At 38.6% G+C, this 144,179-nt stretch overlaps 1 long non-coding RNA gene across 1 annotated transcript; it reads left to right on the top strand.

The window, feature by feature from the left end:
• Positions 1 to 32,115: 32,115 nt before the first annotated feature.
• LOC129034050 (uncharacterized) lies at positions 32,116 to 126,930 on the top strand. The gene is made up of 5 exons (XR_008501742.1): positions 32,116 to 32,228; positions 32,934 to 32,982; positions 93,708 to 93,893; positions 102,737 to 102,927; positions 126,879 to 126,930. It is a non-coding gene; the product is annotated as an uncharacterized LOC129034050 (long non-coding RNA).
• The last annotated feature ends 17,249 nt before the right edge of the window (positions 126,931 to 144,179 follow it).

The following is a 144,179-nucleotide window of genomic DNA, read 5'->3' as shown; positions in this document are numbered from 1 at the left end:
AAAAGTAAAATCCCCAGATTACCTATATAGACTTTTTCAAGGAAAAGAAATATATTTCTTCATTTTTCATCTCCTGTTATTTTGCTTTTGGGTAAACTGCTGAAATCCTAGAGCCTTCCAGGTCCAGGGGACAAAATTTTATAGGGTAGTGACTCTCAAAGGTTAGCACTCAAAAAAAAAAAATCACCAGGTGAGCTGGTTAAAACACAGACTTCTGGATCCCACCCCAAAAATTCTGATGTTGTAGGTTAGGATAGAACCTCAGAATCTGCATTTGCTATCACCGTTCAGATTATGCAGAAGGTGGTTGGATCACATTTTGAGAAGCACTGGTTTAGGGGTTTGAGGAAGAAGAGTTGGGCACATTTGAAGAATGGAACGAAGGCTAGTTTTAAAGAACAGTGAATAGCATGGGATAAGAATGGCAAGGTGGTTGGGGGCCAGATTGTGAAGGGCCCTGTAGGCCCGATAAAGGAATAGTTTTCTTCTCTAAGTGTGGTGGGAAACCATTGAGTAGGGAAGTGACAAGATCTGATTACATTTTAAAGGATCACCCTCTACTACATGGAAAATGGACTGCAAAGGACTAGGATGCTCTATCAGTAGTCACGGCCAGAAACACTGGTAACTTGGTCCAGTGTAGTAGCAGTAGAAATGGATTCAAGATTAATTTTGAAAGTAAGAAAATCAAGTACTTTGCTGGTGGTTTCAGAATGTGGAATAAAGAATGAGGAGGAACCAGGGTTGATTTCCAGGTTTTTGTCTTAAGCAAATGGGCGGAACCTTCCCAAGATATGCTGAGCAGATTCCTGTGTGACAGACCGCAAACCAGAATTAGGGATGGTAGTCCACCACTCCCATTTGTGGCAAGTGGCACTTTCTGAAGATGCCAATGGTTCAGATTATCCCTCCACCCCAAGCAATTTATTGCGATTTCCCAACAGGCCTCTGGGGTGGGTCAACTCCACCCACTTCACATCTCTTCATAAGTACTTGTACTTCAGATGTGGTTCAGAATTATTTTGTCTGTTTTCCAGTGATGACCTCCAGGGTGTGTGTGTGTGTGTGTGTGTGTGTGTGTGTGTGTGGTTATCTTCCTTTTGGCAGGGTGCATTATGATTCTTCAGTTGCAGGACACAATGAGCTCTCAGAATCCTATAGTTCTGGAGGTGTCTGGGTGTCTTGGCCAATGTGTACAAATGACCTGTCTTCCAGCACTTTTCAATGATAATTTACCTCACTATGGAATGACTTTAACAAGAAGAATCATTATGCTTCCTTTGACCTTAACTCCTATAATTTCTTGTTGCACCTAAAATAATGTCCTAAATCCTTAACAAGGCCCTACAGTTTCTAGCCCCTACCTTCTCCTCTGGTCTCATCTTGGCTACTTGTCCTGATTCCCTTTCCATGTTAGCTCTACTGAAGTTCTCTCAGTTTTACCCACTCAATTTGCTTTCTCCTGCCATGGGGCTTTCTTTTTTCTTAACAAGCTATTCAGTATTTGTAGAAAGCCTTTCCCCTTGATAACTAGTGGTTTATGACTAAGCTTGAATAAATGGTATTTCCTCAAGGATACTTTTCTTTGTCTCCCCCACCCAGTTTTGCATACACCTAAACTTGGATAGACCTCCTTATTACATGCTACTGAGGATTCTTGAATGGTTATTTTGCTAATTTTCCTTAATTTAATTATCTATAGTTATTTATTTGTCTTCTCTAGTTGACTATAAATGCTATGAAGGCAGGGATTATGTCTGCCCAATTCTTCTTTATATATCTCCAGTGCTTACCCTACTGCCTGGTATACAACAGCAAGTATTCAATAAATACTTGTTGCTTTCACAGATTGATTTCAACAGTTGGGATACATTGATTCTTTCACTCTAGGAAGAATCATCATAGGATTTTAACAGTTCAGATTATTTGCAATTGCAAAATCATGTACTGAGTTTATTTGTATTCCAGTGCATTTGGTGGCCAATGTAATACAGCTTCCCAAATTTCTACAATGCTGTTTTTGTCCCTTATCTCCAACAAATTGAAACGTAGATTTGCCTTTTAAGCAAATCTGTCTGCTGACAAATTATTCTCTCTTTTGTTCCTTAATCAATTTCAATACAGGATTCTGTTATGTTCAGAATTTCTTGACCTTTTACCTATTTCTCTTTCCCTTCACCTTGAGTATTCTTGGATCTTATTTTGAATTTTCCTCTACGGTCAAAACACCGTCCATTCCCAAATACTGTTCCCTACTTCAAAAGAACGAGTAGAGGCATTCTCTACAAGATACTCACCTATTCTGGTTAGTTTTTCAGCTTCCTAGATTAAAGCTAACTGCCTCTATCTTCAGATTGTAAAATTCCTCTAGCTGGGAGGTTTTCTGCTCTGTGTACTTTTATGACATTTTGTAAGCATTAATGATATGCTACAGCATTTTGTAGAGTACTATAACAGAGAATTATATATTAGAGAAAAATTAAGGCCATCAAGCCTGTAATAAGGCCTCAGGAGAACTGCTGAATATCTCAAGTGTGTTTTGGATTTCTATAAAATTTGGCTTGACATTTATATGGGGTTCCAAATAGTTTTTAGCTCTCTCATCTTAATAATCAACCCAGCTTGTGTACTCTGGTTTTCCATTTTGCAGGAGAAATCAGCAAAAACATTTACAGATCAAGTCAGAACTGGTAGAGCCAGGAACACACATTGCTGTCTAGGTCTATTTATAAAATAGAGAAATTTTTAATTACCAAATCTCCCCAAATTATGGACACAATTAAAGTGTAAATATTAACTAATTTCCCACACTCATAACAAAGAAAGAGCTTAAAGAAGTTAATTTGTTAAAAGACTAGTAAGTGACAAGTCCTCCAATTGGCCCTTTACATGAATAAATGTCTTTATTCATACTCTCAACATTCCTGAGCAACAGAAACCATCCCCATGTAGAAGGTAAGAAAATAGGCTCAGAAATTAGGCAACTTGCTCCAAGTCTTTATAAATAGAAAACGGTGAGACTGAGACTAAACCTAGGTCTGACTGTTTCATCATTTGTGCTCTTACTAAGACATGAATGATTCTGACCAGGTGTCTTCCGTCAAGGAGTTTAAATTATGGTGGGAGATGCAGCGGTAAACACCTTGACAAGATGATTCCATGGAGATAGGTACTGGGAGAAATATAAAATGGGACAAAGAGAAGAAGACTGTAGAGTGAAGGGGAAACATTGTATATTAAGTATAAACAGTATTCAAAATTTTCTTTGTTACAGGAAAATTCAAATATACAAAGTAGAGAGAACAGCAAAATGAACCCCCGTGTAACCATAGCCTCCTGCAACAATGTCATCTCATAGCCATTCTTATTCTATCTTCCCACCAACTCTGATGATTTCAATTGTAAATCTTTCATTACGTATTTGCAAAAGATAACTAACCATTTTTTTTCCTTGTATACAAAACCACACCACCATGATCACATCTAAAGACAAGTTAATAATTCGTGGTATTATTTTAGATTTGGGGTTTGAGGAAAGGCCTGTTGGAAGAGGTTATGTTTTGATGATAGCTAAGTTTAAAATACAGCCCCATGATAACACAAGTGGATAGCACCAAATTTTAATTTGGACACCACCAAAATTTCAAAGTTTTTTAGCTATAAGGAAAAACAGCTGGGTTTGTCAAAAACAATTCTGGTTGTTCCCTGTAAAATAGTAAGCTTACAGAAAATTTGTTTCTAAGGAATAGATAATCTATGCTTTTGGTCCAAGGTATGTTGAATCTTTTCCTTCTATTTCAGATGACAGATGGACGTAGCTGAATCTATGAAGATGTGTACTTGTCCCAAATGTGCAGGATAAATAAACACGGAAGTCACCAACAGAAGACTCAGTCAATGCTAGTGTCAGAGGCATGTGAACCAGAGCAACTCCATCTTAATTAGTAGCTGGGTAAAATGAGGCTGAGACCTACTGGGCTGCATTCCCAGACGGTTAAGGCATTCCAAGTCACAGGATAAGATAGGAGGTCGGCACAAGATACAGGTCATAAAGACCTTGCTGATAAAACAGGTTGCAGTAAAGAAGCTGGCTAAATCCCACCAACATCAAGATGGTAATAAGAGTGACTTCTGGTCGTCCTCACTGCTACACTCTCACCAGCACCATGAGAGTTTACAAATGCCATGGCAATGTCAGGAAGTTACCCTATATGGTCTAAAAAAGGGAGGCATGAATAATCCATCCCTTGTTTAGCATATCATCAAGAAATACCCATAAAAATGGGTAACCAGCAGCTCTCAGGGCTGCTCTGTCTATGGAGTAGCCATTCTTTTATTCCTCTACTTTCCTAATAAACTTGCTTTCACTTTACGGGCTCACCCTGAATTCTTTCTTTTGCCAGGCCCAAGAACCCCCTCTTAGGGTCTGGATCGGGACCCCTTTCCTGTAGCCTTAGGACAGGGCTAGCCTCAAGCCGCAGACTCTTCTCGGTAGAATCGCTACACCCCTAGTGCCTGTTGAGTGAGGTTCCATAGCTGGCTGGACTATAGATCCCGCTGCCTGGCTATTTCATTATTTGTTTTTTGAAAATCCACTTAACCAAACCGTTCTGGAACCAAGAGATGAAAATACTCCTAAAAACCGTTGGATTACCTCATCCCACTGTAAGAAGTATCTCTGTGCTTGCTTGTTCCTTTCCTGGATGAAGATCAGCTGAACACAGCGGCAGCATTAATGTTCCTTGCTGGCATTTCAGCCCAACGTCTCCAGGCAGGCATTTCGCCAAGCCCTCCTATGCCCATTTGAAATTCAAATCCCTTGAATAAGCCTCAGTGCCACCTTTGTCCAAAAACCTCAAAAGCCCCAGTCTATGTCGATCTGCCTTTAAATTATAAAGGGACATATGACTGCGTAGGAAGATAAACTGTGTTGAAATAACATCCAGGGTGGTTGTTAAATAAATTCAGGAAAACCAAGACATTCACTGTTAAGCTGAGACTCTGTCCTCAACTCACCTCCCAGACAAGAAGAGGGCAAAGAAGCCGCCACATGCTGGGAGCCCACACTCTTGAACTCTGGCTTAACTTTTAGGATATTCAACAGCTATCTGTACTTAAAAACAATCTAAGTTACCAACTTTTTGCAGCCTCTGAGCTCCTGTTCCAGGCATCTGGAGAGGTGTTCTTCAAATCTTAGCTTAAGAAACCTTTAGCTATGATGGAAGAATCTTGGGTCCATTTTCTTTTTAGGCAATTCATGCGCTGTATGACCTTGGAAAAAGCACTTGACAACCCTGCACTTTATTTTCCACATCTGCAAAATGGGGATATTCAGATTTGGATCATAGGGTTGTTGTGAGGGTCAAATAAGAGGCATAGGAAGATGCCTTGAGAACTAAAAGACCCAATGTAATACAAGCTTTTTTAAAAAAATGAAGACTCTAAGAGCGATGCAGCTGCACTTTGGGACTGATGAGGGATTTGTTTGAAGCCTGTGGCTCGGTTCGATTTAAAAGGAATTTACCAGACACCTCCTCTTCATTTAGCGTGCTTTCCCTGGTGCCAAAGAACTTGTAGGGGTGTGGTTGGGGTAGGGGTGGTAGGGAGATGAGAAACACAGAAATAAAAATGACTACACAGCAGTACACAAAACCAAATGTCCTCGAGCAAGGTTAACTTCTCTAAGCTGAGTTTCTTTAGTAATAAAATGGGTGACAATAACAAGGCCTACCTCATAGAATTCTTGTAGGCATTAGAAGAGATAGGAGGGGCAGAGCATTGAGCATAGTGTCTGGCACACAGGAAACTCCGTAAATTTATATCTGCTTTTAAAAAGGCAAATTAAATTTCTTTTCCTCAATAAAGGCAGTCAATTTCTGATGTTCTTTTCTATCAGCTTTAAGAAGAGGGATTTTTTTTAATGTCTGTAATAGAATCCAGGAAGGTTTCTGAACAGGAGTAACTGTGCAAAATTAACCTGGCAGCAGTTTTGGGAGGGAATGTAAGAAGGTCAGGCAGTAGTTAGGAGGCCTATTAAGATGATATTTTAATAATCTAGAGGCAGGTCTAGGAAGTATGATTGAGGAAGATGATAAATGAATGAGTAAAGGCTCAGAGGAGGCAAGAGGGACCAGGATTAAGAATGTGGGACTTGGTGGCATGTATCCATCGCTTATTGTGTCCATCTCATTTCTGTGGACTAGGGCCCGTGGCACCATTTGGTCATGGCAGTCTTTCCCCCTGAGCAAGCTCTGTAGGTTATTGCCATTGGCTTCAGCTTGGCACAACCCATGTGCTCTCTTTAGAGATGGAGGAGCTCATCTTCAAAGGGAGGAGCATGACTTTTCCAGCGGTAGGAGCTAAGGAAGAGAGGGAGGGTGAATCTAGCAGTGGAATCTCAAGATGGAAATTACCAGATAATTCAACTGCCTCTTCAGTATAGGAATCCGGTTTATGATTTTAGTGCACAAAATAGCAATGAGGCAGCAGGGGATGAGGAGCAGAGGTAAGATTTAGACTGCTCTCCATAAAATAATGACATATTTATTGTGCAATTATTATGTGCTAGGTCCTCTGTTAGAGGCTTTGCATGCTTTTCTTGTTTAATTCTTACTGTAATGTTATGAAGTTAGTCATATTATCTCCATTTTGTAGATGAGGAAACTGAGGGCAAGTGGCCCCAAATGACTTAGGAGTAGATTTAAAGGCAGGCAGTATGACTCTAGAGCCCAAGCCCTATGCTAAACTGAGCATTTTGAATATATTAAGGAAACAAGAAATGGAAAAGTCCTAATGAATGTCTTTTGGATTTTGCATTCATACCCACGGCTTACTTTAATTAATTTTTGAAAATATGTTCTAATGTAAATTAAAATTGAGGAAAACTGAAACCACTTCTTTGTCACAAATTAGGGGCAAAAAGCTGTAAAGATGCCTTTGTTTGATCAGAAAAAAGAATTCTGTTTAACAGAGAACTGATTGTGAATGTTACAATGAAGTCTTTTCAGTAATAATGTCCTCTTTAAATTACCTGCTGATTGTTGGCACATGGTAAGAATAATAGAGTCAATGTCTGTGTGTATGTGTGTGTGTGAACCTGTTTGTATTATGTTGTTATGCTAAACTCAGCTAAAAATTACACAAAGAATCATCTAACCAGAAAGCAGCTAAGCAATTGCTTACAATGGTTTGGTTGTCGTATTATACTCCTTTGATTCATTTTTATTTTTGCTTTCAAGTTTCATTCTGACAAACCATTTAGTGGAGCTGCAGAGTAGAGCTTATTTATTCCACATAAGATATGAGGACATTGTAATCACATAGGATTTTTAATATGTAAATGTGTCAGATGTCCAGAAGAAATACACTCCCAGGGTAAAATTGCTCTACACCCACTTCTCTGTTAAACAAGACTATTTACTGATAGATGGTGGGTTTCAAAAACATTCCCTTTCCCATTTAACAGTGCATAACATTCAGGAAGTCAAATATTTCTTTCTTATATAATAATAAATGCCTGTTAGGATTCATTTTTTTTGTTTCATGTTTCTTATCAATGTCAATTGTAATCAATTCCCTGTAGAAAAAGATGGAAGTTCTAATTTATTATATGATGACACACAGTAGATACAGCCTTTCTATTTAGAATTGAACAAAACCCCTGTATTAGTATTTTGTGAGTACCAAGGGAAGGCTCTGGAGATAGACCTTAAATGAATAAAGCATTTTTTTAGCCTCCTTTCTTAAATACTTTAACTTTTAGAAATAACACTGGATAGCCAATGAAAACACTTCTTTGATAAAAGCTAAGAATTTAAGATAAAAAACAGCTGGGCAGGTTTTTTCTATACAAAAGGAAACAACTTTGAACTACATAGACAATGTCATTTAAACCCAAACAGATGTGGTTTAATCTTGTTTTTGATCCTCTTGTAGATTTTTCTCAAAATGCCTGCATATGCATAGAAATGATGACTTTCAGATGTTCGAACATAATTTGTCTCTGTTAGAATATCACCTTGGTACATAGATCATGTACACCAAATACTCCAAGGCTTTGAACAGGGACAGCAGGGTACCAGAGAGAATTTATGCTGGTCTTTTGGTTTAGCCTAACAAGTCTGTAAGAAACTAAAGGGGAAGAAAAAAGCAATGGTGTCCACGTATGTCATTTTGAAAACAAGAAAGTCATATGTGTTCTCCACAACTTCAGTAAATCATGGTGATAGTTTCAGATCCTCTCATTTAGAAATGCTTTTAAGATGAATCATATCACATGAACGCTCTCAAAATAACACACATGCTGGATTTATGCACCCTTCTGTGTCTCCATTGATTATTATCCACTCATCCTACAATATGCTCATGCATTGGAGCTTTCCCATCCTAACACCAGGAGAAGAAACCACTGGAGCGAAACGATTTTAAAACAAGAAATGTCATCAGTCAGACTGTGAAGCCACCTACTAAAATATACTCAAATCCACTTTCAACTTCAAAGCCTATTAGAGTTGTTACCTCAGGCAGCAGCCAAAAGGTTGAAGGAAGAGTTGTGCAGATAGAAATTTTATACAGATTTTTCCTTTTCTTCTCTCTCCTCCCCCTACCTGAATTAATATTATGGTGAATGGCAGGGAAAGCATCTAATAGAACAACATGTGGAGAGGCTTATGATCACTAATAGCAATCAAAAGGAAAGAGAACTCTAGGACAGAGGACACTGGTAATTAAAGCTCAGACCATCAAATGACCATGGGGAAGTCCATGGACAGCATTGTTCCAATTTAGCTTTTCCTTCAAGGCACCCTGTCTTTAGTTTCTATAATTTTCTCCATGGTTGTAGCCCTTGAGAATATGTAAAAGGCCACATCTGGAGTGGGAGGAAATTAGATGCATATATTTGTTGGCAAAATTTTGAAAAAGAATTGTGTGTGTGCTGGGGATCTGTGTGGGGAATGAATAAGAGGAGAGATGGGGGTGAGGTAGACTGAGGGTGGTGGTGGTGGATTTGTGCTTGAATCATTGGGAAACCAGCCTAATGGCTCCAATCAAAACACTAAAGAAGGATCCAATTCATAAGTGGTCAAACATTTTCTAGAACTCTGTTGGCTCTCTAGCAACAAACTATTGTTCTGTGAAATGTCTCACCTCGTCAAAATCCCCCTCAGGCCATACATGTAATGTGAGTTCATCCATCGCCACAATCTAATCTACAACAATAATCTGGCATTATATGTAAATGCTTATTATTTCAGAAATGCAGATTTGTTTATACGGTTGGAGTCTCTAAGTCCTCTGCACTATCCATTTGCGCTGTCTGTCTGGATGTGTTTCCTGATCTTTGTGTGAGGAAGTTGCCCCTGCTCCACATGACTCAAAAAGAAAATAGTAGACTCATTGGAGTTTTGTCATGATGTGCCAGGGGCATCATGAATGATGTCTCCCACTAAGAATGACAGCAGCTGCCAAAGGATGCAGGAGGCAGGCACTGGCCCGATTACAGAGCAGTGAGTCAGTTTCAGGAGGCTGTGTAGAAATCCAACTGATTCCTGAGGCAGTGAGGAAGGGGGAAGAGCCTGAAGAAGTTACAGGGAGAAGCAGAGGATGCTGCCTTCATTGGAGGATGCTTGGGTCCTGAGCAAAGTAGGAGAGGAACTAAAGGCCATAGCACTCCTTTTGGTGAATGGTTTGGAAAGGGGAAAGAGTGAAAGGGGAATGACAGTGTTACATGGGACACACTAGAAGGCAGCTGAGAAAGATGGAGAAAATTCCTCAGATTAGGGAGCCACAGAGCTGACTTCTAGCACTGGAACTCTCGTTGTGTGACTTAGACAAACTATTTCTACTTTTCTTGTGGATCTTGTGTAAAATAAAATGATCTGATGTCTTCTAAAGGTCCTTCCAACTAGAAAATGATCTGAGCATAACAGTCTTATATGACACTGCTTCTGAGTCTATAAATGCACACATTTAACTCAGACTATTTCAACTGCATGCCTGGCAGAAAGAGAAGGAGTAGGTGGAGTGGAAAGGGGAAGAGAGAGAGCCCAAGACCAAGACAGAATAAACACATAAATGAAGCAGTGATGATAATTCTGGCCCCTCTTCACATCTATGAAGCGACTTAGCCAGAGTGACTTAGAAGACACATGATTCTTCACCCCTCACATTTGGTCTCGGCACCTACTGTATGAGTATCTCACCCCCTTGAAAAACACTCTGGTGTTTAAACATATTACTATTAACATTATAGTGCTTTAATTATTTATTACTCTTTTTGGTACAACATAGTCTCGAACACAAGTCAAATATTCCACTGAGTATTCAACAAAACAATCACTAATCTATTGTGATGCAAGAAGAAAACCTGTTTGGGTTGGGTTTAGAGAAAAATGGCGCATTGATCTTTGATGTAATGTCTTCCTAAATAATTTTCAATGACAATTCATAATACATGTGATTTTTTTCTTATCCCATGTGCTGACTCTGGAATTGTAGAATGCTACCCCTACTTCCTTTTGCTGTTGTGGGAATCTCTGTTGTGACTTAGGGAGTGTGTTAAAGAGATCCACTAAGCCAAGAAGAACTGGATGAGATCATAGTCATCATTCTTACAGTCTCTGTGGAAAAGTGATGACAATAACAAAAATAACTAATTTGTGTCAAGGGCCTTTGTGCCATGTACCATGTGGAACATTTTACACATATTCTCATCTTTTCCACAACAACCTCATGGTTCACTCAACAACTAACTTACTTTATTGCCCACCTACTACATGACAGAAACTCTCCTGGGCTCCAGGGAGATAGCAGCAAACACAACAAAATAAAGTTTCTGTACTATGATGTCAAATTCTGATGAGAGAGAGATGATAAACAAATAAATATATACAATGCAAGTGATGATAAGCCCTATGGAGAAAAAACGAAGCAGGATAAGGATAGAGAAGGCCAGAGGGAGGCTCACATCTATAATCCCATCTCTTTGGGAGGCTGAAGCAGGAGGATCACTCGAACCCAGGAGTTCGAAACCAGCCTGGGCAACATAGCGAGACCCCATCTCTACAAAAAATTAAAAAAAATTAGCTGGACATGATAGGATACACCTATAGTCCCTCCTACTTAGGAGGCTGCCTTGGGAAGATTGCTTGAGCCAGGGAGGTTGTGGCTGTAGTGAACTGTGATCACACCACTGGACTCCAGCCTGTGTGGCAGAGCAAGACCTGTCTCAAAAATGTTTATATATAAAAAACATTAAAAATATGATATATATAACTATATAAAAAAGAGAGAGAATGCCAGAAGGAAAGGTGGGTGCAATTTAAATAGGGTGGACAGGGAGGTCTCTCTGGTAAGGTCGTGGAAGCAAGGGAACGAGTCCTATGCCCAGGCCAAGAAAGCACTGGGATTGCCCTGTCTGCAGATGGGGAAACCAAGCTCCCAAAGGCTCTTATTTAATAAAAGATGACGATCTCACTACATCTCAACACAGCCTCTGCTTCACATATATCCAGATACAGGTCAGAAGAGGGCTGTAACTATATGAGATTAGCAAGTCTGGTTGAAACACGAAACTCCACAAGTCTCCTAACACCATTGCTTTGTCTGTGTAAAGCTCGATCTTGTTGATTTCTTCCTATTACATTGAATTAACAGAATGGCAAGTTGCATTGGTGTGACATAGAAAAGATATAAATTTTCCTGATTGTTTTCTCCCTTTTTCTTACTCAATCCAGAAACAAAGAATCAATGCAGCATGGTTTCAGACATGCTCACAGAGGGTTAGGAGACTCCTCAGAGAGGCTGCAGGGACCTCTTTGTCAGATGACAGTGATGTTCAGTGGTCAGAGCTCCAGGCTGACAACCCCTGCTTTAACCAGAGCATCAGTGACTCTGTATTATACACTATGGCTCTGAAAATGAGATTCCTGGGACCTGCACAAATGTTGAAAATAGTGTGCATGCTATGGCTCCTTGTGAAGAGTAAATAAAGATGTTCTTTGAGTCATCTTTAAAAAACTGGCTTTAAATGCAAAATTTCCTTAAAAGTTTCCAGTGGAATAAAAATCATAGATGGTAGCTTGTATGTTTTGAAAAATAAATGTGTGCGGGTATGGTATTGGGTGAGAAAGGATTTTAGGCAATTCTAATCAAAGATTTGAAGAAACAATGAAAGATCAATGCCTGACTATGCTTTTCTCTCTCATCTTTTCTGATGGATGTAATGGATATGACACACTCTGTTTAAACACACAAACACGGGTACTTATCTATAGCCTAGAGGTTTACGGTTTTTTTAAGCTCAGTTTTTTTTTTTTTTTAATATAAACATTGAATGAGGAGGGACTTCTTCCACTCCAAACATTTCAGGAAATGTCTAATTTTCATACTGATTAAATTAGAAGTCTTACCCATTGGTGAATAAATAAAAGGAAGAACTGTAAAGAGGCGTTGAAAGCCAGAGTTTGTTGTCCAATGAAGTTAATAAGAAAATCATTTCCTCATAATTTCACTGTTTGTTGCAGTTTGGTTTAAAAAAATGGTGAATATTCAGGGCATATAGATAGATGTTGTTGGCTGTGGTGGTTATGGGTGTGGGGGTGTGTGTGTGTGTTTGTGTTTGTGTGTGTGTATGTGTTCGGGGGGTTACTGAGAAAAAAGGACTTTCTGTCTCCTTTTTTTTTTTTTTCCCCTAAAGGACCATTAAAGCAGGGAACAGCAATTGTTCTCCAATTTGCATTTGCTCTTTTCTCCTTTGAGTGACAGCCTCTCACTGCTTTTTGGCAGGTCACATGGCCACCAATTAGAAATATTAGAAATGCTTCCCAGCAGCTAAGTGATGCTTTGTGACTAAGCTATTACCAATGGAGCAAGAGTGGAAGTGACAGGCAGACCTGCTGAGCCACTTCCTTAAATGCAATTTGTTTCCTCTCTACTTTCTCTCTTTCCCCCCTCCCCATGAATAGGAACTTGGATGTATAGTGTGAACCATTCTTACCCAGGTTGGTGAGAAACACACTAGAGGGTGACAGAGCACTATGGGAGAAGGAAGAAAAAAGAAGCATCCACCCATGGATGCTCGGATAATTTAGTGGAGGGGAGCTACCTACAGCCTGCATCACATGCCTACTTCTGAAATATTTCAGGAAAGAGAAATGAATCTCTGGTTTGTTTGGGCTACTGTATTTTTGTTGTTGCTATTGTGTTTTTTCTTTGTCTTAGCAGCTTATACTCAAATCAATAACTTATTGGATATGAGGAAAAATTAAAAGTTGACCTGGACCCAGAATACTGAATTTTTGAATCCCATTCTTTTTTTTTTTTTTTTTTTGAGACTGAGTCTCACTCTGTCGTCTGGGCTGGAGTGCAGTGGCGCTATCACGGCTCACTGCAACCTCTGCCTCCCGGATTCACGCCATTCTCCTGCCTCAGCCACGCGAGTAGCTGGGACTACAGGCGCCCGCCACCACGCCCGGCTAATTTTTTTGTATTTTTATTAGAGACGGGGTTTCACCATATTAGCCAGGATGGTCTCTTGACCTCGTGATCCGCCCGCCTCGGCCTCCCAAAGTGCTGGGATTACAGGTGTGAGCCACCGCGCCCGGCCGAATCCCGTTCTTAACTAGCCATCTACTATCCTTTTAGGTGCACAAGGAAATTGCATATGTAAACGAGGATTTAGTTTCAAACTCTAGTTCTCTGCTCCACTGGACCATGCAGAGCAAATGTTGCAAACTTGGTCACCAACAGGGGCTGGGCAGTTAAGTGCAAAGAAGCAAAACTTACTGAGTAGAGCTTGGCGTAGTGGAGAATGTGTGATCCACCTAAAGGACTGTTGTTCTGGGACATGGGCCTCAGTATTTCTTGATATTTTTACCTGTTTAAAAGAAAATGGAAATCCAGATTTTTAAAAAGTAAAATCCATAGATTTTTAATTAACAAGCTAATATTCACAACATTTTAAAGTAAAAATACTATCCGCACTGTGATACTTAATTTTATATGCCAACTTGTCTGGGCCTCAGGGGGCCAAATACCAGGTTAAAATATCTGGGTGTGTCTGTGATGGTGTTTCTAGAAGAGATAAGCATTTGAATTGATGGACTAATAAAGCAGATGGCCCTCTCCAATGTTGAGTGGGCATCATCTAACCCTTTGAAGGCCTGAATAGAGCAAGAAGGTGGAAGAAGTTTGAGTTAACTTTGCCTAACTTCTTGAGTTGCGACATTTATCTTCTCCTGCCTTTGATGCTCCTAGTTCTCAGCCCTTCAGCTCTAGACTGGAATTTGTATCAGTGGCTTGCCTTTGGATCATAATCTTGGAAGACACAATTCCAAATGCCATAATCCTGCATGTTGAAATTCCAAAAGTTTAAATCCTGAAAGATCAAAATTCCTAATGTCTAAAATTGTGAAATTCATAATCCCAAAAGATTAAAATCCCAAATGTTGAAATCCTGAAAGCCAAAGTCTGGGGAAGGGATTAGTGCATTTTCAGTTGTACGCAGGATAGTTACATCATGTTAGGCAAAACTATTATCTTGTTATTGTCTTTATTTGCATTTGGTGGAAAAGTCTAATGAGTAGATTAGCCACTGCATACAGCAACAAAGAAAACTTCAGTTTAAAAATGCATCATATACCTTCCTACTGATGACATTTCAGGAGGTTTTAATGAATTAAAGCTGAATTTGCCTGAAGAAGCCTGTAAAGCTTACTGACTGGTTCAAAAATTATTATGTGCACAGTAGGATAAGAAGACATAATGTTCATGTTGGCATTGCTGTTCGATCACCAGCATTGTTTCTGCCAAACTTGTGTTCTGTATATGAGGGCATGTGAAATGGATTTCTGTAAACCCTAAACAACACAGAAGCATGGCACAGAAGGTAGAAAGCTTTAATAGGAAATGCTCATATCAGTATACATAGAATCATAGAAGAATTTCGTAAAGAGCAGTGCCACGCTGGAAATGAATGTAAACATATTATCTGAAGAGAGCCATGCCCTAAAAGAAAAAAGCAACTATTCATTGTGATGAAAGACTTCAAAATATAGTTAATGACTGTGAAAGTCTGTCAGTTCTTAGGGATTATCTCTGTGCAATTGCCCACAATCTATCCTTGTAATAATATACATTTTCATATGTCAAATTTTATTTTTGGTTTTCTTTCTTAGTTTTTTTTTTTTTACTATTTTAAATTGTATCAGTTTTTACAACTTACTATGCATTTCATCTTTGTATCATTTTCAATACTGGAGGTGTAAATGGTGTACGAACTTCTGGAGAGTTCTAATATTTTTTATGCATTTTCAAATTTGATTCCATGAAGTACATTATCACAATGTGGACTGTGTTTAAACATGCATATACATAAAAATGCTGAAACTTCCTCAATAAATAAAGAGATATCCTTTCTGTATATCTACATTGTGAAAGATAGAATTTCTGAAGATCTTAGCTCTTTGGGGGATGGTGTAAATGGTGGTTTTGATTGGTCCCATCAAAAGACTTAGGTGGTTTGTCATGGTGTTTCGGATGACCTCAGTTATAAAGCTAGGTGCACATAATTACCAACCACAGTGATATGTGTTTATACATTTCTCTTTTTGACCTCTTTATGAATACAGTACATCTGCTCATAACTGTTATACCCATGTGACTGTTGTTAGAATATCTGAGTGTTTATACTCACAAACATATGTATATTATTGCTTATTTTATCGTATAAAGTGGCCTATGAAGTATTCATTCATGTTTTTATGTTTCTTAGATAAATCCTCCTTTAAAAATGTAAATAAATATTTTAGATAATTTTAAAATTATTTTTTCTAGAATTATATTTTGGGGATTTTGATCTCTCGGGATTTCAACATTCAGGATTCTAGTGATGGGGCTTGTGCCTTTCTGGATTATGATTGGCTCTCCATTGGCTCTCTTGCTCTCAGGCCTTGGAACTACATCAGCAGCTTGCTTGGGTCTCCAGGTTTCAGGTGGCAGAATGTGGGACTTCTCTGCCTCCATAATTGCATGAGCCAATAATTTATAATAATTTCTTTTATCTATCTTTCTATCAATCAATCAATCAATCACCTATCTATCTATCTATCTATCTCCTATTGATTCTGTTTCTCTGGACAATCCTGACTAACATATGCACCAACAAAAATATTTCTGCAGGGTAAGGCCCTAAGGCCTAAGAGAAATTTCCTGTTGCTTGGGCTAAAAATGAATCTGGGATCTATTACCAAAGCTATATAGTTGGTAGACTTTTTTGAATCACTCTGTGAAGTCCCACACCAAAATCCTGGACATCTAATTTGTTAGTAAGATAAATCTATTTTAGGCCAAATGTATATAGGCAGCAAAAAGATGCAAGTCCAAATGAGAGAGAGAAAATTAGTCTAATGTCTTTAGCAGACATATTATGGGCCATTTGATCAAACCTTTCTTGGCCAAGCCAGTAGTTCTGGAGCGTATTTTCCTTGCCATTGAAATCAGTTAGATTTTCCTGGTTCCAAGCAAAATAACTTGCTAACAAGCAAAATGAACAAAAAGAAGGGGAAATTATTCTTGGTTAGGCCAGAACAATAGATATTCATCATTATAACAGTTTCCATCTGGGGGTTCCCTTCTGGCATTTCTTGGGAAAATTATGTATTTTTTCTGAATCCCACATCCTGAGAAAAATGGGTTTTAGAAATCAGAAAAATGGGGAGGGGGAAGTATTGCAATTCTCCTGTGAGAATAAAAGATTAGCATTCAACTTAGAGACGTTACTTCTCAAAGGAATGCAGTAATGTCAAGAAGAAAGCAAGAGCAGGAAAAGCTGGCATGCAGAGTTGGAAGGTCAAAATCAACATTTCCAGTAACTGGGACAGGGGAAAGAAGGGGAGAAACAATCACTGTCTCACCACTTTTGCTTGTAGCTATGGCCATGTAATAAATACGAGTTCTGATGCTGTCTGTCACTAATGGTAAATTCTTACAATTGAAGTGAATGTTAAGGTTCTTCACATGTTATCCTCTCTACTAAACCTATGGGTGGTGTTCCAAGAAATAAAAAATTTTGAAAGCAAAATAAGTTATTCAATTGATCTCTATGCATGGTTCTGTGTAGAGCTGTTAATCTTAAAAGATTAGAATGTTACATCATTTAAAAGCCACCCAATAATGTTCACATTTTCTAGTTCTTATATATTCAATCTAGGCTACAGTTCTTTGTAAACAGTCTTACTAAGCCTGTGTATCTTACTTATTGAACAATTTTTTGATCTTCCAAATGAACTAGTACATGAGGAATATGGGAAGTATTTTAATCACAATTTATGATTTGGGGTATTCTGGAGAATTCTGATTTTATTTCCGAATCCCTAACATTAGTATCTGTTTGAAGTTTGGAAACTACACCAGCCACAGGGATGAGAGAGTGTTCAAAGAAAAAGCAAGGGAGGGAAACAAGGAGAAGGAGAGCTGGCTGAGTCTTCTTAAGAGGGACAGCTGAGGCAGGTCTTACACTGTCATCCCTGAGAAGCAGAGAGAGAGAGACCCTTATGAAGGAAAACCAAAGGACAGGCAAAGCAGGCCCCTCTTTTAGGGAGATGTGAGGGAGGAATAGGAACTGTGTGTGTGTGTGTGTGTGAGAGAGAGAGAGAGGAGACAGAGAGAGACAGAGAGAGGCAGGTGAGGGTAGGAGGAAAGGAAGAAAGCAGAAAGAAGTTCTTTCTAAGGGGCCAAGGAAACTCATGAGAAATTCAACTTTTTTTTGTATTTAAGATTAGATAATTATCTAAATGTGGCTGTGAGAGCTCAGTCTGGGCTGACCAGGCAAGGACCAGGTGGACCCGAGGAGGACTCCTCGACCCACATTGGGAGGGTATGCACCTGCACATGGTTTCTAATGGGGTTGGGGTATCCCTTCTGTCAAGGAGTAGCTGTAAGTCCTGTTTGGCCTCAAGGTCTCCAGAACCTTGAGGTGGACCAGCTGGTGTTCCCAGACAATTGCTACAAACAGTGGGAATATATTATAGAATTTGTCCTCCAAACTCCACAGGAGATCCAAAAGGACCCACCTACTAGGATAAGGACCAGCTGAAAGTGTTTTAGAAAGAGATGGGTTTTGTCAACGACTTGGATAACAATACAGAAGACATGCCTAACACTAACTGTACAAGTATAAGAAGTGAAGAGACTTCAAGGTTTAGACTGAGAGGAGACTCAGTGCGAATAAATAATAGACAGGGCTGCAAAAAATCTAATGTGACCTGTGATGAACAAACAATAGTATTTCTTGTGAGCATCAAATAAGATACTGCACGTGGTGTCAGGAGTGCACTAAGTGCTCAAAAAGTGTTAACTAGCATTAATGCTGTGGTTGCTGTTTGCTATTGTTAACATGAGGGTGAAAAGAAGGGAGAAGAATGGTCACTGCTCCAGGGCCTGTAGCCTTGCTCTGCCCTCCTGTTTCCTGTCTTTTCTTTTCTTCTACACTCTCCCTTAACTCTACTTCAGCATTGCTGGGGCTGGTCAAGATGGAGTTAGGAACTGAGGGGAGATGGGGACTAAGATCAGTAGTCAACCTCAAATTCCTCATACCTACTAGGCCCATTTCAGGAGCTTTCTGTGGGTCATGTGACTGAATCCTCACAACATCTCCAAAAGTTAGAAATTATGGCTTCCTCCTTTTCCAGACAACAAACTAAGGCTCAGAAAGTGACTCTTCCAATGTTATACAGCTAAGAGGAGGCAGAACTGGCATTTAAAGCTACACCCTTTCATTTTTCTTCATGACTTTCTCTATGTGACTAGAGACCCCATTGTAGCAGCTGCAATTTTCTGGGTCTGCAGCAGGGATGGTGGGGTTTGGGGGTGGAAATGAGGGGGTGTGTGGAGGGTTCTGGGGGATTCTGGATTGGGGGAGGAGAAGAAAGAGGATTCAACAGACATAAGTATATGTCTATGTTGTATTTCCAACCATTTCAAAATGTCTGTTCCCCTGAGATTGGCTCAACAATAGTATCTTTGCTTTTTGGTTCCAGAAAAATGGTTGGGTTTTAGACTTCTAAATTTGCCTGCAGCCCCTGATGGGTCAGATGAAACACTGCCAATTTGAAGTGGCTGTACAAGGAAAATTGAGATGTGAGAGTCATTGGTAAGCTTTTTTTTTTCCTTTCACCTTAAAGCTCTCATACTCAATTTAGGATAAAAAAAAAAAATTACGGGATGAAAAAAAGCTCTCCCTTTGGAGATAAAAATAGCACACGCTGCATCACTTCTAAGAGCAAGCCAGCAGCTGGAACGAATTATTTATATCTTATCTCTGGCCCTTTTCTATGTTTGTTGGTCACCTTTCTGTTTAATTACTTTTGCCATTATGATTTAAAGCTCTCACATTTATGGCATTCATTATTTCAGTAGCATCTGCTTGTATGGATTTTTTTTCTCAGCTTTAAAGTTTAGCCAAGTCATACCAAATAGGAGTTTTAGAAGCTCATCACCCGCTTCTGAACACAATTTTACCCTGAAAACAATAGCTATAATTTTAGAAGAAAAAGATCCTGAGTAGTCAATGACTTTAGTTGCAAAATTTTCACAAATTATATTGTTCTGTATTCAGCTACCCGTTCCCGAAACCATGTAGAAAAATAATCAAGTTTGGGGTGTCTATCTTTGTTTTCTCTTCTCTTCTCTCTTATTTGAAAGTAAATAATATTTTAGGGGGCATGGGGAAGAACATATATTTAACATGTGATTTTTTTTCACTTACAGAAAAATTTTCTGGTACCCAGTAGACTTGGGATAGGCAGAAACCTTACTATTAACTAAAATTTGAGAACTCTTTAGTTTGGTAACTTTGAAGTGGTTCTTTGTTGTGATTTGAATTCTAGGATGGGAACAAAAGCTGTCAACAACCTTAGAGAATTACTAATCTTTTCCTGCATTTGTTCTTCACCAATATAAGAAATTGTTCTCTTCAGCGTAGGGACTAGTGGAGCTTACTTAAAAAAATAAGGACAGGGTGATGTTTCTCTTCCTTTGAACTATCTTATCCTTGGGAAGAAGGAATAACTTCTAAACAGAACTTTGTCCCCCTATCCATGGTGATTGAAAATTAATGATGCTGAAGAGAAAACAGGCAAGGAGGGATGACAAAATATCGAAGGGGGATTTGGGAAAGGCCTGTTTCCCACCATCCACACATTCAGATTAGAAGGCTGACAATTATTTATGAGGTGGTCATGAATTATTAGCTATAGAGTGATGGCTTTGCTAGTGATAATATTTTCTTAGCGCTTTGTTTATTTTAGCAAACATTTGCTTCCCACACTACATTAAGAGTGAACATTTAAAAGAACTGTACCAAAATATTTTTGTCAGTGTGTTTGTCATTGAAAATTTGAGAGGAAACAGAAAGCTTTGTCTTCTTGCAGTGAAAGCTCTCACTTGTAGCCTAGACAAAGCCAGAGAGGTAGGGCCAGATTCGTATCTGCACTTGTGTGGGGCAGAATGGGGGGGGTCTGACTGGCAGGGGCCCTAGCCCTGTGAGAACCTGGTTGTTAGGAACAAATCAGGACAGAGAAGCTCCTCACTTTTCTGGGCTGTTCAAGTTCAAATTACCTTTGGGGAGCAGACAGCCAGTCTCACTGATGGGAGAGTGGAATCTTTCAGGCAGAGTGAGTCTCATGAGGTCAACCTGGCTAGCATCCTGCTTTTGGGCAGGATATACATAAAGGACACCAGAAAAGTGACCACCCTATGGCAGATATCCCTCAAAAAGGCATATTTAACTTTAATGAAGTAACAGTTCAGGGTTGAACTTACATTGAAATTGACAAATGTAACTTTGAATCTCTCATTAAGGCTGTCCAATTTTTGAGTTAGACATAAAAGAATGCTGCAATTGCAGACTTCCTGTTCATAATGTAAAAACTAAAAATTATACATTTCTGATTTATATTTTACCTTTTTGATACAAAATTCAATGACCTAGCTCCATAACACACATGTTGAAATTTTGTTCCTTTCCTTCTTAATTGACCACCTAAGAGTAAAATTAATCCTTCTGGGGTTAAAAGTAGTTCACATTTGGCATGCCTAATAACTTCTTTCAAACTTATGGTTTTAATTAATTTTCAACACACTCGATCATTAGAATCAGTACTCTTGCTTTCCAATTTGTACTCATTTAAAAATAAAAGCATAAAAGCTAAATTCAGTATGTTGGTTGTACAGTTTGAGGATCACCTGCAGACAATAACACCCTTTATTTACAGAGTAGTTTACTTTTTTCAGAGCATTTTAGATAGTCTTGCAAAAGCACTAGTTTCTCTGAGAATACACATTTGAAAGAACATCCATCTATCAAAGGACAAAATGAGGTTATTAAAATGGCTTTGTTAACTGCAATGATTGTGGCATGAGAAACCAGGGCTTGAATTTCCTTTTTGAAAGTGGAGAAAATTAATTTTCTTTGAATGCAGTGTTTGCTCGATTCAGGAACAGCTGCTTCATTTCTAACTTTCTAATCTTTTCTTTATAGAACTAAATAATCTGATGACAAGTTTTACACTTAAAAGTTCTTAGAAGATAATTCCTTGTCTTGTAAATTTTGATACAACAGCAAAATAGGCTAAACACAATAGAAAAGGCATGTGAAGAAATGTTCCATAATGGTCATGAATGTGGGCTCTGACATTGCGCAGGCCTGAATTGTGCCCTGGCACTGCCACTTACTAGCTATGAGACTTTGGGGCAAGCCACAACAACTTTGTACCTCAGTTTCTTTACTTGTAAAATGGGGGATAGCAGTACTTGTTCATAATTGCTGGGTGAATTAAATAATAGGACGCATGAAAATATTTTAGAGTAGGGCCTGGCTTAAAAATATATTAACATTTTGTTGTATTCACATATTAATAGTTACTATTATTTTCCTTATAGCAATCATTATTCTTTTACTCATCTACCACAAACCTTTATTTATTATTTTACAGGTACGCTGACTACTTTCCAAATAATTTTAGTCAGTTTAAAGGAAAACCAGAGGTATAGTAAGACCCAAACCAACTAATATAAAAGACAAAAATCTGAAAGAGAAATGGACCAATTCTGATGAGAATTCCTGGTTGAAGAAAGACACAGCAATGAACATACAACTTAGCTCTGAGATCTTTCCAACCAGGGCAAAGAGGGAAACACAAAGGATTCAACAATTGAATAGATTGTCATCTAGATGAAAATATTCCAGTTTGTTTTAATTATCAATAGCAGCATAACAAGCTACCCCAGAACCTGTGGTTCAAACTATAATGATTTATATTTTTTCAGGGTTCTGTGGGTTGGCTGAATGACTGTTCTGCTGATCTTGCTTGGGGTCACACATGTGACTTGGGATCATATATGTAGTTGATGGATCACTGGAGGCTGTGATCAGCTGGGGATGTTTATCACAATATTTTATTTCATCTCCATGTGGTGAACTTGAACTTCCTAACAGCATGGCAGTCTCAAGTTAGCCTTGCAAGAGGGAGAATTCCAACAGGACCATCCTTAATATACAAGTGTTATTGAGTTTCTGCTCATGTGATGTGTCTCATGATGAAATCAAATCATATGACCAATTTCAGAGTAACCCAAAGTTGGAACGCCAGAAGTCATGGTTTATGGGGTCCACAGTCTACCACAGTTTCTTAGGACAGGCCGAGTTAGAAATAATCTGGAACTCATTAGCCCCTATAACTATTTTTTTTTTTTTTGAGCTGGAGTCTCGCTCTGCTGCCCAGGCTGGAGTGCAGTGGTGCAATCTCGGCTTACTGCAACCTCTGCCTCCCAGGTGCAAGCAATTCTCCTGCCTCAGCCTCTTGAGTAGCTAGGATTACAGTCATGTGCCATCATGCCCAGTTACTTTTTGTATTTTTAGTAGAGACGGGGTTTTGTCATGTTTTCCAGGCTGGTCTCAAACTCCTGACCTCAGGTGATCCACCCGCCTCAGCCTCCCGAAGTGCTGAGATTACAGGCGTGAGCCACTGCACCCAGCCCCCTATAACCATTTTTTATATTTGCTTTGTATAAACATCTGTCTTCATGCTTTATATGCTTTTAATTATTAAATCTTGCTTCTCTGTGTTACATTCTTCTTCCCTTTACCCCCTCCATGGTGAGACCACCAGTCTATGGCTTATGAGCCCCTATCAGCCAGAAGCTACAAAGATTTTGTTAGCCTTCTGTCTCCAGCAGCCCTGGAACAATTTTCTCTACTTTTTTGCTGATGACCCTCCATACCTTCTTTACTAAAACCAAGGTCCAGCAGTAGTCCTGTACATGCTGTCGATGGATGCAAACACTTCAGCAAATCTTGAGCTGTGATGAATCACTGTTCTTGTAGTTGTAGGAGGTGTGAATTAGACCAACTGAAGAAACATTCAAAGTACAGATTCCTGGGCCTATTATAGCCTTACAGAGAGGTCATATGGGACATTCTATCAGCACAAATAAGGATTGCCCTCTGAATTATACTCTCTTGCCCTTCTTTTGCCTTCTAACACTCATTTTTCTTTTAGCAGTTTATGTGTCCTCGGCCTACTTTACCTCTGAGTACATAAGTATGGGCAAGAGAGTGGGAGCAACAACCAAACCGCCTTGGATACAATTCTTTCCATCTCTTTTGATCACGGTGTGACTTTGGATAAATCATGTTGCCTCTCTGAGCTTGCTTCATCATTGGTTAAATGGAAATAATACTTCCTACTGCATATTATCTTCATAAAAACTAAATGTGACAATACAGGTAAAGTGTGGTGCCTAAAACAGTACGAATTCTATTATTGTTATGATTGTACTTTCTGTGATGCATAAGAATAAAGCCAGTGCAGAAGAAGGCAGAGTTGACAGGGAAGCTACTCAATCTCTGATGTCATTGTTTCAGCCTTTGGATCCAGCTGTGCCTGAAGCCTGTTCTCCCCGCTGAACTTCTCGGTTACTAAGGTTGATGGATTCCTTTTTTGGTTTAAGCCAGCTGGGGTTAGATGTCTGTCACTTATAACGGAGAAGTTCTGGCATATGTAGGACCAAACCTACTCTGTGTCAGTTTCATCTGATGAATATGTTTTAAATGCAGATTCTTGATCCTACCATTAGAGATTCTGATTTTGTTGGCTTGGAATGGGGCCCAGGAATATGTATTTTTAGGGTACTCAAGATGCCTCAGATGTCACCAGCCTACACATCCACTTTAGGAAACTATTGCCTTAAATTAGGAGCCTTTTTATTTGGCAGTCCCTTCAGGACTTTGTAAGGTACCTTGCAAATAAAAGGACCATTAGCCTATTACACATCTGTTGAATTGAACACACATTTCAAGAATACGAGCAATGAGACAGCCCAAATTTCTTTTCCTTTCAAAGTTTATTTTTAATAGACAAATAACAGTTGTATACCTTTATGGGTTACAATGTGATGTTTCGATACATGTATACATTGTGGAATGATCAAAGTAGCCTAATTAGCATATTCGTCACCTCAAATATTTATTTTTTCTTTGTTGAGAACATTCAAAAGTCTTTTTTTTTTTTTTTTTTTTTTTTTTTTTTTTTAGCTATTTGGAACTATACAATAATTATTCTTGACAGGAGGATTACATGAAGTTGGCAGGACAGCCAAAAGAATCAGATTATCTCCAGAAATTTCTATGTACCTTTGGGTATGATTGCATCTTGCAGTAGCTACCTTGAATTAATGTAGTACAAGTTTTAAATGCCATTTAGTTTTCTCTTTCTAGCTTTAAAGTTTTGGTTGTGACTCATTCATCCTATGACCTTGGACCTGTTTCCTGACATAATTGAATTCTGCACTTTATTGTTTGTTTCAAATTAAGACCTCTTTGCTGCGTATAAAGATTTCATGTTAGGGTTGCCCTTTATGATAAATTTTATTCCCACTGAAAGATTGTTTAATAAAAATTTCAGTTTCATTCCAACCACATCAAGGGGTTCCCAGGGACCAGTTTCATATACTCAGGATCCTGATAAATGGAGTGGGAACCTCTTTATTAAAGACAGGCTGTAAAAGGTGCTATTGATGAAAGTATTAACAGCATATGCTATCAAAATGGGACAAAAATTAGAGTCCACTTGGAATAGAACTTTGCTTCATTTATTTGGTGCTCACTTGGGTGATTTCATGCTCTTGGCCGCACAATTATTACAATTGCTCCCTCTGAAGGCCTATCCGGATGTATTTTTAAGGGTTATAGACTGAAGCTGAGAACGTGACCACAGAATATTTATTCTAAAGACTTTCTGTGGAAACCACTCATCATTTGCACTGAGAGGGAGGCAGTTTGGATGTGAGTTTGGAAAGATTGTTTTTAAAAGCAGAGATACATTTGGTGGTTTGAATTACAAAGCTGAAGGAGGCCAAGGATAACTAAATTAGAACCACTGGAATTAAATTGGAACCTAGAAATTCACAAAGAGGAATATAACCAAACATATCTACTCACCTATTAGGTCTCCATCTGATTAGATGCACAATAGTGTACAAGGGTGAGAGGTGCCATCCCATTTTAAACATCATGATAAAACCTGTAGCCCCATCTTTTTATGTGGAACACAGCCAACTATAACATCAGAGCCATGGGTTCTTCTAGTAGAAGACATGCTAAGAATCTCCAGCAGGAAGAAAAATATCCCATTCCTCTTGATACACTGACATTGATAAAATGACATTTTCAGATGGATGAAAACTTTGGCATTATATAGACCAGATTTCTTAGCCTTGATTTCATGGATCTATTGTGGGGAGGGGTAGTCAGGGGTTGAGGTTTATAGCATCATTGGAAACCATGAAATATGTAAATAAGATTGCATGTTTGTGTGTACATGAAATTTTATTGTGCAGATGTACCCGAGAAAGACAAAGAACCATCCGTTTTCTCCCATGGACTCGTTTTACTGATGGAAGTACTAAGGACCAGTCTGACATCCCCAATGTCCCACAGCAAGTAACTGACAGGATGGGCTCTAAATCTTTCAATTATGGCTAATAAATGGGAGCCTGCTTGTGAACTTGAGGCAGAGGGTCAAATTGAAAACCCTGAAGTGAAATTAACCTGCAGTTCAGTTTTGTTTTATTTGTACAATTTTTTATCCATTGGGAAAAGTCACACAAATATCCAAATTCTTCTGAAAAATTGCGAGATTTAGCAACAGGGAGCCCACATTTCCTTGGCATGTGCTCACCAGTTTGCCCCAGTCCCTTCCCCTTTCTATTATCATGTGCTCAGCTGCTTTCCTTAGTTACCTGCCCTACCTGATCCCTGTAGCACTTGAGTTTATGATTCTGGGTGTAGAGAATTCTAATACCTGCTGGGTCTCTTGGGGAGTTTAAAACGCTCCTTTGGGTCTGGTTCTGTGTCAGTCAGGATAGACTAGTTTTGTTTGTAGTTTATATTAAAAATACCCTTGATATTGTCTGGCTTTGTGTCCCCACCCAAATCTCATCTTGAATTGTAATCCCCACGTGCCGAGGGAGGGAACTGTAATCTCCACGTCTTTGGAGGGAGGTGATTAGATCATGGGGGCAGTCTCCCCCATGCTGTTCTCGTGATAATGAGTTCTCATGAGATCTGATAATTTTATAAGGCAATTTTCCCTGCTCTTGCTGGCTCTTCTCTCTCCTGTCGCCATGTGAAGAAGGTCCTTGCTTCCCCTTCACTTTCTGCCATGACTGTTAGTTTCCTGAGGCCTCCCTAGCCATGTGGAACTCTGAGTCAATTAAACCTCTTTCCTTTATAAATTACCCAGTCTGAGGTGTTTCTTTATAGCAGTGTGAGAACAGACCGATACAACCCCCAAATCACAATGGCTTAAAATAACAGACGTTTAATTCTTGCTCATGAAACATGCCCATCAGGATTGCTGTGATAGTCATTTAGGGATCCAGACTGATGGACCAGCTGCCATCTCAAATGCTGCTGGCAAGAGCTCTGGATGGTGTCAAACTGACAATTAAATGCTTGAGCCCAAAAGTGACACACGTTGCATGTGCTCATAGCTCATTGGTCACTACCAGTCACATGGCCTCATCCAACCTTAAGGGCTTGGAGGTGTGATCCTATTGTGTGTGCAGAAGGCGGAGGCTGAGGAATACTTAGTGAGAACTACTGATTCCTTTTGCTAGCCTTGTGGAAACTGAGTGGTGGAATGTAATTCCTGCACGTGTGAGATTGCCTTGGGTCACCTGTGAACACCTTATCTACGATAATAAAGCACTCTGTGTGTGAGGAACATGGAGCAAAGTCCGTGTGAAATTCAAGATGTTCTGTGGAGATAGAAGCCTGCCATCTGGCCTGGATTCGAGTCCCAGATTTCTCACTGTGTGGTACTGGGAAAATGCTCTGTATATTTGAGTATCAGTTTTCTCATCTATAACTTAGAGTACTAATATCATCTGTCATTGTTAGCATAGCAGCCTAAACTGACTAAGTACTATAAGCTATAGATGACAGAAATTTCTCACAGCTGTGGAGGCTGGAAGCCTGTGATCAGGGTGCTAGCATGATTGAGCTCTAGTAAGTTCCCTCTTCCGGGTTACAGACTGTCAACTTCTCATTGTATTCCTCTATTTCAGAAAGAGGGTCAAAAACCTCCCTGGGGTCTCTCTTATAAGGGAACTAATCTCAGTCATGAAGTCCCCACCCTCGTGACCTCATTATCTCCCAAAGGCTCCATCTCCTAAATACCATCTCATGGAGACTAGAGTCTCAACATATGAATTTGGAGGAGACACAGACATTCAGTCAATTGCACCATCTTCTGAGTTTTTAGAGATAATTACATTAAATGAATTCAGAGAGTAGGTATAAAGCCCAATATTGTATCTCTATCAGTGGTAGTTGCTATTTTTGAGGGTGCTACATTGTAGTGGCTATAAAATGGGTTTACATGTAGCTATAAGACTTTGGGAAAGTCATCAAACTTCTCTATGCCTTAATTTACTGATCTTAAAAATGAACCGTCACTATGCCTGTGCCTTAAAATCATTATGATGATTCAATGAGGTTTTGTATGAAAAGCACCCCACAAAAATTAAGCACTTGATAAATATGGCATACTAGTATTTTAAAAATATGATGTGGATTAGTACGCAGATACACAAATTCTTTCATTTCTTTTAAAAATATTTAACAAATACCACTAACAATTCTAGCCCAAAGAGGTCTAAAAAGCTCTCTGGGGTCCCTTTTATAAAGATACTAATCCCATTGATCTCATTAGTCTCATCAACTCTGCTAACCAATATTATTATCGTTTTATTGGAGCCTGTTTCTGTCTTTAAATGTTTTTACTTTATAACCTTCTTAGGTATAAGACTGCCTCTTGTCGGGACTATAGGCCTTCCGGGTGTTTTCTGATGAGGATGAACTCTATTCGGAGAATTGGGCAACTCTGCTGGTCTTTGACCCACGTGGTACATTTGTGCAGCAGTCAGAAATTTATAACACAGTTCAGGGAGCTGCTGCCATTACTCATCAGTGCCAGGCTGCTTAGGCAAAAACATGGGGAACATTTTGTCTTACCTACTCAACTCCTTCCTTAAGAACCCAATGAACAAACTGACCCTAGGGAATTAAGAAATCAAGCAGATTACTATTGCCACAGATCCTCTTGTGAGTATCCCAGACAAGCACAAGAGAAATAGAAGATATTAGAGGCCAAAAGAAAAAAAAATCAAGAAATACAGAAAAGGGTGGTTGTCTGTACCTGAAACTTTAATCTCAGATCTCCAAATATCAAAGTCTTTAAGAAAGAAACCAAAGGGCAAGCAAGCACACTTTTTGGAAGACTACCAAGAGCTTTATTATTTTAATTCTCCTGACGCTACTCTGCGAGATAGTTTTATTTGTTCCCCCCACCCCCTTTTTCTTTTGTTTTTGAGATGGAGTCTCACTTGTTGCCTAGGCTGGAGTGCAGTGGTGCGATCTCGGCTCACTGCAACCTCCACCTCCCGGGTTCAAGCGATTCTCCTTCCTCAGCCTCCCAAGTAGCTGGGACTACAGGTGCGTGCCACCATGCCTGGCTAATTTTTTGTATTTTTAGGAGAGACAGGATTTCATCATGTTAGCCAGGCTGGTCTTGAACTCCTGACCTTAAGTGATCCACCCACCTCGGCCTCCCAAAGCGCTGGAATTACAGGCATGAGCCACCGCACCTGGCCACTTGTTCCCCTTTTATAGATGGGGAAAGTGAGGCCCAGAGAGGTTAAGCAATCGTCTAAGGTCACATGGGACACATGGTGAATCTTAAATTTAAACCAGAGCTAACTAGTCTTTCCATTATACCATGTTGACATGGTTTGGCTGTGTTCCCATTCAAATTTCAACTTGAAATGTATCTCCCAGAATTTTCATGTGTTGTGGCAGGGACCTAGGAGGAGGTAATTGAATCGTGGGGGCTGCCTTTCCTGTGCTATTCTTGTGATAGTGAATAAGTCTCATGAGATCCTATGGGTTTATCAGGAGTGTCTGCCTTTGCTTCTTCCTCATTCTCTCTTGCTGCCACCATATAAGAAGTGTCTTTCACCTCTTGCCATGATTCTGAGACCTCCCCAGCCATGCGGAACTGTAAATCCAATTAAACTTCTTTTTCTTCCCAGTCTTGGGTATGTTTTTATTAGCAGCGTGAAAATGAACTAGTACAGAAAATTGGTACCAGTAGAGTGGGGCATTGCTGAAAAGATACCCGAAAATGTGGAAGTGACTTTGGAACTGGGTAACAGGCAGAGGCTGGAACAGTTTGGAGGGCTCAGGAGAAGACAGGAAAATGTGGGAAAGTTTGGAGCTTCCTAGAGACTTGTTGAATGGCTTTGCCCAAAATGCTGATAGTGATATGGACAATAAGGTCCAGGCTGAGGTGACCTCAGATGGAGACGAGGAACTTGTTGGGAACTGGAGTAAAGGTGACTCTTCTTATGTTTCAGCAAAGAGACTGGAGACATTTTGCCCCTGTGCTAGGGATTTGTGGAACTTTGAACTTGAGAAAGATGATTTAGGGTATCTGGCAGAAGAAATTTCTAAACAGCAAAGCATTCAAGAGGTAACTTGGGTTCTTTCAAAGGCATTCAGTTTTATAAGGGAAGCAGAGCATAAAAGTTTGAAAAATTTGCAGCCTGACTATATGATAGAAAAGAAAAACCCATTTATTTCTGAGGAGAAATTCAAGCCAATTGCAGAAATGTGTATAAGTAGCATGGAGCCTAATGTTAATCCCCAAGACCATGGGGAAAATGTCTCCAGGCCACGTCAGAGACCTTCATGGCAGCAGCTCCCATCACAGGTCCAGAGGCCCGGGAGGAAAAACTGGCTTCGTGGGCTGGGCCCAGGGCCCAGTGCTGTGTGTAGCCTAGGGAGTTGGTGCCCTGTGTCTCAGTTCCTCCAGCCATGGCTGAAAGGGGCCAATGTACAGCTTGGGCTGTGGCTTCAGAGGGTGGAAACCCCAAGCCTTGGCAGCTTCCATATGGTGTTGAGCTTGTGGGTGCACAGAAGTCAAGAATTGAGGTTTAGGAACCTCCACCTAGATTTCAGAAGATGTATGGAAATGCCTGGATGCCCAGGCCAAAATTTTCGTAGGGGCAGGGCCCTCAAGGAGAACCTCTGCTAGGGCAGTGTGGAAGAGAAATGTGGGGTTGGAGTCCCCACACAGAGTCCCTACTGGGGCACTGCCTAGTGGAGCTGTGAGAAGATGGCCACCGTCCTCCAGACACCAGAATGGTAGATCCACTAATAGCTTGCAATGTGCACCTGGAAAAGCCTCAGATGCTCAAGGACAGACTGTGAAAGCAGCTGGTAGGGAGGCTGTATCCTGCAAAGCCACAGGGGCAGAGCTGCTCAAGAATATGGGAACCCACCTCTTGCATCAGCATGTCCTAGACATGAGACCTGGAGTCAAAGATCATTCTGGAGCTTTAAAATTTGACCACCTCACTGGATTTTGGACTTGCATGGGCCCTGTAACCCCTTTGTTTTGGCAATTTTCTCTCATTTGGGTTATATTTACCCAATACTTGTACCCCCATTATATCTAGGAGGTAACTAGCTTGCTTTTGATTTTACAGGCTCATAGACGGAAGAGACTTGCATTGTGTCAGATGAGACTTTGGACTGTGGACTTTTGGGTTAATGCTGAAATGAGTTAAGACTTTGGGGGACTGTTGGGAAGGCATGATTGGTTTTGAAATGTGAGGACATGAGATTTGGAGGGGCCGGGGCAGAGTGATATGGTTTGGCTGTGTCCCCATTCAAATCTCAACTTGAATTGTATCTCCCAGAATTCTCACATGTTATGGGAGGGACCCAGGGGGAGGTAATCAAATCATGAGGGCCAGTCTTTCCCATGCTGTTCTCATGATAGTGAATAAGTCTCACGAGATCTGATGGGTTTATCAGGAGTTTCCACTTTTGCTTCTTCCTCATTCTCTCTTGGTGCCACCATGTAAGAAGTGCCTTTCACTTCCTGCCATGAAGCCCCCCCAGCCATGTGGAACTGTAAGTCCAATTAAATCTCTTTTTCTTCCCAGTCTCAGGTATATCTTTATCAGCAACGTGAAAATGGACTAATACACGTGTAATTTCTCCTGGAAGGGGAAACGTTAGTTCCAAAAATGTCAGCTTTAGAGTCCCCTCAAAATGTGGCCTAGAGAGGTTAATATGTTTCTCAGAGAGGTAAAATAATCAGCTGAAGATTTTAGGGCTGGTAAGTTGGGGTACTAGCTCAAAAGCCCACATTCTCTTCCTGGTTCCTGGTTCCATACAGCTCTTCAAATCAGGTTGGGCTGGGTGTAAATAGTGGCTCCTTAGACTCCTTCAGGTTTCCCCAGTCACTGGGAATTTTAGGGACTCATTCAGGAATTTCCCCAACGTGCTTTAGGGCAAAAAGATAAATGCCAAGCCTAGCCAGTTTCTGCCGGCTTTGGAATAAAGAGCTGTGGTGAAAGGCTGCATTCTAATCTCCCACATGGGGGCTGTGCCATACTGTTCCTACGCTGCTGAGTGGATTTGCATTTTGAACGAATCTGCTGGCCAAAATCACTTTAATTTTTCATCTGCCTTTTGCGGGCAACTTTCCATTCTCCTGTGCTGACTGAAACGAAGTATGACACCAGTCTTGCCCAGGCAAGCTGCTTCTTGTGAATAGGAAGTGAACAACCCTGGATTCCAGGCCAGGGGGAGAGAGGTGAGAGGTGAGGTCAGCACATCTGGTTTCTGCCCTCAGACTTCTTTACAGATGAGGGAAAGGTGCGTGCTTTAAAAGGACAGTTAAGCAGGCCCCAACAGATCCCAAGAGATCTCGGCTGTCCCCTACCTGGGCGATGTCAGGCTTCTTTAGCATCAAGCTGGCAGAGGCTCCCAGGACTGGTGTAGAAGGACAGAGCAGTTTTCCCACGTGATGGGGAACTTGTTTCAGAGGTGTCAAGAGATCCACACTAAGCCTGGTGCTGTAAACTCCAGATGGTTCTCAACTGAAGTTTTTGGGGGATGGGGAAGGAGGGTGATTTCTAGGATAGAGGAAATATGCTGTTGGTTGAATATAGGATTGTACTTCTCTGGATATGTCTTGGAAAATTTCCTTAGGTTTTGGAAGCCTCAGAACCCTCCAGAGTTTCAATTTCAGAGGCTAAGTCTTTGAGGGTCCCAATAAGAAATATAAACAGTATAGTCTGCTGGTGATAAAAACAATCGTGGTAGTGAGGAGAGGAGGATATTGAGGGAAATGTTTCTTCTTGGCTCATGATAGTTCCTTTCTGTGAAAGGGTGCAATTGACAGAAACAGTGGGGGCTTCACCTGTGGCATCACTGTCTCTACCCTAGCAAGGAGGAGGGACTTATCTGGTTGGAAAATTTCAGAAGAAAACCTAGCTCTTCCTTTTTGTCCTCTCAGATATGAACTCATCAGCAGAAATGTGAGTCCTTCCCAGCTTCTCCATGCTGTAAGTCTTATGTGGCACCACTGCGTGGGTTGGTTGTGTTAACCTACCTGCCAGAGGGTTGAGGGTGGGAGTATCTGAAGCCATTGAATCCTGCAAATACAAACCACAGCTTCCATCCTAGTCTTTATCTGTCATACAGGTTAGAGTTGCACTTTCCAATCTGCAACTCTTATGTCTTGTTTCTCTGTGAAGAATGCGGGTGTGGATGGGCATATTTATTGTGTCCCTGTGATAATTTTATGTGTCAACTTGGTGAGGCTATGGCACCTAGTTGTTTCATCAAATGCCAGTCTATATGTTGTTATGAAAATATTTCAGATGTGATTAACACTTAAATCAGTTGACTTTAAGTAGAGCATATTTGTGTCCATAATGTGGGTGGGCCTCATTCAATCAGTTGAAAGCTTTCAGAGCAAAGACTGAGATTTCCCAAGAAAGCAGCAATTCTGACTCAAGACTGCAACATACAAACCCTGCCTGAGTTGCCAGCCTACAGACTCAAGACTGCAACACCAACACAACTGAATTTCCAGCCTGCTAGCTTGCCCTACAGATGTAGACTGGTTAGCCCCCACAGTTGCATAAGCTAATTCCTTGAACTAAGTCTCTCTCTCATATATGTCTCCTAATGGTTCCATTTCTCAGAAGAACTCTGGCTTGTACAGTCCCTCATGATCCCAGCACATAATGACTAATAACTGTGGCTGACATCATTGAGTCCTCATCTACTCCTCACAATTACTTACAAGGTAGACAATAGCATTCCTTCCATTTTAAAGATGGGGGAACTTAGATGTAAAACAGTTAAGTAACTTGCTCAATGCTGTGCAACAAGTGAAGATGCAGCATTTGAATTCAAATTTTCCTGAAACCATAACTGATGTGTTTAACTATTATACCACACAGCCTCCAGACCAGAAAAGGAAGTCCTACTCAAAGTTATGATATAGTGCATAGTTAAGTGCATAGAAAGTCTTTGTCTGTTAGTCTTATGCTGAGTGTTTATATTTTGAGTGCCTCTCTGTTTCAGTGCTGGATGAAATAATTACATGTTAAAGCTGATAGTAATAACCCAATGGTTACTTCTCTGGCCAGCCTCATTGGTGCTTCAGCACTTAGCTTGGGATGTGATCTATGGTTCTGAGTGTCCTTTTTGTATTTGTTACTCTAATGTTTAGCATAATCAACAACTCCCAATGATGGCTATAGAGAGCACATATACAGCAAGGATAGTGGCATGAAGAAATAAAAGAATCATCATTGACAAAATTCACCTTTGAGGATTTATTCATATATTAATCTATCTCTTCATGCATTTATCTGATAGTCAACCAGAAAGGTTTATTGAGAAGTTATTCTGTGCATGTATTTTTATTTCATTCATTCATTTATTCAGAAATGAAATTATTATTACATACTCTGCCTTGCTAGGTGGATTCTCCCAAATTCACCCTCGTTTTCACACCCTGCCTTCAACTTCTCTTCCGCCTACCTCTTGGAAATGTACCTAACTTGTTTCTATTCCTTCAGAGCCTTGCTGTATATTTTCCATGACGATATTTAATTTGATAAACTAATACAGATAAATGGATTAATGGAATTGAATGGCATAACGGTTAACACATACTCACTTTAAGTGAGATTTTTTTAAAAGCACATCATCTTGATGCAGAAACAATAACTTTAATGATGGATGCTTTAGGCAATACATTATGGGTGGTTTTGGTCTGATGAGGCTTCCTGGTGCCATGTTGAGGGTAACACTACCATTTTGTGAGAAGCCAGCAATGTGTCCTCTTGCATGACATTTTACTTGTTCATAGGATGATTTTGTCATAAAATAAAAAGAACCAAATAAGCATTTGCGTTAAGAAACTATTTATGTATGATAAAGACAATGATTGAAAGAGGCCAACAGACTTCAAAGTGTCTCCTCTCTGGTTTCATAAAAATATTACTTTACTCATGTGACAGAGACTGAAGCTGCCTAATCAATAGCCATATTCCTGAACCAACATTTTGGTTAGGATGTAATTCCCAGCAATATTTTGGCTAGGATGTCTAGCTAAAATACTACATTTTCCACTCTCCATGTATATAGCTAGTAGGGTGTTTCTTCTAGGAAGGTTCTACAAGTAATGCTGACTCAGCTAAGAGGTGCTTGCCTTTTGTTTTTCCCTCTTGTTCCTGCCCAGAAAGCAGACATAAAGGCTGTAGCTTCAGCAGCCATTTTGGAACATGAAGCAACGTTAAGAATTGAAGACACATAATAGTATTGTAGAGTGTAAAGATAGGGAGAGTTTGGGTCCTTGGTGAGTAGGGAATTATTCCCTCCATATTGGACTACCTATGTCCAGAATTCTTTGATGTAAAGAAGATATACATTTCTGCCTCATTTCAACTACTTCAATTTTTATTTCCATGTATGTGTTCTACACACCTGAATCTAATGGCAACTAACACATCCCCCAAGTTTATCATTAAAATCTATGAATTATATTATTCCAATAATAATATTTCATTAATGGAACCAGTCTGGTATCTTGAGTTTATTCACAGCTAACTGTCCTACCTGGTTAGTGTGAATGGAAAACAAGTTTCTGTACATTTTGAGTCATGGCTCCATGTCTCTTCTTTTGAACACGTAGCCTTAATTTTCTTTGTTGTCTTATTATTGCTATTCATGGACTGTTCAATGTACTTTTAAAGAAGTCACTGTCCAGATAATGTAACTTTCACTTTAAGTGAAAAGCTGCTTACTCATTCTCTTCCTTCCCCTTCTTCCCCCTGTCCCCCCAGCTCCCAAACTTGAGTAAAATTATGCCCAATGTAATTCATTGTGATTTTCCCCCTTCTTCTAAACAATATCTGTGTTAGAGAATTGAACACCTGTAAAATGTTTGTTATTCTTACTTGTCCTAATCAGGAATTCAATAAAAAGGCATTCTGAAATCTTGGAAATACTGAGATTTTTCTGAACTTAAACTGATCTGTTAAACCAGTTAGTTGAGCAAGGCCGGAAGAGCCCTCAGGAAAAATCATGAAAACAAAATTAAATCGAACACAAAAAGCAATTTGCCAGCGGTGAACCTAATTCACAATTTGCCTCCTCTGGAGAAGAGTATTCAGCCTTGGCCATATGCCAATGAGAGCTCCATGCGATAATCTATAGGATTGCACAATTCCTCTTAGGACAGTAATGAAAGGAAAAATAACATTTGTTCTGCCAAAGTATGTGGACTTGCTGACATTTGCTGAAATACAGATATCATCTGAGTGAACAGGATGTTTTCCTGAAGGTGCTTTGGAGAGCCAGTAGTTTACACATCTTTTCCACACATACATAAGGCAGCTTGAATTTCTGGTAATTGTGAGGGCTTGACCCTTGCAACTATTTCCAATATACCCCTGGTGGCTTTTGGACTTTGTCAAGATCATCTGATGATATACACAACCTGGTGAGAAACTTGCCTTTGTGATTTTCAGTAATGTTTGTCTATTTCTCCCCACTCCTCATTGGAATGATGATTTAAGGGAGATAGAATCTGGAATTACTGGTGGGGGAGGGGAGTCAGCAGACTTTAAATCAAGTGTACCTGTCATTTAAATTGCCTGATTCTAGATTGAACAAAGGAAACATGCTGGGAAAGTCTGGGGGAAAATATGCTATATTTTATATTCTCTGGTGGAGCAAATGGGGGGAGATTTTAAAATGATGGAGATTAACACCTATTCACATTGGATACTTTCATGGCAGAAGGCTCCAGGGATGGATTTGTAGAAGGCGAAATACATGAAACTTGACAGCTAATGGCAAGTCTGAATAGTCTTGCCTAGATGATATGCCGTATTTCAGGTATTTCTGGGCATTTAATTGTTGGGAAAGTCAGATCTAAAGTAGGCTTTGAGGGATGAAAAGAAGATGGTTTCCAGCTAAGAATACAGTAGACATTGAGTATAATTAATGTGAAACAGAGATGAGTGGTACTAAACATATGGTAAAAGCATCTCAGGATGAAATATGGTGAATCACTCAGAAGCAGAAAATATTAGTAGAAATGGACAAATTATTCAGTTACACAGTCAATAAGGACTTGGCCAACAGGCATCAAAATATCAGAGGGTCAAAAAATAATCTTAAGGAATTAGAATATGTGTTTTGGTAATATCTATTCCATATATTTTAGGGATAGATACATGGGTGTGTATGTATTCCATTATGTATGTGGGAAATTATGACTGACAATACAACTGCAGGAGTTTTCATGTAAAGATAGATTAGATTTGATAGCTTCAAATTCATTTTTAATAATTGTTTTATTCATTAATAAATAGAAGAACCCAATTTAGACTCCTTATTTTTAGTATTACAAGGAAAACAGTAGACCTCTCTAATATGGCAACAAGTGTTTAAAGATCATGTATAGCTGGGGGTGGGGTCAGTTGTAGGGAAAGAAATTATAAGTAATTGAAAATATTGTGCTAGAAAGGGCCTTTGATATTACAATGATGTAAAGTCTTAAGAGTTAAACTGGAATGTAGCAGTCACAGAGCCAGGTTTGGGTGGGTAGTTTGGTTAGTGCAGTTGTCATTGAATCCAATCTAATAGTCATCAAATGAAGTCCAATTCAGATTGATGAATACACGTATGATGCTCACTGTGTACCATGTACTGTGCTAGTTGTTGTGAAGTCAAAAATGAATGTTAGAGCACTTGTTTCTAAGAAACTTATAGTCCACTGAAGGCACAGGGAAGACATGGAAGATATTATAAATAGTAAACTGTGGAAAGTGACAGGGCAGAATGTATATAAGGAGACATATACATTTGTAGAACATGTATGAGGTACAGAAATAACATCATAAGAGAACAGTAACATTGTCTTGTGAGTATGACTTTTCTTAGGTTGAGGGAGTGAAGAAAATGGGAAATTTTAGGAAAGAATTTCCACCTGAGCTTTTTAAACATGAAAAGGAGCAAGTCAGAGACATTCAAGGATGGTGATATGGTTTGGCTCTGTCCCCACCCAAATCTCATCTTGAATTGTAGCTCCAATAATTCCCACATGTCATGGGGAGGGACCCAGTGGCAGGTAATTGAATAACGGGGGTGGGTCTTTCCTGTGCTATTCTTATGATTGTGAATAAGTCTCATGGGATCTGATGGTTTTATAAAGAGGAGTTCCCCTGCACAAGCTCTCTTGCTTGCTGCCATGTAAAATGTGCCTATGTTCCTCCTTTGCCCTCCACCATGATTGTGAGGCCTCCCCAGCCATGCAGAACTGTGAGTCCATTAAATCTCTTTTCTTTATAAATTACCCAGTCTCAGGTATGTCTTTATTAGCAATGTGAGAATGGACTAATACAGATGGACAGCAGGAAAATACCTGGAGAATACTAATTTAAATATTTGCTTTCTTCAAGGAATGAAAATAGAGCCAGATCATCCATTCATTTCTCTTCCAGATCCAGTATTAAGAATCTAGAATTTCGTGGCTCTGATGCCAATTTTGGTTTTGCATATTCATCTTGTTCATTTTCGCCATTTTTGATAGAATTGAACTGAAAAATGCATCTGATGCTAAAAGTTTGAAAGAACTTTTGAGATAATCTTGGACTTCCTTGTATCATTTATTCATTTATTTTGAAAAATATTATTGAGAATCTACTCTGTTCCAGGCTGTTGGGCACTATTTTAGACACTTAGAATACATCAAGAAAGAGACTGATGTCTTTGCTCTCATGGAGCTTATGCTTTAAGAGGGAGAGACAGACAATAACTAAAACACATCAGACATATGTGAATATTACAGTTTGTCAAAAGGCAATAAATGCCAAGGGAAAAAAATCAGAGCATGTTATATGTGGGTGGATATATGTCCCAGTTTGCCCAAGGCAGCCTTAGTTTATTTCTGTTGTGCCAGCATAACTATTAGCAGCATCCCCTTTAGCTCTAAAGCATATCCTGGTTTACTTTAGATGCTATATAAATTCATAACTGCAGTTAATGGGAATCAGGTGTGTACATGTGCACATTCCAGGCCCCATACAATAATTGAACATGCTGATCCAGCTAAGTCTCATTGAGGAGGGACTTGAGCAAAGACCTGAAGAAAGTGAGAGAGTGAGCCACACAGGTATCTCAGTGAAGATTGCTCCAGGCAGAGAAGCAGAGGAACAATTAGGGCAAGGTTCTAAAGTTTTAAGGAATGCGGGGCTGGGGGTGTGTAGTGGGGGGTTCATGCAGCTGGAGTGAATTAATGAGGGGCAAGCTGTAGGATATGTGGTCAGGGAAGGTAGGGGTAGGGAGCAGAGAGTATGGAACCTTAGGTCCTCAGAAGGGAGTTGAGTTTTTCTCTGAGTCTGATGGGACGGCATTGGGGGTTTCTATATGGGAAGTACATAATCTGACTTTGTTTTAAAGTGTCACTTGTGGAGTCTATTCTTTGTGAAGTATACACTTTAAGGTGTAAAAGTAAAGGCAGATTGTATTAGTAGGAAGCCCCACAGTACACTAAGCAAGAGATGCTCATGGCTTGGAACAGGGTGGTGGCACTGGAAGAGGTGAGAAGCAGTCAGATTCTGGATATGTTACCAGCCAACAGAATTTCCTGCTGGACAGGATATGAGGGGATGAGCTCCTCATATCTTGCAGCAGTAACAAAAGATTCATTCCAGGACTAGTTCAACAAACAATTTGGTGTTTTGTTTTAGCTGAGCACTTCAAAAAGCAGCACGTCTCTCACCTTGATTCAAAGCCATGCCTCCTGTATTAGTCCGTTTTCATGCCGCTGATAAAGACATACCCAAGACTGGGCAATTTACAAAAGAAAGAAGTGTATTGGATTTACAGTTCCACGTGGCGAAGGTGAAAGGCACATCTCACATGGCGGCAGACAAGAAAAGAGAGCTTGTGCAGGGAAACTCCCATTTTTAAAACCATCAGGTCTTGTGAGACTCATTCACTATCATGAGATCAGCACAGGAAAGACCTGCCCCCATAATTTAACTACTTCCCACCAGGTTCCTCCCATGACACGTGGGAATTCAAGATGAGATTTGAGTGGGGACACAGCCAAACCATATCACCTCACTTTTCAAAGCATCGGCAAAATGATGAACCCCATTAAAATTTAGTTGCATATATAGCTGCTTCTGTCTGGTAAACAGTAAAAATATTTCCAATGTGGATAGTTTTGGTGAATTGCAATGTGGCATATGTAAGAAAGAGAGCATTTTGCTAAACATGGGACTTTCCAAACAGTAGCAAATAGGTAAAGAATGTGTTTAATGATATGTTTACATTTCGACATGTTGGAAAGTGTTGATGGTGGGACATCCACATAGTTACTAGAGGCCAGGGTCTGCAGCTCTGCCTGTGTGGCTAACTGTGTGACTGTCATCACATCCCTCGACCATCTGAGATGAATACCATTTGTTGTAAATGGAGCATTTTATTGTGATTACAGTTCTATGTTTTTGTGTTTACTGTGCTTTCAGCTCTGACATTCTGTGACTCTGAACAGCTTAGGGGAACAAGGCTACACATAGACATTTAGGATCTTGAGCTCTCATAGCACTTTGTGTGATTGTTATGGTTATCTCAGTCCTCTTATTTGCATATTCTTGCAAATTTCAGTCTAGGACTGATATCTTTTCTAACAATGCGTTATTCCCATGGGCCATAATTTAGAGAGGCCCTTATCATGCTGATTAAGAAGACAGGCATGTTTTTAAATTGGATAAAATAGTGCCTTCATCTTAGGAATATTGTGTCATTGTATAAAAAATAAGAGTGATAATTAGTAACAATTATTGTAACCAATGTTTGAAAATTTACTATGAGTAAGTTATCTTATGTGGAATCTTTTATTTAATTCTAAGCACAAAACAAACAAGACCCTATGGGTAGGTACTCTTCATATTCATTTTAGAGATAAGAAAGCAGAGCCAGAGAACTGAATACCTTGCCCAAAGTAAGAAAATTTGCAAGTGGCAGTGTCAGGATTTGAACCCAGGCAGCTGGCCTCCAGACCATGCACCATCCCAACCACCATACTTTACTCCTGTCAGTGCACAGAGAGGGTTAGCCCAGCATCTGACAATAGTGAGAACTCAACAAATGGAAACTATTGTGATGCCATATATTATTGCAGTGGGAATTCAATACCTGCTGGGTAACCAATGAATCTGTGAGTCATCTACACTGAGGCATTGAGGTGATAATTGAAATCAGGAAGAAATGAGCTCAGGCAGGGGAGAGGGCAGAGAAGGGTTGAGGACTGAAATTTGGAGGATGAATAACCATGTGCCCTAATGCACACTTGGATGGTGTTCAACCTTGAAGTGACTGTTCTCATAACCTGCAGCAGAAACAAATGTTTCCTTCCAGGTCTGGTTGAGTGACTCTTGGATTTTGGTTCTAACTCTTTAAAACTGTTTCTCCCACTCTGCTTCAAAGCTATGTCTTCCCTTTCAAAACATTTGCAAAACAATAAATCCTACGTCCAAAGAGTCTATTGAAGTTTAGTTGCAAACATAACCACTTCTGTCTGGTAAAGATTAACAATGTTTCTGATATGGATAGTTCTGATTAATTGCTGTTGAAACTCCTGAGCTGAATGTCAAAGCTGGAAAATGAACTCTTAAATGCACTCAAAAGACAAGAGCCCCGTGTATCCTTGAACGTAATCCAATCAAAGAGATTGCAAAGGAAAACACAAGAGACAGTATTAAATTCATGGTGACATGAAAGTTTCTTGTTCATTTTTGAAAAATCACCAGGTCATTGTTCACTAAGAGACTTTTCTTTGATATTGACCTGCCTGATAAGTAAAAAAACATCTTTCTAAAACATTATTCTTGACTTCTCTCGTTAAACATGTATTAGTCCTACAAAATTCTGGTTTGCAAATCCTGATGTTCAAAGTCATCTTAAAAGAATTAAGGGGAAAGGAAAACTCAGTCAAGCAAACAGAAGTGCTTAATTGTCTATAATGTGGATTTTTAGATAAGGGGAGTATTAGTTGGTAATGTCCATCAGTGAATTGGCATCCTATCAAGGCCTGGCATTTGACCTTTCTAGAGCTGTCTCCAAGGAATGACAGGGCACAGGGCATTTCTGCCATATGAGTTTTACTGGATGGTAATATTATATCTAAAAAGCTGGATGGCCTTGGACAAGTCACTTAATATTTCAGTTTTGTTTCATTCTTGAATAAAATGAGGATAACACCACCAGTCTTGCTCACAGCGAAGTTGTGTTCAAGTTGAAATGAGGTAATAAATAGACATGTAACTGCTTTGTGAACTACAAAGCATGGTGTATGTGTAAGATACCATTATTATTGTTTTTATACAGCTTCTCCCTTCTTCCTTGTCTGGTTTGGCTAGCTCCTGATGCCATGGGTAGCAATTTTATGGGAAATATGGGGCAGAGAATTACCGAGGTGATTGACGTCTTGACTCTGGAAGTCAGTTTTAAGCTCATGATTGTTGATTACTAAAAGAGATGCATCTGTGTTCAACACTTTCAGTAAATGTCAGCTGTAAAATTTTTTCTTTATGATATAGTCCATGTTTTGTGTCTACTCTATTCATCAACTATGTGGAAAATAAGTTATATGATTTCAAGTGAGAACTCTGCTCTCACACAGTCATGATAAATAACAGTCATGATAAATAGCTCTTGTAAAAATGAGAAAATATGTCTGCTTCATGTTTACATGGGTAGAATTGGTACATAAAATGGATATTTTATTTAAGTTACTTTTTTTTAGTGACAATATTTCACTATGTTTCCCAGACTGGTCTCAAACTACTGTGCTCAAGTGATCCTCCCACCTCTACCTCTCAAAGTGTTGGGTTTACAGGTGTGAGCCACCACACCTGGCCTAAAATGGGTACTTTAAAATGATATTGATTGATAAACACATTTAGTTCAAATATATCTCTTAGGAAAAAATATATATGTGAAAAACTGTGTGTGTGTATATATATGTATATATACACATATATATACACACACACAGTTTTTCACATATATATATACACACACACACATATACATGTTATATAGAAACATCAAGTTTAGAAATGAGCAGAAGAATCTATAAGGAAAAAAGACAATGGGAAACAATGTCATGTTGGCCTCAGCCTTACAGAAGTATTTTAATCACACAATCTCACATGAACTGAAATAATTTCTAAATAATAGTTGAATGATGACATAACAAAAATATAATGGTTAGGAAATATCGCATATGTGGTAGATCATAGTATTTGTTCAAAATAGTCACTGCTTCTCTCTTCCAGACCCATTCCTCTCAGGCCACCAACAACAGTACCAAGAGAAGTGGGGCACTTCTATAAGATACCTGAACATGTGCAAGCAACTTTGGATAACAGGAAGAGGTTAGAATGCTTTGGAGGGCTCAGAAGAAGAAAGGAGGATGTGGGAAAGTTTGGAACTTCCTAGAGACCTGTTGAATGGTTTTGACCAAAATCCTGATAGTGATATGGACAATGAAATCCAGACGGAGGTGGTCTCAGATCAAAATGAGGAACTTACTGGGAGCTGGAGTAAAGGTCACTCTTGCTATGCTTTAGCAAAAAGACTGGTGGCATTTTGCTTCTTCCCCACAGATCCCTAGAGATCTGTGGAACTTTGAACTTGAGAGAGATGATTTAGGGTATCTGGTAGAAGAAATTTCTAAGCAGCAAAGCATTTGATATGTGACTTATCTGTTTCCAAAAGCATATAGTCATATGTGTTTACAAAGAGATGGTCTGAAATGGGAACTTCTGTTTAAAAGGGAAACAACATAAAAGTCTGGAAAATTTGCAACCTGACCATATGGTAGAAAAGAAAAACCCATTTCTCCCATTTTCTGAGGAGAAATTCAAGCCAGCTGCAGAAATTTGCCTAAGTAAAGAGAAGAAAAATGTAAATGGTCAAGACAATAGGGAAAATGTCTTCAGGACATGTCAGAGATTTTCAAGGCAGCTCTCCCTATCACAGGCTTGGAAGCCTAGGAGGGAAAAGGGTTTTGTGGGCCTTGCTGCTCTGTGCAGCCTCAGGACATGGCACCCTGTGTCCCAGCTGCTCTAGTTCCAGCCATGGCTAAAAGGGGCCAAGGTACCGGTTGAGCCATTGCTTCAGAGGGTGTAAGCCCCAAGCCTTCAAGGCTTTCACGTGGTATTGGGCCTGTGGGTGTGTAGAAGGCAAAAGTTGAGCTTTGGGAGCCTCTGCCTAGATTTCAGAGAATGTATGGAAATTCCTGGATGTCCAGGCAGAAGTCTGCTGCAGGGCCAAAGCCCTCATGGAGAACCTCTACTAGGGCAATGCAGAGGTTCCCAACTGTGTGGGGTTGGAGACCCTACACAGAGTCCCCACTGGGGTACTGCCTTGTGGAGCTATGAGAAGAGGGCCACCATCCTCTAGACCTCGGAATGGTAGATTCACTGGCAGCTTGTGTCGTGTGCTTGGAAAAGCCACAGGCAATCAATGAAAGCCAACCCATGAAAGCAGTCATGGGAGCCGTACCCTGCAGAGCCACAGGGGCACATCTGCCCAAGGCCTTGGGAGCCCACCTCTTGCATCAGCATGACCTGGATGTGAGATATGGTGTCAAAGGAGATCATTTTGAAGCTTTAAGATGTAATGACTGCCCTGCTGGGTTTTGGACTTGCATGGGGCCTTTAGCCCCTTTGTTTTAGCCAATTTCTCCCATTTGGAATGGGAACATTTACCCAATGCCTGTACTCCCATTGTATCTTGGAAGTAACTAACTTGTTCTTTATTTTCCAGGATCATATGCAGAAGGGACTTGCCTTGTCACAGATGAGACTTTGGACTTGGACTTTTGGGTTAATGATGGAATGAGTTAAGACTTTGAGGAACTGTTAGGAAGGCATGACTGTGTTTTGGAATGTGAGAAGGACATGATATTTGGGAGGGGCCAGTGGTGGAATGATATGGTTTGGCACTGTGTCCTCACCCAAATCTCATCTCAGATTGTAATCCCCACATGTTGAGGGAGGGACCTGGTGGGAAGTGATTGGATCACGAGGGCAGTTTCCCCCAAGCTGTTCTCATGATAGTGAGTGAGTTCTCACAAGATCTGATAGTTTAAAAGTGTGGCACTTTTCACCTTGCTCTGTCTCTCTCCTGCCACCATGTAAGACATGCCTTGCTTCCCCCTCACATTCTGCCATGATTGTAAGTTTCATGAGGCCTCCCTAGCCATGAGGAACTGTGTGAATCACTTAAACTTCTTTCCTTTATAAATTACCCAGTCTTGTGTAGTTCTTTATAGCAGTGTGAAAACGAACTAATACACCACCCCATATGGCTTGACCCTGCTGGAGAACAATACTTAACATTTTGGATGTCAGTCTTGGCCATGGGAGTTGCTTCTGCAATGAAAGGTGAGTAGAAGTGACCTGTGCATTTTGGAGCAGAAACTTTAAGTTATGGCCTTGTTCAGTAATCTCTCTTACCCTTTTGCTACTCCTTCAGCTAGGATCAGAAATGAAGACAACTTGAAGGAGAGCTAATGTTGACTTCCATTGTCATGTTACATGAGTGAGAAATAAGCCTTTATTTTTTTGAACCACTAAGATTTCAGGGTTGTTATTGCAGCATAAACTAAAGAGACCTAACTAATACAGTGTGTTTATTTTATTCTGTTCTCCTCTTTCCTGTTTTATCTATAATCAACACTTAAAAATGGATACTGAGAGGAAAGTTTGGCCAGAAGATTATCATAGTATTGGTGCCTCTGACCATGAAGTTTATAGTTGAGTGTCTGAAAAAGAGGAATCCTCTTTTTCATGTTCAGCATAAAAACACTCATCTACCAGGCTGGGATGAATGCAGGCCATGAGGTGGGTAATGGATTAGGAACTGTGATTACATACTTTGGCAGAAAGAAATACAATATTTTATTAGCTATGGTGACCTCTGTGGTCTATTCACAGTTTGATTCTGCTATTTCTGTTGGCTTTCTTTTTTGAGAGGACTATTCTATTTTTATTTTTTTCTCTCCTATTGGCTTTGAATTGTACATTTGTTTGTAATCCTTTCTGTGGTTACCCTGGATTTCAACATGCATCCTTGATTTGTGACAGTTTATCTTAGATTAGTACTTTTATCACTTTCCAAACGAAGCAAAAAATTTAAGAGAACTTAACTCTATCCTCCTTCTGCCCACTGAGTTATGAATGCCACTTATTTTATCAGACTTTATAATCTACACAAGACACTAGTAGGATTAATATTGTAACAGTAAATATTCTTTCACTCTTACTCTAATTTTTTACCTGTATGTTGCTCTTCCTTCCTCACTACTATTTCATGCTTCCATCTGGAATTATTTCCTTTAGCCAAAGAACTTCCATTTATAATTTCTGGAAATAGAAGTCTGCTGGTAATGAATTCTCAGTGCTTTTGTCTCAATTTTATACCAATATCTGAAGGATACTTTTCTTGGAGATAGAATTCTAGCATGATTTTTTTCCCTTCAGTACTTAGAAGCCACCATTCTGTTTTCTTCTAGATTTCATAGTTTCTGTTAAAAATTCAGCTCTTAGACTTATTGCTTCTCCTTTGAAAACAGTGAGTCTTTTTTCTCTGGATGCTTTTAAGATTTTCCATTTTCTTTTGCTTTTCAAGAGTTTGAAAATAGTGTATCCAGCCATGGTTTTCCTTATTTATCCTGCATGGTTATCACTGAGCTCACAGAATCTGTGAGTTGATATCTTTAGTATAAGGACAGTATAAACATTTTGCAACTGTCTCTGAGATTAAAGTCCCTATGCAAACAATACATCAGTCTCAAAATTTGAGAGTTATAAAACAAAATGATACATGGAACTTTAATCCAACATTTAAAATTTTGCTCTTTAAAGGACACCTTGACAAAATAAAAAGAGAAGCCCCAAACTCAGATAGAGTATATACAGTAATATATATATAAAAAATATATGTTACTATATATGTGTGTGTAACATATATATTTTTATAATTTCTGCTAAAAATTCAGCTCTTAGACTTATTGTTTCTCCTTTGAAAATACAGAGTCTTTTTTCTCTGGATGCCTTTAAGATTTTCTAATTTCCTTTGCTTTCTATTTTTTGTGTTTGTGTGTATATGTGTGTGTGTGTGTGTATACACACACTACATATATAAAATACATCTGGCAAAAGATTTTTGCCCAGTGTATATAAAGAATTACAACTCAATGGTAAGAAGACAAATAACCCAACTTACAGAAACAAGGAAAGGGGAGAACATGGAAAAGTTATCAGTATCCTAATTCATTATCAAAAATGCAAGTTAAAACTGCAATTAGATATGTCTACATGTCCACCCGAATGACAAAAATTAAAGTTTAACACTACAAAATTTGGTAATTATTTTGAGTTACTTGAATTTTCATACATCATTAGAGTATAAAGTAGTACTACCACTTTAGAAAAAGTTTTGATAGTTTCTTCTAGATATAAACTTCAAATACTTGAGGATAGATGTGAATAATCATAAAAGCATAATAAAAATCCAACATATAATCCTTGTATAGGTCATGTATCTCATTTATTCATTCATCTGTGCATGGATGTTTGGGTTGTTTCTGGTTTGGGGCCTTTATGTTTCAAGCTGTGATGGACATTCATTTTTGTTTTGTATGGACATACAATGAGCATGTGGAGAAAAACTCATACATTGTAGGTGGGAGGATAACTTGCACAATCACATTGATGATCAATTGGTAATATTTCTAAAAGTGGAACAAGTAAAAGTGAGAGGTGACAGTGTGCTGGCAGTCCTCACAGCCCTCGCTCGCTCGGAGCCTCCTCTGCCTGGGCTCCCACTTTGGCGGCACTTGAGGAGCCCTTCAGCCCACCGCTGTACTGTGGGAGCCCCTTTCTGGGCTGGCCAAGGCCAGAGCCCACTCCCTCAGCTTGCAGGGAGGTGTGGAGGGAGAGGCACGAGCGGGAACCTGGGCTGCATGCGGTGCTTGCGGGCCAGCTGGAGTTCCGGGTGGGTGTGGGCTTGGCGGGCCTTGCACTGGGAGCAGCCCGCCAGCCCTGCCGGCCCCGGGGAATGAAGGACTTAGCACCCAGGCCAGTGGCTGCGGAGGGTGAACTGGGTCCCCCAGCAGTGCCAGCTCACTGGCGCTGCGCTGGATTTCTCGCTGGGCCTTAGTTGCCTTCCGGCGGGGCAGGCCTCGGGACTGCAGCCCGCCATGCCTGAGCCTTCCCCCGCCTCCCTGGGCGCTTGTGCAGCCTGAGCCTCTCTGACGAGCGCCACCCCCAGCTCCATGGCGCCCAGTCCCATGGACCACCCAAGGGCTGAGGAGTGTGAGCACATGGCACAGGACTGGCAGGCAGCTCCACATTACTGGCAGGCAGCTCCACCTGCAGCCCCGGTGCGGGATCCACTGGGTGAAGCCAGCTGGGCTCCTGAGTCTGGTGGGGCCTTGGAGAACCTTTATGTCTAGCTCAGGGATTGTAAATACACCAATCGGCACTCTATCTAGCTCAAGGTTTGTAAACACACCAATCAGCACCCTGTGTCTAGCTCAGGGTTTGTGAATGCACCAATCCACACTCTGTATCTAGCTACTCTGGTGGGGCCTTGGAGAACCTTTGTGTGGATACTCCCTATCTAACTAATCTGGTGGGGACTGGAGAACCTTTGTGTCTAGCTCAGGGATTGTAAACTGCACCAATCAGCGCCCTGTCAAAACAGACCACTCAGCTCTACCAATCAGCAGGATGTGGGTGGGGCCAGATAAGAGAATAAAAGCAGGCTGCCCCAGCCAGCAGTGGAAACCTGCTCGGGTCCCCTTCTGCAATGTGGAAGCTTTGTTCTTTCGCTCTTTGCAATAAATCTTGCTACTACTGCTCACTCTTTGGGTCCACACTGCTTTTATGAGCTGTAACCCTCACCACGAAGGTCTGCAGCTTCACTCCTGAAGCCAGCGAGACCACAAGCCCACCGGGAGGAATGAACAACTCCAGACGCACTCCAGACGTGCTGCCTTAAGAGCTGTAACACTCACCGCCAAGGTCTGCAGCTTCACTCCTGAGCCAGCGAGACCATGAACCCACCAGAAGGAAGAAACTCCGAACACATCCGAACATCAGAAGGAACAAACTCCAGGTGCACCACCTTAAGAGCTGTAACACTCACTGAGAGGGTCCGCGGCTTCATTCTTGAAGTCAGTGAGACCAAGAACCCACCAATTCCGGACACAAAAGCATTGTGGAAATACCACCGAAACTCACTGGTACTCTGTTCTTTATGGTCTGAGGTCTGAGGCAGCTTCGGAGTAAAACCTAGATATTAGCCTCTGTCTTCCCTTCATGGGTGCCCCTTGGAGCAGTAATAAAGATAGATACCTGGCCTGGACCCCCTCTTCCATGTGATTGCTGTGAGTCTGCCCTGTGAGTCAGGAAGGGGCTCAAGTCCTCCAAGAAATCCTGAGGAAAAGGTCAACATCAGTGATTCTACTAGCCAGTATGAAAGTGATTTTGTACTTTAACAAGTAGTACCTCTGTACCATACTTGCCTTAGCATCGACCCTGGTCACCTCTCTCTAGTATATTTGGAGATGTGAGGAAAAAACATTTGTCCCCAGTTTATTCCTAAGGTTTCCTCTCAGTTCTGTTTGGGCCTCTGTGTTCTTTTTTCTCACTGGGTTCTACTCACTCAAGACTGTATTGATAGTGGATGTTACTGGTCCTTTCATGATATGAAATGGCTTCCCATCATTCATAACTAGCAAATAACCAACAAATTGAACATGAGCTATTTATTTCATATAAGTGGTTTCAACTAACACCCTGGCTTCCATTGCACCCCCATGCCAACTGCCATGTTGCCCATCCACCATTTTTTTAATCCATTACCTGGGCACCAGGGCCTCCTTGCTGTTTGGCTTGTATTAATTCCTCAGTTCTTGCTTTTTGAAGTAGAAAAGTTTAGTTTTCTTTGTCTCAGTCTTCTACCACTCCAGCCACACCCCACAGGCACTAATATATTTATTCACTCAAAAGATATTTGAGTCCCTTCTAAGAACCTGGCACTGTGGAAAAGTGAGCAGAACTGTGCTAGGTGTTTACCATGATGGAGCTTACAGTTTTATTAGGGAAACAAATGTTAAAGATACAGTCATACTAAACAAATGCCAAAGTGAAACAATGTAAAGTGTGGGGGAAGGGGGAAAGAGAGGTAGAACTTTGTGGGGTTAGGGGATGGAGGATGGGGGGAAGCAGATTGGCTTCTGGGAGGAAATGATGGTCATGCAGAGTTTGAGACCTAAAGAGTAAGAGGGAGGTGCTGTTAGCTGCCACCTACACTCGCTGACACTCCCTGTGTAGGCACAAGAGGCTGCAGATGGAACAAATTTAAATCTCGTTCTCTCTTTATATACATGTATAAAATAACTTAATATATGAAACTATTGTCTAAGACAAGCAGGCCTTATTTTGAACTCCCCACTGTAGAGGGGATTAATAATGACCACTATTTCTGGCTTTACTGTTCCCCTGTGGGAGTTAAAGACACTGAGGAGACACAGATCCTCATAAATGAACAAAGCAATTTAGCTCTATAGCCTGGGGATATTATTGTCAAAACATACTTTGAAAAAAAGTTTAAGAGTAATTCTCTTCCAAGTTCCACGTTATGGTACGATTGGTCTCCTGTCTCCCCTTCTCGCTCATACCAATTAGCCCTCTGAAACAGCTTAGTTCTTTTGGCCTTAAAATAAAAGAAATAGAGGTAATTATTTGAACAAAGTTGAACATTTCTTAATAGGCCCAAATACTCTATTTATTAAATAATAGATTGGCCTAACTTTCCATTATTTTCAAAATGATGTTATATAGAGATTGGGGAAAAATACCCAATAGAAATTGTTACAGAAAGTTTAGTAATTCCCAATACATTTGGGGTTTATGGGTAACATAAAAATAGAGAAAATGAGTTGACTATTTATTATGATGTTAGTGGGACTCAATGGTTCATCAGACTGTGTAACTAATTTTAATGTGACACTTGCTAATTACCTTACAGATCAGCCAGGTCATCTTCTCCTAGAGTTAACCTAGTTAGAATAGGGCAAAGTCCTCATTCACTTTTAGAGCTTGTTAAATATTTGATTCCTTCCCGGCAGGTACTCTGGGGTCTTAATATTTCTTATTCAGCTGTGTTTCACTTTTGGGTGCCTTTGAGATGCCAAAGGTTAAGCTTTAAGCCTCTGTGGTACCCCACAGTGAGACCAGCCATTATGCATGATACCACATAGCCAAAGCTTAATATGTGGCCAAATTTCATTAAGATAAAACTGAAATAAGATTTTCTACTTAAATATTGTGGAAATAAACAGAGACCAAATCAGGACAAGCAGACTATTTATTCAAAGCTTGCTGTAGTATAGGAGTCAGCCACTGTCATTCGCATTTGGCAGAGGCTGAAAGGTTGGCAGAAGAGTGGGAAAACTTTATAGTAGGCAACAAGGGCAGGCTTCAAGTATGCCCTGATTGGAAGCTGTTGACACAGGGAAGCTGTAGGTGAGCTAAGAGGTAGTGCATCCTATCTATTTGGTTAGGGGTGCACATTTGGATTTCTTTGGTTTGTTGTAAGCAGGGATGACAATTAGGGAAGCTGTCAGGTACTAATCAAGCCCTGGTTGTTTGGGGCCAAATGCTACAGGGGTTGTTGTTTGGCTTCCTGGATTGTAATGAGATAGCAATTTGGCTTCCTACAAGTCTGACTTAGAACAGCCTGGCTTCCTGGACTGCTGCTGCAGATTGCAGGTCAAAGTTCTATTATTATACATGGCCTAGCCATTTTCCATTGGTATATTCAGCCTCTTAGTATTTTTACTGTGCTCTGTCTTATGAGTTTTGCAGCACCACTACACTCAGGGTGTGTATTTTCTTTACAAAATATGGGCACTGGGATTTGCTAAATGTCTGGCTGTTGCAAGTTTCCAGAGTACTTTCTTATCACACAATTCAGAGTATTCTAGAAAGTAGGATAAAAATGTTTGCACTACCAAACTCAGCTCTTTAATGATATGTGGACACAGGCAGACATAGCTAATTAAACTACAGTAGGATATACAGCAATAGGATAAGAAAGACCGAGACATTGAAACTAAGCTGGGCACTGGTTGGATGAGGCATGCCAGGAGTGAGGGGAGAGGGAAAGAAGGTTCAGGAATCCAACTCCAATAAAGGTCTGAGATAAAGTCTGTTTTAGAAGCAGAGAACACAATTATTATATTTAGTACCATTAAACACGCTTTCATTTCATGCTAAGTGCTGTGTGAAGCATCTTTTTTTTTTCTAGTATTTTGTGTAAGCTTCATTAAAATCCTATAACATCAATACTTAGACTATCCCTTTTTACAGATGGGAAAATTAAGACTCAGAAAAATTAAATGTTTTGCCCAAGCTCACATAGCTCGTGAGGTACAGAACTGGTACTTGGGAGCAGCAGCTGACCCCAGAGTCAGATTTGGATTCAGCCCCCTCCTCCACCCCCTCAGCTTCTATTCTTGGTGGCCCACCCCACAACCTCCAGCTGTGTCTCTCTTGGCTGGGAGGCAGCTCTCTTGGGCGATTTAATAGTAAAGTGGCTTAAACTGTGATAATTAAGTGATTGCACCTTCTTTCTCCAGATTTCTTTTCCCTTCAGTAGAAAGAAACCATGTCTATTGCCTAAGCAGACATCCAACCAGGGCAAGAATTGCCAGTCTCTCCCTCATTTCATACATGCCTTCTTTCTGTGCATGGATGTCTCAAAACCTTTCTCACTTGGATGGTGGAGTGTGATGAAGTCCTTGCGGGGGGACATGGGAAGGGATTGTACTGTTGAGGAAAGTATTTGGCATCTGACTTTGACTCCCTTCTCCTCTCAAGTAGTCAGTTTTTGTGAATTAGAAATAGCAGGTGGAGTTTTTGATTGTGATAGGGACTTTTTGGGCAACTACTTATAAGCCTTTAGAGCATGTTGTTGGACCAGCTTCAGATTGTGAAGTACTTTAGTGCCTATTTTCAGCTGTGGGATTTTCATCCATTGATATAATGAAGTTAGGCACACAGAGGTATGTAGAGGTGGGCAGAGGGGAGTGGTACCCTCCTTAATTTGAAAACCTTCACAAAGAGATGATACCTGCATGTATGAAGTACAGTTAAACAGCAAAGGAAGCCTGGGGAAAAAAAACAAAACACATGTGCAGTGTAAGGAAGAGAAGGAATTGAAGTGAGCTGAAGTGAGCAGCCAAATAAGCAGAGAAATTGCCCAGATTATAAGCAATCCAGTGCTATTAAAGTCAGAAATACAAGGTGGGTGGTTATATCAGGCTAAAGGTCCTTCAACACCCCACACCTAAAATCGGGATTATTTTTAAAGAAGGAGGGATGAGAACACAAAAAGATCAAATGACCCTAAGTTTTGTTAAAGGAAGCTGCAGAGATTAGCATCAAAGCTCCAAGCTTCTCAGTGGCCATCATCTCTCTACCCAAACTATAAAACGTTCACCTAGGCCAACTTAAGTGGAGTGCAAATTCTTAAATAGAGACTTATTTCCAGATGCTACATCAAGATCAATAATCACTATCCCCTTTGCTGTTTAACAAACACACAAATATAAACAGTCCATAAACACTTTTGTCTTTGTAAACTCAGAAGTTTTGTCATGTGATTGTAAGTGAAGGCAGTGACCACACCCAATCTGTTCATCGTTGTATATCTAAACCGTTACCAAGTACAATATCTGGAATCATGGATATTTGCAACAACAAAATGATTTCAATGCATGAATAATGATTCTTCCTTACTCCTCCAAAGGAAAAAATCTTGATGATGTCATTTGATTAATGATGTTTCAAAAATATAGCATGTAATTATTATTATTATGAAACGGAGTCTTATTCTGTTGCCCAGGCTGCAGTGCAGTGGCGCAATCTTGGCTCACTGCAACCTCCGCCTCCTGGGTTCAAGCAATTCTCCTGCCTCAGCCTCCTGAGTAGCTGGGATTACAGGCACGCACCACCACACCCAGCTAATTTTTGTATTTTAGTAGAGACGGGGTTTCACCATGTTGGCCAGGCTGGTCTTGAACTCCTGAGCTCGTGATCTGCCTGCCTCGGCCTCCCAAAGTGCTGGGATTACAGGTGTGAGCTACCATGCCCGGCCCATGTAACTCTTTTAAAGGGGATTATATCTCATTTATTTATTCACCTATTGATGATGTTTGTGTTGTTTCTAGTTTGAGGCTATTAGGATAAAGCTTTATGAACATTCATGTACAAGTTTTGTGTAGACATAGGCTTTCATTTCTCTTGGGTAAATGCCTTAGGTGTAGAATTGCTTGGTTCCAGGTCAGTCTTGTGTTTACTTTTAAGAGAAACATCTCAGTCTTTTTCCAAAGTATTTGCATGATTTTACACTCCCATGAGCTATAATAAAGGGTTCAAGTGGCTGCATATCATGGCCAACATTTGGTGGTGTTAGTTTTTAAATTTTGGCCATTCTGGTGAGCTTGTAGTGTTACTCATTGTGGTTTTACTTGATGAATAATAATGTTGAGCCCTTATTCGAATGCATATTTGTCATTTGTATATCTGTTCAAAACCTTTCCCCATTTAAAAAAATGGAGTTTGTCCTCTTAGTTGTCTTTATAGATTAAATATAAATCTTAGATATGGACCTTTTGTTAGATGTAGTTACTGGAAATATTTTACCCCAGTCTGTGGCTTACCTTTTCCTTGTTTTTTAAGGAAGCTTCTAAAAAAATAAAGTTTAAAATTTTGATTAAAGCCCAGTTTATTATTTTTTTTCATAATATTCAATTGTCGAGATTAGCTTCTGGTTTTGATGGCAGGAGCCATCAAAGGCAGTTGTAAAGTGTTTATGCCAACTTTCGGATCTGTCAAATTTTAGGCAATGTAGTGAATGATTTTGCTTCCAGGTAGGATGATATAACTCGTAGCAGATCAACACTCCCAGTGCAAAAACTAGAAAAAGCTAGATAAGTTACCAAAGTCGTATAGTTAAAGATACTGGGGAGCTATAGAAGTAACAAAGACTAGATAACTTGGAATTCAGGAGTGGGGAAAACTTTCAGACCCGAGCTGACCAGTCATTTATTATCCTGGGATATTTGCTGATTTGGGCTGCAGACAGGGTACGGCTTAATCCAAACACAGTGACTCTACTAGAGGAAAGAACAAATTTGAGGACTTTTATGAGTGCTTGATCCTGGCGGATGGATTGGAAATTTGTGGAGATCTGGCTGGTTTTCCCCATGAGACAGTTTGTTCTGGAGTACATATGGGATGCTGGGTGACTAGACAAAAGGCTAAAGAGATAATGACAAAGAATGCTTCAAAACTGGTGAAAGACCTCAACTCAAAGATTCCATAAGTTCAGTGAATCCTATACTGGATAAATAAAAACCACCACTCTGGGACTTAGTATCATTAAATTGTTGAAAACAAAAGGACAAGAGAAAACCTTAAAAGCACCCAGAGGAAAAAAAAAAGACGTGGTACTTCCAAAGGATAAATAAGAAGACTAGTAATAGCTGACTTTCAAATAGAAACAGTAGAAACTATCTAAGAGATAAGGAGGAAAAATTGGTATAACCCCATTGTTCAGCTATATTTCCAATTTGGCAACATTTCTGAAGTTTAGATGCTCATACCTATCATCTGAGCAATTCCATCTCCTCTCTTATACACACCTGTGAGAGCAAAATATTGGAAGCCTAAATGTCTGTTAATAGAAGAATGAATAAATAGTGTAGATTATTACATAATCATTCAACATTGAAAAATCTGACCAAGTTACAAAATAGAAGTACAATATACCCTATACATAGTGTTTTAAAATATCAGAACAATAGTTAATGTTTATGAATATAAAATAATAAAGTTGTAAAAGCATATGTGAATGAGAGAGGAATTCACAAGAGGAGCTCAATTATATTTTGTCTAATTCTTTAATGAAGTAATGAAATAACAGTGTTGACTGGAGAATGCATGGGTATTCCTTATAATTTTATTCGTTCTTACCAGCATGTTTGAAATATCTCACAGTAACACCTTTTAAAAATAATCAAGAACCCTCAGGACTTGGATGGAATTGAACATGCAGTGTTTTCAGGAATATTTTTTAAAAATTCTTATGGTGGAAGGAAATGATGTAATTTAGGGCCTTTCTAGTTCTTTTCTATGCCATCCCCAGCCCAGAGAAGTGCCTGTTCAGTGAAGCTATCCATATAAGTAGATTTGGCTATGAAAATGGAAAACAGAATTTAGGAAATATTCAGCTGACAAGAAAAAAAATCCACCTTCAAAAGAGGTCCCCTAAAAACTTAGGGTTTTATTTATTTATTTATATCATTCCCCATTTGAGTTGTTTTATCATTTTGGTCTTTGTTCTGAAAGGAAATCATTTCTCCTAATATTGGGTGACATTTCTACAAAACTTATCAGCCAATGCCCTCTTTACTTAGAAACTTCTAGGTGTTACAAGAAAAGAAGGCTGCTTGCCAGGTGTCATGAAACCTATTCTCAATTGTGCTGTTTCCAGATGCCTTCACTTAATCTGACTGCGTGGGTTTGTTCATCCTGACGGACGGCACCCTCTAACATCTGTTGACTGCAATGATTACCTAAAGTTATGGTCAAAGTCAAACCCTACATCAAAAAATGAGTAACTTGTATTCATGAAAGCATTTTTTACTTCTTGCACAAATGGCCAACAAGCTGTTCTGTTAAAGAGTGGTGTGTATAAACTCAAAGAGGAAAAGGGCATTTAAAAGAAAAAAAAAAGCCACCAACTGGAAATAAAAGTTTTGATAAGTATGAGGGAGAACACGAATTGGAATGCTTTATAAATCAAGTAGGTTTTGTATTAATGTTCCAAGTGAATGACTCCCACAATATCCTTTTTATTAATAGGGCTTCCAAAATTTAAATTATTTTTTCTCTAAGTTTTAAGTGAAGGGTAGTTAGAGTATATGTTTTAAATGGGGCAGAGAGCAGTTCTATCACTCATTTCTTATGATTACCCAGTGACTGCGATTAGATAAAAATTTTAATGATTTAAACAGAAAAGCAGATCAGATTATACTGTATTTATCACACCTCTCAGCAAAAACAGGCTAGATACTCTTATTTCTCCTTTTCTCATATTTTTATCTGCCTGAGAAGAAAAAATTTATAGTGAAAATTTATGGGTAAAGACATAAAGCTGCAACATAAGCAGATGGTATGGTAGTTTGACTTTAACTTTCATTTTAAATCAAGCTCAGATCACTTGAATTCTGAAAAATAAATTGTATTTTTTAAAGTTTTGCTATTTACACTGTCACACATACACCTCTGAATACTGTTATTTCCTTGCAACACAATGACAAGCATGTACTCACTATTTCCTTCTTAATGGGATTGAAATGGATGACATTCTTTGTTATTATGAAAAGATCTGTACAAAATGTCACCAGAAGTCCTTTAGAGAGGCACACTGTATAACTGGGCAAGCTAAGTTCTTCTTCCCATTAACAAATTAGTAGTTGGACAATAAGCGCAGGGAAAAGTAATCGGTGGACTTAACAAGCCCAAGGTAGCCTACACCCAAAGCCACAATGGACCCTGTAAATGATACCTTCAGTTGATGATGCCACATGGGGCAAAGATGGCGGAAAATGACCACTCTTAATCACTGCTAAAGGACACAAAATTATAAATAAGAAATTTGGCACAGGAATGTGAAAAGAGCCTGAGTAAATGAAGGACCCTGAAGGTTAAGCTTCATTAGATTCACAGTATATATAGCTGCTTCTGATTAAAAGCCTGAAAATGTGGATATCCTAATTCTTGGTTGTATTAAAAATAAGTGTTTTAATAAATATGCAAAACTATATATTCACAGATCACCTTGATAGCACTGATTATTTTACTGAAGGATTTGGACCAATTTAAATATCAATTGATAGAAGATGGATTAAATAAATTATTGTACAGCCATCCAATAGAATATTATATGGTTATAAAAAATAGTAATGCAGATCTATATTCTAATGAGGTTTATGACAAACTGATATAAAATCTAGGTTACAAAATATAAAGTATAAAAATAAGTAAAATGTGATTCAATTTCTGAAAATATCCTTTGTGCAAAATGATAGGAAAAATGAGTTATAATTTATATAGTTCAGTGGAGAAATGGTCTAAGTAACTAGAACAAAATTTGTGTGGAATCAGACATCTATATAGCATATAGTGAATCTTGACCAGCACTTCACTGCAAGCACACACAAACATACAAAGAGCCTCAATTCTAGATTGATTATGGGTCCAAATGTGAAAGATAAAACTTAAAAAGGAAAAGATAAAAATTTTAGAAAAATAAAACAATATTCCTTGACCTAGAGTAGGTCTAGAACACAGAAAGTGCTCTTATAAAAACAAAAATAGTAATTTGAATCATATTTAAATAATGTCTATCCAAAAATACCACTTAAGGGTGAAAAAGTAGAAGATATTTATAGAACATAATTAAAAGATTAGGAACCAGATATATAATAACTTCAACAAATTAATAAGAGAAAATTTACATGACCTAATAGAAAAATGGGCAAAAGACTTGAACAGGCAGTTGACCAAAAAGAGTTACCCAAAAGGTTAATATATGTAAGGCATTCTGCCCAGGGGCCCAATAGCCCCTGTGTCTCCACATCTCTGGAGTACTGACATTATCCTACTACACCCACAAAAGGCTGCAGGGGCACACCTCTGTTGGACTCAGCAATGCAGCCATAAACCTGGCACCTGAGCCCACATAGCACCTGGCACCTTGGGGTTGTCCAGCACAGCAGGGAGGCAACCTCAAAGATAGAGGGAGCCAATATATGCACTCTCTAGGGCCTGAGAGCTGAGAGCCTGGGGCCTGTCTTCACTGACAACCTCACACACTCTGCCACTAAGCATCCACATACCACCCCCAGGGGCCCAAGGGCCAGCTTGCCTGGGGCCCACAACCACCAATCTTGCCCACTTCAGTAGTGGAGCTGCTGAGTGCCCATGTCCTGCAACCCAGGAGCCTAAGAACTGACCCACCTGGGCCTGCTGCTGCCAGCAACCCCACCCAGCATCAGAGCTTCTGTGCATCTCACCCATATGAAAAGGGTCAGAAGTCCACTTGTCTGGAGTCTGATACTGTTGGAAACTACACTCCTGTGCCCAGCCAGAACCAATGTCAAAGCATACTACCCAACAAATGCTATAGGGCACATATACAGGAAAAGGTATTTCCCTATGAAAGCTACTTCATAAAAGAAGTGACTGTTACACCACACGAGAAAGATGACAAAACAAGGAAACATGACATCTCCAAGGGAACACAATAATTCTCTAGCAAGAAACCCCAAAGAAAATAAAATTTATGAAATTCCAGAAAAGGAATTGAAAATAATCTTAAGGAAACTCAGTGAAATACAGATGAACAATTCAATGAAATCAGAAAAACCATTCAGGATCTTAATGAGAAATTCAACAAAGAGATACCTATTATAAAAGAAGAATTAAACAGAACTCTTGGAACTGAAGATTTCAATTAAAATATTTTAAAATGGAATAGAGCTTTGACAATAGACTAGGCAGAAGTAAGAATTTCTAAACTTGAAGACAGATCTTTTGAAATAACACAGATAAAGAAGAGGAAGAGATAGAAGAAGAGAAAGAGGAAGAAGCAGAGGAAAAAGAAGAAGAGGAAGAAGAAGAGGAGGAGGAAGAAGAGAAAATTGAAGAAAGCCAACAGGACTTATGGGAGAGCGTTAAGAGAACAAATATTCACATTTGCATTTGAATTGCAGAAGAGATAGGAAAATGCATAGAAAACTTATTTAATGAAATAGCAGCAGAAAACTTCCCATGTCTTGGGAGAGGTATGAACATCTAGATCTATAAAGCTCAAAAATGCCTTTGAATCCTCTTTGAGGCACATTAGAGTCAAACTGTCAAAAGTCAAAGACAAAGAGAATTTTAAAAACAGCAAGAGAAAAGCATTAAATCATATATAAGGGAATCCCCATCTGACTAACAGCAGATGTCTCAGCAGAAACTTTAAAGGCCAAGAAAGAAAACCCTGTCAGCCAAGAATACTATACCCAACAAAGCTATTCCTTGAAACTGAAATAGAAATAGTATTTCCAGATAGGCAAAAACTGAGGGAATTCATCACAATTAGACCAGCCCTACAAGAAATGCTTAGGGGAGTCCTACATCTGAAAGCAAAAGGATGATAACTACCATCATGAAAACATGCAAAAGAATAAAACTCACTGGTAAAACAGATATACAACTGAGAAAGAGAAAGGAATCAAACCTTACCACTACAAAAAACCATCAAACCCTAAAGGTAAACAGAAAGAAAGGGAGAAATGAAAATAGGATATTTTAAACAACCAGAAACAACCAGAAAACAGTTAACAAAATGACAGGAGTAAGTCTACACCTATCAATAACAACCTAGAATTTAAGTAGTTTAAATTCCCTATTAAATAATATAGACTAGCTGAAAGGATTAAAAACAATAACAACAATACTCCAGTATATACTGCCTATAAGAAACTCATTTCACCTGTAAAGACACTCATAGACTAAAAGTAAAGAGCTGGAAAAAGATATTCCATGCAAATCAAAACTAAAAGTGAGGAGAAGCTATCCTTATATCAGATACAATAGACTTTAAGTCAAAAAATATAAAAAAACACAAAGAGTGCCATTTATATAATGAAATGTCATTATATAATGAAAAAGCAATCAGTTCAGGAAGAAAATACAATAACTGTAAATATATATGCACCCGACACTGGAGCACCCATATACATATAAAGCAAATATTATTAGTGCTAAAGGCAGAGATATACCACAATATAATAATAGTTGAAGACTTCAACACCTTATTCTCAGCATTGGACAAGTGATCTAGACAGAAAATAAAGAAACATCAGACTTAGACTGCACTATAGATCAAATAAATCTAACTGATATTTACAGAGTATTTTATCCAACAGCTGCTGAATACATATTCTTCTCATCAGCACATGGAACATTCTCTAGGACAGACAATATGTTAGGCCAATAAACAAGTCTCAATATTTTTTTAAATCAAAATTGTATCAAATACTCTTTCAGATTACAATAAAACTAGAAATTAATAAGGGGAAATTTGAAAACTGTACAAATACATGGAAATTACACAACATGCCTCTGAATTACCAATATGTCAGTACAAAAATTAAGAAGGAAGTTTTAAAAACACAAAATACCAAAACCTATAGGATACAACAAAAGTGGTACTAAGAGGGAATTTTATAGCAATAAAAACATAAATCAAAAAAGTAGAAAGATTTCAAATAAAGAGCCTAATAATGCATCTCAAAGACTTGGAAAAGCAAGAACAAACCAAACCCCAAATTAGTAGAAGAAAAGAAATAATTAAGATCAGAACAGAAGTAAATGAAATAGATACTTTAAAAAAATGCAAAAGATCAATGAAACAAAAAGTTGGTTTTTTTTCAAAGATAAAATCAACAAACCATTAGACTAATAAAAGACAGAAGAGCCAAATAAACAAAACCAGAAATAAAAAAGGAGACTTTACAGTTGATACCACAGAACTAAGAAGGATCGTTAGAGACTATTATAAACAACTATATACCAAAGAATTGGAAAACCTAGCAGAAACAGATAAATTTCTGCAAACATATAACCTACCAAGAATGAACCAAGAAGAAATAGAAAACATAAACAGACAAATAACAAGTAATGAGATTGAGTCAGTAACAAAAAGTCTTCCAACAAAGAAAAGCTCAGGATTGGATGGCTTTACTGCTGAATTCTACCAAGCTTTTAAAGAAGAACTAAAACCAATTCTATTCAAAGTATTCTAAAATAATGAAGAAAGGAAAGTCTTCCAAGCTAATTTTATGAGGCCAGCATTATCCTAAGATCAAAACCAGAAAGAGGCACAACAGAAAAATAAAACTACAGGACATTATTCCTGATAAGCATAGGTATAAAAATCCTCAACAAAATGCTGGCAAACCAAATCCAATAGTACAATAAAAAGAGTGTACATAATGATCAAATGGGATTTATCCCAGGGCTGCAAAAATGGTTCAACATACATAAATCAAAAAATGTGATAAGTCACATCAACAGAATAAAGGACAAAAATCATATAATCATCTCAATGAATACAGAAAAAACATTTCATAAAATTTGACATCCCTTTATGATAAAAACTTTCAAAAAATTAGATATGGTAGGAACGTACCTCAATAAAATAAAGACCATATATCACAAAACCACAGCTAACATCCTACTGAATGGGGAAAGTTGAAAGCTTTACCTCTAAGGACTGGAATAGGACAAGGATGCCCACTTCCACCTTATTTAACATATTACCGTAAGTCATAGCCAGGGCAATTAGGCAAGAGAAGAGATAAAGGATATCCAAATTGGGAAAGAAAGTCAGGTTGTCCCTGTTAGTGGAAGAGGTGATTTTATACAGAGAAAAACTAGAAGACTTTACCAGAAAACCCTTAGAATTGATAAATAAATTGAGTAAAATCACAGGATACAAAAATCAATACACAAAAATCAGAATCAGTAGTATTTCTATATGGTAATAAGAAACTGGCTGCAAAAAATTGTGAAAGCAACTTTATTTAAAATGACTACAAAAAAGAATACCTAGAAATAAATTTCACCAAGGAGGTGAAATATCTCTACCAATAAAAACTATAATACGTTGATGAAAGAAATCAAGGAAGACACACGAAAAAGATAAAAGACATTTCATGTTCATAGATTGGAAGAACAATATTGTCAGAATAACCATATTATCCAAAGCAATCTACAGATTCAACGGAATATCTATCAAGATTCCAATGATATTCTTAACAGAAATAGAAAAACAATTCTAGAATTTGTAAGGAACCATGAAAGATGCCAAATAATTGAAGCAATTCTAAGCAAACAAAACAAAAACCCAAAACAATAAATAAACAAAAACAATGCTGGAGACATAACACTGGTTGAATTCAAAATATACTCTAAAGCCATATTTATCAGAAAAGCATGGTAGTGGTATAAAAACACACATATAGACTAATGGAACAGAATAGAGAACCCAGAAATAAATTTATGTATTTACGGTCAACTGATTTTTGACAAAGGTATGAAGAACATAAACTGGGGAAAGGATACCCTCTTTAACATATGATGCTGGGAAAACTGAATATCCACATGCAGAATAATGAAACTAGACCTCTGTCTTTCACTATATATAAAAATCAACTTAAAATGGATTAAATACGTTAATTTCAAACACTATAAAACTACCAGAAGAAAACAGAGAATATGTTTTAGGACATTGACCTGGGCAAAGTTTTCATGGTTAATACTTCAAAAGCATGGGCAACAAAAGCAAACATGGACAAATGGAATTATATCAAATTAAAGCCTTTTGCACAGCAAACATTCAACAGAGCTAAGAGACAACCTGCAGGATGGGGGGAAATATTTGCAAACTCTTCCTTTGACAAGAGATTAATATTTAGAATATACGGGGAACTCAAACAACTTAATAGCAAAAAACCAAACAATCCTATTTTTAAAAAATGGGTAAAGGATCTCAATAGACATTTCTCAAAAGAAGACATGCAAATGGCCAACAAATATATGAAAAAATGATGAACATCACTAATTACCAGGCGAATGCAAGTCAAATCCACAGTGAGATATCATCTCACCCCAGTTAAAATGGCTATATCAAAAAGACAAAAAATAACAAATGCCAGCAAGGATGTGGAGAAAACAGAAATCTTTTACGTGGTTGGTGGAAATGTAAAGTAGTAAAGCCATTATGGATAACAGTATGGAGGTTTCTCAAAAAAACTGAAAATAAAACTACCATATGATCCAGCAATCATACAACTAGGTGTCTATCCAATGGAAAGGAAATCAGTATATTAGAGATCTCTCTGCATCTATGTTTATTGCAGCACTGGGTATGAAATCAACCTAAATCTACCAATAGGTGAACAACTAAAGAAAATGTGGCGTATATATATACAGTGGAATACTATTCAGCCACAGAAAAAAATGACATTATGTTATTTGTGGAAACATGGATGAGCCTAGAAAACATAATATGAAATGGAAGAAGTCAGGCACAGAAAGAAAGACTACATGTTCTTATCCATATATGAGAACTAAAAAAGTTGAGCTTGGAGAAATAGAGTAGTAATTACTAAAGGCTGAGAAGGGTGATGAGAGTGATAAGGAGAGATTGGTTAATAGACACAAAATTACAGCTAGATAGGTGGAATAAGTTCTACTGTTCATTAGCACTGTAAGGTGACTATCATTAATAATTTATTGTACATTTCCAAATAGCTAGAACAGAGGATTTTGAAAGTTCTGAACACAAATAAATAATAAATGTTTGAGGTGATGGATAATGTCAGTTACTCTGGTTTGATCATTACAGGTTTTGTATATGTATTGAAATATCACTTTGTACCCCATAAATAGGTACAATTATTAGTGTCAATTAAAATTCAAAAACACAAGGAAAGGTTTTCAGTTTCAACAGTCGTCAAGAAAATGCCATTAAACCTAAGAGATTATTTCAGACCACCAGAAAGTCTATGCTAAAAAGGTAGATAATACGAAGTATTGGTAAGGATATGGAACAACTGGAAGTTTCACGTACTGCTGGTAAAAGTGCAAATACAACCACTTTGAAAACTCTTTGACAATATTTAGTAAAGCTAAACATATGTAAGCAAACTCACTCCTATCTATATAACCAAAATAATTGGCCAGGCTGTGCATAAAAGACTTGTACTAGAGTGTCCATAACAATACTATCCACAGTAGCTCCAAGCTGGAAGCAATCCAAATGTCCATCCATAATAAAATGCGTAAAAAGTACTATAGCTTCCACAATGGAACCCTTCAAAGCAATGAGAACAAGCAAATGTAATGGCATGGGAAAATCAAAGAAATATAATGTCAAGCAAAGACGTCATGCACAAAAGAACACAAATTGATGAGTCTAAGAAGAGTTCAGAAACAGGTGAAGTAAATCTCTGGTGTTAGAGGTCACTGGTTACCTGTTGAGGGACAGTAGCTCCTTGGCTTGGGTAGGCGTTCTAGGGTGCTAGTAATGTCTTATTGCTTGATCTAATTGCTACTTAAATGGGTATATCTACTTTGTCAAAGAAAATTGAGCCCTACATTGTTCCATTTTGCACTTATCTGGTATGTATGGTATGTCCTTAGAGTTTAAGTGTGTAAGGCCTTGAAATGCTGTGATGAAATACTGCTTCCACAAACTAAAGAATTGTTAGTCCCGAAATAGATGATACAGCTTACATGTTAAAATAAATTAAGTCAAGGAAAGCAAATGAAGCTCTTTAAAAAACAGCAATGTGTCTTAACTGTTCTAAATTCTTCCCTCTCAGTAGTTTGTCTACAGTGAGGTCTAAATATCTGTTCTCATTATTGCCTTTTGTCAATTGGAAGTTCATTTGAATGTTTTTCAGCTTTCCTTCTTATTTTCTTTTCCATAGATTTTTTCGAGGAAATATTTAAGATGACTTCATGAAGTGGGGAATATTCAAAGATTAAAAAATAACAAAGAAACTGAAATAGACTGATGGATCTCACCTCATCCTGGATTTCTTACATTTCTAGGTTTCTTTACAGTTTTTAAGGATGATGTGCTATATCCCAGATGCAGTGCCTAAAACCAGATATCATATTGAGTGATTTGCTGCATCTCTTATTGGCTTGTGTAAATATACCAGCGGGCACCAGAGGAGTCATTATGGTCAATCACATCAGGGATCCAAGCATGGAGGAGTCTGAGAATGCAATTATGTAGGAGATAATTCCATCCAGTGGAGAGGGCTAATGATACAAGAACAGAACTGCAGACAGGGATCTGTGGTTTTGTAAATGAATAAATAATATTATGTTTCCAAAAATGACCAGTCAAATTTAGCTCTGTGGAGAAACTGATCATGGTAATGTACAGACATGTCAAGACATCTCTTCTTCTTTCCTCGATATCTTTAGGAATGAGAAATTAGGAAAGAGCCTGGTCATTCAAACTAGCTTTTTCTTCTCTAGCCAATTAGAAATGTTTAGCTGGGGGAGGCTAAGGAGGAAGGATCATTATAATTGTGCCACTGCACATCAGCCTGGGCAACCCTCTCTCTAAAAAAAAAAAAAAAAAAAAAAAGAAGAAGAAGAAGAAGAAGAAAAAATATCTAGCTGGGTTAATGGCCTGTAAGGAGTAGATCAGTATTTCAGGAGACTGCTGGTCTGGCAAACATTCTAAAGCAAAGACTTCTTTTTTTTTTTTTTTTAATTATACTTTAAGTTTTAGGATACCTGTGCACAACGTGCAGTTTTGTTACTTATGTATACATGTGCCATGTTGGTTTGCTGCACCCATTAACTGGTCATTTATATTAGGTATTTCTCCTAATGCTATCCCTTTCCCTGCCCCCAACCCCATGACAGTCCCCCGTGTTTGATGTTCCCTGCCCTGTGTCCAAGTGTTCTCATTGATCAATTCCCACCTATGAGTGAGAACATGCAGTGTTTGGTTTTCTGTCCTTGTGAAAATTTGCTCAGAGTGATGGTTTCCAGCTTCATCCATGACCCTGCAAAGGACATGAACTCATCCTTTTTTATGGCTGCATAGTATTCCATGGTGTATATGTGCCACATTTTCTTAATCCAGTCTATCATTGATGGACATTTGGGTTGGTTCCCAGTCTTTGCTATTGTGAATAGCACCACAATAAACACACGTGTGCATGTGTCTTTATAGGAGCATGATTTATAATCCTTTGGGTATATACCCAGTAATGAGATCGTTGGGTCAAATGGTATTTCCAGTTCTGCATCCTTGAGGAATTTGCCACACTATCTTCCACAGTGGTTGAATTAGTTTACAGCCCCACCAACAATGTAAAAGTGTTCCTATTTCTCCACATCCTCTCCAGCATCTGTTGTTTCCTGACTTTTTAATGATCGCCATTGTAACTGGTGTGAGATGGTATCTCATTGTGGTTTTGATTTGCATTTCTCTGATGACCAGTGGTGATGAGCATTTTTTCACGTGTCTGTTGGCTGCATTAATGTCTTCTTTTGAGAAGTGTCTGATCATATCCTTTGCCCACTTTTTGATGGGGGTTTTTCTTGTAAATTTGTTGGAGTTCTTTGTAGATTCTGGATATTAGCCCTTTGTCAGATGAGTAGATTGCAAAAACTTTCTCCCATTCTGCAGGTTACCTGTTCACTCTGATGGTAGTTTCTTTTGCTGTACAGAAGCTCTTTAGTTTAATTAGATCCCATTAGTCTATTTTGGCTTTTGTTGCCATTGCTTTTGGTGTTTCAGTCATGAAGTCCTTGCCCATGCCTATGTCCTGAATGGTATTGCCTAGGTTTTCTTCTAGGGTTTTTATGGTTTTAGGTCTAACATTTAAGTCTTTAATCCATCTTGAATTAATTTTTGTATAAGGTGTAAGGAAGGGATCCAATTTCAGCTTTCTACATATGGCTAGCTAGTTTTCCCAGCACCATTTATTAAATAGGGAGTCCTTTCCCCATTTCTTGTTTTTGTCAGGTTTGTCAAAGATCAGATGGTTGTAGATGTATGGTGTTATTTCTGACGGCTCTGTTCTGTTCCATTAGTCTATATCTCTGTTTTGGTACCAGTACCATGCTGTTTTGGTTACTGTAGCCTTGTAGTATAGTTTGAAGTCAGGTAGCGTGATGCCTCCAGCTTTGTTCTTTTTGCTTAGGATTCTCTTGGCAATGGGGGCTCATTTTTCTTTCCATATGAACTTTAAAGTAGTTTTTTCCAATTCTGTGAAGTAAGTCATTGGTAACTTGATGGGGATGGCACTGAATCTATAAATTACCTTGGGCAGTATGGCCATTTTCATGATATTGATTCTTCCTATCCATGATTCCTATCCATTGATTCTTCCTAACCATTTCATTGAGCAGTGGTTTGTAGTTCTCCTTGAAGAGGTCCTTCACATCCCTTGTAAGTTGCATTCCTAGGTATTTTATTCTCAAAGCAAGGACTTCTTTTTTGATAGAAATTATAATATGAGATGAAAAAAAACCCTCTATGTAAACACAAACTCATAATTCCTTCATGTAGCCAGTATGACATGTTCCTCCCATATACAGGATGGCAATCTGCAGGGATGTCTTCAGCATCTTCAAGGCCTAGGTATTTGGCCATGCTATGAAAATAATTATACTAGCTATTTTTGAAAGCATCTACTATGGTCTAGGTTTCTTAGACATATATTTTGTTTAATTCTTAAACATCCCTGACACTAATGACAGTAGCAAGAGCAGCTTTGAAAAAGATCACTCCCTGTTACTGAATGTTTATGACATGCCAGACACTGCACTAAGGATGTAATTTAAAACCCTCTCAAGGTGTGATATCCATTTTTCAGAGGAGAATGTATTGGAATCCCATAATCTGTTTCACTGATGTGAATTTGATGACAGTCCTTTGGCAAAAAGAGAAAGGGAGAAAGAAGCTGAAGGAAGAAGGGAGAAAAAAATGATGTTCCAAATTTGTTCTATGTTCTACATAAAGATCTTGTGTCCAGGAGTTGGTGTGAAGAACAGGTAGACCTGTTATTTATTCTGCCCCTAATCTCCACCACTTTGTTCCTCTCACTGGGTGAAAAACAAATCACACTGGGGTGAGAACAAGTCAAGTGTTCACAGATGCATTCACCTTCCCTCCCAACACACACACACACACACACACACACACACTCCTTAAAAGCAAAAAGTCTTCATTTACAATGGAAGAAGCAGAAATTTCTCAATGCTGGGCAACTGAAATTATTTTCCTTTTTCAAGAGTAATTTTAAATATCACTGATTTTTGCTTTATGTTTTTACATTAAAATTTACCATCCACCACCCTTACTCTCCTAGCATAAAGATGATACACCACTCACTGTATTGAGTTTCAGGGTTTTGATGTCCAAGATTAGAAAGTGAATAGTGGCATTAAGACCCTATCTGAAATCCACTGACTGACTTAAAACCAATTCCATTCTAAGAGGACTCAACTAATAGGCTGGTTATGTGGATTGAATGAACTTATGTGTAGGGTTGGTGCACATGTACTGAGAACTCCATAAATCTTAGCTTTTATTATTGTTACAGTGTGGATTGATTCCCTAGGGCTGCTGTAATATGAAATCTTCCTTTGGTGGCAACATAGTTGTGGACAATGTGAAGGCAGGAGTTCTCCAACTTATTGCTCAACCTCAGGGCTTGTTAAAAGGCTTATACCCAGGTTCACATGCAGAGATTCTGATTCAGTAGGTCTGGGCATGAGTTTTCTTTTTTTAAAAACAACAAGAACAACAAACCAAGCACTCAGGTGAAGTAGGCACTTGGAGTAAAATGGCTTCACTAACTTGGCGTGGTGGCTCTTGCCTGCAATCCTAGCACTTTGGGAGGCTGAGGCTAGAGGATTGCTTGAGGCCTGGAGTTCGAGACCAGTCTGGACAACATAGCAAGACCTTATCTCTTAAATTAAAAAACAAACAAACAAGCAATGGCTACACTTTGAGGAACATGAACTTAAAGGAAGACTCCAGAAGAAAATCCCTTAAGTTAAAAAAATTGGCCAGGCAAGGTGGTTAACACCCGTAATCCTAGAACTTTGGGAGGCTGACATGAAAGTTTTGCTTGAGGGCAGGAGTATGAGACCAGCCTGGTCAACATAGCAAGACCCCATCTAATAAACAAATATTAAAAAGAAAAGTAACTCTTTTCACCTAAGAAATATAAAATTGTAACTTTGAATATGCTCCTTCAAACTATAATTGCATCACCTTCCCATGGAGATTCTGATTTTTCTTCTCCGCATCGTGGGGACTGTGTTTGGTTTGACAATTTCTGTGCTCCAATGTCATCTTGCTAATAGATCTAAAACAAAATTTCTTCCTAACAATCTTAATGACTGTGCCATTAAGACAATGTTACTAAGAAAACATTGCTTCTGAATTTGTTAAACCCTCCTTCATTAAAAAGTTATGAACCTACTCATTAAACAAAGGAGGAATGTCTCTTCACCTTTTATTTCCTATAGTACACCAAAAGGTTTTAAAGGTAGTGGCTGGATGGATGTTTAGAGTCAGGGCAATTGGAGTTGGAGTCTCTTAACTGCCCTTTAGTAGTTGTGTGACCTGGGGCAAGTTACCTAACCTTTCTAGACCTCAGTTTCTTCGTTTATAGAATATGGATTCTAAGAGGACTCAACTAATAGGCTGGTTATGTGGATTGAATGAACATATGCGTTGGGTTGGCACACATGTACTGAGAGCTCCATAAATCTTAGCTTTTATTATTACAGTGTGGATTGATTCCCTAGGGCTGCTGTAACAAATTGCCATGAACTGTGTGACTTACAAGAACAGAAATTAATTATCTCAAAGTTCTGTGGCCAGAAGTCCAAAAGTCAAGGTGTCAGCAGGGCCATACTCTCTCTCAAGGCTCTAGAGGAGAATCATTCCTTGCCTCTTCCAGTTTCTTTTTCTTTTCTGTCTTTTTTGTTTTGAAATGGAGTCTTGCTCTGTCACCCAGGCTGGAGTACAATGATATGATCTTGGCTCACTGCAGCCTCCGCCTCCCAGGTTTAAGCTATTCTCCTGCCTCAGCCTCCCGAGTAGCTGGGACTACATGTGAGTACCACCACACCCGGCTAATTTTTGTAATTTTAGTAGAGATGGGGTTTCACCATCTTGGCCAGGCTGGTCTTGAACTCCTGATCTCAAGTGATCCTCCCGCGTCAGCTTCCCAAAGTGCTGGGATTACAGACATGAGCCGCCGTGCCTGGCCACTTCCAGTTTTTGATAGCTCAGTGTTTGGCTGCCTAACTCCAGTCTCTGCCTCTGTTTTAAAATTGCCTTCTCTTCTCTCTGTGTCTGTCTTCTCTGTATGTCTTCTTAATGACATTTGTCATTGGATTTAGCACCTGCTGGGATAATCCAGGATGATCTAATCTTGAGATCCTTAATTTAATTACATCTGCAAAGATTCATTTTCCAAATAAGGTTGCATTAACAGGTTCCGGAGATTAGGATGTGAACATACCATTTTTGGGGTTTAAACCCAAAAGTATCTGAGTCAGATCTCAATCATTTAGAGGTTTATTTTGCCAAGGTTAAGAACATGCCCGGAAAAGAAAAGAAATACACAATCACAGAAGCAGTCTATGGTCCGTTCCTTTTTCCAAAGATGATTTTGAGGGCTTCAATAGTTAAAGGGGAAAAGCAGGCTGGAGGGGAAAGGGGGAGGGTATGGTCATATTACTGAATCCACATGTTGCAAGAGAAAAGGAGCAGAATAGTCAATTGTGTATTTGCCTCATGCTCAGTAAATCATCACTTTACATAAAGATTAAGTGAACCTAGAGCAGCTCCCTGTGGAGATATCTTACCTTTCATCTGTAACTATCTGCTTAGGAACAAAAGGAAAGGCAGTTTCTTGCAGGACTCAGCTTTCAGCTTAGTTTTTTTTTTCCTTTTGGGGTTCTGAGATTTTCTTTTACAAGGGCCACCATTCAACTCACTAAACAGAATATGTTTGTAATAGTTTGTATGTGTGTGTGTTTACAAATTACTTTTGTATACATTGCCTCATTTAAAATTTTAATTCTTACAACATTCTTGTAAAGGAGGAATATGATGACTACACGAACACCAGTAATCCAACAAACAATATGAAAACTACTATGAGAGATGGAGAGGAGGAAGAAGGCAAAAGATTGCTTCCTATAAAGGGATGCTAAGAAAAGCTTTATGAAACAACTAAAAGCCTACATGTAACAGGACTTGAAGAATGAGTAGAAGTTTGAACCTTAGATTTCTTTTTTATTTAACCGGAATATTAACATTATAGGCTTGCCACGAGCATTAAGCCACAGAACTCATGTAGAACACTGAATACATAGCTTTGCATATAGTATTTAATACTTATTTTTCATAAGCACTATTAAATATTGCTTTTTCAATACCTACCAAATAAATGATGCAAATTATAACATTCCTTTTCTTGTGTAGAATATTATATCCATTATACTTTAAAATGGTTCCTTCTCTTTTTAAAAATAACAGCGATTTTGGTAAATCTTTCTGAAAGTTATCAATCATTTTACGAGAAAAATTTAAAAAGTCATTTATGCTAGAATATTCTGCCACCTACGGGTAACCAGGGCTGCTACAATTCTCACAATACCTAGTTGCTTTTGCCAATATTAAGTAGACGCAGGGGCATCTACTTAGACTCTAGCAGGGCTCAATAAATACTTGTTGCTTTCTTGTTAATGTATTATAGTCAGCAGCTGTTAGTCAAAGTGCTTCTTTAGACATGAAAAGATATTCATGCTTTACCCTCATACTCCTGATTATTGAAATTTCAGAAAAAGCACAAATTTTTCAGCTTTTAATAGATCATTTGAGCATATAACTTAATGGTTTTCAAAGTGTTATTCCTGGATCAGTAGCAATGCCTGGGACCTTTTTAGAAATGCAAATAGTTGGACTTCCTAGAATTGCAAATCAAAAGCTCTGTGGGTGGGGTCCAGAACGCTGTGGTTTAACAGGCTGGCCAGGTGTTTCTGATGTGTCCTAAAGCTTGAGAACCATTGATCTGGATGTTGCAAGTGGGGGCTTCTATAGAGCAGGTGAATGGGGGATAAGGCGAATCCTGCATGCTTACAGTAGTGTAGGGAGAAGGAGGAACCAGTGAGAAAAGCCTAGCCCAACTTCACGGCTTCATAAATTAGCAAATCAAAAATATTTCATTTTGGTAAACATATATTTTATGTATTGGCAACATTATGACTTGGCTACTTCTTTCTTCCAGCTAGATAATTATGGTTTTTTTCTATCAAGACTTTAAGGGAAATGTTGGCTCAGATTGTTTTCTACTTTCTCTTACATTAAAATCATTTATGAGATTAAGCTAAATCTCTTAGGTAACTAAAATTTTACTCACACACATAGCTAGAACCCAAACTGCAAACCTTTTAGAGTTCAAGAGACATTATTCCACCTTACCTCATTTAAAATCCATAAAGGACTATAATAAAAGTAGGTCATTATTACCAAATATCTTAATGCACAGGATGGGAGAATATTCTTATTTGCAAATATGGATTTGAAATCAAGGCATGTCCTCCTTTAATTATGCCAAGATCTCAGGATTTATTTTACGGTACAAAATAACATATCAGGGCTTTTAAATCTCTTTGGCTAAGAAGCATCATGGAGAGCGTAGAAATGCAGTACCAATATGAACAGCTAGCGAAAAACATGACCTGAGTCGTGACAGGGAAAAGAAAATGGAGCATCACAAGAACATTTCTCCCACTTAGCAACAACTGCTGTGAGGCTAAGGGCAAGAGAACTCAACCTAGCAACACTTACTTGTTTCCTCCTAAGAAAGCCTGGAGAGACCTGTGAATGAAGTCAGAATTTTATCTTCACCCTTGACTTGCTGCCTTAAGGACTCCAGCACATTGCTTAAGCTCCCTAAACCTCAGTTTCCACTGTAAGACGTGGATAACAACACACTCTACTGCAAGAGGCGGTAGTAAGAGTTTAATAAGGAACCGGTTCTCAAACTCGGCTGCATATTGGAATTACCTGGGGATCTTTAGCAACTACTGCCATGAGGTAATCCAGACAAAAAAGTGCTTAGGATAATACTTATCCTGTAAGAAGAGTGTGACCTGCAGTAGCAGTTATTATTGCTGCACGTGAGGTAATAGGTTAAATGGTTGTTGCAAGCCAGGGTGCACAGTGAAGTTACCTGGAAAACATTGATACGCAGGCCCCACTTGAGGCATTCTGATGTGCTTGATGTGGAATGGGGACCTGAGCGTTTGCTCAGAGTCTCTAGGTGACTGATGTGGAGCCAAGGCAGAGAACAGAATTTTGTGCTATTTATTGAAAGATGAATAAAATAAGGGTCTTCCCCTTAACGTGTCTATAATCTTACAAGACAAAACAAGATGAACTGTAATCACAATATCCTAAGATTTGAACACTTAACTATGTGCTGGATCTATGCTAAACACTATAGATATGGGTTACGTCTCTGTATGACAATACCACAAGATGGGTACTACTGTTGTTAGTAGAAAAAAATTGTTAATATCTCCATTACTTTTTTTTTTTTAACTTTCAAGTTCAGGGGTTCACGTGCAGGTTTGTTACACAGGTAAACTTGTGTCATGGGGGTTTGTTGTACAGATTATTTCATCACCCAGGCATTAAGTCTAGTTATTTTTCCTGATCCTCTCCCTCCTCCCACCCTTCACCCTCCAAAAGGCCCCAGTGTGTGTTACCCTCAATGTGTTCGTGTGTTCTCATCATTTAGCGTCCACTTATAAGTGAGAACATGTGGTATTTGGTTTTCTTTTCCTGTGTTAGTTTTCTGAGGATATTGACCTCCAGCTCCACCTGTGTCCCTGCAAAGGACATGACCTTGCTCTTTTTTTATGACTGCATGGTATTCCATGGTATATATGTACCACATTTTCTTTATTCAGTCCATCATTGATGGACATTTAGGTTGATTGCATGCCTTTTCTATTGTAAATAGCACTGAAATCCCAACACTTTCTAAGAAGCCAAGAATTTCCTTGTTTTATGAAAATGGAAGATGACTTCAGGATTGTAAGCATGAATGTAGGATCACAGACAGAGTGAAATTTTCTGCATAATCAAAGTGGATACATCTACAATGTCTGAAGAGACCAAGAGAGAAAAAAATCAGAAGTGGGGGAGTGGTTAAAGTGCTGAGGAGGTGGGGTGGGAGAAGAAAGCCTAGGTAGAGAGAAGAATTTGAAGATGACATAAATACTTGTTTAAGTAAAAGAGGTGTTTATTTAAAAGCATGAGCTTCTACAGTGCATGGTATAACTAGATTTCTTATAGAAACCAGCTTGTGAACTAAGCACAACTGATGGAGAGATTAAGCAGTCACCTGCTGAGAACAAGGATTACAGCTCAAACCTGGGTGACATGCTCATTAACGAGGTGAGGGAGCTGAGGTTTAACAGGTTAAATAAATTGCCCTGAGTTAAGAGCTAGCGAATGGTAAAGCTGATGCCCAGGACTAAATTCTTATCTATTTCACCCTGTCAGGTAGATTGTGGCCAGAGGTGTATTCAAGTGTTAAGGATAATAGTCATCTCTCTGGGGGAATTAGGAAGGCCTTGAAAAGGAAGGCATTTGAGAATGGAGCATGATGGGGCTTTGGACAAGACAGGGTAGGAGAGAGCAGTCTGCTTTGAGATAGTGATTGGGCAAAGAAAGACTCCGGGAGGGGAAGTATGATAGGAAGGTGATGTTTTTGTTGAGGCAACGTGAAATCTTCTGGAGCTGAAAGCTAGAATGAATGTCAGAAGATGCTGTGAAATTAGAGGGGAAAGGGAGGCTTGGACCAGATTGTAGAGCTCTGCATTTTTAGAAGCTTGGATTTAATTTGAGGGACAGTAGGGAACAACTGTAGACTTTTGAGCAGGGAAATGACACAATAAGGGAAATCACTGCATTTTAAAAATATGCCTAGCAGCAGTGAGTTTTCTTGCTAAAAATAAAACCATAGAATTTTTGGACTGAAAGAGACTTTAGAGCTTATTTGTCTATCAGTTTCAAGCTAGTGGCCTGTGGGCTAGACCCAGCCCAAAGGTGTGTTTTCTTTGGTTTGGTCCCATGATGTGTCTTATCTGTTCTTAACTCTTTCAATCGTTATCTGAAACATGCACTCCCTGATTTGTAGTTTGTACTCCTGATGTATTCATTGAGCTTAGTGAAATGGCCAGGTAGAGCTAGAGACAAGAAGAACCCTTTACCAAATAAATTTAGCAGTTCTGACCAAAGGAAACTGGTTATTGGGTGTTTCGGGGCCATGTGTGGTGGCTCACACCTGCAGGCACTTTTGGAGGCCAAGGTGGGAGGATTGCTTGAGCCCAGGAGTTCAAGGCCAGCCTGGGCAACAAAGTGAGACCCCCACCTCTACAAAAAGATACAAAAATTATTCGGAAATGGTGGCGAATGCCTGTACTCCCAACTATTCTAGAGGCTGAGATGGGAGAATCGCTTGAGCCCAGGAGGCTTTGGCTGCAGTGAGCACCAAGGTCATGCCACTGGACTCCAGCCTGGGTGACAGAGTGAGACCATGTCTCTAAAAAAAAAAGTAAAGCAAAAAGAAAAAGAAAAAGCTGTTATAGGGTGTTTTTCATCTTATCCCGGTCACATTTCAAAAGCCATCTTTAAAAAAAAAATTCATGAATCTTGTATAACTGTGGTCCGTGAGAACTCCTAATTCAAGAATGTGCATTTCAACATAGCATCATCTTAAAAGCCAGAGGATTCAAGTCTTAGAAATTGACCATATGTCTTTTGAGCAGACCTCTGGTCATTCTTTGTGGATAATGCATTTTTTTAAACAGTGTAATGCACAGATCCCCCATGCCAGTTTATAATTATGCCAGTTAATACCAGCAAGTTCTCATTTCCCATGAAAGAGCTATCATTCTCCGCACGAATTTCCCATGTTTATGAAGACGTAAAGCATGAAGAATTAGCATAAATATAATGAAATACTTTTTTTTGGTTGCCTCTTTTCCTGAGTCCTTGCCACACCTTGTCCTCTTCCTGTTCTTAAATAAGCCACAGACTAATTGGCCAGAATTTGTACATATCCCTTCATTTTAGAGCACAAAGTTCTTTGAAGGGGGGCGGAATAACAGTTCATGTTTTTAAACTGAAGGCATATTCTTAACGATTTTTCCATGGTCAGGGATTGAAAACCCACAACTTAGTTACCCATGTGGAGCAAAGTGAAAAAAAAAAAAAGTTTTATATCAGGTTTCTCAGTTTAGCCACCGTTATTATTTTGGGTCGGCCTACCCTTTGTTGTGAGGTCCTGTACATTGTAGGATGTTTAACCCCATTTCTATTTTCTATCCATTAGTTGCCAGCAGCATCAACACCCAATCATGACAACCAAAAATACCTCTAGTCATTGCCTAATGCCCCCTGGGGGCATTAGGGGGCAACATCTCCCTGGATTGAAAATCACTGCTTTATGTCAACCTTAATTTTGCTTTTGAACTTTTTGCTCCAAACTCTGTAGACAGCACAGTGGATAGAAATGAAAAATTCAACTGTAAATGAATTAAAGTAATAAAATGAGACATGTTCCTTTTCTTAATTAAAAGTTTAAGAGCATTGAAATAAACTTTAAAAGTTGTAAGTAGATGAGAAAATTTATTAGAAAGTTCTCTAGATATTCAGAAGAACCAAAAGGAAAAAGGGAGGGTAAAGAAAATATTTTGGAACTTGGAAATGGTGTCCCTCTCTAAAGAGATTGATGTCTTCTTTTAATGTTACTTTGCAATATGGGGCATGTGAGTAATAGCATGCATTTTCTTCCTTGCCTAGAGTAATTACAGGAGAACATCGAAACATTAAATCTAGAAAAAGTTTCAAAGCCTCATATAGGAACTGGTAACTAATAAGATGCAAAAAAGAGAACATGAAAGTGACAAAGATTGTATTTTTTTTAAAAATAAAATAATTTTGGGGATAAGCAAAAAATTAATCTCCAAGTTCTTGTGGCTATTAAAGGGAAGACACAGAAGGAATTAACTTAGATTCTCATTTGCTGTGTTTCATCATGTTTTAATGAATAGTAGTCATATTTTGAACAAGTATTACAATTTTTATATAATAGTTATCTATACATGTAGGCTAGAGTGGTATAAAAATTAATGATTATGAAATCAAGATACTACCTCATTGACACAATCATAGAAAACACCTTGTCTAGCAGTTCTTAACCCTGGTTGTGGATTTCAAATGCCTGAAGAGCTTTTTAACAATACAGGTTTTGAAAAATACAGATGTCCAGACTCTACTGACAATTCTGATTTAACTGGTCTCAGGGAGGCTGCAGCACTATTATTTTTAAAATAGTTGTCAGGTGATGCTAACATGCACCCAAGTTAAGAACCACTGGTCTCATCCATGGGTTGCAAACCTAAATGGTTTACAGGGAGCAGGAAATTAATGCAAATTAATTAGGTGATCTTTGTATAAGATCTTTTGGAGACTGTGGTGAACTGGAGAGTAGATGCCCTGTTTAAAAGCTTTCCGCTGCTCAGTTATAGCCATATGGAAATGCTCTCCTGAGTTTTGTCAGAAACCAGGCATATAGGTATTTTAGAGAAATTTCTCAGTTTTGGGGGAATTTCTCCAATTTCCAAGTAAAGCACATCGGTAGTCGGCCAGTTTGCAATCCTAAATTCAGGCCAACTTATTTATTTCACCAATGAAGGAACTGAGAACCAGAAATTACACAACTGTCCATGATGATGTAGTTAGTGGCAAAATAGAGATTGGACCCACAGCCTCTCTCATTATGGTGTTTTGGCTTTTTTCTTCAACTATCGCACATTGATGTGCTACAACTGCTCATGTTAATAAAAATGTCTTTTGGGCACTCCCAGTTTGCTAAGTGAAACACACATGTCATCTGTTTTAAACCTCTCAGGGAATTTGTGGAATGGCCACCAATATCCACATTTTACAGATGAGGAAAATGAGGTTAAGAGACATTGACCTACAGTGGTCCAGTGGAGCACAGCACTGAATTAAAGTTTACCAGATGGCAAAGCTTGTGCTGTTAACTCTTTGTTCCCTGCTCTCCTGGAAGTTTCTTTCCGTATTGTGTGAGGAGTCTCTCTTGATTCTATTTGGAAGATATATACGTAGCCCTAATTTTTGAGGCACAAATCAAGATCCAGCCGTGTGATAGTCCTCCTGTACTGTACTCATCTTTGGTATATGATCGAAGTTGACCCTGTTTGAGGCCTGAGGTCAGCTCTTTACCAGGTCTGCCAGAAGCCCAGGAAAAATGACAGTCCTAACGAAATGCATTCTGAGTAAGACCCTGCCAGTCTTGCTATGGCCATGCACATTTGGCATTTTCAGAAGAGATGGATTAATTTAAAATTAAACATTGGCCTCCTTGTCTCTCCCTGGATTCTCAGCCTGTGCACAAAGACGCCATGAAGACACATCTGCTTTGCAATGGAAAATAATGTGTTTATGAAAAATGAGGAAAAAAGATGAAAAAGGATTACCACTAAAAGCTGATCAGAATCAATGCATATTTTTGCATAACTGACTGGGCATTTACTTTCTCTTCTTTATGACCTCAAGCCAACATTATTCCAAGGACTGACAATCACCAAATGTACAAATATCCTTTAGACATTCACAAAGTTTGGGAGGAGAATCTGAAAAATTCCTAAGCATGAGTGTTTGAATTATAAACAGAAACTGAGAGTTCGTTTGTTTGCTATCTAGACCCTGCTCTGCAGAGCCCTTTGCTAAGGGCTAAGAAGTTGACACTTCAGGGCATCACGTGACCGGATCCCAAGGAACTTACTGTGAATTGGAAAGGCAGTATATATTGAATGATAAAGCAATAGTCATCACAATTGTTGCTGTGAATTCAGAATTGCTATTGTTTAAGTGTTGTTTTTATTTTATCAGAAATCTAGTATAGTTACAGAAAAGATTAGGAAATAGGGATAAAAAGCCAGAAAATTCTCCATCTGTTGTCTGTTTACTTCCAGAAATACCTACCATTATCATTTGGGCATACCCTTTCTATTTTTTTTACACACATGTAAGAGACTTTCTTTCTTTTTTTAACTCAAGTGGGGTCCTACAGTGAATGGTGTTTCATAACTTGCCTTGCTCCTCCATTAGCATGGTGTAAAGAGTTGTAAAGGAGCAGCAGAGGAGCTCCAGCTGCTTCCTTGCCTGAGGCTAGATCATAGGGAGAAAGTTGAGCAGTAGCCACTTTGAGTTAGAGTTGTATGTACTCAAAGCACTCATGTGCATGGGGATGACAGTAGAGCTGCAGTTATGGGGCAGGGAGCCTGGCTCTGGAGATGACAGAATGGAGCAGTAACCATCAAATTACCGCCTCCTCGCTTAGACTAAAGTTACCATTATACCTTGGAATACAAATTCCAATTCAATCAATAACTAACATCTAAGTTGACAAACAGTAGCCAATTTGACTACTATTTACCTTTATGTTAATTATCGTAGACATCTCTTAGGTAAACAGTTATGTGGTGACTTCCCTCAGTGTGTTGATCATTTACAGATGTATCCACCCATTGGTCCATCCATCTCCGTGTTCAACAGTCATTTACTGAGCATTCATAATATGGCAGGCAGTGGGGAGATTACAGAGAACAAGAGGTGGTCCTTAGTCTTAAGAAGACTGTATCCCACTATGAGAGACAGACAAGGCAGTAATGATACGAAATGATCGGAGTCATTTTAGAAGAGGAACTGGCTGCTATGGGAGAACAAAGGCAGGAAGTTAAAACAGACTTACGAATCTGGGAAGCCTTCATGGGAGAAGAAAAGATACCAAAGTGTGATTAAAAGGGACTTTATCAATGATTTTTTTGTTCAGACATACAAAATATTTTAAAGGGGACACTAGTATAGTGGTTAGAAGCAAGGACTTTAGGATCAGATGCAAATTCAGATCATGTGCTTGAATAGGTGAAACCTCATATCTTTACTGAATCATGCCTCTAAGTTTATTTTGTAAATTTGTAATAGGACATTATCCTTGTCCTCCATCAGACTGAGGTGATCTGAAGTACGTCCTGTGTATAATTTCCCTTCAGTTCCTTTTTACTGTCATTGTCCCAGCATACTCAATATTGACTCTAGCCTCAGGTTCCTGGGCTGTCTCATTGTGCTTGCTCTGGACACAACTTCAATGCACTTGCTGTAATCTATCTATCTATCTATCTATCTATCTATCTATCTATCTATCTATCATCTATCTATCTATCTCTTTCTTTCTTTCTCTTTCTTTCTTATCTTTCTTTCTTTCTCTCTCTCTCTCTTCCTCCCTCCCTCCCTCCTTTCTTCCTTCCTTTCTTCCTTTCTTTCTTTCTTGATGGAGTTTCTCATTTTCACCCAGGCTGGAGTGAAGTGGCATGATCTTGGCTCACTACAACCTCCACCCCTCTGGGTTCAAGCGATTCTCCTGCTTCAGCCTCCTGAGTAGCTGGGATTATAGGCGCCGGCCACCACACCTGGCTAATTTTTGTATTTTTAGTAGAGACAGGGTTTTGTCATGTTGGCCAGGCTGGTCTTGAACTCCTGACCTCAGATGATCCACCCGCCTCAGCTTCCCAAAGTGCTAGGATTACAGGCATGAACCACTGTGAATGGCCTGTAATTTCTTTTCAATACTACACTGCCTGCTGTAGTCACTAAATGAATATGCATGGACAGATAGGTGGTTGGAAAAAATAGAGTTGAAAGTAAGGACATCCTATGTCAGTCTCTTGAACCGAATAGCTTTAGAGCTGCATTTCTCCCTCAAAAATGATTCCGTGATATTCCATCTTTACCATTCATTACTGCTTCATCGCTCATGAAATGGCATCTCCCCAAAGGCAGACTCTTGATATTTTTCTTGCCTGCTCCTGGAGAAGTTAAATAATGCAAACTTGTTCTAGTGAAAAGCTTCTGAATATCTTAACAGACTGTGGAAATATTTTCTTCCTAACATACTTCCAATTTTATAATTTTCAGTCACGGAAGAGGTATCAGATCACTGGTCCTAAAATTCTCTTTCTTGACTACTTTGTGGATAAGTCTCTTAAAAATCTCTGATTAAAACATGCATGCAGCAGCATAGAAGAAAAAGGAAAAAGAAGGAGGACAAAAGGGGAGAAACCTAATAAGGTAGCTGTGATTCACAGAGAAAAGCCAAAGACTTAGAACTGTAGGAGTTTCTTTGTTTTTTGAAAGTCGGGCTAGAGTTCAAACTGATGTACATCAGAGACCTTGTGGGAGGGAGGAGAGGAACCTTGCCTTACTACAATGGTGTGTTTCACTGCAGTGATCCCAAAAATCTCCATTTCTGAGGGAAATTCAGTACACAGGATAATCTATAAATTAAGCACAGAAAGTTCATGTACCTTGAACAAGGTACGTGAAGTAAACAGGAATTTTATATATAAGTAGTCTGACTCTAGAGTCTGTGTTTTCAATATAAGTTGATTGAATGGATCAATGTGCTAAGTGTTTTAAATACATTATTTTATTTATTATTGAGAGATGTCTTAGTCAATTTGGACTGCTCTAACAAATTACTATAAACTAGATGGCTTATAAACAAGAGAAACCTATTTCCAGCCATTCTGGTGTCTGGGAAGTCCTAGATCAAGGCATCAGCAGATTTGGTGTCTGGTGGGGGCCCACTTCCTGCCTTATAGAGGGCACCCTCTTACTGTGTCCTCATATAGGAGAAAGTGTCAGGCACCTCTTTGGGGCCTCCTTTAAAGGGTGCTAATCCCTTTCCTGATCTAATTGCATCCCACAGGCCCACCTCCTAATACCATCACATCAATGATTAGGTTTCTTTTCTTTTCCCTAAAAAACAAAAAACAGATGTCCCTCCTTCTGAATAATGATTAGGTTTCAACATGTGAATTTGATGGAGGTGGGGACACAAACTTTCAGACCATAGCAAGGGGATAGTAGTGTTTTCAGATTTGTAGATGAGAAAACTAAGACTTAAAGAGATTAATTACTCAAGGACACAAGGCTAGTAGGAGACAGAACCAATATTTAAAATATAAATTTGAAGTTACAGCATTCAAATTTCATCTGAGAGCTTTCAGGTATGGTTTATAAAAATAAAATAATAGCTACCATTTCTAGAGCTTGTGTTTAAGCTTTATCATATAATCCTCCTTACTGTACATTTTTTTTCCCATTCTAAAGTTGAATACATTGATGTTTGGGAACATTGAGGTGCCAAAGATCTCACAGGCAGCAAAGAGGAGAGACAACTATTTATTATTGATATGTCTGACTTAAAGCCCAAGCTCTTCATTTGTGCATTTTTTTTTTGCTGCTTTTATTTTATTTACTTATTTTGAGACAGGGTCTTACCCTGGCACCCAGGCTGGAGTGCCATGGTGCAATCTCAGCTCTCGGCAACCTCAACCTTCTGGGTTCAAGTGATCCTCCCACCTCAGCCTCCAGAGTAGCTGGGACTACAGGCTTGCACCACCATGCCCCACTAATTTTTGTGTTTTTTGTAGAGACAGGGTCTTGCTATGTTGCCCAGGCTGGTCTCGAAATCCTGAGCTCAAGCCATTCACCCACCTCGGCCTCCCAAAGGGCTGGGATTACTTCTCTTATGTTCGTCTGTCTTCTCCACTAAGCTTGGGGCTTATACTCTAATTCCTAAGCATCAGTAACACAGCTGTGGAACTACGAAAGTTAACAGAAGGTAGACCTCAGCTGCCCCTGCTCAGAAGCATCTTTAGAAGTTAAACTAGAAGAGACTCTTAGAGGAACTTCAACAGATCTGGTTTCTTTCTTTCTTTCCTTTTTTTTCAGCTTTTTATTTGGATTTTTTTTTTTTTTTTTTGAGGCAGAGTCTCGCTCTGTCACCCCGGCTGGAGTGCAGTGGCGCAATCTCGCTCATTGCAACCTCTGTCCCCAGGTTCAAGCAATTCTCCTGCCTCAGCCTCCCAAGTAGCTGGGATTACAGTTGGGCACCACCACGCCCAGCTACTTTTTGTATTTTTAGTAGAGATGGGGTTTCACCATGTTGGCCAGGCTGGTCTTGAACTCCTGACCTCAGATGATCTGCCCGCCTCGGCCTCCCAAAGTGATGGGATTACAGGTGTGAGCCACTGCGTCTGGCCTTATTTGGATACTTTGATATATACAAGCTTAGCTGGGAATGTTTGCCAAGAGCCTTAGCTGGGAATAAGAGAAGTTAAAAATCTTCCTGAAAGGGACACAGTGAAGCTGGAAAACCGAATTTTAAGAATTATAGCCGGGCGTGGTGGCTCACGCCTATAATCCCAGCACTTCGGGAGGCCGAGGTGAGCGGATCACCTGAGGTTGGGAGTTCGAGACCAGCCTGACCAATATGGAGAAACCCTGTCTCTACTAAAAATACAAAAAATTAGCCAGGCGTGGTGGTGCATGCCTGTAATCCCAGCTACTCGGGAGGCTGAGGCAGGAGAATCACTAGAACCCAGGAGGTGGAGGTTGTGGTGAGCCAGGATCGCACCATTGCACTCCAGCCTGGGCAACAAGAATGAAACTCTGTCTCAAAAAAAAAAAAAAAAAAGAATTATATACAGTGGGCACCTCAGGGAGACTGAAGTATGCCAACCTACATTAACTGAAATGATAACATCTGGACCTTCAAAATCTCAAGGGCCATCAGAATAGGCTGCTGATTAAGCCAAACCATGTGTAGTAGGCCTGTTGCCGTAAGGGAAACCCCCAACATGGCAGAATCTTTGTAGTGTTTTAAAACAGGAAAGACAGGGAAGAGATGGAGTGTTTGAATGCTTTTAAGCTGAGTCTTGCAAGGTAGAGAATGGTTGGGATTGGGCATATTTTATGACATATTAGCTTTCATTGGAGGACTCAGAAAGAAGAAGGTTTTATATTGAGTCTTTTTTAAAAATTTACTTATTTATTTAAGAGATAGGGTCTCACTTTGTTGCCCAGGCTGGCCTCAAATTCTCAGGCTGAATCGATCCTCCTGCCTCAGCCTCCCGAGTAGCTGGGACTACAGGTGTAAGCCACAGCACCTGGCTTTGAATAAGTCTTAATGAGCAAGTCATGCATCTTGATAAGTAAGCTGTTTTAATTTGTAGGCAGTCGTAGCTTCCAGGAATAAGTATTTCCTTCCAGAAACAGGCAGCTATTTATTTTTGCTTGTTCTCAGTATTGTTTAATATACACATGAGAAAATATGCCTGGTCCCAGAATTGTTTCACCAGGGGCAGGAAATTAGGTTGGTGTCAGTTCTCAGACAAAATGTATCAGCAATATTCAAAAGTAGGCCAAAGGACTCTTGCTTACAATGGCCCTGTAGGGAGAACTGAGACTTATACATACATAAGCAAGAGGCCTTCCTTCAACAATTAACTGATAATTAGGCAAGTCTCAATTTATCTTTTCTTTTCTCAAGGACTCTGATCAGAAATAACATCTCTCTAGATAGTCAGAAGAGGTTTTCCTTTTTCTCTGCCCTGTGTAAGCAGCTGTAAGCTTAAAGAGATTGGTCTGCATAAAAATTAGTCAAGGAACCTTTGAAACATGCAAAATATGGACCTGGGTAATGTTGTGGGTAGGACCCAAGACTCCACTTTTTTTTTTTTAAGATGGAGTTTTGCTCTTGTTGCCCAGGCTGGAGAGCAATAGTGTGATCTCAGCTCACTGCAACCTCCGACTCCCGACTTCAAGTGATTCTCCTTCCTCAGCCTCCAGAGTAGCTGGGATTACAGGCATGCACCACCACGCCTGGCTAATTTTGTGTTTTTAGTAGAGACGAGGTTTTTCCATGTTGGTCAGGCTGGTCTGGAACTCCCGATCTCAGGTGATCTGCCCGCCTCGGCCTCCCAAAGTGCTGGGATTACAGGTGTGAGCCACCGCGCCTGGCCGACTCCACATTTTAAACACACATCTTCTCCTCCCTCTCCCTAACCATCACCATTGTCAAATGATGCTCCTGTAGAGGTCCCATGACTGAACTTTGAGAAGCTCTAGAAACTTTGAGTTGTCTTGGTTATTGTAGTATCTATAACTGCCAGTTGCAATTGGTGGGTGTTGTCTGTTTTCTCTGGAGTTTCCCATTGGTTCATTGATATCCTGGGCCTTTTAACGTGGCCGTGTGATAGGGAATTAATTGGATTGACCTTAATTCTCTGGTAGATAATATAAGAGAACAGTGTCCTAGAATCTACTAGATTTGCTTAAAAAGACAATTCATTGTGTTCATTAAGTTAATTCTCTTACTCCTCATTGTCAGCTCCTGATGGTTCAATGGAAGATTATCATACTTAGGATTAACATTAAAGGGAATTTTTTTAATGTGCATATTGGACAAATTCAGTCTTCTTTCTCTTTTATTTGTATTTTTATTATTTATTTATTTATTTATTTATTTATTTATTTATTTATTTATTTTTTAGACAGTGTAACCACCCAAGGGTTTTACCTTTCCCACTGCCTAGACAGAACTGATTCGTCAGGACGGGGGCATTGCAATAGAGAAAGTAATTTACGCAGAGCCGGCTGTGTGGGAGAGTGGAGTTTTATTGTTACCTAAATCAGTCTCTGGAGCATTGGGGAGCAGAGTTTTTAAAGACAACTTGGTGGGTAGCGGGAAGCCAGTGAGCCAGGAGCTCTGATTGGTCAGGGGTGAAATCATAGAGTAGAAGCTGTCTTCTTGCGCCGAGTCAGTTCCTGGGTGGGGGCCACAAGATCAGATGAGCCAGTTTACCAATCTGGGTGGTACCAGCTGATCCATCAAGCACAGGGTCTGCAAAATATCTCAAGCACTGATCTTAGGAGCAGTTTAGGGAGGGTCAGAATCTTGCAGCCTCCAGCTGCATCACTCCTAAACCATAATTTCTAATCCTGTGGATAATGTTAGTCTAGTCCCCAGGCAAGAAGGAGATATGCTTTGGGAAAGGGCTGTTACCATCTTTGTTTAAACTATAAACTACAAACTAAGTTTCTCCCAAAGTTAGCTCAGCCTATGCCCAGGAGTGAATAGACAGCTTGGAGGTTAGAAGCAAGGTGGAGTCAGTTAGATCTCTTTCACTGTCTCAGTCATAATTTTGCAAAGGTCAACAGTCTTGTTCTGTCACCCAGGCTGGAATACAATGGTGTGGTCAAGGCCTACTGCAGCCTTGACCTCCAGGGCTTAGGTGATCCTCCCACTTCTGCCTCCCAAGTAGCTGGAACTACTGGCATGCGCCATCACTCTCAGCTAATTTATGTATTTTTTTCTAGAGATGGGGTTTTGCCATGTTGCCCAGGCTGGTCTCAAACTTTTGAGCTCAAGCCATCTGCCCTCCTTGGCCTCCCAAAATGTTGGGATTACAGGCGTGAGCCACGAGGCCTTGTCTCCTTTCTTTTTTTTATAACTATTTGTTTATGAGTTATTTTTAAAAGATGATGCTACAGAGAGATATACAGATGCATGTAAAAGACACCTAAAATTTGACCTTTTAGGGATCCTAACATTTGGGTTAAGACTTTAAGAATTTTTTCTCTGCAAATACAATATTTTTATATTTTTAAGAAACTGGAATTATATAAGTATTAATACAATACTTTTTTCTTAAAAAGCTTACTATGCCATGTACATTGTTTATATTAATAAATTTAGTTGAATACTTAAGTAGTTTCCTTTTTTTTTTTATTATGGTGAAAATGCTACAGGGAACATTCTGGAACACTAGTTCCCATAATTGCTTGTGTTAAATAACTAGGTAGAATTACTGGGTCACACTTAAGATTTAGACACATAGTATCAGATTGTCCTCAGGGAAGGCTTACAATTGTGTTTTCCACACCATCCAATGTGCTTACTCAGAGAAGACTTCCATGACCATAGCATTCCGAATCAAATTGTATCACCTCCACCCCAAGGCTCTTTATTCTATTAACTTGTTCTGTGTTTCTTTGCACTTATCACCACTTGATATACTTGAGTATTCTTCTTGATATACTTGACATTCTCGATATTTCACCTATCTCAGACAGGTATTCTGTCACAGTAGACTATAAGCCCCAGGAGTGCTGGGACTTTATTTCTGTTCACTGTTGTATTTCCAACTCTAAGAACAGTGCCTAGCAGATATTAGGTGCTCACTAAATACTTGTTGGCTGAATCAATGACTCATTTCTTTCTTTCCTTTTTTTTTTTTTTTTTTTTTTTTTTTGAGACAGAGTCTCACTTTGTCACCCAGGCTGGAGTGCAGTGGTGTGATCTTGGCTCACTGCAACCTCTGTCTCCCGAGTTCAAGTGATTCTACTGCCTCAGCCTCCCGAGTAGCTGGGACTACCATGCCCATCTAATTTGTGTATTTTTAGTAAAGGTGGGTTTTCACCATGTTGGTCAGGCTGGTCTCGAACTTCTGACCTCAGATGATCTGCCCACCTCGGCCTTCCAGAGTGCTGGGATTACAGGCGTGAGCCACTGTGCCTGGCCTCGATGACCCATTTCTAACAGGAGATATTATCTTTCCTATTCTCCATCACAGAGAGCCATATTCCAGTTGAATAGCAACATAAAATACAGTCATATGAGGACAGCATAGCCAATTAGTGTGTTCTGTTACACCTGCCTTCCATCCTTTCAGCCAGCTCTTCTTCAAATGTCCCAAATTTGCTTACTTTAAATATGAAAATATTACTACTGTCAGGATGGCTAAGTTTTTATCCCACCCCTGTAGTGGACATGACCTTGGATCTGGGATTGGCAAACGTTTCTGTAAAAAGCCAGATCATAAATATTTTAGAGTTTTCTGGCCATACAATATTTGTCACAACTACTCAGCTCTGCTGTTGTGAGAGCAGCCATTAACAATAGGCAAACAAATGTGTGTGACTGTGTTCCAATAAAACTTTACTTACAAAAACAGCTAGTGGACGAGTTTTAGCTTTAGTTTGCTGACCCTTGCTTTAGAATCAGAATCTTAATTAGTTTTCAATAGTTCAATTTTATAAAGCACCGAGAGCATGTCTATCCAATGAAATGTAATGTGATCCACAGCTATGGACAAATATGTAATTTTAAATTTTCTGGTAGCCACATTACAAAAAATATAAAGAAACAGATGAACTTTATGTTAATACATTTTATTTAGCCAAGTAAATTTGAAATATTATTTCAACATGTAGTCATTAACGCAATATCTTACAGCTATGTATGAAGTTTTTGAAATCTGGTGTGTATTTTGTGCTTCTAGTACATCTCAATTCAGTCTAACCACAATTTCAAGAGCTCTATGTAGCTCCTGGCTACTGTATTGGACAGTGCAGATCCATAGCAGGTGTTTTCAACCTTGGCACTTTAGAGACTTTGAACAAAAACGTATTTGATTGTGGTGGCAGCACAATTCATGATAGGCTATTTAGCAGATGTCCTTGACACCTGTCTACTTGATGTGAGTAGTGCCTTCCCAGTTGTGAAGACCAAAAATATTTCAGACATTCTAAATGTCCCCCAAGGGAAACATTGTCCAGTCGGGAGCCATGTATCTAGAATAAGCGTTCTAAAACTAGGTCAGTAAATCCCCTGGAACTGAATACAACATTTAGTGCCTACGTGATTTGGGTCGGGGTGAAGTGGGGAGGAAAGGGTCTATGGCTTTCTATAACTCCTCAAGGGTGCCTGTGATCCAAAACAGGCTAAGAATCACTGACTGAATAGAAAGAGATGTTCAATTATGCCACTATATGCATATCGCCAATTAGTTCACACCCTAAATACAAGCATTTGCCTGTATTCTTTCAAAATGAAATAAATTCCCATAATGACTTCCCCAAACTTTGGTCTTTCTGAACTGTACCATTGCTTTTCTGTCTTGATTCCTTAGTGTTGGAGTACTGATTTTGAACATTTCTCTTCAAGCATTATTTAGCAAGAAAATCCATGAAGGGGTAGATTCTAGTTAAAATATTACACCAATGGAGAGGGACTATGTGTAACATTTTAGCAATGGGAGAGTCATTATTATTGAACTCTTAAGTTGGCAAAATGGAAAGATAATGAGATTGGGAGTCAAGGAACTCACATCTTCTAGGCAGTTGTGTGACCTAGGCAGAGTGAGAATGACCCCCATCCTTTCTCGGAGGGTGCTGAGAAGGAAGGGAGATAACTGGTACGGAGAATAGTAACGTTATTTTCTAAAACAGTTGCTCTGATTCACACTCAAAAGTCTGCTTAACTGCCTGTGTCAATCTGCAAACACAGACTGGAGTGGTTTAACTATGATGACAAGGATAATGAAGGTAAGCTATAATTAGCTTTTCCTATTTCCTCTAGAGGGTATAAAATATTAGGAAGAGTTGATAAAATCATTAGAATATAAACTATCTCTAGTGGATGTGAGCATTTAAAAACAAAGGTCCTTAACCATCGGCTCCAGTTCCAGGTGATTATTTTCACTGTAATGATACATGCTCTCCCCAAATCTGTGATGCAGGGGTGAGGAGACTCACATTCTTTTTGTGCAGTTAAAATTTGTGCACTTTGAATCTGAATTAACTGTGGGTTCTGTGGTTGGATATTACTAAGAGACTTCTAACTATCTGTCCTAATTGAAATACTTTCCTCAATACCGACACATTTCTGTGCCCAAACTGGCTTCCTTGTTTAGTCGCATAGATATACCTACTTCTTACTCACTCTCCCAGAGCAGGTTGAGCCACTCTTTGGGCCACAGTTCACATTCAGGAAGGGCTTAGACTATTGATATATAATTTTCGACTTTTGAAAGCGCCTTTGCAAAGTTATGACAGTAAGAGAAATCTGACATAGTTGACTGCATCTTGCTTCTAAACTTTAAGCTGTCCTTTAGTCATTCCTGGGCATATGCCAAGCTAACTTTGGGAGGAATTTAACTTATAGTTTATCCTTAAAGCAAGAATGATAATAGCTCTTCCCCAGACTAAACTGCCTTTGTAAAAGCAATGAAAATCCACAAGGTTAGAATTATGAGAGGGACCTGAGTTCCGTTAAGATGTTGGTATAGTTAAGTGATAATGAGCTACCGTTTGGAAGTCATGAGATTTGTGACTTCCCTAATTTCTCCTATAGGTTACATCACTATTGTAGGACCCATGATTTGCCTTTTGAGATTTCTTTTCAGACTTTTGCATTTCTGACAAGCAGTTGACTTCACCAAGACCGGCAACTCGTGACTCAACTGGTCCTGTGATCTCCACACAGGCTGACTCAGCGCACAGGGAATATTTTCCACATCACTGTGATTTCATCCCAACCAATCAACATTCCCCATTCCCTAGCCCCCTGCCTACCACATTATGCTTGCAAAAACCCTAATCTCCAAGCCTTCCGGGAGACTGATTTGAGTGGTAACTATGTCCATGTGGCCAGCCTCGTGTCAATTAAACTCTTTACTGCTATGCTTGCAGTCTCAGTTTTAATCAATTTGTCCATGCAGTGGGCAGGAAGATGAACCCAGTAGGTGATTACATTTTTTTTTTTGTTTGAGATGGAGTCTTACTCTGTTGCCCAGGCTGGAGTGCAATGGCGTGATCTTGGCTCACTGCAACCTCTGCCTTCCCAGCTCAAGTGATCCTCCCACCTTAGCCTCCTGAGTAGCTGGGACCACAGATATGCACCACCATGCCAGCTAATTTTTCGTATTTTTGGTAGAGATGGGGTTTTGCCATGTTGCCCATGCTGGTCTCAAACTCCTGAGATCAAGTGATCTGCCCACTGCACCTCACAAAGCGCTGGGACTACAGGTGTGAGCCACCGTGCCCCCCTGCAACCGCATTTTAATGCTATCATATTTTCTCTACAAATTCATACTTATTATCAGAGAGATGTACTGACAGGATTGAAGGAGAATGATGTCATCATATACTTTCATACCTGTGACCTAGTTCTGGAGCACCCTTCTCTTAGTACACTACAGCTAGATTTTTAAAAATACTCTCTGTGATCATCTTACAAATAAGACAATTATATTGCATTTGTGTCAAAATTATTAACAGGAAAACAGACTCCAATTTCAGAAACAAAATATACCACTAAATATAACTTGGCATTTCTTTGTATTTTAATATATCAAGATCCTCAAGAATTTAGAGGGTGTCTGGTCCTCTCTTGATGGCTGACAGGCTTGTCTTCCCCTTCAGACCCAAAGGGAAGTGAGGACATGGATGGATGCTAAAAGGAAGACCCCGGTGGGGGTGGGGGAAAGCAATGTAGGAGATCAGAAAGGAAACAGAGAGGGCCCAGGGACATGGCATCCTGAGGAGGTCAAGATAAGACTTTATTATTATTATTATTATTATTATTTGAGGCAGCGTGTCACTCTGTTGCCCAGGCTGGAGTGCAGTGGTGCGATCTCAGCTCATTGCAACCTCCATCTTCTGGGTACAGGCCATTCTCCTGCTTCAGCCTCCTGAATAGCTGGGCCACCATGTTACCCAGGCTGGTCTTGAACTCCTGGCCTCAAGTGATCCACCAGCCTTGGCCTCCCAAAGAAAAGAATTTAAAATAAGAAAGAAAATAAATGACCCACAGTATGACTAGGACATCCAAAGCTAGACATTTGTTATGTGAAAAACATCAGTATCCTCAGGGTATGTTTATATTAACAGGCAGGATAACTGGTATCTCCTCAATGCCCAGGACCTGCGCATTTGGGGATATGTCATTCCTTCCAGCTAAACAGGAAATACCATAAAGGAGTTTGATACAACAGGGAAAGGGTGAGGATACAGCCTGAAGATTCTAAAATGCCTGCCTAATATCTTCCTGCCAAGTCATTTTAATCTCCTGTGGCTCTCAGTCTTTTTCCAGCCTTACTTTAAAGGCAAACAACCTTTTTCTCTAGCATTTTATGACCATACAGTGTAAAACCAAGTACAATCTAAAGCCTTTGTGGTTTTATTCCCAACTATTGGGCTCTTAAAAAGTTTAGGCTCATATGTTCAAAAGACCTGAGAATTGAAATAGAAGACACTTTGAATTTTACTGGATTGAACAGTCCATCAAGTTTTGCCACTGGAGGGCACCAGTCAACAATATTACATGCCAACCATTATTCCTGTCTAAAGTTTTTTCCTAGGAACTTGACCATGGAGTCTAAATAGAGTCCTGTTTCACGGATTAAATTGGAGCCACTTTATCCTTTCATAATTCAGGATTTCAAAGACCAATTTCTTAGAATAATTGGAAATCACAACATTTCATACTCATTTCTGGAATCAATATTTTTAGCCCAGTTCACATTAACCTAGTAGGTTCCCTCTCAAAAGAAATGACAGGGGAATATTTACCCATAATCATTCGGCAATTACCGTTTATCATAAGAGGAGATCTCCATGGTCTGACCACAGGAAATGTTGAGTTTAGTAGCATTTAAGGAATGGCCAAATTCAATACAAATATTTAATTTCATTTAACAAATGTTATTTTCAGCTTGTTTGGGAAATACTTTAATTTGAGACACTTTGAACTAGATATTTTAATGGACATTCCCCCCCTCCTTAACTTTTTTTTTTTTTCTTTTTGAGACGGAATCTTGCTCTGTTGCCCAGGCTGGAATGCAGTGGTGCAATCTTGGCTCGCTGCAACCTCCGCCTCTCAGGCTCACACGATTCTCCTGCCTCAGCCTCCAAAGTTGCTGGGACGACAGGCGTGTGCCACCACACCTGGCTAATTTTTTGTATTTTTAGCAGAGACGGGGTTTCACCGTGTTAGCCAGGGTGGTCTCTATCTCCTGATCTCGTGATCCGCCGGCCTCGGCCTCCCAAAGTGCTGGGATTACAGGTGTGAGCCACTGCGCCTAGCCTCCCCTCTCAACTCTAACATCTAGCCATATCATTCTTGTGTATGAATATTCTTACGGGAATAATCAAATCATCCTCTCTGTCTCTACAGGATACTCCATGGTTCTCCTACCACCAGATGCTACTGAGGCTAAACTGACTGGACTGAGGAAAAATATCTGTGGGGAAAACTGTCTTTCAGAATCCAACTTTGAACCAGAGAAATCCATTCTCTTGAGGCTGTCTGCTGTGGAGAAGTTGGCCTCACCAATCTGTCTTTGGAATTCAAGTTATACAGGTTTGCATTTTTTCCTTATTTTGCTCTCCACTCTCCACTCTATTTTTCAGATGACTACCTGCTTGTCTGCATGTATTATAATTATTGTTCTTCTGCTTATTATTTCTGCTTACCAGTTTTCTTGGCTCTTGCTAGTTTTTACTACTCACCTCAGTCTGAACCCATATAAATCTTGGACAGACTAAAATTGCACACTGGGATCATTTCATTCACATGAGTTTACCAATATGTGGGTATAAACAGGCAAAGGTGGCCGAGGATGGGGATTTGGGTATTAACTGGTAGTGGTGTCCCTGTGTGTGCTATTTTCAAAGTTTTTGCTGATACTGTAGCACTGGCTCTTATACAACATAATATCCTGCTACGTGAGAAATTTCTTTTGGTCTACATGTAGGATCTTTGTCTTTAAAAAATCTATTATCTCTCTGAAAACACATGGACGTATAGAGGCAAACAGCACACACTGGGTCCTATCAGAGGGTGGAAGGTGGGAGGAGGGAGAGCATCAGGAAAAATAACTAATGGGTACTAGGCTTAATGCCTGGGTGGGTGATAAAATAACCTGTACAACAAACTGCTGTGACACAAGCTTACCTATATAACAAGCCTGCACATGTACCCTGGACTTAAAAGTTAAAAAAAAACTATCATCTCTCAGCTACCTCACAGGGATGTTTTGACATTATATGAATTATGTTAAATAATTAGTGCCAGGACAGTGCCAGGTGCAGACAGTCTCAATAAATATGAGTTTCTTCTCTACTTCTTATTTCTATTTCCTTTTTTTTCTTGGTGCCTAGAGACAGATTTTATATCAGAGCAACTGTATTGACCAGAATGACAATTCATTTGCTTTACTCCTCTTTTCTCAAGCTTGCTATTTTACCATATTGTTCTTCTCTTGAAAAAACATTTTTTTAAAAGTCATCTAAATGATTAGGGGCAGAAATAAGTATCTGAAGAAGGAATGTGGTAGCCCCTCCTGGGATGTGGAATCCTGAACAACCCCCAACATGAGAGATCCTTCATGAGAGATTGGGTCAACATGGTATTCTTTCAGGGGAAATCTGTGCCCATATAAATGAATCATAGCACAGACCTGAGTTCAGATCCTTGCCTTGGCATTTACAACTTGGGTAAACTTGAGTAGAGGGAGAATGAAGAATTTTGGAACTCCTTTCTGTCAGCTGTAAAATGGAGACTAATAACGCTTACCCAATGATATTGCTATGAAGACTCAATAAAATAATAAAAATTTGCTTGATATCATTGTTTTTATTGTTGTTGTTGTTGTTACTCAACTAGATGGTTACCAAAGGATTGTCTGATTCTGGAGATTTTATAAATGGGATTGCCTAAAATGATAGGTCTGCCCATGATAACCCTTAAACAGCCCCTATGCTTCACCCAGCTGCTCATCTTCCTGGCCATGCACACATCTTATGTCCCTCTGCACTGGTACTGCAGCTCATAGGATTCCTTTTCAGATGATTGACCTCATCTCTCTAAATCTTTCTCATTGTCTTGAGTCCAACTGACATCATAATTCTACAAAGCATCCTTGTCCCAGAGCAAGAGAACCTGATCTCTATTTCCTATAAATGTTTATCATTCTATTTCCTTCTTGCTGGGAGCAGCTTCCCTGGTTCACTACAAGCCAGGTTCGTTATTTGACTGGCTGTGCTACATGGCATCAGTGAAACACTTACCACAAGACAGCTCCTTGATGGTAGAGCCTCTGGTTTTTTCATCTCGATATACCACATACCTAATTCAATGCCTAGCAGAGAAGTCACTCAAAAAACACTGTAAGAATAAGGAAACCACTTATTTGATATATATATATTTTATATATATATATATATATATGTATTTTATGTGCCCATAAGATACTTTGAAGTTCTTTGAAGTCAAGTACTTACACAGAACATTAATGTTAAAAACGAAATTTGGGAAGAATAAAAGCCAGATATTATGTCCTTTTTGGTGGAAGAATACACCACCTCTGATGTAGCTTGTCAAAAGTATTGATCCTGAATCTCATCAAGCTTTAGATCCAGCCACAATTTGTAGAAAATACAAAGAATAGAGAAACACGTTGATATGGTTGATATTGACTCTGTGTCCCCACCCAAATTTCATCTTGAATTGTAATCCCCAAGCATGGAGGGAAGGATCTGGTGGGAGGTGATTAGATCATGGCGGCAGTTTTCCCCATGCTGTTTTTATGACAGTGAAGGAGTTCTGACAAGATCTGATGGTTTAAAAGTGGCAGTTTGCCCTGCACTCTCTCTCCTGCTGCCATATAAAATGTGCCTTGCTTCCCCTTCACCTTCTGCCATGATTAGAAGTTTCCTGAGGCCTCTCCAGCCATGTGAAGCTATGAGTCAGTTCAACCTCTTTTGTTTATAAATTACTCAGTTTCAGGTAGTATCTTTATAGCAGTGTGAAAATGGACTAATACACATGTTAATGACAACATGAGGTTGCAATCCTCAAAATTCAGACTGTGGAATATTCTACTATAGTGGTTAAACTGTCCCTTGACTGTTTTTGCACACCCTCAAGCTAAAAATGGTTAAAAGATGGTTTTAAATTTTATTGATCTATTTTATGTATTTATGTATGTATGTATGTATTTAAATTTTTAAAAGTTTGAAAAAATAAACAATATATGACACAGATGCTTGCTCTATAGGATTAACATTCCAACTTTTTTTTTTTTTTTGAGACAGAGTCTTGCTCTGTTGTTCAGCCTGGAGTGCAGTGGTGTGATCTCGGCTCACTGCAGCCTCTGTCTCTTGGGTTCAAGTGATTATCCTGCAGCGGCTTCCAAGTAGCTGGGACTACAGGCGCACACTACCACGCCTGGCTAATTTTTGTATTTTTAGTAGACATAGGGTTTTACCATGTTGGCCAGGCTGGTCTTGAACTCCTGACATGAAGTCATCTGCCTGCCTCAGCCTCCCAAAGTGCTGGGATTACAGGTGTGCACCACCGTACCTGTCCAACAACCCAACTTTTATGACAAATAAATTGCAAATGAAAGGAGATTAAAAGAGACTGAAGTCATAGATCAACTGGTTGCAATGAATTGATTTTACTTAGATTCTGATGCAAACTAAACAACCATAAAATAGAAAAAGAAACATTCATAACATTTATGATACAATTGATGCTATTTAATAATACTAAGATATAATCAATGACATTTTATGTCTGATAATGGCTTGAAACTTATGTTTATTAAAAATAGTCCTTATATTTTAGATATACATGCTGAAATATTTATGGATGATGCTGTGTGGGATTTGCTTCCCAGTAGTAAGGGAAAGAAAGCAGATTTGGTTTTGGATTAAAGCAAGATTGCCCATGAGTTGCTAATTGTTGTAACTGGTGACTTATTTATGAAGTTTATTATATCCTTTTGTCTATTATTTCTTCTATGTTTGAAATTCTATGTAATAAAAAGTTCAAGAAAAAAATGAACAAATTTCAGAGTTCTATCTGGGCTGATTCCAGCCAAAATACCTCTGTCATGGCACTGGATTTTTCTGATCTCAGTTTCCTTATCTGTAAAATGGATATTATAATAGTGCCTACTTCATATGGTTATTCTGAAAACTATCTGAGTTAATGTATATGCAGATCTTAATGCTTAGTACATAATGAAGCATTCAATTATTCTTAAATAGTGTTGTTGCTGCTGCTGTTAGTACTTTAATTCTCAGAAGGTGTTGCTATTTATGAGTATTAGTTGCTGAGATGGTAAAGGAGTATATGACAATAGAATTATTATTGGGAAAAGAGCTAGTATAGTTATTGCAATCTACAGGTAACTGGAGACTCTGTGGTTCCCATCTTCCCCAACTGCAGTGTCCCTAAGGGGAGTGGGAAAGGTTGGGAACCTCACAGCCTCCAGTTACTTGTAGATTGCAATGACTATTCTGGACCAAGTTGTCAGACCTTGTAATAGCCTAATGTGGGGCAAGCTGTCTAGCTGGGCACTGAGCTTTTCCAATCAGGAATGTCATCTAGTAACATGAAGGTCAGGGAGAGAGTAATACAATCAAACACTCAAACCAAACCTAAGGGCCATTTATTAAACTCAGCTTTACAATAATTTTTGATCATTGATGAGAAGTGTATTGCCAGAATAAAGACTATCTAATACAGGCTTAAGGGGGAAAATAACTTTAAAAGTAGTTTATCAAATCCTTACTGAATATTACCATTTCAGGGAGGCAATATACCACAATAATTTATAGCAGCACTTTCCATAGTGCTGGTCTTTGACGAGATAAAGAGCTTGCTCCAAAATGAAAATCCACACAGTTCTTCCTTACTAAAAAAGTCTTGCTATTGAAAAAAAAAATGTCATTCGAAGTAAACAGTATGCTTAGTGACATAGTTGATTTGCATGCTGGCACAAGCTCCTTATGTTCACAGTCTGTTAACTAGTGCATAGTCTACATTTTTGAGTGAAACTAGTTTAGAGCAGGGGTTCTCAACTGGAGGCATTTTTGCCCCCTAGAGGTCATCTGGCAGTGTCCGGAGACATTTCTTGTTGTCACAACTGAGTGGGAGGTGCTATGGCATCCAGTGGATAGAAGCCAAGGATGCCCTACATTGTAGTGTCCTTCACAACAACGGAGTATTCCGCCCAAATGACAATACTGATGAGGTCGAGAAACCCTCTTTTAAAGCATATCTTTAGAGTCAGAGATGGGAATCAAATTCCAGCTCTGCCTTCTACAAATAGTGTGACCTTAAGCAAGACAGTTTTATCTCTCTGTAAGCACCAGCTTACAGGATTGTTGTGCAGATGAAGTGAGCAAACACAGACAGACCATTTAACATAGATGAAGATCAGGTTCTCAGTTTTTTGGGCAGCTGTGTATACTTCTTAGACATAGCCCTTGTCCTGGTTACTCATGAATTGTCATTCAAGGACTCACTATGTTAATGGCCAAGATATAGCTTTTTGTTTGTTTTCTTTCCTCTCTCTTTCATTCTTTGATAACAATTGGCAATGGGTTCTCTGAAATCTTTTATCTTGAGGACCTAAAATGCAAATGTATTTCATTTGTTGCTGAAGATGAATGTCAAGCAAAACCAAGCCAAACCTTGACTTTGATTTTTTGAAAGATAAACCTTATAGTCAGAAAGAGCTGTGCCATAAACAAAGCTGGGGAATTCACTTGAAACTCCTCTTTTTATCACTTAGGATGAAGTATGACACACGCCTAGGAGCTTAATGGTTTACAAGTTGGGACTCCTACTGTGTCCTTTTTGCTGATGATTTTATGATTCTTTTACACACAACATGATAGATCCTTGAGTATCCTGAGCTTTGAATCTTTACGCTTATTTTTTTGCAGTTTGAGTGAAACATTTCAGACAGAGTTGTGAAGATGTGGTTCTTAAATAAAATATTTTTCTACTGTGCTAATAACTCATACATTCTCTACATTTCTCTTCTATACTCAGGGTCAGTGGGATATGTCCATTTTTCTTAATTCTATCTTGCCTGTTTTTTTCAGGCTTCCAACAGCTTTTTATGAAGGCACAGCATGGCTTGTTCCAGGTGCTGGTATTTGGGGAGGGCTGAGGATTGCGGAGGGGAAGGGGATGCTTTCTCATTCTTTTTCCATCATTCTATTGACAATAGCCTTTTAATGATTTGAAAACTCTTTGTAAATGCTCTAACATGTAATATTACATTACAAACCCACATAGGAGACACAATTAAGACAATAAAAGCAGTAACACACTTTTGTCCTGCTGCTAAGTTTTAATGGAATGTATTTTATTGAGATCTAATGTAGTTTTTCACCAGAGAAGCCATCTACTTGCTGAATTGCCACATCTCTAGAGTTGACATTGTTCCTGAAAAACATGGGATGTTTGCATTTCTGGGTCAGGTGGGAAGATTGTAGTGTCAGAATTGAAAATGTTGCAGATTTCAAGTATGAACATGTGACCTCATTTGTGTATACATGCCACCATGGTCTTCCTGGGCCCTACTGGGCAGTCAGTAGACAGCGGTGCCTATTCAAAGCTGTTGTTTTTCTTAAGACTTTTGGTCAATATAATACAGCCCAGTTAATATTGTAGAAGCCAAGGAAACATTTCCCCTTTGCCCCCTGAAAATTCACTGCAAATCACTGACAAAGGTAGACTAATAGGAGAAAAAGCATGCAAATTTATTCAATCATACTTTTACATGGCATAGGAGCCTTCAGAATGAAGACCAAAACATGCAGGGGAAACTGTCCATTTTTATGCTTAGAATCAACAAAATTGGAGCAGCTGTGTAGAAATATGATTGGATAAAAAAATATGATTTAGTGCTAACAGGTTGAGTGGGGATCCCAGCATGGTCTGTCTGTCTAGATTCTTCTTGGCCTCTCTATGCAACATGTCATCCTTCTGGGTATTGGGTGGAAGGTCTTATGACCTATAATCAAACAAGATAGGCCAGATAATTTCTTTATGGCCAGTTTTTGCACAGAAAGGAAAGCACAAAAGTTAGAGTAATATTTTAGATTTTACGGCTGGCTTTGGGCAAAAGGGGTTCTGGGGTCTGTGACCACCTTGGGGAAGAGGGATTCTAGTTTCAATGGCTAGCCTTAAGGGAGAACTGGACTGAGAGACAGGAAGGCAGGGGAAGGTTGGAGAGAATCTTTTGCTTTTGAGGCCTTCATTTCGGGGTATCATCTTCTGACCTCTAACAATATAATCCTTTAATTAAAGTGCAAAACTTGTATGTGAGTGAATAACTAAACAGTACAAAATTGATATTTTTAAATAATTTACTTTGGAGAATGCAAGCATATACGATACTCCAAACATAATCTAAAGACTATTTTTCTTAGCATATGTATTATGTCTTAAAAATCTGACATCAAACCCACAGGAAATTTGAAAAATTGTGTGTCCTTCCTTCTGTATTCTTATGTCTTGTGATTAAGTGATTTAGTTTAGTTCTTATGACCTAAGCTTATGAGCATGTCTTTTGTTAGAAAACCCTGCTCTTTTTCTTCCTGAGTTTCTTCCTGATCCTCTCAAGCAGGAAATACTTCCCTCTAAACCTTATTCCTTTCTTATTTCATTGGTGAGTCTGGATGAAGGTCATTGCTCATGTCTTGCCTAGAGCCTGGTTCTCTCTTAAGCCTGCAGCAAGTGTTGCATGCTCTCCCTGTAACTCTGGCCATTATGTCATAATCTCACCAGGACCAGGCCCTCCTGGTCCAGTCTGCCAGGGAGGCCTGCACACCTCTAGCTGCTGTATCTGCACCTGGTTGGACACAATCAGTTCCAGAGGTCTGTTGTAGGAAGCCCCATTTTGGCCTTCAATTCAAATTACCTTTTCCAATTCAGTTTCACCACTAATAAAGACGATCACTCAAAGCTTCTGGGCCAACTTCAAAACTGAGTCAGAATTTGGAAGAGGTAATGATGAGTGGTTAGGTTTTCTACAAATTGTGACATTAAAAAAATTTAGTACAGTTTATTTCTTGTGTTATATATTGCCAAGTCTTGTCATACAGCTAAATATTAATACTCCATTTATCATCATTCATTACAATTATCTATGAGAACATCCTAAGGCCAAAGAAATCTATTAAATTGCCCAGGATAAGATATGTAAGTCATGGATCAAGCCTTTGAACAGCTTCAATCTATTAAGGCATTTAAAATATATAAGTTGATAAAAAATAATACAAGATTTAAAAATAGTAAGTCAAAGAAAATATACATATAATGCCATAGGGATATCACAAAGGGATTATAACTCCCTGCTGGGAAGGGCAAGAAGTCTTCTAGAGAGAGAGGACTTAGGATGGACCTTGAATGATTGGTAAGATTTAGTCATGCAGATAAAGGAATGATTTTTTTCTTAAGGCCTTCCAGGTAGAGGGAAAAGTGAGTGTGCATGTGGGAAGGAAGGAAATATGGAGTTACTAGGATAATATTTATCTAGTGTAACTTGAGGAGCTATGGCAGAATGGGTGGACATGAAGTGGGTAGCAGGAGACATAAGCCAAAAGGAAACTCTGGAGTAGCAGTGGAATAGTTATAAAAGCTAAAGAGCAGAGATGAGCTTCCTGCAGTGTTTGGTTTTCTAGCAAGTTCCAGTTCTCACGACAGTGTTATTTCTCATTAAAGACAAAACCTCAAGGATCTTATTAACTAATTCAACTTTGAAAACTTTGTGGCCCACTTTATTAATAAGAATAGATCAAGGGTGAGAAGAATGTTTAAGTGGCTCTCTGAGGCCATAGGATTTCTCCCTGACACTGGTTATCAACCCTAACAGTCAGGATAGGCTGGATTATGCTGCAGTAATAAACACCCCCCAAATTGCAGTGGCTTAGAAAAACAAAGAATTATTTTTTACTCACACTAAATGTTCCATTTGAAGGTGAAGAGAGAGTTTCTGCCTGGCAGGGGAAGTTTGGAGAACTAAGTGTTAGCATTTAAATGTTTCTATTTGGAATTAATAAAGGTCACCTTAGCTAGCATTTCATGGACCAAAGCAAATTACTTGGACATGACTAAATTTAAGAGGGCAAGGAGACACAAATCTTTTCACATCTGCTACAGTCTCCTCAGTTGGTTACCATAAGTATACATCCTCATTTTAGTACTACAATTCAAACCCCTCTAAAATGTCTCAAAGAATAATTTCATTTCTTGACTGTTTAATTTAGGCCAGGCACTGGGCTGACCTTTTTAATACAAAATTTCTCTTTGAATTCCTATAAAAATTCTCTGATATTGGTTTTAGCAATTGGTTTTAGCTGGTCGACTCCTGACATTTGTGTTCTTCTTCACAGGATCTGCAAGGCTACCAGTGAATGAATGGTAGTTGGTCACTACTTGCAAGTTTTTCGGGAGCTCCTGAAAGATTACTGCATAAACAAATGAGGATGGAGATCAGACCTCTGGCTACTGTTGCTGCCACCACCACAGCCACCACCTTCACCCTCATGAACCCCCTATTTACTGAACACTCTCTATATGCCAGGTAACATGTCCTGCACTTGGGAAATAAGGACTGTTATTTCCCCTATTTTATAAAAGAGGAACTGAGGCTCAGAGAGATTATGTTACTTACTCAAGATCACATAGCTAGTAAGTGGCAGAGATGAGATTCTGTCTGAGTCCAGCTTACACCATAACTGATATTCTTGACAATCAGGCTGGATAGAAAAGGATAAGATACGAGAATTTTGGTGCTATGATTTGAATTTTCCTTCCAAAGCTCATGTTGAAACTTAATCCCCAAAGTAACAGTACTGATAGGTGGGGTCTTTAACTTGGAGTCCCAGAATTGGATCATGAGGGCTCTGCCCTGATGAATGAATTACTCCATTCACGATTAATGGATTAATAGATCATCATGGGAGTGGAACAGTGGCTTTATAAGAAGAGGAAGAGAGACCTGAGGTAGAACACTCAGCGCCGTTGCCATGTGATGCTCTGTACTGCCTTGGGACTCTGCAGAGGCTCTCTACCAGCAAGAAGGTCCTCACCAGATGCAGCCCCTTGACCTTGGCCTTCTTAGCTTTTACAACTGTAATAAATAATTTTTTCTTTATAAATTACCCAGTTTTGGGTGTTCTATTATAAGCAATAAAAACCAGATAAATACATTGAGTTATAATTATGATGTTTAAGATGGAGGAAAATGAACATGGAAAACACTAGAGAAATGAATGCTAAACTAGAGCATAAGCATTGGGATTGTGAAAAAAAGAGATATTTGAAATATTTTAAAGATATGGAATTTAAAAGATTATGAAACAGATAAAGCATAAGAGAAAGAGAGAAAATGAAAAATGATCCCAAGATTGCAAACCCTTAGTATTGGTGAAACACTCCTAGCTGGGGGAAAAAGTCAAAAGGAAGAGCTGGCTTGTGGGTACAGATGGAGAAATCCGGATTTATTGAACCTTTCTTTGCCAGCGGGGTATTTGCGTAAAAATAGCTATTCATTTATTCTCATTCGTTTAGCATGTAAAGAACACAGCTAGGCATTAGAAACACGTAACAAAACCTATTTCTGTACACATTTAGAAACGTGGATCTTAAAGATCAAGATTTTGGGTTTCATTCATTTATTTATTCAAACATGTGTTGAGGTCTTTCCAAAGTACATGATAAATTAAGCAGAAAGGACAGAGAAATTCATGAAAATAGGTATGATCATCAAGGAAAACAATAAAAAACATAAGGTAAAAGGCCAAACTTAAGGGAATGCCTTTATTAAGGGATATGGGAGGGAGGAAAAATAATTTGAAAAGAAGTTGTCAAGGTGGGAAGAGAGCAGGACAAAACAGTCTCAGAATTGGGTGTATGAGAGAGATTTTAGGAAGAAGAGAGGGTTCAGTAGTGCCCAAGACCACAGAGCTGTCAAGGATGGTAAAGAACATTTATGGGGCTGTTTTGATGTTTTAAAGGATGAGGTAGATGGCACTATTTTATTTTATTTTATTTTATTATTTTATTTTTTCAGATGGAGTCTTGCTCTGTCACCCAGGCTGGAGTACAGTGGTGCAATCTCTGCTTGCTGCAAACTCCACCTCCTGGGTTCAAGCGATTCTCCTGCCTCAGCCTCTGGAGTAGCTGGGACTACAGGCATGCACCACCACGCCTGGCTAATTTTTGTATTTTTAGTAGAGATGGGGTTTCACCATATTGGCCAGGCTAGTCTCGAACTCCTGACCTCATGATCTGCCTGCCTCGGCCTCCCAAAGTGCTGGGATTGAGGCATAAGCCACCGGGCCTGGTATACGTTTATTCTTTTAAGAAGCCTGGCCAAACGGAGAGAGAAGAAAGGCAGTCCTGTAGAGGTCAGAGGGACATAGGGAGGTCTTTTTTCAGGGTAAGCAAGCTTACAGATGGGCCAGTGAGAGAGAGGCATTCTAGATGAAGCAGGATTGTGGGAGGTGGGTATTTTGCTGGAAGAAGATGCTGGAGGGAGGGATTTTGTATTTATACAAAAACAAAATATGCCTATGTGTGCCTTTACCAGCAGGCTCCTCAGCTAAAAGGAAGCAGCAGTAGAAACAGGAAGGATTCAGGGCTGGGGATGGGAATCATGACAGTGGCTGGAGGGCAGAGTGGTGAAGACTCCAGGGCTAGCATATTACTTTCCTAGGGGCTGCCTTAAAAAAGTGCCACAAATGGGGTGGCTTCAACAGAAATTCATTCTTTCACATTTTGGGGTCCAGAAGTCTGAAATCAGTTTGTCAAAAGGCCCATGCTCCCTTTGAAGATTCTAGGGGAGGATCATTTCTTGCCTTTTTCAAGCTTCTGGTAGTTGCTGGAGATCTTTAGCATTCCTCAGTTTATGGCAGCGTAACTCCAGTCTCTCTCTGTTTTCACATGGTCTTCTTCCCTGTATATCTGTTTGTGACTCTGGATCTCTCTCTCTCCTTATAAGAACATGGGTCATTGGATTTAGGGCCCACCCTAATCCAATATAACCTCATTTAAACTTGATCGTAACTGCAAACCCTATTTCAAAATAAGGTCACATTCTGAGGTTCTGGGTTAACATGAGGTTTTGAGATCACTACTCAACCTAGTGCTGCTGGTAAGAGCATCTTTGACATGATGAGTAGTGTAGAGTACTGCCAGGGCAGTCAAGAAGGGACAAGGGTGATGATGAATAGTAAAAACCTAGAGGCCTTGGAGAGCCAAAGGAGGGTTGGAGGTTGGGAGAGAGAAGTGGGAGCAGGGGGCCTTTGTTCAGAGAAGGAAATTTCAGAACTGCAGACTTGGGGTTTGGGTGCTATGTCAGAGGTAGAGAGCACAGGACTTAAGTTCTTCATGGGTTCCTATAATCCCCTATCCAACTTAATGGAAAGATAACTTATAAAGACCAACACTTTGTGAAGAAGAAACAAATCCGGTCAGAATGTTCACCTGTGTGCTAACCACTCCACTCCTGTAACAGATACCAATCTGTTTATTTATTCACCATTCATTTACTGAGTGCCAACCCCATATTACAAATTGTTCTAGGTTCTGGGGATACAGCAGTAAGAAAAACAAACAAAAACAAATGCCTTTGTCCCTGCCCTTATAAAGACTGTATTCTGTAAGGGACAAGGCAATAAACAAAAGCATAAATATACAAATACAAAATATGTCTTGTGTTCTCTCATGGAGGAAACATACCACCATGCCAAGACTTTGCCTCCATCTTAATTTTGTGCATACGAATAAGCACTTGTCTTTGTAAAGTAGTGGATTTTGATAAATCTTTGTGCAATTCTTCTCTATGTCCAGAGAGAGTTGAAGTATGGCTTGGTACCACAATGAATAAATTAAGAAATCTTTCAGAAATATTCATTCATGTAGAGCTGAGAAAGTAAGACAAAGTGAAATAGGACCTTGGAACTTTTCTTGAGTCTTAGGTCAGCTTTTTTTGGACTGGATTGGAGCATGAAAATAGCAAGAGGTATATTTGAGTGTAATAAATAATTATCTTTTTTTGGCCAATTAACCCTTTCTGAGTTTATTGGGGGTACAGCAGATATAAAATTACACCACAAATGCTGAGCACTCCTAGGTGCCTGGCATGTGACATAGCCTCAAACAATCAGAAGCTGCCATGCATGGTTTGGTTGTTGTTTCACAATCAGGTTCTGACAGCAGAAAGAGCAGCAACATAAATGTCATCATAATCAGTGGTGATGCCAGTTCTCTCCTCTGACCAAGGTTCTAGTGTGGATCTGGGTGCTGTTGGTCACTTGGCCAATTTCAATAATTTCGTGACTTCCCCTGTGTTAGCCTTTTCAAATAAATTCTCTATCTGCCTTAATCTTTACACTGTCTACTTTAGCTGCTAGTATCTCTAAGAATGCTAACTGATATATTGAGTTTCTAGGGATATTTTTCTACTTTTTTGTTTTGTTATTCTTTCAGATAGTTTTTGAGCACTTATTATATGCTAGGTCCTTTGATGAGCATTGGGAATATATAGTAAATAAGGCATACCGAGTCCTAGTTCTCAGCTAATTCATTGTTTTGGGCAGAAGACAGTCAAGTGAGTAAGCAGTTACAATAAGATGAACCATGTGACATGATAGCACCAAAGAGCACAGGAACTAGTCTGCTGGTCTCCATCCTAATCTATACTTGGTGGCCAAATAGGCAGGGGGGCCCAATTAGATGCTTGGGGTTAGAGGAAGCTGGATCCATATCATGAAGAAAAAAAAAAAAAACTGGCAGGAACTAGGTGGAGTGGGAAGTGTCTTAGCCTAGCAAAGAATTGAAGAGGGACTCTGAGCCATATCGGAAGCTTAGGCAAGTTATGTGTTCCAGATCAGTGAGCATTGAGATGTAGACTCATTCCAGATCCCTTTTTGGATGGGGCAGAAATCCCTAATAGCCTGTCAGATGTGGGTTGTATTAGTGCTAGTACTAAGTGAAACTAAGTCGTCTAGTAGTCTGTTTTCACTCTAACACTTGAGTTTGTCAAATACTACCACTAGTAGTAATGTGTGTTTACGTTTATTGACCACTGACTATATGTCAAGGTCAAATATATGTTATTTCATTTAATCTTGTGGGATTTTAAGATAGAATCTATTCCTATGGTGATAGAGATACAGTAACTGTGTCTTAACCATGTCTATATGCTTAACCTGTCTTCCATATTCCTGGGCAAAACTATATTTCCCAGCCTCCCTTGCAGTTGTGTAGTCATGTGACTATGTTCATTCTAATGGAAAATGAATGGAAGTGATATGTTTGGTGCCAAGGCTGGTGCCATAACACTATGGGCAGGTCTCTTTGATGTTCTGTCACCCTTTCGGCAAGCTAGAACCCATGGAAATCCAGCCTGTTTGAACCTAGAAGATAAAAATGAATTTCAAGGGGATAGCAGAGTAATATCGTGGAATGAAGGATCTCCGAGTGACTGCATGGAATAGAGCCACCCACTAATCTGCAACGTTCCCTTCAGACACTTAGTTGTGGAAAATACAAATTTCTCTGTTAATTAAGCCACTGGGTTAATGTCATGAGGTCTTTGTATTATAAAGCCTATCTTTAGCCTAAATTAATCTCCCGCCTATATTTCATATATGACAAGTGTCATTGTTGTCATGTTGTGAACAATGACAGATGAGGAAACCTGGCCCAAAGACAGATGGAGTCATTCTTCTGAGATCACATACTTAGCAAACATAAGAGACTGCCTGTCTCCAGATTTAGAACCCTGTGCTCATGGTCTCTAAGACTGGCCGACTCACAAAGGGCAGTAGGACAAACTGCATGGGCTCACTGTCGCAGTGTTTGGCTTTTGAGAGAAATGCCAAGGAGGCCAGAGACACACTTTGCTTACAGTATTGCCTTACCTGGAGAAGACATAGTTTTCTGTACATGGTCAAGAGTCTAAGTAAAAGGGGGAAAAATGTTTGTAAGCGTTCTTGTGAAAAACTGGGAGAGGGCTCATACTAAGAACGTGCCATTTGTTGAGCAGAACAAACAAACAGACTTTTGGCAAAGAGATTTACTTCAGAGAAGAAAAGAAGTGCCTGTGGTGGTAGAAAAGGGATGCAGACGCTGACACACAGATGGGAGAGCAAGATGCTTGCACCAGCTGTGCACTAAGGAAACTTATCGCAGCTATCAATTTTCTATTTTTGTTTCCATAATTTATCAGTTAGACTTACCACACTGAGAGTGCCTCATAATAGACTCTAATTTTGAAAACGCAAGGACCAGCGTTAGCAAATGTTCTTCAAGCACACACGGGCTCACATGTGATCTGTAGAGAGAAACCTCACAAAGGACATGAGTCAGTTCTGTGTGTTCTGTGCATCCGTGGGTCCCCATTACCTTGGCTTCGAATTATGCCTGTTCATGAGGAACAGGTGTTTGAAATAAAATCAAGGGGAAAACCACTATGAATTCTGCCCCTCTAAAGTCATTGCAAGAATTTCTAAAATTACTCTTCTTAGACAAATTGCTCCCACAAGCCCAGACGATTTTTTATCTCGAGGGTGCACAGGGGATACTAAATCTTCTTGCTGACACAAACTCGTTTTCAGACGGACCGGAGATTCCATTCATCATGCATGCAGGTCTCAGGATGCTGCATACTACATTAAAGGTTAAACCCGAGAAAGTTGAGGCGATGTTGCCTTGGCCTAGCATGGGGTGACCATGTCAGTAGACACCAGGGGTACTTTTCCATTTAGCAATGCAGAAGGATGGGTAAGCTCATTATTGGATTAAATAGAAAAGCACAGAATTTGAGTGAAAACATTCAAAGTCATTTGTGTAAACAATCTTCTAAGATGAAGAGATTAAAGGATTTAAGGGATAGTGAGTTCCAAAGGAGTGTGTGTGTGTATATATTATACACACACACATATATATATACATACATGTATCTGTATATATACACACACATAATTTTAAAATAAAAAGTGAGAGCTATGCAAGCAGTTTTGATGACTTAAAATTGTAGAAACCTTTTTCAATGGCTTCTGAACTAAAAGTGTAACTCAATAAATATATTTCTTAGTGCCAGATACCAGCATCTGGCACCTGTTTAGGCTGAAATCAAGTTTACTTTGTGGAATGGAGTTTTCTTTGGAGCCAAAGGAATTCTCTCTGAAAGAAAATCTTTCTTAGTTATTCATAAATATGCCAACAGAGTTTTCTGCTGGACCAAGGAGAGCAGAGGAAGGCAGACCTCAAGGAAGAAAGCCAAGTTCACTCATTAGCAACTTCATCAACACTTTTTTTCAACTGGCAAATTTAGGCCTAATGTTTTGTCACAAAAGATTTTAGAGCCGTGCTTTTTTTCCCTCTCTTCAATTAGAGCCTGTGTCATTGGTCTTAGCCTTCAGGTGATTGGATCAGAGAATGTAATCAACTGCTCAAACCTGGCTTTAGTCAAATCTAGACAAAATAAATTACAGGATAGAGACATCAGCTTAGATTACCTTTCAAAAATTGACACTCAAGACAGAGAAGATTAGAATTTTATCTACCAAATTAGTTGCATTCATCTCTTGAACTGAGGCTGCCAAAATGTCAGAAATCAAACCAATCACAGCCAAGAAATATTGAAAGAAGTGAAACCCAAGGGGAAATGAAAATGCATTTAGCCGAAGGAGGCAAATACAAATAATGGAAACAGATATCATTTAGTTAATTCCTAGTAGGGAATTGCTTCTTTGCCAGGATGCTAGTTAAATGCACATTTGTGTCAAGTTGGAACAGCTAAAAGATTCTGAATTCAGGACTACTAAATCCTCAGTCCATTTGCTGTGGACAAAATGCAATTTTAGTGCAGGGTCAGAATCTTTAAGCTGTGATTCATCTCTTACTTCTACCTAAGGAAGGCACTAGACAGGGTTACAATTTTTATCTTTATACGAAAAAGTATACAGGAAAGAAATTTGAACTCAAGAAAATGGATGAGAGAGTGGTTTATCATCTGGGCTCTTGAATCAAGCTAGCCAAATCCAGGAGATTCTAAACTCTTCTTTAATTCTTAATTGTGATTCTTAGACATGAATTTTAGAAAATGTAGCACTATACCACAGTGGAGTTATTAATTATATCTAGATAAAATTATATTAAACCTTTTACTTATTTCTAGACACAAGAACCATTGATTTGTATTCCATTTATTGACCTTCTTGCCTAAATTGGAGCCACTTAATTGGCTTGAAACAGATATGGCCTGGACACAAAAAATGATGATGGTGATTAAGTTCTGTTGGCCACAAGATTCAGTGTGGACCGGAGCAAGATTTGGTGACTCTGGGTCATTTCCTAGACGACATCCACAGACACAGCAAAGAGAAAATGCTGGGAGTTCAAGGAAGGGAAATTCAATAAAAGAATGAGAAATTCAATAAAAGAATGAAACCAAAGAGTCATGTGTGAGGAATAAACCAGTTTCATCTGCTAGGGCTGCTATAGCAAACTGGCTTCAACTGGGTAATTTAAACAACTGAGAGTTATTGTCTCAGAGTTCCGGAGGCTGGAAGTCCAAGATCAGGGTGTTGGCAGGGTTGGTTCTTTCTCAGGGCTATGAAAGAAGGACCCATTTCAGGCCCCTCTCCTGGCTTGTAGATGGCTGTCTTCTCCCTATATCTCTTAATATCATTTTCCCTCTATGCAAATCTCTGTGTCTAGACTTCCTTTCTTTATAAGGACACCAGTCATATTGTAGATGGCTGTCTTCTCCCTATATCTCTTAATATCATTTTCCCTCTATGCAAATCTCTGTGTCTAGACTTCCTTTCTTTATAAGGACACCAGTCATATTGTAGATGGCTGTCTTCTCCCTATATCTCTTAATATCATTTTCCCTCTATGCAAATCTCTGTGTCTAGACTTCCTTTCTTTATAAGGACACCAGTCATATTATCATCTGGGCTCTTGAATCAAGCTAGCCAAATCCAGGAGATTCTAAACTCTTCTTTAATTCTTAATTGTGATTCTTAGACATGAATTTTAGAAAATGTAGCACTATACCACAGTGGAGTTCCCTCCACCAATCACTTCATTTCAATTTGATTACGTCTGTAAAGATTCTATCTGCAAATAAGATCACACACTCTGAGGTACTGGGGGTTAGAACTTCACCATATGAATGTGGGGGGACACAATGCAACTGACAGCTGCAATTAACATACCTACTGTTCTTTTTCCCTTCACATATGGTCTCAAGTGTTCAGAACAATCTGCAAAGGTGATGTCATTGTTTTCATTTAAGGCTCAGAGAACAACAGGAAATTGCTCCAAGTCACTGAGCTAATAAGTAGAAGAGTTAGAATCTGAACTCAGGTCTTAATGGTTTTGAAACCATGGTCTTTCCACTCTCTGTTATTATTCAAGCAATGTTTATTGAGCACCACAGAGTATCAGACATTACATTAGGTATTAAGAAATTCAGAGATCAAGAAAATCCTTCACCTTATCTTTGAAAACTGCACATTCTCATTAGGAAACATCTTACTCCAGGAAAGCTCTAAAAATAATGCAATTCTTCCATAAAGCATATAGTCATAAAGCATGCATGTAAACCACACAGCACATTTTAGGTGTGACAAGATGTTTGATGTTTTAGGTATCTTTCCCATTGCTAAGAAATGGTTAGAAACAGTAGAAACCCATTGGAACAAATAGAAATTCCAGTGTGGTATTACACAATTGGCAAAACTGGCAGGCATATGTTTATTAGACCTGTAAAACTTGAATACCAGAGAAAAGATAAACATTTAGTTTTGATGTACTTATCCAAAATTTTACCATCAGAAAATCTAGAATTAATCTATTTTTAATTTCAGTCTATAAGAATGTATTGCATTTCATGGTGCAGTATTTTTTTAATGTATTGCTTTGTTGTCTATGGCCTCAAACACTCAGACAGTCAAAAGCTCTGGGGAACTCCTTCTCTCCTTCCATTTTTATTTCCAAATGCCAAAGTCATAGAGGCTGAGTGAGGATTGTTTTCATGAATAGATGCAATGAATTAGAAACAATGAATTGAGAACAATGACTTACATCTAGTGACTTTTTCATCCTTTTCTTTCATGAAACAAACCACTGTGTATAGTATCACATTTATTCTTCCATGTTATTAAATTTCTTGTCAAAATCTTACTTAAACCACAGAGACAAAGATGGATTCTCCCTCTGTGACTCTGAGCAGTTAAATTTACTTCTCTGACACGCCGCAAGTTGATTTAGAGCTAATCTGCCTGCTTTTTATTGGCTTCGTGTAAAACATTGCTTTCCTTGGTTTTTCTTTCGCTCTGGATTGTCTTATAGAAATATGTAATTTCAGTTTATACTACGTGAAATTAGTCTCCCTGAGAAAAATCCAGGAAAAATTTTATAACAAAAGAAAAGCATAGATTATTCATACACTTCGAATTTCCCCCACATAACAACAGGCAGGAATGCTGACAATCTGAGGGGAGAAGGGTGATAATCAATAATTAGAAAGTAACACTAATAGAATGTAAAAACCATGCTTCAGACCCAGTTAGCAACATGACAAACTGCTGCATCCACTATTTGTCTGTGCTTAAGTCTGGCCTTACATTACAATGGCTAGAAACATTCGATGTAGATCTGTGATACCATACTGAATATTTCTATTTATGTTGTTAATGAATAGATTAGTTGTGGACACGTAGGAACAAAAGAAAAGAAACCATCAATAATCTTAGAAAACCAGAATAGGTGCCGGGCGCAGTGGCTCATGCCATAATCCTAGCACTTTGGGAGGCTGAGGTGGGCGGATCATGAGGTCAGGAGTTCAAGACCAGCCTGTCCAATATGGTGAAACCCTGTCTCTACTAAAAATATAAAAATTAGCTAGGCGTGGTGGCATGCACCTGTAGTCCCGGCTACTCAGGAGGCTGAAGCAGGAGAATCACTTGAACTTGGGAGGTGGATGTTACAGTGAGCCAAGATTGTGCCACTGCACTCCAGGCTGGGTGACAGAGCGAGACGCCATCTCGGAAAAAAAAAAAAAAAAAAGAGAAAACTGGAATAGGTTTACTAAGAACAAGTCCCACAAATGAATTTCATTTTCTGACATTTGCTAAATTTGAAATGTGGGCCAATTATAGTCTATTTCAGTGAAGGCTTAGTTTTAGGTTTTCAGGATATCCATTTGAAGAAATTTGGGTAGGGTGGTAGTATAGTTAGATATACTGCCACTTCTTTGGCCAACCAGACTTCAACTATTATTATTTAAATTAAATTACTGAATTTAAGTAATTAATTAACTAACGTTAATTTAGAAACATTCTAGGTGGTGTGATCACACAATCTGAAGGTAGTTTCTTCTTGTTCAACATTTTTTCATTTCAATGAATATTTATAGATGTCCTACCATGTGTCAGGTGCTTGGGGTAGGCATTGGGGATGCCATAGGTATTAAGACATGGTGTCACCTTCAAGATACTTGCAGTTCATTGTGAGAAACCAAAGAAAGTAGAACATTCTAACAATAGGAAGTGATACATACTACACTATAGCGTGCATACTATGACAGGATTAGGGTTCTATAGGGTGTATAGGGTCACCAAAGAGAGAGAGAAAGTAATAGAAGCTTAAGGAAGCTTTATGGAGAAAATGCTGTCTTGAATGAGAGAGAAAAGGTAAATAAAACAGAACCAGGTAAACTGCAAGGGTGAATGTGGAAGAATGTGACTCCTGGGAGAAAAAAATACATCAATGACTTGGATAAAGATGGAAGCGACCAGTATACTGGACACTGATGTTGCCTTGCCTATATTCATTGCATACCAACTTCATTGTGAAAGACTAAGTGGTCTAGATGCTGATACCATTTCCAGGCATTGGACTTGATTAGTTAAATCCATCATAACCATCCTATAATCCTTGCCAATGATTGGTTTGGAATCCAGGCTTATGTCATTCAGTTCATGGCACTTCCCTGACATCAGGGTTTGAGAGAAGGTGGCCCCATGGGAAACAATGAGATATTTTCTTTGAGCTTCTGGGAAATTGTCACTAGAATAGAAGGTGTATCATCTCTTATACATAAGCGTAGGAGTGTATAGCCCCAATTGCTATAGCAGGCACCCATGACTCTAAGGAAGAACAGCCATAGGATGCTGCTGACACTGTTGCTGAAGGAAGAGTAGAAAACCCCTGAGTCCTGGATAGCATATTATAACACAGATCAAACATCCATCTCCAAAGCAAGGTCTACCCTAGCACTTCTGGTAATAAGCTGATAGTCTCCTTTGCCATTTAAACAAATTTGACTTGCCTTTCTTTTTCTTGCAGCTAAAACATCTTAAATGATGATGCCTGGTCATCACATTAACAGATAATTTAAAAACGTAAAATTAGAAAAGATAGCAAATAACTTAGATAAAAATCATAGGATCCAAAGAGAGTTTATTGGGCTACATTATATATATATAATATTTATATATATAATATATTATATAATATATTATAATTTATATATATTATATAATATATAATTTTATATATATTATATAATATATAATTTTATATATATTATATAATATATAATTTTATATATATTATATATGATATATTATATAATATAATATATTATATATATAAAATATTTAAAATCAAACCCCAAAAATGGCATAAAGAAAAGTCAGATGCTATTGCAGTTTGTGTGAAGAATACTCCGGGATATTGTGGCACTATCTGTTTGACACAAATTATTTATATGTCATTCATACCAAGTATGCAACCTAGGTTGAGTTAGCATAATACCTTCAGGTCTACAGAAGTCATAGTCCATTTTATCTCATTTGCTGTTTGTACCACACGTAGTATCCACATTCTTCAAACCATTTTTAAAAAGGTTCACTGATAAACTAGGGCACTAGAGAAAAGTCAAGTCTAGAAATGAAGTTATTAAAAGATGCTTGAGGGGACAGTAAATGATTAGCACAGGAATTATAAACAAGGGTACATAAGCCATTCCTCCCATCTCCTGTCTTCACAGCAGACATGATCCTTCAGCCACAAGATTCTTTGCCACTGTATCTGGATGCACTTTCGACATTTTTCACGAAATTGGCACATGAGATAAACTTATTTACCATTCCTGATTTACCTGGAAAGGATGTAGCTTAAAGCAGAGGGTTGCAAACTCACATGCCTTCAGGCACCAGGCATGAACTTAATGAAGAAAGTCATTGGGTATAAACTAAGGTGTGGTGGAAACGAGTAGAAAATGCCTGGTGTGAAGGCATTCAAGCTCAATGCCTAAAAAAGGAGTTCAGTCTAAATAACACCTGTCTGCAAGCCCATTCCAGTCCTTAGATGGTTTGTAACCTCTGGCCTAGGCAACTGAAAGAAAAAATTCTTCAAATATTTGGAAGGCTTAACACAGCAGTTCTCAACCTTTTTGGCACCAGGGCCCAATTTTGTGGAAGACAATTTTTCCGTGAACTGACGGTTGGGGTGGTGGGAGGGGATGGTTTCAGGATGGTTCAGGTGCATTACATTTATTGTGCACTTCATTTCTATTATTATTACACTGTAAGGTATAATGAAATAATTCTACAACTCACAGTAATCTAGAATCAGTGGGAGCCCTGAGCTTGTTTTCCTGCAACTAGATGGTTCCATCTGGAGGTGATGGGAGACAGTGAAAGATCATCAGGGATTAGATTCTCATAAAGAGTATCCAACCTAGATCTTTTATATGTGCAGTTCACAGTAGGATTTGCACTCCTATGAGAATGATTGGGAGATATGGAAGACAGACTAGAGTATACATGTTTTATAATCATTGAAATTGTCCAGTGATTTTTTTCTGTTATGGAAAGTACTCATGGCAAATCTACGTAGTCAACTCTCAGAGTTGGAGAGTGGGGTTTTTTAAACTGGATCCATACAACCTGTGAAATCATATATAAAATGATGTGAATGCATGCATTTTTCTAGGGAGAAGTTCTATGGCTTTTTCTAGATTATTCAAAAGGTCACTTTCAAAAGTGTTTAGGTAGTTGGGGCAGATGCAATGCCATGTGTTTCCTACATTCTGTTTCCATTTCCTTCTGGGCACAGAAGACTGTATTTCTCAGTCTCCTTTGCATTTAGGTGGGGCCATTTGACTTAGCTCTGGACAATAGATAGTGGGCCAAGTTCATGCCCATTTCTTTAAAACTTCCCACTCTCTTCTCCATGTTCACCGTTTTCCCTTATTTTAGAATAATAAATATTTATTTCCTGAGATATGGGTTTTTTGTTACAGAAGTTAGCCTATCCTGACCAATGTAAAATAACATCTGCAGAGTAAATGTAAATAGATAATCCATAAAGCTTGAAACATTATACTCATGACTACTGTACAAATCAAAATATCTCAAGTGGTTTGAAGTAGATGTTTCCTTTAAATATGTAATTCAGAATTGACATTGATAAATTTTGGGCTTTTCCGGTCTTCATGATTAATGGCATTAAAACTACAAATAATGACATACTATTACATTTTTTTCAAATAATTTCTAAAGAGATATTCAAGATCTAAATGTATATCCATATTCAAGTTCTATCCATTAAGGACATATTTATTTGAGTTTTCTGTAAAGGACACTTATATTGACAAGCTAATTTTTCTCCATATTTATATTTTGAATGAATCTATAAATAGTTTGCTCTGTTGGTGGCTTACTCTACAACCTTCAGTTCTCAAAATAAATTTCAGAGTCACTCTTTTAACCCTGGATGTACTTAAGAAGAACATGAAGAAAATGTTAAATATAGATATTTAAGCCTTATCCCAAGAATTTCAGATTTAGCTGGCGTTAACATTTTTGGAAAGCCTCCTAAGTGATTCTAACGTATAGCCCAGTGGAGAATAGTGGTCCATAGCATCACAGCTAATATCTTTGGCTTGGTTTCACCTGTTTTCAACGTCTGGTTCAAACTTACCTAGCTGCATCACCCACCATATTCCACCAATCTTAACCCACATATCTTATGCTCAATTATTATTGTCTTTGTGATCCCCTTATCTTTCTTATCAAATATCTTCAATAGTGTCTCATGTTCTCCTTTTAGATTCTACAATAGGAACAAACTGGAAATACAGCAGATAGATTACACCATGGTCATTCATAGTCCTATTCACCTTTGTTTTCCTCAAGTAGACAGACAAGAAAACCAAAATACTCATATTCTTGGTTTTGGAAGAGTTTTGAGTTGGTCAAGTGATACCATTTTTTGCTAATGAGGTCAGCGTTCCTAGGCAGGATTCTCTTTATTGAAATAAAGCAAAATCTCATCAAGGAAAAAAAGAATAACCTATGCCTCTTTGCATTCTCTCTTCCTTCCTGCTGGTACTAAGATGTGAGGTTTAGTAGCATAGCAACTATCTTGTGATCATGAGGCAAACAAAATGAAGGTTAAGGCCTACAGGTTGAGGATGAAAAGACAGAAGAGCCTGTATCCCTGTTGATACCACTGAACTGCCATGGTACTCCTGGATAACCATACTAAAATATGTTTATAGCCACTGTGGTAGGCTTTTCTGTGATTTCTAGCAAAATGTATTCCTATATAAAATTACTATGATTATATTTTGAGTTCTTTGATTAATCAGATTAAAAGTTCAATTCAATCATCTTCAAATATAGCAGCTATCAAGGGTAATTTTGATATCAGAATTGAAAAGAAACAATATACTACAACACAATGATTAACTTTATAATGAGCAGAAGTTAGATAGACTTATTAGCTAAGTAGGGGAAACGCTGGGATCACAATTTGGAGATGCCTAGAAAAGTGTCTTTCCTTTGTTTTTGTAAAAAGGCTTTAAAATATGCTATTTCTTTAGTGTCTGTGGTTTTTAAATTTTTGTCACAGCTCTATCAGCCCTTTCATTTGTTCATTCATTTATTAAATCAGTGTGACACCTTAGATTTACAAAATGGCTGGTGGCAGAATCTAAATAATTCACTCAGGATTAACAAGCCTTTTAAATGAACATGATTTTGCTTATTCATGGACTGCATATATTCATGACAAAGTACAGGTCCTTCTTGCAAAGGATGCACATTGCATTAGTAATTCAGGAATATTTCTTTGATAAATTCAGTTAAAATTGACTCAGTTGTTAGAGCCTATGGAATAATGAGAAAACTGATCCCACCAAAATCCAGATATTTTGTGTGACATATTTTACATTTGAAATATATCCTTTGTTATGCATATCCCCGTTGAAGTCAAATGGCTGGGTTCAATAATCAAATGGATTTGAAAACCCAAGTATGCTTTTTTTGGGTAATGAAAATGGGTCTATAAAACACTTATGACAAAGTTCAAAATCTAAGGTTAATACAAAAGGGTTTGAAAGCAATCACCAGGTAAGTAAAAATTTAGTGTAGGAAATGAAAGGCAAAGATGGGGAAAGAAAATGAAAAGAAGCACTGGGCAGAAAGGGATTTGAAAGGAACATTAATGTTTGCATAATGAAAAAGAATATAGGTAGATGATAGTGAATATGGTAATGGTGGAGAATAATTGATGGCGTTACTTCAGTCCACACTAGAGAAAATTGATAATAAATAAAAGTCAGTTGGCACATCTGTGGGTGTTCTTCACTTTTAAAAGACCCATAAATCAAGTGCTTGTAAGTTTCAGGATGAGAAAATCATGTGGGGCCTGCATCTAATTTCTCAGACTTAAGGGAAATGTATGTCATGTCTATGGCAAAACAAAAACAAATCCAGGAGAGCTATTTCACACACACCAGTGAATATACAGATCAACAAAAATTGCCTTCTAAAAATATATTTAAAGAAATTTAAAAGCGATAAGACCCTCATTATTTCCATTTCTTTGCAGATTGCCAATGTGCCTCTATTATTGTATGCTCTTTTCCTTTCAGTACATGCTAATGAGAAAACAATATGCATATGTATGACCTGGGTAGAGCTACATATGTGAGACAATTCTCTATGCATCGATTTGCCAGCTTCATTTCTGTCGGTGTCACATATTTGAAGATCTAGAAGAAAGTGCTGGAGGAGGAAATTTCACCCAATCACAGTCACCAAGTGTGTACTCAAGAAGTCAGGTTATGTTTCATAATTACTACCACAAAATGATGGAACTGTCTGGGACTCTGAAAACCTGATCATTCTTCTTTTACTAATCACTCCATTCTCAAAAATCAACATTATTTTTGGTTAGGTCCTTGTATGACAGCTGGATTGTGCATTCTCTTATCATTAGCTTTAAGACTTATCCCTGTTCTTTGCACACATGATAAACAACATTTTTAATAACAATTTCCAATGAACAAATGTGGCCAAATCTATGAAGGAGAGAAGAAAGAACTACCTCAAACACTGAAGAGTTTTGGCAAGCATTAATAAATTTGGCCATAGTTCTATGGAATATAACATCAAGCATAATTTAATTTCATTTTTGAAGAGCTAACCAGTGTTAATGAAATTAGATTTCAATTAATGCCCAAATCCTTGCATGCTTCATTTTTCTAAGTGGTTAAGGTTTTTTTTTGTACAACCTGGGTTCAAATACCAGACATCGGAGCTTGGGCAAATGATTTAACCAAGAATTTTCTCTTTTGTCAAATGGAGATAATAATAAAATCTAGTTCAAAGAGTTGCTGCAAGATTTGTATGAGATCGTGAATGTACATCACTCTTTCCCAGTATGCTAGCTCACTTGCTTTTAGGGTTGTGAAACACAGATTAGGTGATTGGTGAGGAAAGACAGCCTGTGCCTGTTAATGATAGGACCAAGTATATTGGATTAGTTTTTTATAATATTGAACTTGCAAAAGATTGGAGTCAAGTATATGTGACATTATCCCTTAGCACATGTGTCTGGCAGTGACTAGTTCATGGTTCGCAAGAATAGAATTTTGAGATCCTGAAGGGAAAAGGTGATAGGATGAAAAGAACTTAGAGTAGGACGTGTGACTATGGGAGCTGAAAGGCATTTGATTGGTTAGGTAATTTCAGTTTTAATGTTTTACTTGTTTTTTTCTACTTTTTCTGAGTATTGAGAATAACAAAGACAGTGAAGACTTTGAGTAAGGGGCAAGACCTTACATAATTTATAAATAACTGCACCAGTAAAATGTCTTTTTCAATCATTTCATAGGTAAATTGGAGTGTTCCAGGTAGGGGTCACAATTAGTTTAAGGTCTTCTTTGGCTTCAGCTTTAAGAAGCCATTGAGAAAGTTTAGGTAAAGTTTTAGAAAAATCAATCTAGAGTCTAGAAGAAATAACTAGAGAAGACTATCTTTTGTCCATAGTGTTTCTGGAACCACAGCTAAATTCTAAGATTTTTTTGAATCATACATAATGAGGATATATTAATATCCATATCAGCCATAATTTGATTGTGTGCAGGAGAATTTCCTGAAACATCTAAAAATAATACTTCTGTACTATGTTTAATCTGGCAGTTCCACTGGCAAAGTAGATGTTTACCTATTAAATTTGCAAAAGTTGTGTCAGGAAAGAAAGGAGGGTTTTTCCAATATTGATCTCGAAGTAACAATTTTATGTTGGAACACTGGAAAAGCTTTAGAGTCACTAGAAAATCCCAGCATTTTAGTAGTTTTAGTGCTCTAAAGGATGAGATCTGCTTCTTTAGTGGGATTGATGGTGTACAGAGTGTCATTGATCAACAAGAAAAGTGTATTGTTCTTCATTTATATTTGTAAACAATTCCCCTCTGGAGTTTAGTGAAAGGACAGGAATTGGCATCTTCCAATAGTTTTGTTGGAGCGGTATCTTTCAACAGATTTGTACAGTTGTCTTTTTGTTTGTCAACCAATAAGTGACATGGGTCTTCCAATAACACTTTTGTTTGCGATATCTGTAAGTGTCCTCATTTACAGTTTCTTGATTCTTAGAGAATAGAGTATCCTTGGCTCTTTGGGTGGTCAGTTGTTTTATCTGAGAATCAGATATTTGTTTTTATTTCTAGCTTATTTACTTTCTAGAACTTTTTGAAAATACTCAGCTACTTGTTGCAGATCTTCTAAACTGGTGATATCTCACTCCATTTATTTTTCTGACCAAGTCCCCATTTCAGATTTGAGTCCATTACAAAAGACAGGATAGGTTCTATTGACTTCCACGTTGAGTCTACTCCCAGAATATTGCTTGAAAGTTACCTGAAGTCAATTTTTAAAGTCTCCTAGTTACTCAAACTTTATTTTTGTTTATAGTTTTGAATCTTTGAACAATCCTCTTTTAAGGGAAAGGCTTTTGGGTGTCTTGTAGTGTATTTTATATTTTTCTTATTTATGGCCAGATTTTGAATTGTGCACAGTTAGGGAATTTAAATATTATTCTGTTCTTTCCTCTCTCACTATTTTCAATTATTTTCTAAGCCTTGAATGCTTACAATTCAGTGAACTAGTTGGTTCAGATATAGTAGTCTAGGATAGTAAATATCTTACAAACTCTGGAATTCCATACTAATTTTTCTGGTCTGTCTTCCTTGAGGAGTAGTCATTACACCCCTTAATTCTGCTTGAACTGGAGTTTAAATTCATCCTATATAGATCTGCCTTCTGGTTTAGCAATTTTAAGGGAATATTGTGCAATGTGATTGTTTTATAAGTTCAGATTCCTTCTGTCATTGTCTGTTTAATTGGTGTTTCTTCTCCAAAAGTCATCAGAGGAATCTGGTTGCAATCCTGCCACGATGAGTTAGTGTTTAGAATGTGAGGAATATGACTTTTTCCCTAAAGTATAATCTTATTTCCTTGAACACTCAAGTTTTCTATCTCTTGATATATTTGAATGATCTTAAATTCTGTTGGTTTGGGAAGATCTATTAATGATCTATTAATGAACTGAATTAGCTTTTCTAATTTAAGAATTTTGTCCCCAACAATCATCCCTTATTCAGGCATTCCCTTTTCCTGTTTCTGGAGTAAAACAGTGTGAGGGATGGAAGGCAAATCAGTTTTCCTTTCTGTTCATCTCAACTGATGATCTCCTTTCTGAAAAGCTTTTCAGGCTCATATTGAGGACTGGCAATGGGAATAGGGAAAACTTTCTTTAAAAAATCTATAAGCTGTAAATCTTGTGAAAATCAATAAAATTAATCTAAAGTATATGTCAAGGTTCTAAATAATTGCTAAAATATACAGTCGTAAAAGTGGTAAAATCTGCTGGTCACTCTTCCCCCTGGATCTCTTGATAGTTTCTCCTGAGAGATGGAAAGGAAAGCGATTGACTTCAGCTCAGGCACCTCAAGGGGGCTTCAAATTTGCAAGCATTTGACTTGTGATTGCAGGACTCTACTTTTCTAGAATAGTTTTTAGGAACATGGACTTTTCCCATAGGTTCCTTCTAGGGATTTATGGCTCCTCAAATCTGCATTTGTGTGTACAGTTTCAGTTTTCATTTGCTCTTTCTTTCTCCTTCTATGATACAGTCACACGGAAATTGGAATTCCTCAGACACAGTTTCCTCTACCTAAGACTTCAAATGTGTTCTCCTTTTTGGAAAATATTGCCTTCCCCTCCTCTCATCTTTTACCCCATTGGCCTGGTAAATGTAATTCAACTATCGGGCCTCATCTTAAACTGTTATTCCTTCTGTTTAATACTTTCCTTTGTTATTGAATCTGTAAAAGCCTCAATGGGTTTGTTCTTTGCTGTCTTTGCAGTGATAACCCAGCCCCTGGTATATAATGAATGCTAAAAAATGTGTTAAATAAATAACTAATACAATATGTAATAGGTTATTAGGTCAAAAAGTGAAATTGGAAGGTTACCTGTGGATAATGCCATATTAAATGTTTCATCACCTGCAAAATACCGCTCAAATAGCTTTGAAAAGAAAAATGTTACCCAATATTGGCACTAAATTCACTAGACTATTACAAAAAAGATTCTACTATTGGACATGTATATTCAAGGAATTAGTTGGTGTATAGATTAGAGAGTGTTTAAAGGAACTTTAGGCAGTTTCTCCACATTTAAAAGAGGAGGAGGACAATTTTAAGTTTTACTTGTAGTAATTTATTCAGGAAAGTTTATTCATATAATACCACAGTCAGTGAAATGGAATAATTCAACAGATATTTAGAAATATTTGAGTGCTCATACATTATGTAAGGGCTGGTAAATGAATGAATGCAATGAATAATCCACAAACTGGTTATTATTTAATAACTGTTAACTCCACTGTCCTCTACCACCTAACAATTGTTTTGGTATCAAGTACAAGTCACAGACCACAAACCAAGAAATGTAAGAACTGGTAACAATTTTAGTTTTTCGAACTTGAGTGTTTTAGAACTTAATGTCTATGACAAGTTTCTATTTTTCTAAGTGGTAAAAAAAAATTAATTTCAATGAATTCAGGGCTTCCCTATTTCCTCCCTTTCTGGGGTTGTATCTAAATTCCAGTGGGTGTCTGTAATGTCAGAGCATATTAATTTAGAGTGGGAGTGGGCACAAGCTTGTTTGGGTCATTATTAGCTCTCAGCACTGGCATTTGCTGGTAAGTTGCCATTCCTATATGGACTTTGGCCATTAGTCCATGTGGCTACTGTGATTCCTCCTTGTTTCTAGCTGCCAGACATTTTCCAATCCTTCTTCTCTCTGTCATCTGGTGGCACCTGGTAGACCATCCCCCATTCCTGCACTACTCCGAGTACTGGGGATCTCTGCTCCTATGCTCCCTGGCCCTTCCAGACTCTGTGGTGGTCACTGAAACTCTCTGAGGAGGTCTCAGTCCCATCTGTCTAGAGAAAAATTTTCTGCATTCACACTGTGCTGGGTGGAAAAAATAAACAATATCTGGCCATCTTTTGGGCTTCAGCTAGTGTATTATGATAGTAGTTGAGCTGTTTTATGAGACATGAAAATAATGTCACTTGAATATGGTAGATGTTCATCTCTCCTTCATGTGAAAATACTGGAAGGTGGTTCTGTGCTAATATGGTGTTTCAAGGCTGATACAATCCTTTAAATATGTCATTATCAAGGCTTCATTACCTTGTTGCTCTGCTATCCTCATGCTGTGGCTTCATCTCATAGACCAGTTTTCACTATTCTTTTTTGTTTAAGTCATGAGGGAGAGGGAAGATAGGCCATACTTAGTCACATGATCAAAGCCAGCTGCATAGAATACCAGGAAATACAGTCCTTTGACTGAAAGGCTTTGTGGTGATTAAAATGCACAATCTCTATTACTAACGAAGAGAGAGAGAGAGAGAAGATAGATGTGGTGTATGTATTGAGGGTAACCAAGGAGAATCTGCTACATCTGGGACAAGGCCCTTCCTTCCTGTTCTAGGTTTTCTTTTTTCTTTTCTTTTTTTTTAAATTTTATTTTACTTTAAGTTCTGGAATACATGTGTAGGATGTGCAGGTTTGTTGCATAGGTAAAAGTGTACCATGGTGGTTTGCTGCATCTATCAATCCGTCACCTACATATTGAGCCCCACATGCATTAGCTATTTATCCTGATGCTCTCTCTCCCCTCACCCTGAGGGGACCCAACAGGCCCTGGTGTGTGTTGTTCCCCTCCTGGTGTCCATGGGTTCTCATTGTTCGGCTCCCACTTACGAGTGAGAACATGCTGTTCTAGGTTTTCCATTGTCCCCACCTTGGGGCTCATCCAAGGGTTCAGTGGTCCTTCTTGAAGCCCACCCATATCCACATTCTTTTTCCCCACTAATTCTCCTGTTTTAGCAGCCCTTGGTTATGAATGTGGTGGGGTTTAGGGAGAAGGACCAAAGATCAGAAAGTATTCTTTCATAAAGCACTCATCTTTTGTCATTACACAATTATGCTATCTTAAAAGCCAAAAGCCAAAAGCCAAAAATTGATCATTTTGTGTTCTTCTGAGTCATTCTTTTTATTCTTTACTGAGATCTTGAACATAAAACACTTAAGCTAGGGCCGAAATGGGGAAGAGCCATGGAATAGCAATAAATATTAGAAACGAAAACACATAGGTCAAGACATCAAAGCATTATCTGATTACATATGAATAATCTGAACTCTAATTTCAAATAACTTAAGTTCGAAATTTTGGTTCTGTTGCTTTCAATTAACTTTGACAAATTCCTGAGTTTCAATATTTTCTTCCACACCTGTCTATATAGAAAGAGGTCATAGGGACTATTAAAATGTGACTAATTATGCTTTCTGAGAGCAAAGCAAATAACTACTAGAAAAGAAATTTCTTGCAAGGAGTTTAACAGGGTATGGTATTTTCCCTCCATGACTGACAGTCTTTCCTTCTAAGTATAGGCAATGCTGAAATCTGGATTAAAATTTAAACTTTTACAATAAAAATATAATTTGAAACACCTCAATTCGTATATATATTAATGTGCTCAAGAAAAATTGACTTTTTAGCAAATGTCTTAATAGAGTAGCAGAATATGCATAACTAAAGAATGGCTTCATCATTTCACTATGGGACTGGTAGGGTTAAGTTCCCAGTGCTTCTAGAGAATAATGAGAAATCATAATTTTGTTTTACTTTCCTCTTGCATTTGTTGTGAATGGAATTTCAAATGTGTCCAATAAATTCTTCAAGTATATAAAACTGTTTTAAATAGTTATTTTTCTAACATGACCTCAAATTAAACACCTGTCCGTAAATGGCAGCTGGTTTTTTAATAAAAAATGATTATGAGAACTAATCTCACAGACAACAGGCTTTTGACTCAAAGGTAATTTAACAAAGGTATTTCTTCATTTGCTGACTGTGTACTGAATTGTGCCTGAGACATTAGTCCTATCTTTTTATTTAAGAATTGCTGTCAAGGGACAACTTATAAAAATAGAATCTCATTAGTATCAATCTTAATAGTTCACTCATCAAGCTCATACATGTAATTCTGTCTGACTATTCTCCATGTCACAGAAATGGCTTCCTAGCTCTGATTTTCATAATGAAGCTTCAACCAATCATCTCCCAATTAGATTATTCTGCATATAGAATGGAATTTAATGTATTCCAAATGAGAATGATACTACTGGAAGGGATATGAGTGTTCAAAGTCTGGCCCTTTTGTTTTACAGATGAGGAAACAGAATTTATGTGACTAGTTCAAGGTTACACAGCTATGCTATATGTATTTTAAATTAAATTATAGTGAAAATAAGGCATGTGTTAATAAGTACATATTTCCAAAGCTTAGATTTAGAATAACTTCATAAATATGATGGAGTTGCATCTTCCTGGTTGTTAGTCTAAAGATATCAGGTAGGTGAAAAACATATTTCCAAAGCTTAGATTTAGAACAATTTCATAAATATGATGGAGTTGCATCTCCTTGCAGTGTTAGTCTAAAGATATCAGGTAGGTGAAAATCATATATGGTCAAATTACTATTGTCTTTCACTTCATTTCTCAACATTGTAGTCATTAGAGTGCTTGGCACCACAGCTTAATGAATTTCTGTTCTCTATATTTTTGGTAATGCAGATGCAAAATTGGCTACCACATTGGAAACTGATATTGAATTTCTCAACGAGTCCAACAGAGTCAGTTTTCCTCCAACACTGAAACAGACCTTGCTTTCTTCAGTTGAGCAACAACTAAAGATTATGGACCCAGCTCATGTGGAGGTGCCATATTGCATAAACAGTGCCTACAGTGAGCCCTCGCGTTCACACTCAGCATGATGTGATTACAACAGTATGTATTTCCATAGGGACTAAATCATGCTTAGGCAGAGCAGTTTTACATCTTTCTCATGCCCATTCACTTTAGGGCATGTGCTTGTTGGGTGGCATTGTCAGCATTGTTTAATTATTTACCTCTTTTGCATTATTTAAATTGGTTGTCTCTTTGCTTTATTTTTCTTTTATAGGAGAAGTGACGATATTTAATAAAATTTAATGTGATGGTGCAACTTCAATGTATATCTGTATACTCATAGTAGTTTTGGTGATGTTCTATTCAGTTCAATAAACATTTATTAGAGGCTTATTTTATGTTTGCAAGTATACAACATTTACGTAAAATCTTAGGACCAATCAGGAAAGACTCATGGAAAAGTACTGAATCAGCTACCAGTTCTCATCTTTCTGCCTCTGACTTATACATGACTCTTCTGTCCTTTAAATAAGAGAGTGATGCTTTATTTGAAGGACAGTGATAGTGACTTGTGGAGTGAGAAAAAGTACAGCTCCTTATGGTGAAGGTGTAGAAGAGGACCAAGGAGATGTACAGTCAGCCCTGCACATTTTATACTTGATTATATTCCATCATGTGTATATTTTTACTGTTGTACTACAGATACTCACCCTAATCATTTTTATTATTTTTTATTTTATTTTAAGTTCTGGGATACATGTGCAGAACACGCACATTTGTTACATAGGTATACATGTACCATGGTGGTTTGCTGCACCTATCAACCTGTCATCTAGGTTTTAAGCCCCACATGCATTAGGTATTTGTCCTAATGCTCTCCCTCCCCTTGCCCTCCCCCACCAACAGGCCCTGCTATATGATGTTCCCCTCCCTGTGTCCATGTGTTCTCATTGTTCAACTCCCACTTACAAGTGAGAACATGTGGTGTTTGTTTTTCTGTTCCTGTGTTAGTTTGCTGAGAATAATGGCTTCCAGCTTTGTCCATGTCCCTGCAAAGGACATGAACTTATTCTTTTTTTATGGCTGCATAGTATTCCATGCTGTATATATGCCACATTTTCTTTATCCAGTCTATTATTGATTGGCATTTGGGTAGGTTCCAAGTCTTTGCTATTGTAAATAGTGCTGCAATAAACATACGTGTGCATGTGTCTTTATAGTAGAATGATTTATAATCCTTTGGGTATATATCCAGTAATGGGATTGCTGGGTCAAATGGTATTTCTGGTTCTAGATCCTTGAGGAATCGCCACATTGTCTTCCACAATGGTCGAAGTAGTTTACAGTCCCACCAACAGTGTAAAAGTGTTCCTATTTCTCCACAGCCTAAATTTCATGCTCATGGATAGGAAGAATCAATATCATGAAAATGTCCATACTGCCCAAGGAAATTTATAGATTCAATGCTATTCCCATCAAGCTACCATTGATTTTCTTTACAGAATTGGAAAAAAAACTACTTTACATTTCATAGGAACCAAAATAGAGCCTGTATGGCCAAGACAATCCTAAGCAAAAAGAACAAAGCTGGAGGCATCATGCTACCTGACTTCAAACTATACTACAAGGCTACAGTAACCAAAACAGCATGGTACTGGTACCAAAAAAGATATATAGACCAATGGAACAGAACAGAGACCTCAGAATAACACCACACATCTACAACCATCTGATCTTTGACAAACCTGACAAAAACAAGCAATGGGGAAAGGATTCCCTATTTAATAAATGGTGCTGGGAAAACTGGCTAGCCATATGCGGAAAACAGAAACTGGACCCCTTCCTTACACCTTATACAAAAATTAACCCTAATCACTTTTTGACAGGACATTCAGGGTGAGCCAGTATCAGGACGCAGAATCTATAAGCAGACAGAGATATGTTACCACACTTTTAGCAGATTCATTGGGAATATGGAGTGTGGATATTGCTGCCTAGGGTTGAGTGGAGATTACATAAAATTACAGAGGAGCAGAGAGGTCTTCTGGGATTGGAGAATGATCAAGTAACTTTTGAGACCTTATTACTGAAGGATCAGATCAACAGGGATGGATCTGACCATGACCTACTAGTAGGAAAGTACACAGAGGCCCTTAAAATAATTCATAATCAAGGTAGAAGGAATTGGGACTAGTGGACTAATCTCTCTGAAAACTTTTATATGGAAGAGCAAAAAGTTGGTGTTTTGTCAGAGAGATTGTTTCCTAAGCCTGTCATCCTACAGGAAAGTCTGTGCGAGTGATTTTTAAAGTTTTAATTAGGAGTTATAACATTTAGCAGTGAGTATCCATCACCAGTAATTTCACCAATGTGTGACATCAAGAGGTAGAGAAGCAGTAGTAACAACATTCAATGCTTGAGGCTACAAGCATTGACATCAACTGTGACTCTTTCAGCATCCAGTGGCCATGTCTTAATTTCAGATCTACTTGGCAAGAGCACATGGCAGCTAGGACTAACCTACACTTATATTCTTTGGCATGACTCCTGGGAAAGAAAATCGTTGGAGGAAAAAAGTGGAGTCCCGTTCTTCTGATCATGTAAATTCTGGGCAATATAAATGTGGGACAAGCTGCTAGAATCGGCCCTGCTGGTGATGTTTCTTATTGAGATGACATTTATAGTGCCTGTCCATCTCCTTAGACTGACAGTGATGTGAGGGTAGGGATTGTGTCTATCTTATTCCCCAGCACCCATCCTGGTTCCTGGTAGATAGTACATAGACACTAAGTAAATTTTTAATGAATGAATAAATGACAGAATGGCTGTATAGCTGATTCCTCGATTAGTCTGTGAATTCTTAAATTCAGAAACAATGTCTAATACTTAGTATACTTCCTATTTACAGCTTTAATTTATTTTCTTTCTCTCTTTTGCTCTATAATGTTTTTAGGTCAGCAAGGATTTCTCTTCTACTTTTTATCCTTTTTTGCCCCCCTGAACTCTCCTCCAAATACTTCTGGCCTTATCTCTTGCCTTCTCATCCTCCAGATGGCTCTCAGAAAATACTCAACCTTCTAGTTACATTACCAGTTTAATGCGTTAGGCTGCTTCTCACTCAGTCCTCACAACTCAAGCAGTGGATTCATATACTATCTTTTGTTTGGAAAGAGAAGACAGCTATACAAACGAATGTTCAAATGTAATGTTTTTCTATTGTTAAACTATTCTATTACAACTCCAGCTTCACAGTACTTTAGCAACAGCACAAGGTCTGAACAAAGGTGATAATTTTATAGCAAAAGGAATAGTTTATCTCTCTAGAGAATAAAACTGTCATTGATCTTCATGATAAATTGAATCTCAGGGTCTGAAAATATAGACCTTGTTTTTCTTTTTTTATTTTTTTCATGATAAAGATGACCTTGCCACTATTATAAATCAAAAGTAACTAAGGTTTTTTGCTTTCATAAAGTTACAAAGAACAGAAAAGTATCCCAGTGACCCTTGTCCACCACCAGGTACCACATCTGGGGAGACTTCACAGGTACATTCTTTAATTTCTATGTGTTGACATTTTCTTTTTAGCCTCCTGGTTAAGAAGACAGAACCTACTAAATACATTTCTACACACTGAGGGGACAATTCTTTTAGTAAAATTTCATGACTGTAAAAAAGAAAAACAAAAAGTAATAATAACAGCTTAATCAAAAGTCAATTTTTAGTTTAATGTAAGGAAGATCCCAAAAGAGAAGGTAAAAATACGAGATTTGATTTCCATTTGCTAATTTACACAATCCAGGTGAACAGCATATTAAAAATTACTTTTTTTTTTGAGATAGGGTCTCACTCTTTCACCCATGCTGGAGTGCAGTGGCACAGTCATGACTCACTGCAGCCTTGACCTCCTAGACACAAATGATCATCCCACCTCAGCCTCCCAAGTAGCTGGGACCACAGGCATGCACCACCATGCCTGGCTAATTTTTTGTTTTTTAATTTTTGTAGAGACAAGGGTCTATTTTTCCCAGGCTGGTCTCAAACTCCTGGGCTCAAGCAATCCTCCCACTTTGGCCTCCCAAAGTGCTGGGATTACAGGCATGAACCACTGCATCCAACAAAAATTATTTTTTTAACTATTAAACTATATCCATTTTAAGGTCAGAAATTAGAGGTGGAATGAGAATAAATTTTTATTCAGTTTTACTCAAGAGGTGTTTACTGGGCACTGTGCTTTCAAGAACCTTACATGGCAAATCCACTTGTAATTAAAACTACATGTGTTGCAAGAAAAAAGTGCTATTAGGATATGGAAGAGGGGGAACTTAATTTCAACTTAAAAATTACAGAAAATAAATTATCCAGGCGTGGTGGTGGGTGCCTGTAGTCCCAGTAACTTGGGAGGCTGAGGCAGGAGAATGGCTGGCATGAACCCAGGAGGCGGAGCTTACGGTGAGCCAAGATTGTGCCACTGCACTCCAGCCCGTGCAACAGAGAGAGACTCCATCTCAAAAAAAAAAAAAAAAATTACAGAAAATAGAATACAGGTGTTGGCATCCAAGAACGGTGGGCAATTTGAACATCCATAAAAGGGGGAATGGCAATAGAGGTGAAGGAATAGCATAAATAAATAATAGACATAGTAAAGTCCAAGGGATGTTCAAAGACAGTGAAATGTTGAGCTCTATATTGTAGAAGGCACAGCTGGGAGGATGGCATCAAGTCATAGCATGAAGAGTATTGGATAACAGATTATGTGGGCTGCCATCTATTCTGCAGACAATAAGGTATGGGAGCTACAGGTGTGGGAGTCTGAAATCTGGCAAAATTGAGTTTGAGACCCAGAGCCAACATTTAATAGCTGTGTGGTCTTAGGCAAACTACTGGGTTTCTCAGAGATTGATTGGTAATGTGGGTATGATAGCAAATCTTACCTTACTTGAATGCTGATGGAGTAAATGACCTAATGCACACAAGACATATAGCCAGTGCAGTACTAAATTAGTATGAGGAAAGCGTTAGCTATTACTAATACAGGCAATCTGGAACCATAAAAAAATTGTAAATTGGAAGATAATGTCATATGTATTGGATAAGGACAGAGTTGAAGGCGTTGGGAAGTACGGATTGGGTGTATGGAATGTCAGAGAGATCATTTTTGAGATTACTGCAAGAGATTATGAAAATCTAGAGTAATGGGACACAAGATTAGTTGCTGGAGACAATGTCTGGAAGAGGATTATGAATTTGACTAGATTTGAGATGAACTGGAAAGTTTTTAGCTCTTGATAGTTAGGGAATGCAAAACGACATCAACCAAGAAAATAGTGATCCTATTACGGAATATTGCAATTAAAATGGCACATAGTTACTACTATGGTTTTTGTGTTTGTGTGCCCTCAAAAATTCATGTTCAAATTTAATTCCCTGTGTAACAGTACATAAAGAGGAAGGGTCTTTAGGAGGTAATCAATCAGGCCATGCAGGCTCCACTGTCATAGGTGAAATTAATGCCTTATAAAAGAGCAGGCGATAACTAGCTAGGCCTCCTTTACCCCTTTTTACCCTTCTGCCTTCTGCCATGTGAGGACACAGCATTTGTTCCCTCCCTTTTTAAAAGATAAATTTCCTAAGTATTAGGTTGGTGCAAAAGTAATTGTGGTTTTTGCCATTAAGAGTAATTAAAAATAATGGCCAAAACCGCAATTACTTTTGCACCAACCTGTAAAAGGAAGCAATGACAGCTGAGAGGTTCAATAAGATTAAAGATTGTGATAATTTATAATTTATAAACTCTTTAGTGTTTCCTTTTCTCAAAATAACAACTGAAGGCTGATTACAGAAGGGGTCGTGGGGATAAAAACTCAAAGAGAAAAAATAATTTAAAAAATTTTAAGTTACATTTCAACAGAAATTAATCAGACACTTATACGGCAGGAAAAGCTTTTGTATTCAAGTACAGCTTTTTTTTCTGTCAATTAGATTGTTTTTCCACTCAAAATGATCCATCTTTGTAACTGATATAAACTCTCACTTGAAAATGAAAGGCACTGGAATGCAGAGCAGATTTTCAGGCCCAAATGGAACTGTATTTGAGACTCAGATCCCCCATTTATGAGCTGTTGTATCTTGTTATGTGAAATGAGAATAAAGTATTATTTGTCAAATAGAGTACTTGTGTGCCAAATAGAATAATGCATATTGTTATGGTTTCGTTCTGTGTCCCCACCCAAATCTTATCTTAAATTGCCATAATCCCCATGTGTTGGGGGAGGGACCCAGTAGGAGGTAATTGAATCATGGGGGCAGGTCTTTCCCGTGCTGTCTTTGTGATAGTGAATAAGTTTCACGAGTCTGATGGCTTTATAAAGGGAAGTTCCCCTACACACGTTCTCTCTTGCCTGTCACCATGAGCCCTTTGCACTTCCTTTGTCTTCCACCAGGATTGTGAGGCCTCCCCAGCCATGTGGAACTGTGAGTCCATTAAATCTCTTTCCTTTATAAATTACCCAGTCTCAGGTAAGTCTTTATTAGCAGTGTGAGAACGTGCTACTACACATATGAAGGGCTTAGTGCAGTTTCTGGCATGTGTTTATACTCAATGTATAATAGGAGATGGTGGTGGTGGTGATGGTGTTGCTGGTCATGGTGGTGTTGGTGATGGTGGTGGTGCTAGTAATGCTACTAGTAGAGATGGTGATGGTGATGGTGGTGGTGGAAAACATTGGTCATGTATTTTACAACAGGTCTTCACAAACTAATGTATGTGAAAGCCACCTGGATATCTTGTTAAAATACACATTGCACTTCAGTAGGTCTGGAATGGGGTCCCACATTTTTTATCTCTAACAAACTCCCAGGTGATGCTGATGCTGCTGGTTTGAAGAAGACACTTGGTTTGAAGACCACAGACTGTATGACTGACAGTCTCGAGTTTTGCGAATAAAAAAAATTAAAAAATAATACTAAAAATTATTCAGATCATTTCTCAAATGAAGACAATAAAGAGAGTATAGCAACTTTTGCAGTAATTGTATTCTTTGGAAATAATTTTTGCTTTCCAATCCTGTGCTTTGACCATTGGACTATTAAACTTGATTCAGTCAGGTTTGTTGAGCAAGTACTTCCTGACCTCCACATTAGTCAACAGCTATGCAATGTAGGTCTTTCCTTTGAGAAATTTACAACTTATATAGAAAGACAAAGCACACGTAAGTAAGATGTATATGTGGCAATACAAGGGTGAATAAAATAAAGTGCAAAAGTGTACAGAATGAGAAATCAGTGCTTCTACAGGACAGAAAGGGGACGGAAGCTGCTGTCTTTCCATTGACTATGGTGATTATTGCATAGGCATTTGTTTTCTTCTCACATATAGGCCACTATACATATAATGACCCATCTCAAGAAGCCAAAACAAACAGCTCTTCCTAATAATGGTGGGATTAGGAGAGCTCTGAGACATGCAATCTGAAATTCTATAGGTGAAGTCACCAAGATCTCTGGTGAAGATGAGAAGGAAGATGCAGAGAGAGGGAAATATTGCTGTAGGTGGTAGTTTAGGCACCCCACACTCAGCATCTCTCACTAGGGCAGGGAAGAGCTACAAGGGTTCATTGAAGTATGAACTGGGTTCTATGGTATTTCAAAGCCCCAAATTGCGAGCGCATCCAAACACAAAATTATGAGCTGTTCTTAATAGTTTGGGGAAGAAAACGAGGTGGAAAAAGTTAGATAATGCCATATAAACACTTACTCCTCAAATGCTTAGGGCTTCAAGAAAATTAATGAAAACAGTGCTAAAGACACCCCTAACCAGACCAAAATAAACAAACAAACAAACAATAAGATATGGTGACAATATTCATATCACATACATGTATTTTATTTGCTTCTCTTCTCAAGACTGTTCTTGGGGCAAAGTCAGTGAAATAGCAGCACTTATACATATACACATGTGTGTTTTTATGTGCACACAAACATTTACAAGGGCCCAAAGGCAAAAATGCTTTATCATTGTACAAAAATTAATTAAAGGAAGGGAAAATGTAATCAATTAGAGGCAAAGTGCTGTGTAATATAAAATATTTCCTAATCATTGCATCTAATTAAAAAAGAGAAGATCATGACTTTTAAAGGTCTTTAATTATTGTAGAAGAAGAAAATTAATTAGCAGAAATTCCCAGCTGTACATTTAGAGATGTCTGTACAAAAGGGATGTCCAAATAAGAAGGTTTGGTAGCCAAAATGATGTGTAGAATTTCTGAGAATAGAGAACTGTAGAGGACTCTGGATAATACAAGCCTGTTTTCTCATCATAAAATGTTTTTTGTGCAACTAGGACTCAAAAGAAGATATATTCTGTGATTTGGCAGGGTAGGCTAGGGGGTCTTCTAGTAAATTGAGTAGCCTGGTATTTTTTTTTTTTTTTTTACCTTTGGTATGAAAACTGGACTAGTTTTCAAAGAATTAGCTTTAGAAATCAATCTACATTCAAAGATTAGAAGGTGCTTCAAGATCTTCCAGTGGCCTCAGGGTTTTTTTAAATTATAAATAGGAATTATTTCTTCCAATGATGGAATACAATCTGTTGGTCTTTGTTGTTCTGGTTAATAACATGATGGATATCAATGTTGCTTCTATTAATTTAACTTTCTCAATTTCCTCTTCTTTGTTATAAGGTGATATTCTTTTTTAATATTATTTTATTTTCTATTTATACAAGCAACACACGCTCACTGAAGATACTGTAGAAGACAGATTAAATGTTCCAAAGGAACAAAGGAAAATCAGGTCATTTTCTATTAGTACAACTATGGCAAAAAGCACAGTGTGACTATTATGAGATTTTAGAGCATCACAGTTTTTCTCTGTGCACAATGTGGGTGTTAATCAACTTTGATAACACTTTTTAACATTTCTGTTAGACATTTTATAGACATAATTTTGCTATTATTTTAAAGAATCAAAATGGAAAAAATATTTATGTAGTAGCTTGTTGAGCAAACCATAATCTATAGAAATCAAGCAGAAAATAAGCTTATTCATTCTTAAAATGGCATCTGCTCACTAATTCTGATGAACATGTGCTTTTCCACCTCTTAGTTGAAATCTCAGGTTAGTCTCACTAATTTTCTGCATCTCATATAAATATCCCAGACTCTCACCCAGCTTACAACTTCCCTCCTTCAATTCAGACCTGCTTTGGGCTTATAAATCCGATGTGAGGTTGGAGTAGGGAGTTGGGGGAAGTCTCACCGGCTCTTTTGTAATTTCTTCACCTTATGTTTTATATCCACTGTCTGACTTTCTGGGCTGCCTCTAGTTTCTCCAGGGCAGGAGCAGAAGGCGAGAGAGAGAAGTCAGTGTCAAAAAATACCTTATCAGGCTGGTATAACTACCATTTACTTCGGTGACCTCTTGGTATTCAAATGTCCAAAACTAATTCTGTATTTTTTGGGTGATTTTGTGAGTTCTTCAGAAACCTTGCAAATGTCCCTAATAAAAGCATAGCCCACTGTAGATATGATCAGCCCCTCAGAATCTGGTTTCTGCCAGACCGTCCTTCTTTTGGGCTCCAGGGAGTCCTCTTGGAAGGGCAGTTCTTATGATAATTCTTTTTCCCTGGTCCACATCGGTGAGCACATTTGCTACTTCCATGCTTCGGGAAGGCAAGCTGTTCTTCGGTAAACTCAGATTCTCCTCACCTGCCAGGCAAGTCTCTCTGGTGTGTGCCAGGAACCAACCCTGCATCCTCAAATCCTAGTTCAACATTTCAAGTTTCAGGGTGATTCTCCAAGAAGCAGACTCCGAGACCAAGATTTAAGTGCAAGTTATTTGTGTGAGAGATGATCCCAGGAAGAACTATTAGTGGATTGAGACAGGGAAGGGCAGGAAGCCAATAAGGGGCAAATTATCAAGCAATTTATACCACTGAAAGCAACTGGGACTCATTCTCATTGGGGAGTTTTGGGAGACAGTGTTGCACACGCTTGGAGTCATCCCCATTGGGGAAAGATGAGCTGGGACATTTATCCACCAACTCCTTTCTGCCTTTCACTGAGAGATCCCCTGCCTTTCACTGAGGGTGTTATATCCCCTTCACTTCTGCCCACCTTGTGTACAGGACAAGTCAGCTAGAGAAAGCCTGCAGTCAAAGAGTTACACATGCTTGTATTTGGGATCTGTTGGGTAATGCGTACTCAGAAGGAGCACGTCCACAGATAGTATCTGTTGTCTTTTCCTGAGAGGAGGAAAAAGCTGCCTGTTTCTTCTATTTCCAGGCACTTTTTATTTTTAAATTTCCATGTTGTTAATGTATTCATTTATCTATTTGTCTATATATCTATCTTGTGATAAAGTATATGTAATATAAAATGTACCATTCCAACCATTCTTAAGTGTGCAATTCAATGGCATTAAGTGCATTTATGATGCTGTGCAACCATATCACTATCTATTTTCAGAACTTCTTCATCATCCCAAATAAACTCTGTGTTCCTCATTCTCCACTCCCCACAGCTCCTGGTAAGCTCTATTCTACTTTGTCTCTGAATTTGCTGGTTCTAGGTGCCCCAGATGAGTGGAGTCAAACAACATATGTCCTCTTTTTTGCGTCTGCAAATACTTTTTTTATACCTTTTTAGTTAGTGGCCGATAAGCTAAAAGTTTACAAAACTAGTTCTACGAACTTTTTATCGCATGCTGCTATGGTGGCCTGGCACTTTTTGTGGTGTTCTCAGCTTCAAGACCAGAGCCAAAACAGAGAGGGAAGGCCATCTTGACAGCCTGTCCACACTGATATTGGCTCATAATAATCTAAACACTGTATATTTCACTGAGACAAATCAAACATACGGTTTTGCCCATTAGCAATACATCCTTCCATATCGTACTTGGATAGACCCTGATGCATAAAGTAGTATGATTATAATGTTGCTGGAAGGCTCAGGAGGGCTTCTGGATGCTGGTGGGACTCCAGCCCCAGCCAGTTTTCCAGATTCTTGACACCATCTTGAGAAAGAATTCAGGGATAAGTCAGAAGAAGCTTTCATTGCAAAGCAAAAGTACACACTTAACAGAGAAGTGCAGGTGTGGTCCTGAGGGGTCACTCACAATGAGTTTGGGTTTCTAATTTTATGTTGTTTCTTTAATTAGGGTGTGAGATCAATTACTAGGTATTCTGGAAAAGGAGGGGATTTCAGGGACACCCCCCCTCCAGTTGCCACCCCCTTTCTCCCTTGTTTGGGTTTGCCTGGAAGAGTCGTGGCATGTCACCCTGATTGGGATTTTGACTGTTTTCTTTTCCTTATTTTGGGTTTTCTATTATCCTGTGGTTTCTTTGCCTAGTTCTTGTTTTAGCTGGTTTTTGGGTTTTTCCATCCACCTGCAACTACCCAGTGCTATTCCTATCTGAATAAGAGCTTCAATGGGCAATAGTTACTTTTCCCCCTTGAGGATTTTAGTTACTCCAGAAATCTGGAGGGAGATAAAAATAACTTCTTTAAAATTCATATTTACTCTCTAGGATTAAATGTTTGGTCCTTCAAAAAAAAAGCAATATTTTTAATGAAGGATAAAAAATTACAGAATTTACTGGATTCTAAGGTCAAGAAGTGTTGATTTAATAGCAAGCTTGCTTCTTGAAATCCATTCCAGTCATTTACTTATTAAAAATCTTTGTTATTTTATTTATATTTAGTGTTATTTCAAAAAGGGTTTGAGATTGGTTTCAAATAGCCTGGCAGTGTTAATGCAGACAGTTATATTGAAAATTAAATTTAGCTTTATTGAGTAAAAAAATACATTCTTGACATAAACTCATCATCTCCCCAGTATTCTGCTATATGGAAAGGAATATGGAGAGTAACAAGTTGAAGTTTGTCAGATTTCACCATCTCTAGTCTTAAAAAATTTAAGAGAATGCCATTTGCATGAATAACTTGGTTGTGTCTATTTATAACTTAGAGCCAGAATTATATATGATGTGTATACATTTTTAAAAACAATAGAAAGTGGTGCTATGGGTGGCGGGTGTGGAAGAGGGGGATAAATAGCCTATTTGGAAATGATGGTATTGAGAGGTCTACATCTTAGTAGAACTCCAAAATATTTTAAACTGGGGACCCAGAGTTGCAACTGAGAGTAGGGAGAAAAAGTACTATACTAAGATTTTTTTAAAAAAGAGAAAAGAGGGGAAATATTCTAGCTTAACAATAAGCTTACCTTAATTTTTATTTACCCGTCCATTTATTAGGAAGTGAGGAAAAGAGAAAGGTGGAATGAGCTCCGGCGAGAAATTTTAAGGTTACTTGCATGCAAATAAGGATTAAGTTCGATCAAATTGATCACACTTTCAAGCTGGCCTGGCTCTTCCAATTTTTTCATTTCATTGATATTGTTATTGCAAACTTGATTTTTAAGTACATTTCACATATTTATACATGCCAATGCAAGTCAAGTAACAATTATTACGTGTGATTATGTAAATGGGGACAAAGGCAGATTTGAATTGAAAGTAGAAGAAATAAAAGCCATTACTCCTGCTGGTGAGGATTAGATGTGTTCATGCTTTTAAATTTTCCTAACGCTACATTTTATTTTCAAAAAATATTTTGTAACAGTTGAAGTGCATTAATGAGCAACAGACAGCCACAACCAATTAATTTTGACATGACCAATTTGAGATTTGTAGGTTGGAACTAGACTGGAGTTTACTCTTGTATCTTCAGTTTCAGTGAACAAAGAGTAAAATAAGCATAACCAGTTGATTGAACAGTGTGAACAGGGCAGGACACCAGCATGAAATGGTCCACGGTTTTGTTTTGTTTTTTTCCAATAACTGCCTTCGACTGTGTGCTGTCACATCTTCCCTGTACTTTAAGGACATCTCTGGCAGAGTCCACAACTTTCCCTTGGCAATGACCTCTAGCCAAAGACCACCAGGAACACATCCGTGATTAACAAATGGAGATTATTAGTCATTGCAGAGAAGAAGAACATGTACCATGGGAATTGAGATATCTCAGTAGGAAGGTGACATTGAATAAAATGTTGAATAGAAACACAATATAGAAATAATATATAAACTTTATAGTTACAACTAGCTAGTCTAATGCCAGAATTTTTTTTTTAAATCACAAAATATGCTTGGTCTGTTCAAAGGGTTTATTCAGGTTATTTTTAGCAATTGGCCTTTTAAAAAACTTTAAAGTATATCACTTTCCTTACAGTGACTGAAAGAAGTAAGCCTAACTAAGCTGTGAACTCATTGAACAAGCAGAGATACCAAACTGACACTCATGAAGAAATTAGATGAGGGAGTCTGGGAATTTAAATGGCACACAGAACAATGAAAACTGCTAACGAAAATATGGCAAACAAAAATTCCTAGCCTGTTAGAAGGAGAAATTATCAATGCAATAAGCACTAAGAGAAAATTTTTCTGAGAGCTTAATTTAGTCAGTGTAAAAATAAGAGAAGCAATGTATTGTCATCAGTACTTTTGTCCATGTTATTTTGACATCATAAATCCTTTTGTTATTGGTCAATGGGGAATAATCAGTATGTTTAGGAAATTGTTGCCTTTTATCCACATAGATTTTTGTGAGAATCAAAAGGAGCACTGACATTTACAGTATCTTAGCTGACAAAAACAAATCAATGGAAACTTCAGAAAGGGTGCTCATATTTATAATTAGAATTAATCTGTCATTCATTCCGAGTCAGTAAACTAGTTGCAAATGGTGGGCGGGTAAAGAGAATGTTGTCAGAAGATGAGCATGTAAATACATATGTAACATTGTCAATTTAATAATAAAACTGATATGAAATGAAATTTCATGGTGCTTTGGTTACTGTCACAGAAATCATTTAAATTTAAATTATAGCAAACAAACCCAAGAAAACCCATTTTAAATCCAACAAGTTAGCATGGGTAATTCATTGAGCAATATCAAAATATTTTCTATTTCAGACTTGGAAATTTGGGCTTAATCACACTCACTTGTGTGGAGAGGGAGACGGATAAGGAAACTTGCTCATTTTCTATTAAACCCAGGAATGAGATTAAGACCACGTTCTTGAATTTTTGGTTCAGGTCTTGCCCAAGTAAACAAACTCATAGCTTCAACTCTTTGTTTGGTTCTCATGCAATGAATGAGCAAATGCAATGTCAAGCAGCAAATTTTACTTGCTTTATTTTTGCTACATGTAAAATTTCACTTGAAAATATGAGATGAGCAGTTTAGAAGTAAAGTGCATGTAATTTGGAGGCAAGCAGATTTGAGCTTGTGTAGGTGCAATATCAACATTTGACTCTGTCATCTGGAACAATCACATAAACTCTGTATCCCTTGGATTGTTTATATGTTCGGTGGGAATTAAAATACTACTTAAAAACAGAATTATTATGGGAGATAATTGTGATCATACCTATAAGACATTAAAGCATACTCCATGGCATATAGTAAGCACCCAATGAATATAAGTTGCTCCATTAAACCACCAAAATCTTTACTATTTTTCAGATATACATGGTTCATAAGGCAATAGAATGTGACATGTACACAGTCCATTCAAGCTTTGTGCACTCTAGTATTCCCAGTGTTTAGTACGTCATAAATCCTCTACAACTATTTGTATTTAATACCAGCAAAGTTACACTAGTCATCAGGTAAAAGCAAACCAAGATTACCAGATACCACTTCACACCTACTAGGATGCTAAGATGGCTTTAATCAAAAAGACAAATAATGTGAAGATATTGGAACCCTTATGTACTGCTGATGGAAGTGTAAATAGTGCAGCTATTTTGGAAAACAGTGTCGGTTTCTCAAAAGGTTAAGCATAGTTTCCATATGACCTAGCAATTTCAATCCCAGGTATATATCCAAAAGAAGAGAAAACATATGTTCACAGAAAACTTGTACACAAATGTTTGTAGCAACATTATTCATAATAAACAAAGTGTAAACAAATTTTCATCAGCTGATGAATGATAAAATGTGTTATATTCATGCAATGGAATATTATTCATCAATAAAAATGGAATAATGTCGTAATATATGCTACAATACAAATGAACATTGAAAACACTACAAGTGAAATAAGCCAGTCACAAAGACTGAATGTTGCATAATTCCTTTTATATTAAATGTCCAGAATGAGCCAATCTATAGAGACAGAAAGTAGATTATTGGTAGCCTAGGGCTTTGGGGTTGGGGAGAGGTGTTGAGGGGTAACTATTGATAGGTGTGTGGTTTCTTTTTGGAGTGATGAAAATGTTCTGAAATTGTGATGATGGTTATACAACTCTGTGAATACACTAAAACATTTAATTGTACACAAAAAATCATAACAAAGTTAGTAATATCAGAAATTCTGACACTACATGAATATATAGTTAATAGACCTGATTACAACTTCACTATAAGCTGCTGCCAACACTTGGAATTAGAGAATGCTTAATTCCTTCTCCAGGATTCCATCCTTTCTAAATGCAAATGGCCCTTCTGTGGGTAACATATTATCCTAAATATTACCCCTTCATGTGAGTTAACTGTAATTTTTTGGAGGCTCACATACTGCAAGTAAATTTTGTTGAGAGGAAGATGAAGCAAAATGAAACATCTTTTGATGCCCAAGAAACAGCTAAGGTAGTCCATGTACTGTTCCTGCAGAACGTTCTTCCTTAAGTCTCCTCTTAGGGCTGTAGGACCTCATTCATCAGGACAGCATGCATCTCGGTCACAGGATTTATAAATATTGAGGCAAAATTATTCAACTTATTAGAGGACTAAACCTGTTTTAAAATAACCATTCCCTTTTGTATGAACCAAAAAACTTGGTCCAGCGAACAGCCACCCTTATTTCCTGTTTTATAGCAGGAGATATGATATATAATCAAGACCACAAACAGGCTACCTGCAGGACAAATTGGGACCCCGAGGAAATGTTTGCTTTGTCTGCATAGTGGTTTTTGAATATTCTTTTGTCAATATCTCAAGTGGGGCAAGTGCTCTGTAATTCACCAGGATCCCACTGCATCCCTAAGTGATGTGCCCATGCTCAATCTACTTATTTACTTTCTTGGTCTCTATAAACATTTGAGTTTGTGATTGATAGTCTAAAAATTTAAACAAAAGGTCACCTACTAAAGTTCAGGTTTCTCGTAGGCATTGTAAAATTCTAAAGAAGCTGGAACATGCCAAACTTTCCTTTTTGAGCCCCACCCAGCTATAATCTGAGAACCATCGGGAGGCCAAACCATGGTTCTCACACTTGATTGTGCATCAGCATCACCTGGAGGGCTTGTCAACACACAGATTTCTAGGTCCTACCTCCATGGTTTCTGATTCATTGGGTCCTGGGTGGGGCCTGAGACTTGCATTTCTAATGAGTTTCCAGCTGATGCTGATGCTGCTAATTTGGGGAGCACATTTTGAGAATGTAGACAAACCTAAAAGCAAGCATCAGTTTTATTTGTATTTAGCCTGCAGCCCAAAAGTAAATTAAAAATAATTAAAATTAAGATAGCTACCTTGGGCCAAATTAGTGCTTGCCCATGAGACAGGCAGGTCAGGCTAATTTTGGCCAAAGGGACTAGAATAGTAGGAAGACTTTCTAAACTTACTGGTGGATCAGAAGATACAGGTGTTAGGGACAATCAGTTCTTAGGGAGAATGGAGCTAAGTGATATGGAGGCAGCCCGAGGCTGAAGCTTTCCGTCAAGAAAGGGCTGGGCGGTGTTCCTCCATGTGGGTGTACATTACAGTCATTTGGGGAATGTGTTCAAGCACCTGCACCTCTGGGCTAGGAGAAGCCTGGCTGGGTTGAGCTGGGTGGTTTCGTGCCACTCCTCACACTGAGCACAACTGCACTCATTGGACTCACTCAAGGGGTAGACAGTGTGAGAAAGCAGAAGTTCTAATGGTGGAAAATAACATGACTTGGGAGACTTATCAAATCACTCCTCAAGCAATTTATCATTCCTTAAGGTCCTGAGAAAATGGATACTGAACATATAGAGAAAGCCCAATCTCTGGTGCTTCACAAAAGCTTTCCTGTGGGGCCAAGACCCACAGTATAGGGTAAACCATATTCCCATTCCCCACTGAGATCCAGTCATCTGGCCATGCCAGCTTCCTGCACCTGCCCCTTCTACTGGGTTAAAGAAAGGGACATTCA

The sequence above is a fragment of the Pongo pygmaeus genome, chromosome 2, assembly GCF_028885625.2.
Source record: "Pongo pygmaeus isolate AG05252 chromosome 2, NHGRI_mPonPyg2-v2.0_pri, whole genome shotgun sequence".
Classification (NCBI taxonomy): Eukaryota; Metazoa; Chordata; class Mammalia; order Primates; family Hominidae; genus Pongo; species Pongo pygmaeus.
The sequence above is the reverse complement of the archived record's forward strand: the minus strand, read 5'-3'. Positions and strand labels throughout refer to the sequence as shown.